We start from the raw sequence: 142553 nt of genomic DNA, 5'->3' as shown, positions 1-142553 counted from the left end.
AAAATAACTTGATTTATGCCCACAAAAAGTCAACCAAGAGGCTTCTTATTGTCATTATAGGGATAAGCAACCAGTGTGTAGGGTCTAGATGTAACTGGGCTGCAGTTCCTGACTGCTTCACAAGAAAATACAACAAAGACTACCTTTTCAAAAAGCAATGTACAGTCAAACTGACTTTATTTGCTCTGGCCCAGTTTCTAAAGGCCACAACCAGCCTTTAGGAACACCAGTAATTATGCCAGTGATTTATTTTACACAGTGGGAACAGGATTAAAGGCATTCAAACAAAATTACAAAAACAACTGCCACAGAGAAAGTCTTTAAATTCTGATTTTTTACACCAACCACTGCTTTAAAAAACCACCACTCTTCACCATCTGATACCACATAGAACATTAGGATTCTGTTACTATTACTGTGCTGAAGTATTTTCTTCCAAGGAAAGATACTGGTTGAAGAGACAATTTTTGGAAAAACCCCAAATCAGAAGGAGCAGAATATGCCACTTTCATGATCATCTAGGATATTTTTCCAGCCCTATGACCTTCATTAAAAAATTTCCTACCCAGTCAAGTGATTAAAGTGATGAAAGGTCATTTAGCACTCTCTAGTCCTTAAAGGCATTCAGTCACTCTTTGTGCTGCAGAGTGTTTGTCCTCTCTCAGTGTTTACCAGCCCCGAGATGGCAGCCAGCAGGGCCACGATGGAAGAGTTGTTCATTTCTCCTACAGCAGTTACACTTTAGTACTAAAGCTTCTGTTGGCTGACTCTCTTCTTTTGCTACATGATCACAGTGAAAGAGAAATCTTAATAACTCAGGAAAGGCTTCATGGATTGGGGCAGTCTGACACTCTTATCTTCCTCTTGGCATGAGCTGCCTTAGGGCACTTCCAGTCGCAGTACCTGTGCTTTGATATATTTTTTACAAATATTGACGCAAAATTCAGTTTATCTTTCATTGGTGTTAATTGTCAAAGTTATTCTCAGCAATAGTTTATTACTATAACTACCATGCTATTTAAAAGAAAACCTCATTTCTTATTACAGAAAAATCACAAGTGTTTTCCAAATCACCTGGTTCACTCTGCCAAATTGGACAGCAAAACTATAAATAAATTATCTTAGGACCAGAGTAAGCTGCTGAGCTTACCTGGCTGCTGGAATAGGGAACTGCCAACATTGAGAGGGCTGGAAGGTTTATTTGTTATTGATTATTACAATTATACATTAACACCCAAATGTCCCCTCTTTCCCCTCACAACTCCTTGAGTTTTTGATTTTACAAAACAGAGATCAACACAGAATTCCTCTCCTGAATACCTAAGAAGGTATCAGGTAAATGACAGAAGTAAGGAAATATTGCTATACCCTCTCTCTAGAACAGAAATGAAACCTTAAATAATTCAACCAGAATAACACAGCAATTACTCTAAGCTCCAAGGAGATCTCAGCTTCCTGAAGTTGACCCACAGGATCCAGACCCATAATTTAGGTGCAAGACAACTTTTCCACTCAAAACACAGATCAGTCATGATTTCCAGGTGAACTTAGATGGCAAACAGAGCACTCTTCTCTCTGGACATGTCCTTCCCAGATTACAGAGAACTGCAGCTTTAGACACTAAATGAAACCAAATTCTATCATGAATTTGAAACTGGGGACAGGAAGAAAATTGATCTAGAATGCTTTTTTCCTTGATCTTTCCTCTTTTAGGAATTGTACTACTTTTTATATTTTGTTTACTTAGGAATTGTACTACTTTTTATATTTTGTTTACTATCAGATTACTTTAAAGCTTATGTAACTATTTTTTTTAAATCTTGTCACTGTAGACTATATGTGGGGCATAAACTTATTCACCTTAAACTTGGCTTGGTCAAGCCATCAATCTAATTGGTTTGTGAAAAAAAATAGGTTTATAAGATCATGGAAGCTGGTAGTTACATGTGCATACTGGTAGTTACATCTTTTCCCATACAAATTGTTCTATTCCTTGGGGAAAAAAAAATTAATCAACAGATTACTGGGAAAAAAAAAATTCTAAATCCATGCTTGAGTACAAACAGTTTCCTAACAACAACCACCACCAACATATGCGCACGTACTCTGATACAAAATTGTGATCTCCCAAAAGTTTCTTCAAATTGGCAACACTGCCTCTCCTTATCCAGGACACACTTATAAATTCCAAATCAGATAACTTAGGGCTCAGAGGCAGCACCTGTGTTCTAAGCCATTTGAAATTTCATCTTTCTTAGACCAGACACTAAATTTATATGATCTATACTCAGCTTGCATGATGTGTTTGATGCTTTTATATAAAAACTTCCTTCAATAATGGAGAAATTCTTTTCTCTGAAAGATGGAATTCATCTCAGTTACACAGTAAAAAGCTACAGTTGAATGAATAAAGTACCCTACCTATCAGTGTCCAAAATAAAAAAAGGAATTAAAAGCTAATAAAAACTCCTGAACTGGCAACAGCCTTGCAATTTGGTGTTTGTTGGAGAGGCAAAATGTACCTGACATTCCAAAGATTCCTAAAATAATCACCCATGATTAACAGAGTGCTATGAAAAGCACACGAGGAAGAAACAGTCAGCAGGACACAAACAGCACCATGTCCATAAGGTTTGGGCTTGAAATGAAGGCTCATGGTGGATGCATTCCCACATACAGCAAAGCATGGACAAAAAAACTCTGGAATCACCCAGTTTCTTAAATGGCTTGAATCCTGAAGAATCTAAGTAATTTCCACTGCTGCATTTCAAGGCAATTTCCTTAACACAGACTTCACCTTATAGTTTTCTAGAAGATTATCTTAAAATAAAATGGAGAATTTTTAAAAGAAAAATAGGTACCAGAATATTTGAAAGGAAGGAAAGAACTGATACCAAGCAGGGCATTTTCATGTTTTCAGATATTTCCATCCTTTTCTGTCTGTTGGCTGATTTGAGCTGCAACATTAAACACTCTGGCAGAAGAGAACAGAGAAAGCAGCATCTCTCTCATTATTGCTGCCACCCCATGGACCTCACCTCACAAGCATGAAGAATCTCACCCAGATGAAGTTCTGTCACCATAACCAATGACAAAGAAGCCACATCACTCTCACAAATTAAATTTGGCTGGAAGAGTAGCAAAGAAGAAGAGAGTGCCAAGCATATTTTTGTTTTGCTAAATGAAAGGACGTTCTATCATTTCAGCTAGAACCCATATGTCACTCATACCAAGGGATATCAGTAACACATTTCCTTCTGAAGAAAGAACACAATGAACCAATTAATCAAACCTTGAAATGAGGATGAAAATTATTACAGCCATTTGTTAAAATACAAAAGGGCATTAAGAAAATAAACAGCAATATCTGCTATGGTTAATGGAGTGATATTTTCAGTATCCCAGGCTTGCAGAAAATTGGCACCTCCTTTCTGGGACTTGAGTGCTTCTGAATGCAGGAGTTTCTTAGCCCTCTTTCTGATTCACTAAAAATCAAGAGATAAAATTTATCTCTACCTAACATGAATCAGGGATAAGACTATTGAAATAAATGTGTCTGGTCCTGCACTGACTCAAGTCTTTTTCTACAACTTTGTGAGGACATTTTGAAACCCTCCTATTTATGTACTTAGATGACAGGCAGCAGTAGTGTTGAGCCCACCTAACTACAGCCTGAAGCTATGAATTTATTTGAAGCTGGCAGCCTAAACTGTCATCAAGTGAAAGAGGCACCTCCAAGGGGTTGTGAATCCTATGATGGTTGATAGCCCAGAGCAAGAGTCTCGTTATTAGACACAAAAAACAGGCAATGTAAGCTATACAAAATGGCAGGAAATGGAGAAGCAGTCTCTATTAATAAGTTTACCTAATGTGTTTCACTAATTTAAGAGTCTCAAAGGGGTCCATGACATCAAGACTGGAGTACTACAGAGATGGAAGGAGATGGAAGACAGAAGACAACACAGCTGTAGAACCATGGCTCCACCTCCTTCCCCATTTCACCAAGAAGTGCAGGTGGGGCATCTGCGAGGACTTTCAATAGATTTTCCTGAAAAGCCCTAATGTGATAACATTGGCCCAGCACATTTCACAGGCAGAGATACATCCCTCATGTGAGCAGTGAGTAAATCCTAGCGTGTGATATCTGCAATCAAGGATAAATACACAAATAAGTGAAGCACAGCACTGCAGTCATTTCTGATGTACACCTCTATCACCAGAGCTTTTTCTCCAGCAAAAACTAAAACTGAAACTCTGGAGCACTTAGAAAAGTTTTTCTGCCCTTTTCACTGTCATTTAAAATTTATTCAATGACAGACTGAAAAGCTCCACTAATTTCATTAACAATGAAATATGTTTCTCTTGAAATCTTTTTTCTCAGCAGTAGTAAAGTAAAACTGAAGTGAACCACAAAGGATGGTGCTGTTCAAGCAAGTCCTGGACAGTTCACAGCCTGGAGCAGATAATTTCATTTTATCACAACACTTTTGTTGACAAACAGAATGAGAATGAATGACCCTTCCACAAGCAAGAGCCCTTCTCCCTAGTGTTAGTGCCAGCAGCTGGGCAGCTCCAGGAGTACTGGCCTGGCCCTTGGACAAGGCTTTCCTCAGAAGGGGGAACTTTCTCACACAGACACCCTTTAGTTCACTCCTGTGAACTGCTGAGGCATTTCAGACTCCCTGAATGGGTCAGGCCAGAAAGGACCACACTGGGTCATCTGCTCCTGCAGTGTTGTCCCAGAGCTCAGTGCAAATAACCAAGAGACTTCAGGATTTTAGCACAGAAAGGTGTTCCATTGCTTTCAGCAGAAAATCCAGGTGAGTGCTGAGGATTCCAGTCCAAAAGAAATTCAAATTAAAGCCCTCATTCCAAACAGTTAAGCATTAGCATTGCCTGCTTGAATGAACAGTACAAGTGACTAAATGAGATTGCTAAACCTAAAGTTATACATGAGCAGAACCTTAGCAAGAACAATCCCCCAACAAACTAAAATTATCAAATTGGAAAAGCAACACTCAATTTCAATTACACAGGACAAAGCACTGGTGGCTATTGGCCTCCTAATTTAAATGGTGTTTATTTAAAGCCATTAATTAATAGAACCCTGAGATCTCACATAATGTTGCCTGGGTAGAATTTCTGTTTCCACACCACATACACATGAAATTTCAAAGTGAAAGGCTTAAAAGCTTAATGCAGTAAAGACAGAAAATATGAAACCTTTCAAATCCTCATTTCTGTGGCCTTTTGCTCACCCCAGTCTCCTATCACTTTTTTTTTTCCTTAAAAGACATTATGTGTTAGGAGAGCAAAGCAGCCTGGGGAGGTGATATTTTACCATTGTCTGTGCCATTAATGCAGTTAAAAAATCCTCAGACTGGAAAAATCAGACAGATGCATCTTCCAGGTTCACATGTGCCAACTCCATCTGTTAAATCATTAAAACACAGGCTTGGCAGATTCTGGAGAAAAACACATTTGTTTTCACTATAAAGAGGAAGAGTAAACTTTCTTTCTGTTCTTACCACTCCCCCCTCCCCCATAATTACTTTAATGTGAAAGTCTGCATGAGTGCATACTATTTAAGATGCCACTGAAAGAGGTTTTGATTGAATTGGGATGTGTATGTGTCAAATTATAAGTCATAATCCAGGTTAGTCAAAGCACTATTAAACCAAGGTCTATAGATACATTAAGGTGCTTCATCATTTACCATTTATTGCATATATCATGTTACATCACCTATTTAAAAACTGATTTTCCTTACGGCAATGAACCTGTTCAGGTTAGTGTTAAAGGTGAAGTTTACATAAGGAGCAGCAAATCTGATCAAAGAAAGCTACCAAACCTTGAATGAAGAAACTAATAAAAAAAACCCTTTTTTCCAAATCTATAGTGAAAAAAATATTTTCTATCTTCAGTATAAAGAAAAGCAACAAGACCCTGACCTAAATTTAATACTAACAGCCTATATTTTTCCAGTATCAATACTACTGATTCTGGGAAAAGAGATTTATGCTGTTTCCTACTAGAGCACTGTACAACCATTTTCACTATGGCGACATTACCTATAGTGCATACATCAAACACCAGAGCATTTTGAGTGCAATAAGTATAAAATAGGATGAACCTAGACACGAGTATGACAGTGTGAATAATTTAAACCCCAAGACCTCCCATAGCTGCTATTAAAACAACAGATTGCTGCTGAATGCATTTCTTACTCTTTGTATTCTACAACAGAATGGAATTTCATTCTCCATGCCTGTTACTTGAAGTAAAAGGTATCCTATTTAAAGCAAATGTTTGGAATTTTTGTCTTTTTTGTGTTTGCTTACAGTTTTACAGCTATTTTCAACCATCATCTAAACAGGGATTTTCTCTGTACTGTTCTTAATAGCAAAGTACAGAAATAAGAATCTATTGGAGCTACCTTTGCAAAATAAATACATTTTCATAAAGGATATTCCATTGCAGTACCCTGAAGTTTCACTGAGTCATCATCCCTGCCATTCTGTGCAGTAGGGCTCATAAAATAGCCTGGAAACTGAGATCACACTTTGTGTTATGTAACTGCAACCTTTCCTTCTCCCAAAGTACCCACTAAGGGGCTGAAGGAGCTGCTTCTTTCCCAAGAAGAGGTTGAAATATTTCTTTGACTGGAAATTTGTTGTAGTCTTATTGTAAAGCTCCCATATTTTCCCAGTGATTTCTCATGGGCATCTCCTTACAGCACAACCAACTCCATCTCTCTGCACAGCACAAGCAGCTACCCCACTCTTTTGTAGCACTCTTCTTCTTATTGGACACAGCTGTGGCCTATTAAGGGCAGGCCTATTCCTAACCTTAGGGGATTGGCACGGCTGCAACTCCTCAGGTGTGAGACCACCTTCTGCACCATCTTTATTTTCTCACATTCTATCCCCCCACAGAAATTCTCCTGCTTTTGGTGATAGGTGGACTGCACCCTCGTGTTTCACCCTCCTCCTCTTCCAAACAACTTCTGAAAAACCTGATGGGACTTATTCCAACCAGCTCTCTCTGCACAGAACTGATGGTGCACTCTGTACTCCACTCCCAACTATTATGCAGTCCTAGAAGTGTTCTTAGAACCTGGGAAATTGCAGAACCATTGCTTTGAGTCATCCAACACTTTCCCAAATGTCCTCTGTCACATTACCTACGCACCACTCCCATATGGCTGGGGTCTCTTCAGGGAACTGGCTGCAGCTTCTCCACTGGAGATCAACTTCACTTCAGATTTAGTGGAACAGAAAATTTTTCCTCCAATATTGAGCAATATAATATTTACAATCTTATCATTTTTATAGTACCAGCATTATTTCAGAGCTGTTCTCAGGCAAGACCAAGCAAGCAGAGTACAACCTGAGTGCACCAAAGAGAAGAAAGAAAACACAGGCATATTACAGAACACAAAACAGAAAGGGAACTTAAAGAGCTTTCCAACAAAAAGCTGTTATTCCAAGTATGTACTTTCTTTCTAGCAAGTGTTTTAATGTATATGCTCAGAGAATGAAGAGGAAAATGTATCCAAAAGAGACAATAACTTCATCATGTGATGGCTACAAATAGAGAAATTTAAACTTATAACAAATACACTCTTAAATTAGAACACACTTAGATGCTGATATCCCTCCACTGCCTGCAGTCACCCTCAAGGGAAGCAAAATTGCATGAGACTAACAGAACATTCACTTGTTTTAAAATTTACAGGAGCCTCAAGAAAGTTTCACATGCATTTTACCTCAGAAACAATGTGCTACTAATTCTTCCCAGCAATGATTTTTTACATAGCATTCTGGGATCAAAATGTAATTTTCAACAATAACATATTTTCTGACATTCTCTAAGGAAAAATTACTGGTTTCTTCCCTCTAAAAGGATTTTGAAGGAATAACATCTGTGTTGAGATTATTGTGAATATGTTAAACTGACAGCAAGTCTCTAAGGGGCACTGCTCATTAATGATCTGTGCATAAAATTAAAACTTGAAATATATTTTCCAATCTTTTTTGAATCATTTAAGCAATTCTCATGCAAAGAAACTATTGTGCAGCAATCATATATTTGCAGAGTAGGCTATGAAAGCTATTAAAATGTCCCAGACCCCCTGCCTTTCAGGCAAAAGGAAAAAAGGAGACGCTTTCTGATTTCAAACATGAGCTGTATTGAAACAAAAAAATACTTTCAAAGACCATGAAGAGTTTGATTTCAGTTTATACAATGCAACAAGATTTAAAATTGTGTCTTTCTCCTTCATCTTTAATTCATATGGTGCCTAGGTAGTTCTCATACCAGCAGGAGAGTTTTGTCAAGTGTTGCCCATTGGCATTTACAAGAAATTTCTGCAGTGGCTACAAGTGGTGGCTGTATTATTTCAAACTGCAGCAGGGCAGCATTCTGCAAACTCCCTGCAAGCACAACTGGGGAGCTGTGTCTGAGACAAGGCCTGGGACTCAGGGATTTTAATACCAGCTCCTTCTCCAGTAAGAGAGTGGCAAAGGTCTCCATGTCCACAGAACAAACAATTCTGTTTGGAGGGCACGTACACTTCTGCCACCCAGCACAACAGAAATACAAGTACACCCCTCAGGTTTACTGTAAAGCAGTCTCTCATGCAAATCTTTAGTTTGAATAAAAAAGGAATAAATCTGCTCAAAATCAAATAAAATTCAAGGAATTATTGAATTTTTCAAGCACAGAAATCTGCATAAAGCTGTAGCTGTAAGTGCCATTTTATGGATTAAAAAAAGGAACATATTATCATTGGGAAAACAAACATGCCCTCACTGTTTCAGAAGCCACTGGATAATTACAGCCACAATAAGATGAGAGTTCTAAATTTTGCCACAACATATAATGATTCTAACCAGGCTGTTGGATCACGTTCATAAATGGAAATTCAGGAACTCCAATTAACGTGTTCTTGATGTGATAGACTTTAGCAGGGCTTTTTTAAATGAAACCAGTCTGTGTCAATGGGACTTCATTACTTAAATCACAGCAATCATAACAAGGCAGTCTCAGGCTGCCTACACCTGAAATATTATGTAAAAACATTACAAAAAGACACTGAAGTTATGCTCAAATACTCCTTTATAGACTTCCACACCTCACATTGCAAACTGTGCAGCAGCAAACACAACACTGCCAGTAGTACCTAATGTTTTTTGGTAAATACTTTCAATGCAAAAGCCTAAGCACAGATACACATGGATCTATAAATAAAAATATAAACACCTCAGCAGAGAGCATCACTTTCAGCGGTTCTGACATTGCTGATGTAGAGGGAAGATTCCAGATTAGAGCAGCTGAAAGAAAATAACAAAGCTGCTCTTCAAATTTTAGATGTGAAGATGGCACCTTGAGAAACACAGGGAACACAGACTGGTGCACCCCACTGCAGCTTTCCTCAGGGATATTTCATCCCCCCTCCCTCACTGCTATGTGCCATCAATGGAGGGCTTTTATTGCCCTTTTCCACCCCAAAAGCCCAGGCAGAGCCCTGCCAGCTCCTCTACAGAGCTGCCAGCCAGGTACACATGGATCTGCCCAGCCAGAGCCAAAGCACCACAGGAACGTTTGGGACTCACTGCTCACACACTGGACTTGAACACCACAAAGTTCTGTTGCCACATTGTCAATATAAGAAGTTTCATCTCTCATTTCTTCTTGACAAATGCTGGCGCACTTTAAGCCCTGACACAGTAAACTACAGATTTGTTTCATTAACAAAGTATCTTTTTCAAGGAAAGCATCAAAGCAATAAGAAAACTCCTGAGATAAATGTGATAAAGCAGCAGGAGTTAATTAAGTAGGACAATGAGTAAGCATTTATGGGTGTGATAGGAGACCCAGCTGATTTAATTGCGAGCCTAATTATCAATTAGAGAATCAAGAAATGGCGTGTAAGTGAAATATTCCATTTGTTGATACTTTAATGATTTTCAGAGACCCAGAAGAGCAGTATTAATTGCTATTTTAGAACTACAGAAGGCATTTTTATTTTCCTCTTACTCAGACATTCTTAGTACTTCTAAAATAACTAAGAAATGCATATAGTCTTGTACTCAAATATTTAAGTAGTTTAGGTACTCTGGATTTTTTTTAAGAAGTCTAGTAATTAAACATTCAAACACACCGCCTCTAAACCACTCAGCTGAAGTCAAAACCTTTCTGCATTTATTTTCTAATAAGGATAATAAGTGCCCAGTAGTGTGAGACTCCCATTAACTATTTCCAGGGTGTTCACACAAGTCAATATTTCCAGACAACACAAAAGAGATTGGGGAGCCATTTAAACCCACGGGGGCAAAGAGCCAGCTGGCTCCACTCATTGTTGAAATATTTTATCCAGCAAATACAAGAAAATAAAATTACCGAAAAATTAATATATTGGAAAACAATGAACCCGTTACAAGCTGTAAATATATTCTAGGTTCTCATATAGAAGCCATAAAGTATCTAAAGATCTTCCTCAGAACTTCTGACATGTAGCTTGTAAAGGACATTTATGAGAAAAAGAGACCCAATAGACACCGTTTCACTGGACTGGTGTTGTTCCCCAATGAAATTATCAAAAAACAATTTTGGTGTGTAGCAAGAGGAACGCAGAACAGGACAGCAGATTAAAAAGAAGTTTTCAATCATCTTCACCCAAATGTGTTTTCCTTTCATTTAAAGACACACAAAAAAAATTACCGAGCACTTGCCCTGGCCTCCTGAGGGGCCTCAAGAAAGCAGGGAGCAGGAAGTTTTGACTTGATTTTCCCCTGAGAAATGGCTGTACTGCCACTAAAAGCTTCCAAAAGACAAGAAAAGGCAATCTTTCCCCCCAATAACTATATATGCACTTCCCGACATTAATTTATTACGCTTTTTGACACGCCTCCTCATTACCTTGGGACCGCCCCTCCGCCATCTTGTGCCGCCCACACGAGTTCCCGCCCCTTCCGCCCAGCGGGGCTCCCCCGCCGCCATCTTGTGCCCGCCTGAGGGGCCTGGAGGAAGCAGCGAGGGGGAATTATTTCGCTTTTTTCCCCTGCGACATGGATGTGGTGCCACCGGAGAGCTCCCAAAGCACGAGAGAAGGGGATCCTTCCCCTCGGTTGGGTGTGAGGGCACTTCCCCACATTCCATGGAACACGTTCCCGCCCCTTCCGCCATCTTGTGCCCGCCCACACGAGCTCCCGCCGTTGCTCCGCAACGCCCGAGCGGCCGTGGCGGAGCGCGGGGCTGAGGCGGCGCGGCCCCGGCCCCATGGAGCCCCCCAACTACATAGCCCAGGACAACAACTGGTAACAGCCCGCCCGGAGCGGCAGCACCGCTGCTCTGCTGCTGCTGCTGCCGTCCAGCTTCCCCTCCCGGCCCGCAGCTCCGCGCTGGAAGAGTTCGGTGTTTAAATAAGAGCGGTGCGCTGGGTGAAGCGTGCCTGGGTATAAAGTCATTCAGATTTAGAGGTGGCTCCAGTGCACCCCTCATGCCCCGCCGGCTGTGGGGTCGGGGCACCTCATCAGCCCACACAGTAAATGAAAGTATATTTGAAAGCATCATTGCTGCTTACTTTCCAACTTCCTCCGCTTCTTAACATAATTTAAAAGCAGTGCAGTGTTCCATGCAGTGTTCACTGTTTCGTATACAGCGTTTCAAACCTCTGGAAAGTATTTTCCCATTAGCTCCGAGTCCGATAGTGATAATTTGTATATAAACGCGCTGCTTTGAGATGGAAGTTTAAAGCTTCCAGCTGAAGTGCTGTGCTTTATGACATCGGTAGTTGGGGTTGGCATGTTGGGGTTTTTTTTAATGAAAATTTTCAAAGTAATTTTAAATGTTTTGTGTTGGTTTCAGGAAAAATCGTGTTGAAAACGAAAGAGATGCTGCAAAAAGATGGGCTGAGAAATGGGGATTTTTGAAAACACCTCTTGAAGAGGTAAAATTGAATGTCATGTAATATGGCTTATAAGATAAGCAACACATGAGCACAAATTTACTGGACACAAAACTTGAGCACACATTTATCTGGACACAAAATTATGAGAGCACAGAAGACCAGAAGTGTACTGAAAATGCTTTGTTACGCTGACATCCAAGGTAGCAACTGCACTACTTTTGAAATGGTTCAAATATTCCATTTTCTTCTGAATAAAATACATCAAGTGGTAATTTATATGCTGTGCATATTCTGGTATATTTCTCCTGAGAAGCATGACTCCTAATAGTGCTAACAAGTACTAGATGCACACTGACAGGAAAATATTTCCCCTTTGTCTCTCCATATGGTATTTTAAAAATCTAGGGGAAAAGGTTCCAGCTAATTAAATTGTCAGTGGGGGAATCTACAACAAATGAAAATATTTGGAGTGATGTCTCTTCTCAGTGATGTTTAGATATTAGAATACAGTAGCACATGATGTTACATTTGCAATCACAGTATTTCATTGCTGAAGAACAGGATTGATGCAGCCCCTGCATAGTTACAAAAGAAGTTTGCATGTCTTCTGAAACAAAAAAAAGTCCAGTAATTTCCAAAGCACTGAAATAAATAATCCTGCTTGAGGGGGAAGGAACAGGAAGGTCATCTGCAACAATGAGGGGAATGGTGTGGATTTCACATATTATAGTATATTTCCAAAGATGAGGAGTCCAGTTTTTAAATATGTTTTGGTTTTAGTTGCTTGGACCTGAAAAGAAAGAAGCTGCAAAGCCCAAGCTACAGCTTCCAGATCACCTGCAGGTTCGACCTGTGACACCTGTGGAAAAATACATTAAGGTTAGAAAATTAGATTTTAAAATTGCAATACAGCAACATCTGTTTTAAGAAACCACACAAGCTCTGGAAACCAATTGTCTTATAGAGGGGGGTCTTTAACTAAAGGTCAAAGTAAACTGCATTTGCAAGCCAAACTATGCTTTAAAAGCATTTGTTTAAGACAAGGAATTGCCCTTTGGATATGGTTGTAATTTTTCTGTCTTTATTTAAGAGTCTGCTTTTTGTCAGAGGCAATACCACTGTCCTCTTCAGTACCACAAATTAATAAGAAGCCATTTCTAATAATCCAAGTCATAATTATTTTGTTTTGTATGATTTATATGTATATTCGGGGTCTTAAAGCTGTCAAATAGCTGGAGAGTAGAATGTGAGTGATGGTTTAATTTATAAATACAGTGTGTCAGGATCACCAGTGAATAGGGGGAGTCCACTGGCAGCTACAGCAGTGACATTGGGAGAGGAACTTACTCACAAAAGGGGAAGCAGAATATGCTAATGAAAAGGAAGGTTAGTCCACTTAGAGAAGATTAGGGAAATAAAGGAGATTGGAAGTTCTTACTTGCTGAACTAGCTTTCTTTCAAAGGATTCCAAGGGTGGGGAGATAAGGTATGGAGGTAGTAAAAGCTTTTATTGAGATTAAATTAAAATAAAAATTAGGAGCTAGTGCTGAGTGTGGTAAAGCAATGCAATGGCATCGTTTCTGCCAGTACTGCTCCTTGTTCCTCAGTTTTGTCCCACAGCTCCAATGTCAGTGCAGTTGCAGTCCCAGCCCCTGAGGGTGTTGGTGCATTAACAAATCCTGCAGGTTTCAGCTGCTCCCCAGGCGTGCAGAGCCTGGTGCACGGTGGAACAGAGTTTCCATTTCACCTCAGAACTGGGAGGAAGAGAAGGGCTGGCTGTGATTTAGGTCACCTTTTACATATTCAGAGTGAAGTTTCATACATCCTTTTCAGAAGTGTCTTTCTGCACATTTACCTTGTGGTAACAGTCAAATCTGTTCTCTCTAGGTTAGACTAATAAAAGCTCCTGCGGTCCCCTCCCCCAGACCAAAAGTGGGACATGATTTCCTTCATTATCCTGCTCAGTGGGTGGCACTTTTGGCCATAAAAATTATCTTTTCTGAGGAACTGCTCCACCTCAATATCATAAACATTTTCTAATCTTGGCCAAAGAACAAAGTGAAGCAACTCTGGCAAGAGAACTGAAACATTGTTCTCTTGCTGTGTATTTCTGTGCTAAGTCCCCAGATGCTGAAATGATAGAACGTGCCCAATTGAGATGATTCAGCCAAAGTAAGCACAGCAGTCACTGAACAGAGTCTGTTGGCTTTTGTTTTGTTTCCTTTTTAGCTAGATTAGTTGCAGATTAACTTGCTGCTCACCCATCTTTTAGAGTGGAAGGAAGGTAGTAGTTCTTGATGTAGAAGCCAGCTTGGTCAGTAATATCTTCAGCATTTGGATTTAAAATTATTATTCCATAGCTGCATTACCAAATACATTACAGCAAGGAGGAAACACTATTTCTCCTGTTTACTGAAGTTAATTAGTTTTAAAGATGATGATGATGATGATGATGATGATGATGATGATTATCTTCTGCTTGAGCTTTTTCCATACATAACAATAATACAAAAATTCTAATAATGTTAAGCAATTAAAGCCCTTAGTATTGAACCTTGGAAAAAAAATAATTCCAACATACACTACTAAACAATGACTTGATTGTTGATTTTAGAACACTACAGTACAAAAGGCAGTGTTGCAGAAACTTCAACCAAAAACCTTTTCATCATTCAGTTTTACATGTTACTTTGATTTTAGGTGCTTCCATCTCCTCCAGTACCTAAAACGACCCAGGGATTTATTGGCTGGAGATCAGGGGTTCCAGCACTGGCTCTTGAGCACGATTATCAAGTCCAAAGCTGCAAAGGATCTGTCTGTAGAATGAAGTGACCATGGGAGTCTTCTAAGTGACATTATGAAATAAAGAGGCACAAAGATTCATCTGCATTGCTAAGGAAATATCCTGGAGTGGACTGTGTGACTGTTGTGCATTTCTGCTCTTTGTAAAAATCCACAATCATTTTGGTAAAGGGTGAACATTTTCATTTCACTTCATTGAATCTATGGCATCCAGGCTGCTAACTCTGCTTCAGAGCTTCTCCTTGTAACTTAGAAATAACAATGAATAAACTCAGGTAGAGATCACAGAGCACATACTATTTTTATTATCACTAATAAGACTATAATTCAAAAATATTCATTGGAAATTGGAATGACAGTGCAAATTTTTATAATTGTTTCTCCATGAGAACCTCTACTCATAAAATACTCATAAAATACACTGGGTTTTGTGTTGGGTGTGCCTTGCAGGTATTTTGTGCAGTTACACACATAAATGAATAGTTCCTAGTACAGAAATAAAGTACAGAAGGGCCACAGTGACCAAGAGTCACTTTGAAAAATCAGTTTTGCTGTCAAAACAGGGCTTTTCCATTAGTTGATCAGTATGCAAATGGGTTACAAAGGATTTCTATTGCTTCAGTTGTGTGTACAGCAGTATTTGCACCAGCCAGGGAAAGCTGCTCAGAGGCAGCAGGTGATTGCTCTGGGGTTACTGGAGGGGCCCCCTCAGTGCCCTGGCTTCACTCCTGCTCTTCCCTGTGCACCTGAAGGTTTGCCAGGATTTCTGGAGACCCAGGAGGAGACTGAGCTGCAGCAAATGTTTGCACAATGTAATTCTAACTGGCCAAGGTGTTCACACCAGAAGGCTGTTAAAGCAAAAAAGAGCCTCCAGGAAATCAACACAGGCAGCTCCCTCCAACTCCTTATCACTTAGAGGAGAAAGGTTTTCCTCTTGAACCCTGCTGCAGCATCTCCTTGTGTTCTGCAGCCATCAATGTCTACTGCTTGAGTCAGCACTAAGTCCTTGGCCTTCACAGCAGTAAGGCAGCAGCCAGAGTTTGTTCTTCCCTTCTTCCCAAGAAATGACTCACAATGATCAACATCCCACCTTTTTTTTTTTTTACATCCATTTCCAAATGCCCACAAAATAATAATATTTTACTTTTTTCCATACTCTTTACAAATAATGGAGAAGTGAGTCATATCCTTTGGAAAGATTACCCAAGAAGGAGAACACATAGCAGAAGTAACTTCAGACACTTTATTTAAAAACCAGAATAAAGAATAACTTGGAATCAGACTCTGGAAATTGAAGTTAAATTGTAGTTTAGCTACTAACCATAACCTGTGTACACTGTTCTTTGGACAACCAAGACAATTGTAAGAAAAATATTTAAATTCAATGTGCTTTCTTGTCATTGCCAGGTTTGTATCTCTTGCTTATTTTAATCATGTGGTATGTGGTTCTTCAGTTTATTTTAAGGTCATAAGATCTTATTCTTGTCTGATTTATATAAACAGGTATAATAATGATTGATATGGCATTTAGTAGCAATTAAATTACATTAATTCAGGCCAAATAAAAGGGGAATTCCACTGGCTTTAAAGAGTTATATTAATAAATCAAAGCACCACATACCCATTGGATGTTTGTATGAAGTGAAATCCAAATCCAGATAAGCATGGTTTGATTTTGAAAACCAAAATAAATTCTTTGTCCAGCATTTACAGTTGGACATTCCTGACTCTTATTCCAATGTCTGAATATTAACTCTGGCCTGACATTAAGGGTTTTGTATTGTACATTCTATCATTTAAGGTACCTTTACTTCAGGGGATACTTTGATAGACACTAATTTGGGATGTGCAAAGAATATAATCTAAAATTTTAAGTCATTTCTTCATCATAAATCTGTCAGTTATTATTTGTCCCGTGTATTCAGGGTTTTGGTGTTATATGAAACTACAAACCTGACTATTTTTTCCCAAAACTTCTAACATTTTACATGAAAAAATCTGTAGAAGTTGTGAATTTGCAGCTGACAAAGGACTGCCCAGTCATCTGCCCCAGTTTTGAGTCCTAAAGGTCATTACAGAATTTTGTATCACCTTGTTATGTTTGAAACCCGGCCTTTAATTTGTGGAAATTAACCTATTTATTGGAGCCAGGCTGGGTACATAAATGCCACTGCACACTGTAAAATATCACACGTCTCCAAGGTCAGGACAGTGTCAGCAAACTCTGCATACACCAGAAAATGCTTCAAAACAAAATTAAATCACTTCAAAAGTGCAACAAAAGCCTAAACAATTTTAATTCCGTATGAAAGTGTTAGACCTGTGTTTCTGTGCAAGTCAGAGCAGAACCAAAATATGAGAACAAGATGGAAGTGTATTTAGATGTCTTTGATGCTCCAACCAAAATTTCATTTGGTCTTTTGCAAAGCTTCTGGGGAGCACAGGGAGCTGCAGAGCAACTCCTTGGTTGACAGAACTTTCTCAGAAAGCTGAAGCCATCTGGCCTTTGGTGTTGTTTTCAGGTGAACTTTGCTAACAGACTCATTTTACAGAGCTGTGCATGGCCCCTTCAGAACTGCACACACAGAAATGTTACTGGATCTGAGACCCAGGCACCAGAGCCAGAGGTGGAAACAGGTCAGCCCCACGTGTGCCACCAAGGATGTGTCCTGCAGGTGCTCTCCTGGGTGGGTGATGAAGTAACAGCAAAGGCTTAAATGGCAGCTGTGTTTAAGTTGAAGAACAATGAAATCAAAATTATCTTTTTCACAAGCACTCACTTAACAAACAACAAAACTGGGGGACAAAAACCTGGTGTTTTGCTTCACAATGTGTTCTTTTCCATGCTGCTAGAACTGGCACAGAACTGGCACTTGCTATTTATAATTTCATTAATATAAGATACTTTACCAGGAGTTCAGAGTCAAAAGACTGCTATTTATTTAAAATGCATTTTACAGAGAATAAAGTTTTTTTATTAGATCATAGTTGCTGGAGATTCTGACTAAGTAGCACTGCTGAGGTTGCAATCACCATGCAAGGGTTGCTGTACATTTGGAAAGAGCCAAAGTGCAAAGCAGCCACAGCCTGCACACAGACAAGTGATCCAGTGCCTAAAAGGGTGCTTGGAGAATAAACCTCAGTGCTCTGCATGAGACATCTCTGCAGTGACATCTGTGACAGCCCAAGGACACTCAGTGCAGCCCTAACCTGAACAGCAAACTCCTGTTTCCAGCTCATCCCACTGGCTGCTCTCTCTGCCTGAGGTAACTTCAGTTCTGAGATTGTTTCCTTACAAAACAGAGGATGTAGATTACGTTATTAAAATTTGCAGAGACATAAAGCTCCCCATTCACACACATCATTATCCTCCTTTAGTGAAGGATTCTTTTGGGTTCCTTCCACGCTGTACAAGGTAGCAAAGTGACAAACATTGATCTAACAGAGTCACTGGCAACCAGAGCAGAAACCTCTGCTTTCCTGTGAAACCCAGCCCAGCCCCTTCTTGCTTTAGGTTCCTCAGTGCTGTGTTTTGTTCCCCTTGAAGCCAAGCCCTTGTAGCAAGACTGATAAGGGCTGCTCACAGACTATTACCTTCTTCCTGACTCCTGTGGTTTTCACATCCCATCAAATTGTCATTTAGCTGAAAGCATGTCAGACCATTTCACAGGACCATACTGGAATAAATTTAACTGTACTGGAAATTGATGCTGTTGTGCTGTGAAACTGATTGGGTTGGAAGTGAACAAAACATCGTTCCTCAGTCATACGTGGAAAAGACTAATGGTATTGAGAAATAATTTTAAAACATAACAATTCTGTTCACCTCGTGTGTCCTGTTTTAGGTGAGCTGCACTGTGCAGTTCCAGATGAGATCTAGCTGAAATTTGGAAGTGATGGGTCAATACAATGTGCTTTTATTAATGGAAATTAACACCTTTACACCTTGTGGTCACAGGTTGTGGAAGTGGCCTAAGTGACTCTGAATTTAGCCCCTTTCCTCATAATTTCCCCTTCACTGCTTTATCTGCCTCACTAAAGAAGTGAAATAACTAAAATTCACTAAATATTCAAATAAACCTGCGGACTTCAAAGCACAAAAACAGATGCAACCATGAAGAAATAAACAGAACAAAGAATCTTCGCTCCCCACCAGCACCACACGTTCAGTTTGCTGGCTCCATTGACAGCAGCTCCCCTGGGTGCAAAATCAGATTTGCAGGTACCAGATTGGAATTAAATGTGGACACAATTCTTGTTAATCTAGGTTTTTAACAGCTCTAAAACCAGCATCATTTAGAGTTCCAATACAGGGCTGAAGAAGTGGCCGTTTTCTGTGTTTCCTTGATAAAGGAAGGGCTCTTTATTCGGTCCATTTTCCTGACTGCTTTCCCAAAAGATCACAAACGTGGAGTGCAGCCCTGCACCCAAACAAGCCATGGCAGCCCTCGCCCCCAGCCCTGCACGCACATTTCTGATTTCTGTCTGCGGCTTTCCCAGCGATGCCTGCAGGCAGCCGAGTGACACCCGGCTAATCCGCGATGCTCCAGCCCGACCCGAGCCTGGCAATGCCTTCGCACCTCCCGCAGCCCCTCCTCCTCCTCCCGAAGTGAGAGACGGGCGCTGCTTTTATTCCTCACCGGGGAGCAAGACGAGCCCGGCTCTGCTCGTGAATCTCCTCTGCTCGCTGACACGCGTCAGACACAACATTCTCATCCTTAAAAGCTGGAGTAAAACAAAAACAAAGCAAGAGCCCAAAAAAAACGCAGCGAGCTCCAGTCCCTGTCTGGAAACAAGAAACAGCCATCACGCTCCTCTTGCCGGAGCCCAGCCGTGTCCTTTGTCTGATGAAAGCTGTGTGATTTCTCTGCTCCCACCGCGTGCGTTACAGATTCCATCTTGGCACTGCACTGGTTAAAGAACAAACCCCACATATTTACAGTCTCTCAGGAGAAGTGAGATCCAACTGACTGCCACGTGAGGAAGCATGAAGGGACAAGGTTGATGGACATGCAGATCCTCTCCCCATCTCATTTCCTCCCTGGCTGTAGTCACAGGCCAAGCTGGGAGCTCTCTGTGGCAACAAAGCAGCCCTTGCTGCTTAAGGCCAAGGCCTGAGAAGTCAGGCTGGCTCTGCTGCTTCTGCACAGTGGTGCTGCTGGCTCAGAGAACTCTGCTCCAGGAGATGGGCCCCGAATATTTAAAGTAGGAAAATTCACTTTAACCTACAACTTTTGGGGGTCTTGAGCCAGGTGCCAGGTAAAGGGAACACACTGCAGTGCAAACTGGACAATAACCTGGTTACCAAAGAGCTCTGCTGATGCTTTTGCTCTCCCAGAAGCTGTGTCCACAATAAATCCAGTTACATATGTGCAAATGAGAAAAGCTCTTGCCATAGATTTGACCAAACCACGTTTCTCATTATGTTTGTTTGCCCTTCTGTTTGTTTAAGGTAGGAGTGCTGAGCAAATCAGTATTTTACTGGGATAGCCACAAGCAATGGCCAGCTTGAGCCTTACTCCTTCACCTTGGGCCAGGGCTGTTTAACTTGAGAGGGAACCACCTTCCTCATACTCAGCAAATCTCAATTAAAATGCCCTGCAAGCATAGACACAGAATTCTGCACTTAAAGGACTCCCAATGGAGAATTTCCTAAATCTGCTTTCCATTTTCCTTTCATTTGCACTGCTGGAGTCACTGCTAATCCCTCCTCAGCTGGCAGCAGTGACAGGCAGGACCTGGCTGGTTCTGCTGGGCAGCCAGACCCTGGCACTCCCTGTGCCCCTCTCAGCTCACTGCTCCTGCTGGGGTTAACCAGCTGTTGAGGGTCTCTGGAACACACAAGACACCAAATTACATAAATACTGCAATTATTTGGAATGTCTTTTACATTCATCTCATGTGTGTGTTTGGCAGCCTTGGTGGACTTGTTTTGAAGCTGAATAAAGCACATGCAGAGTGGTCATAGATGTGTAACAGCATCCAAATATGAGAATGGCTCTTCAAACCTAGTGAGCCAAATCTTTCTCTTTTGAAGAAGGGCTCTATAATGATGATTTATACATTTTTACTGTGGAAAAGTAGATAAATACACAGCACTGTCTTGTAAGCCTCCTGAACAGTCCCCATAAGGGCAGATTGCAAAGTTTATCCTATAGCTCAGGTTCCAAAATGTTGATTTGTTCACCTGGTCTTACCCAAACCCTGTGAGACATAAAAATACAAAGTCTTACAAGACTCTACTCCCAGTTCAGGTCTCTCAAAACAAACAAGCTTCACTTTCTCTCCTGATGACGACAGCCTTCCCTGAAAAATTACAGCTTTATTATGCATAATTTAATTTCATCAACTGCTTTTCTTTATTGTCCCTCCTAATTATACACACATATACTTGTTATTTAATGCAATACATAAATTATGCCCCAAGCATAGCACAGAAGTACACACACATTTTTTATGCAAGAAGAATGGAAAATTCAGTTAAGCCAATGAGGGATTTATTTACTCCCCTGTCCCATTCTGGATTTGTAGCTGTTTGTACAGATTGAGAAACCACATCTGAATTCTGTCTGAATTCTCCCTTTGGTTGTTACAAGGGCATTAATTACCTGCATTCCATAATGCATCAGACCAACTTTAAATGCTTTTTTATTTCTGAAAAACAGGGCCAGATGCACAGAAGTTTTTATGCTTCTGACAGCCCAATGATGACAACACAGTAACTCAATTTGTTGCCTGATTTTGGCTGAGAGAGGCTCAGGTCAGAGGTGTTTGATGTGCCACATGCATTACTTTTAAACTCTGGTCATGATTCAGGACTGCAGTCCAAATTCAGACTTTCAATGATACACCACAGGATCCTTGTTCTCCACAAAGCTACAGAGGGAGCTTGGGCAATGAAATCTTAACTTTAGACTTCAAAGGTATTGTCTGAAAGGAGTCCCTGTGGATAAACCCCCTCAGGGCAGGGCTTGCTCCTCCTGAGCCCACTTTGGCTGTGCTGACCACTCACCTTCCCTGCAAGAACATCTGCATGCTACAAAACTAAGCCCAAGATGGCAGGTTTTTACCAGCACATATTGAAGCACCTATGGAATAGAATTAATCTCAAGGGTACATTCCCTCTGCAAGGTGTCAGGAGAGCACAGGGTCCAGAGGCATCTGTGTCAATGAAGAATGGAATGCCTGCAGGTCTCCCTTCTCCCCCGGAGGAGAGAGACTTGAGAGCCCCTTGTAATGGATGTTTATTTGTCTGTGGTATTGATTGATTAATTTGCTACACACTAATCATTAATCAGCCTCTGGTGCTCAGACAGTACAAGGGCTCACACAATCAGCCCTGCAGCATCACCCACTGCCCTGCCAGGCCTGTCCAGAACCCACAGATGCTAAAACACCAAACTTTCATTTCATAAAGGAAATGCCAGCACTGCTGTGCAGTCCCTGGATGAGCCCAGCCATGGAAGCTCTCCTACCCAGCCAGGGAGCACTCCCCTCATGTCCCTGAGGTCACAGTTTGGCCAAACATATGCAGAACATGCTTGGCTCATTACACATGTGCATATCAAATCCACACTCAGCAGCAAGGGAAGACAAGACAATATATGGTAAAGTACTGGAACTGCACTTCAAAGATCAGGATGCAATTCCAGGGACTCCCAGGGTGACTTTGGCCACAACAGTCCCTCCCCTGCTTCAGCTCCCATCTGTAAAAAGCAAAATAACCATCCCTCATTTTTACTTCATCCATCTTTGCAATTTAAACTCGCAGTTCTTTGTAGTGGTGTCTCTTTCTCAAAATACATCCAGCTCCGGGTACACAATGTCCTCCTCAGAACAGCCTTATGAAAATGCATCCAAAAAATAAAATAAAAAGAACCATATAAAACATCCACTGATGAGATAAGACCACCAGCATAACAATGCAGTGAACAGCTGTAATCTGTGGGAGGATTATTTCTCTTTGCCATAAATGCCATCTATTTTTCAAGACAAGCTCTTCTCTTTCATAGATCAGGGAACTCAGTATCTGCAGACAACTTCCCTTCCTACCAGTATGGTTTTTAAAGGTTCACAGTAATTTGTGACATTAATTAGAAGATGTCACATTTTAATGACAAATATTAGTACTAGTCTGCTTGATTAACATAATTTATTTCTTCATTGGACATCTTATTCCAGATGAGCTGCTTTTCATCCATCCATATTTGCTGGGGGAAAAATGCATCCTGACATGCAATGTTAATGTGCCCTCTGAGCTGACCTCTTATCTCTTAACTTTTCATTCTGACCCCCCCATTCTGTGCAGTGCCTGAAATGAGCTTTAGCAGCAGCTCTTGGTCAAGGCTTTCATACATTGGAGCCCTGCCAAGGCTTTTGGGGTGTTTAGCACTGACTAAAGGTCTATTCCTATGACATACACATTTAAATTTAGCACTAAACTGGTGGGGAAGAAAAGAGAAAAATATGTAAAATGCCACTTTCTGACAAGCAGAAAATTAGAATTCATTCCCCTGAGAATTAAATGGACTTTTCTGCTTCCAGTCACTAACTATGACAAGGTTAACATTTTTCAGTCTAATGACTAAGGACATTAAGTGTGCATGTGAATAAGAAATAAAATTACTGGAGGGTATTAGCTAAGTGTGTGACAACAGCCCAAGCTGACAACAGAACTCTGAGGCTGCAGATTGTAGCCAACACTGATCCTTTGCTGTGGAGAACCAATGGATGCCACAACATGGAGGGCACCCTTCATCCTTTTGTCCTTATTTCTGCAACAACATCAAAATCACAGCAAGATCCACGCCTGGCTGGGGCAGAGCTCATCTCCAAGGGCATCCAGCACATTCCCAGTACCCCAGGCAGGGGCACCATGTCAACCAGAGGCCACAAACCCCTGAAAATAGTCCAAAAAAGAAAAAAATCCCAAGTGCATCTCTTACTTCCTCAAGGATTCTTTCCCCACTCCTGATTTAATTCTGATATGACACGAGGATTAGGGTAGGAGATTAAGTTATTATTTGTGACTTGCCTTAGCTTCTGTCCTTCCCAGCTGTGTTTTCCCTGTAGCTCCTCACTGCCCTACTCAGCTGTGGCAAACTGAAGCTGTGGCTTCCAGACAATAAAGGATTTCATGGGATGCAGCACAGAGAGCTCAAAGGAAGAGAGAAGTCTCTGTGTTATTGATATGCCCTTAATGATAGGCATTAGGATACTGGAAATTATGGACTATTGGGAATCTTTCAGGGCATATGTAAAACTGGGGCCCTAAAAGGTAAAACAGGAAAATTGTATTTTCAAATATCTAATTTCTTTAGTGAAAAGTAAGTGCAAAAATTCCATGCAGAGATATAGGTCAAGTTAGAGAAAGGCCTTTTATACAGAGACAATTAATATGGATTCTATCAGAACAATACAAGCTGTGAGGCCATCGACAGAATTCAACACAGAGCTCTCCTTTTATTGTTTCTGCTTTTGATTTGGTTTCAAAAGCTGTTTGGCCACAACTGAGAAAAATCCAAACCTTACAATTGAGGGGATAAATGAAACATTTAAAAAATTAAAATAGACATTAGGACTAAAAAGAAGGAAAGAAAACCAGAAGAAAACAAGTACTTTCAAAACCACAGAATCCACCTCCAGATTAGCCAACTGGAAGGATTCACCAATTTCTCTTTGCTTTCCCGTGGCTGTCAGGGCACTCATCAGTCCAAACCAATGCATTTTTTAATTTTTCTAGTCTGAAATCAGTGTGATGATCTATGAGGCAGCTCTGTAACAGACCATGTTTGCTGTAACATCAAAAGCTGGATTCTCCTCTCTCGTGTACAAACCACCAGACACAGGTCGGCCTCTGGAAGGTTTGTGCTTTGCCAGAGCAGCGTGAGAGGATCCCTGCACGTTTGGCACCAGTGATGGGTGCTGCACCTGCCCTCCCACAGGCTCTGATCCACATTCCACCCACTCTGACTGCAGCTCTCATTACTTTGGGTCCCTGGTCTCATTACCTCACACTCCCCTACAATAAACTGCATGAGCCACTTACCTGCCTGTAATCCTGATAAATCCAAATCATTTTCAATGAGTTTTTTGTTCCTCTGCCCCTCCAACTTCCCCAGCCTTATTTTATGTCATCAGCATATTTCAGGCACTTTTGAAATTACATCCTGCTCGAGGTCACTGCACTCATTTTAATTCCAACCCCCCAGCACATCAGTGCTTTAACTCCCCTTCTGATTTATTTATACTGTTTATTATCAGAGCCCAATTCAATCAATAAAAGCTGGAATTCAAGCACATGCACACGTTTGAATTATGCATACAAACACTCATCAGGAGACAGAAGACAACTGCTGTGGTCTAGATCATTCCTCTAACATATGGCAGCTCATAGGTAAGGGGGCTCAGAGCCATGAATTTTTATACCTTGACTTCTGCTTGACCCCAGTGGTTGTTTGGCTACTGGAAACCAAATGAATTGAAATAGCATCAGAAACTCCATGGAAGAGGCTTGGCCAAGGGATCTCTGCATTTCTTGTCCCAAGCCACTAGAACTGTATTTATGGGCTTTCTGAGCTGACAGTTCCTTTATTAGCTCCTGTACACACAGGAATTCCAGAAAAACACCAGCAACCCACACCAGACAGTCATGTCAAGCAAATGCTGCAAACAGAACAGTGTACAGAGAACTGGAACCTAAAGGGAAACCAAAGCACAAACCTCAATTGCAGCCTGGCTTAGGCATCAAACCAACCTAAACAGGCTGCTGGAAGCAGAGTAGGAAATTAATAACTTTTGGCTCCCCTCTGCAAACCACCACCCTCCCCAAACTTTACTGGTCAGCAGATCCTCAGGCACAGCTCACTGCTGGCTTCTGCTTGCCTTTGAACACAGTTGGTGGTTACAACCCAACAACACTGCAAATTCAGAAAATGAAGGCAGAGAATGTGTGGACATGCTACAGACAGACTGCCTCTGGAATTGTGTGCCCCAGTTCAGCTGCAGTTCCACTTCTCTCAGTCCTTTGTCATTTCCTCCCTGCTCTTCCCTCCCTCCCATGGATCCTTAGCAGCCACCCCTCATAAGCAATCATCCTCCCTGCTATTCACTCTTCTGAAAAGCTGTTTCTGTTTTTCCTTACTGCTCCAAGCTCTTGTGCCACAGCAGAGCAGCACAGGGAGGCATGGCCTGAGTGCTGGGGGCTAAATCACAGCCCCTCTGCCCCTCCTCATGAATTTGACAGCGACAAAATTCCCTCCTGAATCTTCTCTGGCCCAGAGTTATGTGAATTCCAGGAGTCTCTTTGAAATCCTGTTTTAATATTTCACAATTTATGCACAGAGTATTTCAGCTTTTCTATCAATACATTTCTGCTTGGTAACTCCCAGTTTGAATGCTGATTGTGTTTTGCATAAATTAACTAAATTGCAGCCCTTCTGTTTCATTGGTACTTTTTGTCTGCTTCCATCAGGAACAATGTCAGGGAGATTGCAAGCTGACTACAATTCTCTTTCCTAAGCAAGAGGAAAACATGTAAGAGCCCAATCAGCACCAGTTTCCTGATGTCTATTGGGCTTTATAAGCTGTATTGTACTCTGGCATTTAACAATTTCTGTTCATTTGGTTCACTTTAAGAAGGGAATGTAACAATTGCCACAGTGTTCTGAGCCTCGGGTGTCTATTGATAAATATGGAACAGGTGTAACAACAGCTTCTCTTTCTTTCTCCTTAAAAACTCCCTGAGCTAAAAAGTTGTTTGTGCAATGCCAAAGCAAGACCAGGTCTCTGCTCCCCAGTTCCAACACTCAGCTTCCCCAGGGAGATGTGCAGCAGCCTGGAGTTCACAGGTAAAACAAGACCAACCTGCTGTGAAGCTGCCAAGAACACAAAACTCTGCTCAGGTGCTGCCTGAGCCTGGAAGGAGGCTTCCCTGCAAGTTCCATATCCCCACAGGGAGGGGAAGTTCCAACAATTGATGGCACATTTTAAAGATTCTTTTACGACACAGCACAAATAATTCCACATTCAGCCCTGGTCTGACAGACAACAGTGCTTACACCCAGGACAGGTTTCATTAACCAAGAAATGCACTCACATCTCACCCACGACAAAAATCAGTTACCACAAGTTGGTTTATAAAACAGTCACAGGATTTATTGAGATAAATACAAATAGAAAGTTACATAGATTCTTTATTCTGACAAATGGGTGACACTTCCAGAGTGTCCCCACTGAACTGGGCTCTGAACACCACGGTGTAGTGACACAGCTGCCACATGCTCACCCCACCAGGGCCACAGGTGAGGCTCAAACCTAAACAACAGGACCAACATGCTTTGGATCACAAGTGCTGGCTCATTCCCTACAGCATCCCAGCAATATTGCACCAACTACTGTTCTTGTCATGTTCCTTAGCTAGAAATGCTGAGAAGTGATATTCTTACTGCTGCTGTGAAAGTGGATGGACTACCTAGCTTTGCTCCACCTGGCTTTTTAAATACATATTTTTGCATAATTTAAACAACCCAGAGAACTGCACGTGAACACACTCATTGCATACATTTGTCTAGACAAGACGTAAAGTGCAGCCTTTTAGTCATGCTGAAATCATTTCTAGTTTAAAACTAAACCAAAAGGACAAACTTGCAGAGGGTAAATCTGGGTAACAGACCTGCACATTGTCTACAAAAACCCATCCCAGAACTATGCTGGCCCCCATTAGGACATGCAACTGTGGAGGTGGAACAGGAGGTTTTAAACACTCGACTGAAATCGCCTCGTTCAAAACCGACCTGAATTTGGGAGCCAGAGAGGTACCAAAATATTGTTAAAAAACAAAGAACTTTGTTCAGCCTTTAGTGAACTTTTATAGCTGGTGGCTTACCCTTTACACACATCCTAGTTAAAAACTCCTACTGAACACAACCAAACATGCTAAACCCTATGGAAGCCTGTGTTTTCCAGTGGATTATTGCAAGTCAAGGTAACTATTGAAGGTGATCTGACAAACAGCAACCTGGGTTGGGTTAACGTTCAGGGTATTTCATTTATATACAGTATATTTCAAACATACTTACATATACACACACTTAAAAAAATCTGTTCAGTGCTGAGAAATTTAATGAACTGATAATAAAAAACAGAAGTGAAACCTTGTCAGAAAGGCTTTAGAAAATCTGAACTGTTAGAAAATATCAGTATAATGCCAGCATTAGAAAAAGATATTAGAACTAGAAAAAATTAACTTGAGGGGTCTTTTTGTTAAGAAATTGCAATCATAAAAAGTCTGTAGTGAAGAAGCATTTGTTTTAAATTATAAAAAACAACTGTAAAAAATTAAATGTAGAATATTGCAGAGTTTACACTGCTTGCTGCAGTAGCAGTGGTGTATTTCTGCCTGCAACTTCCAAAGAGCATTTTGTGATCTTACAAGAAAACAATTTGCTACAAATACTGTACATATTATAATACATGACTGGTTAACTCATACAAAAGTGAGCCCTCCCAAAATACAGAACCCAGCTGAGGAACCTACTCACTGTATTGCCACATTCAAACAGAACCAAAACAGGCATTTCTGTGAAAACCTTTCCCCATGTGAACTACTTACTATGGGACATGAAATAAGGGTGAATATTTACACAGATCTGCTGAGGAGAAGGGACTCTGCTCTCAGAAATAAAGTAACTGTTATCACATGAAACCATTTCTTTAGTATTTAAGCAGTAGTTTTTGAGCTGGACAAAGTTTCAACCCACAATAAAAGACTGGTTTGTTTTTTTTCCAGGACCCACATTATTGCAGATTTGGGATCCAAAAGAAGACAGGGTCCAGCAGAAGTATAAGCTTTATAGTTTCTCTGAGGCTACTCAATTTGACTTAACACAATTCTGCTCTTTCTTCCAAGCCCCTGTTCCAACAGACAGGAGACATCCCACTTCACCTTACATGTCTGACTTGGTGTTTGCCCCAGAGCTTGCCCTACAACCCACAGAGGATGCAGAGCAAACTGTGGCACCACCTTTCCCCAGAACATTTCCCCACTGGGGTTTTGCAGAATTTAGAGCTCCTTTGTTTCTTAGGAAAAGCTGCTTGGGGTTTAACCACTGGGCAGGTTAAAAGGTGTTTGTTAAGTGAGGTGTGCATGTAGAACAAACAGACCCAAGCCTGTATCTCTCTGTGATACCCTTGTACAGCTCCAGCTCCTGCTGCAGAACTGAATCTCTCAACTCAAGTGACCTTTGCTGGGGCAGAAGGAGGAATTTTCCACTTAGGAACTCTGCAGTCTGCCTGCTCCTGGGAGAGGCAGCAGCAACAAAACCTGACCTGTAACACCTGCAAGGGCAGTCAGAAATGCTGCTACTATGATCTGTTGACACTGTAAGGGTATAGCTCAGAAGGAACAACTTAATAGAAACCTCAATATACAAAGAATCTTGAGCTCTCTGTGCTTTGAAAAGTATCACACATAAAAATGACCAATGCTTAATTCTAGCAGTGTAACTACTTTAAAAACTGAAATGATTTTTGAGCTATTCCCACTGATACAGAATTGAGTTCTTCATAATTTTTTGTTACAGTTCAAAACTATTCACATATATACACTTTTTTTTTCAAATAAATGTAGTCGGTGGAACAGTACAAAGATTATAATGAAAGTGAGGAAAGAACAGATTCAGGAAAGTTTGCTATAATGAGGTTTTAAGATTTAGCAATCTTTTTAAGCTTATAGCAAACTTGCACTAATGGAAATATTTTGTTTAAAAAATGAAATGTAAATTCCAATTATGCTTAAACACAGAGTGTGGTGTAAGACTTTACAGACAATACTGAAGTGCAGGTGAGGTCAGAGTTATCACCTCCATTTATAAAGGGAAAACCAAAAGGAAGGAATTACTCACAGGAATCAAACACACCGCTGCAGATGAAACAAGGTCATGAAATGAAGACTAACGTTTCTCAACACCCCCTTTCCTGCTCAAATAGGTAACAAAACCCACCTTATCTGTCCTCATTACTCACACTAACAGAAACAAGGTGAAAAACCATCCTGCTCTTCAGCCTTCCCTGCACAACAACTCCTTAGTTTTGTTTTTCAATGGTGATATTGTCCATGTTATCCTGTTTCAGTTTTATGGTAGCAAAGAAAGACACATCTTGATCTCTGTCAGACTGCAGGGCTAGAATGGTCTCTTCTACAGCTTCTAGATGAGGATTGCCAACACTTTTAAAATAAGCTGGAATAAGGGGAGAAAAAAGACAATTTTAATCAAATCAAAGGAATCAACCCTAGAGCATAAGTAGTGCAGAAATACAGAGAATGCCAAAACCATCTGGGGCAGCTTATCCAGCTTAGAGTCTCCTTACAGAAACTACAGGAAACTAAGGAAGCTGACAGAGAAGAAATATGCTGCTTCTGATTCATCTTATTAGGTACTTAAATACTTCTAAGATAAACTTTTTTGCCGAGCCCTGAATAGAAATGTATCAATGAGCAACAGGAAGCTGCTCCTGTACAACGCATTCCAAACCCTTCTCCATACTTTATTCTGAAAAAAATACTGGAGATTTCTGTGCTTCCTCCTCTGAATAATCAGAGGGCAGGACACGAGTTAGACCCGAGATCCAGCGGAACAGCGCAGGTGGTGTTGAGGAGGAGGCTGGACCCGGAGGCAGCGCGGTTCGCGGGGCCGCACTGCCCCCGTGTGGGGCCGCTCGGCACCTGCAGCGCCGGCCGAGGCAGCTCCGGCCCTCCCGGGACGAGCATCCCACCTTCCGAGGCTGAAAAGACACCCCAGTACTCTCAAATCTGAGTTTAAATCCTAGATTACAGGGCGTGACTCTGCTTTACAGCCTTGCACCGACTGAGCTGCCAGAGGAGAGCCCGAGGTGCGGGATCTTTGCAAGGAAATGAAGGAGCACACCTTTCTCCAGCAGTGTCTGCCTGAGGGCCTTGGCCAGCAGGACCCTGACGTTTGGCACAGGATCTGATGCAAGGCTTAGAAGGCTGGGGAGTAAGTGTTCAACAAACTGGTCCACAGGCATACACTCCTCTTCTACTACAGCCTACGAGACAAACACACAACAGAAAAAGCAAGATTTATGTTAAAAATACACTATTTGCCATTCCTTTCATTTCTTTCCACCTTGTCCTTAATTTGGCCTGTTAAAAAAGCTCTGAATGAGAACACCTCACCCTGTGTCTTACCATTTTGAATTTCAGCCAAAGATGGGCCAGAAGAGCAGATTCATTTCTGTCAAGAATATTTTAAGAAATGCTGCTCTCTTGCCTGTCATCACCCTTTTCCCTTTTAATGTTCAACCCTTGCTCCTCACTGCTACCCAAGTAAGGTAAGCATTTTTGGTTTGGAGGGGGTGAGTGGTGGCAGTAAAGAGGGAAATAGTTCCTGGCATCCAGCACCCGTTGGTGGTGTGAAGAGCTCTTGTGATCCTTTAGCCTAACATTTGTTTAATCCTTGGCCATGCATCTCTGTTGGCCACTGGGATAGCAGATAGTCCAAGGACCAGCTGTGGCAGCTGGAAGCACAGCCCCAGACAGGGATCCAGCCTGGGGTGGGACAGCCAGATGCCAGCACTGAGACCACACTGACTCTGACCAAACCAAAAATAACCAAAAAAATTGTGGGTCAAATTTCAGTTTTGCCCACATGCTGCAAAGCCCCAAATTGAATGTACACACAGAAACAGAGAGAGAACATTCCAACCTGACAAATGAAGGCAAAGGCTTGTCTCCCAACCCACTTGGAGCAGTGGCGAAACCGCACCACGAGCTCGTTGATGAAATTCAATCCCAGGGCACTGGCACTGTTTGCATAGAACTTCTGCAGTATTGCTACAACCTGTGAGCCAAAGGAATGGGAACAGGAGGGGAACAAACAGAACAAATGAAACTTCAGCTTCATTAGATTTAAAAGGACAATTTCATTTGAATTCTGCAAGGAACACTGTATTCAATGTAGGCAGCTCTACTTGTAGGCTTCCTAACAAATTACATCAACTTTGAGGAAAGATCAGTAGTTGGTTGTTCTGTGTTTTGTTCTGGTTTTCTTTTCCCCAGAATGGAGGAAGGTTTTCCAATTCACATATGCTGGCTTTCATTCACTTCAAAGGATTTCTCATTCACATACAACCACAGAGAAAAATGTCAGTATCTGTGACAGTCTGACAACTCAAAATATTTTATAAACTTTCCACTTCACTTTTTTCCGTATTGATTCCTGTGTTTATCAAAACATCCCTATTCACCCTACTTGTCTGAAAATACAATGATTTCAGGTACCCTCTGCAGGACCACTTTGCTGCTCTCCTGCCAGGAAGTGAACTAAATCCCCTACCAGTTTGAAGGAGATCCACCGAACTTCTGAAACTTTATCGGAGCACAGAGTTAGTGCAATGTGCCTTAGGTAGTCATAGACATCATTGGGATTGTAGAGCTCCAGGATCAGGATCAGCTGCCTGGAACACAAAGGAAACCATTACTGTGCACCAGCCTGCTGCCATTCACCAGCCCTTAAAGTGGGGAAGGAGCACCAAAGCAGCAGGGTTACTACAGAGCCCTTGAGCAGTTTGTTCTCCTCACTTGGTACAGGTACAGGCTTTAATCCATCAGGGAGGCCCAGAGAAACTGTGATCCAAACTACATGTACCAGTGTATCAACATTAAAAAGAATAAGCAAAAGCTACAAACAGAAGCATGAGAAGCCTTTTTCAGCTTCAAACCAATACCCTGTACGTTCTTGCAAAGCAAACACTGAATTTTTACCTCAGTGTAGAAATCTACATTTCAGAAAATAATTCCTATCACAGAACCACCCAGAAGTCACTCCAGCCACAGAACCAGCAGCCACACAGAGCCCAGGCAGTGGCAGCTCCCCACCAGGGCTCAGGGAGCTGCTGTGTAACTTCTGTACCACTGTGAGTTTGTTGTGCCAAGCTACAAAGGGAGAGCAAGTCCTCAGCAGGCCAAACACAGCAACAAAATAAACACAGAGGTCAGACTTTATCTGCAAACTATGGCTACAATGGTGCTGCAAATATCTACAGGGCTTGTAGAAAAACAACTGCAGGATGTTAATCTACCCAAAAAAAAAAAAAAACAACTTATTTTCTAAGAACTGTTTTTTCTTTCCTACACATTAAAAACATTACTTTTTACATGCATTTCACTAATTTTTGCAAGAGAGACTGGAACTAATAAATTCTCACTGAATAGTATCTATCAGATTGTCATGTTTCATCAGCTGCAAGTGAACCAGATCTCCATTTTATTAAATCACAGGCATTTAAGTTTTAGTCACACATTACAACACAACTTGTGAAGAAAAAGAAAAAAACAAATCAAAAAACCCAAACACCCTCAACTCCCCCCAGATAACCCTAACAGCCAGTGGCTTTTTCTTTCCTAAAGAAAGGTTGTAAACTCTTAGCTTCTAATTGAGATGTGCTAACTTCTGAATTTAATTACTTATTTCCAAGTTAGTAATACAGGTTAAAAATCAGAAGTTAACAAAATTACATACTCTGCCAGCTCGTAACGAAACCTCCAGTTCCTGCTGTTATCAGTCACCACAAATTCTTGCAGCTGGTAAAGATACTCCCTCCTTTTGTCTGCATGAAGTAGCTAAAGGAAAAACATTACTGGTATAAAACTGATAACGCTTCAGACTTGCAGTTCTCTGGTGTGTCACTATTCACACCTATGTGCATTTTCCTACTTGAAAGCAAGTGACCAATCACAAGGTGCTTCCTAAAAACTGTGCACAGTCAGCTGAGTGCCTGGACACACAAGTGACATCCAAAGTACAAGAAGTCATCCCTTTAGCAACACCCAAAGCACCATCTCTGGATATGAGAGTGAGTAACCAAAAGCTGAGGGATCTGTGTGTATTCCACAGCAGCCCACCAGGATCTGCTCTCTTCTCTCCCAGCCCCAAACACAAATTGCTACCGGGCCAATTTTCCCAGTTTACAACAGCCAGCAGCATTTACAACCACATTTCCAAAGGGTTTTCAGCTTGGTATTTTGTTGGGATATGGAGAAAAGAGAAGTGAGGCACATTAAAAGAAGGAATAGAGGCACACACAGAAAATGGTAGCATGGTGAAAAACTAAACATTGATTAGATACCAAGACATGCACAGCTCATTCAAAAACTCTTCATATAATGGAGTCAGAAAAAATTTTATGTGAAGAAATACATTACATTTTCCTACCTTCAGAAAGTCATAGAGATGTTTGAGGACACCGATACGCACTTCATCCAGGTCTTTCAAGAAGCCATTGAAAATTGGCACCAGATCAGCAGCTGTTAGCTGGTCCCCCAGGATCACAGCCAGCTCGTGGATGGAGAACGCCAGAGTGCGCCGCACCTTCCACTGCAAACGGGCCAGCAGGGCAAGCATGAGGCACCATGGCCACAACACACAAGCTTTTAACTACCCCATGTGAGGACTGAGAGAGCAGGACAAACAGGGCTACTAGAAAGTGTTCATCACATCTATGAAGTCTGATTGAAATCTGGAATTTTATATTTTTAGTGCACTTTTATTCCTCTATATGAAATCATGTGATCTTATAACCACAGTACGGACTGAAGAAAAAATCTCCTCCTCTAAATTCTGATTTTTTGTAACAAAACTTTTTTTTCTTACCTGTACATCTGAAGCCAGTGTCTCATAGGTGTCCTTGAGGCAGTGCCAGTTCTGCCTGCCCAGTGTCAGGGCCACCCCAGGCAGGCTGTAGGCACAGTGCTTGGCAATCTCAGTGTCAACGGTCTGGGCCCGAGCAGGGTCAGTCATGGACAGGTACTGGTCCAGCAAAGGCTGAGGGATGATGTCCTACAGACAGACACACTTCCATTTAAGAGCAGAAAGAAAATACAGCTGCTGTGCTACAGTTCTACCAATCAGCCAGCACCAAAACACAAGAGACACAACAGCCCTTGTGTGTGTTACCCTCACCAAGGGTACGTGGCTCCAGTGGTTATTTATCCTCATTAGAACAGAGCAGTCAGCAAGGAACAGTCACTACAGCTTTATCAACACTCTGCATCCACCAAGCTCAAAGTTCCTTCTATGGTGATGCCAAACAGTGAATCAGTGACAGAGCAGGACAGTCAGTGCCTACCTTGGTTGCACAGGTTGCCTCTAAGGCACCAAAAAGGCAACAGAATGTTCCTAATTTTCTCATCTAAAACAGGGTTCTCCTTGAATTCTGGAGCATTCCTTACATTCTGCAACTGATCCACTGCAGAAGGTATCACTGCATTAAGGGTAAGATTAATTACTCCACTAAATCCATTAGATGCCATTTTAATCACCTGTAATTTTGACTTGTCATCTTCAAATGGTGGATTATTTTCTTGCTCTTTCCTCAAAAAGACACTGGTTCCTCTGTGTTGTTCCTCTGAGTCCTGTAAAAGAAGGTACCAGGTAGTGAAATGAAGGAGATTTGGTGCTGTTTGGGCTATTTCAAAGCATCACAGTGCACAACAACAGAGCTCAGATTCAGAACAGCCCTGCACAGGCAGAGCCTTGCACAGGCAGAGCCTTGTTCAGTGTGTTTATGCAAATACAAAAAGACAACAGTTGCACACTGAGGCAAACAGACTGTAGCAGCAAGAAGGGCAGCAGGAGTTAAAATTTACTTCTAAAGAAAGCAATCTAACATCTCAAACCCAACATTCATACACATTTTGGATGGTTACTTTTAAATAGTTTTTGTTCTTGAAATTAACTTAAGTTATACTCAACAGAATTTAATCAGAAAAAACAACCTGTACAAGACTACTACAAATCTTTACCTCCTGGGTCATTTGTGTGCAAACAGAAATGATAACCCTTAATGGCTTTTCTTTTGTTAATTAGAGTAAGTAGAATATGATAGCTTTGGTCTAGTAATGTTCAAAGGCTTTGGATCAAAAGTGGGTCAGTTATGCCAGGACTACATAACCCCACACAGCTCAGACATGGAGCACACAGTGTGTACTTACTGTGCTTTTCAGCACACTGGTGCTTGACTGGTCACTGATGTCATCCTGGGAGGCAGGGGATGAAAGAGTGCCCCCCTGCACCTGGTTGCAGGCAGCATCTGAAACCACTGTTTCATCCAAAATCATTTTGTTCTGAAGATTGTCACCACTTTCTTCCATTTTTTTGGCGTCACAGTCACCAACAGAATCAAACTGAGCAGCTCTGAGAGCAGCAGACAACACTTTGACCTGAGCTGCATAGAGCAAAAGCTGGTTATTTAGTCTCCTTTCTGCATTTAAAGGTATTAAACTTGTAATTAACTCATCTGAACAGATAAAAGGTAGCCCAGTAGGAGCTGCACACAAATGCTGTATTAGCAAACATTTAGCAAAAGGCATTTTACTGCAGAGCACTCAAGAGACTTGGTGAAAACAAGAAACTGAGCTGACTATGGATGACAAGAAGGATTTGGTCCATGAAGCACAGATCACTATCCCACTGTCCTTCCAATATCCCGCTATCCCAATATCCTTCCAATGCTTTTGACAAAGGCCTGTTTCAGGTGGGTAAGGAGGAAGAACTTGAAATTAGGGCCATTCTCAGTCAGCCAATATTAGATGAATTCAGCTTGTAACACGTAGCACTGTCACTAAACCCACAGTACCTACAATACTCAAAACCTGTTAAAACTGTCTTTAACAAGCTGTTTTCCATTTTGTCTTTAGATCAATTTATTTTTCATGGAAACAGAAGCCAGGAACATTTCCCCAGCTGCTCTAGAAATAACTTAGGTCTTATGAAAAAAGCTGTTGCATAACCTTCTACTATAATTTACTACTCAAGGTAGGTTCATCACCCTATGAAGATCAAGCTAATTAAAATGCAGTCAAGTGTTTTGTAAAGGCCAGAAAACCTGCTCAGAGAAAACACGATTTTACTGTCACAGAGTCTCACCTTGAACATCTGGATCATCTATGTGCTCCTGTAAGCTTTCTAGCACCTTTTTTATTTCATTGCTAGCAACACAGTTATTGCATGGCCCAGAGCAGGTCTCGTTGTGCTTCTCAGCCTTGAACTGCAGCAGCTCCAGGTCCTGGCTTATGTCGGGCAGAGGAGGGCGCCAGTACAGGAAAGTGCTGAACACGTCCTCGGCAGGCGGCAGCCCCGAGCTCAGCCCCGCAATGCTGCTCTCCTTCGTGCCTTCAGTTTTGTCACCCTGACACAAACCAGACGCATCTTCTCCAGGGCTGGCACAACAATCCGAGCTTTCTTCCCATGAATTTTTATTTAGGTCCTCAGAGAGCTTTGTACAAACTTCTGCTGAAGTCTCCTCAGTTGATGATTCCGGTTTGATTTCCATTGGTTGTTCTGGGCTAGAAACAAAGTTATTGAAAGTAAATTTCAAGTACTCTGTAACAAGAAGTTTCAGTTAAATACTTGATAAAAGACAGCAGCAACAACAGAAGGTTTTCTCTAAAGAAAGACAGAATTTGTTACCACTATGCTTTACTTCACCAGTTTTCCCTTTGCCCTCCTGTGAAGCCAAAGTGAATTTTTCAATAATGTAGTTACACTCAAACGGGTGATCTCACTCTTCAGACCTTTTCTGGAACTGCATTCTCAAATTGAATTTTTAGCTTTGACAAACAACAAAACCCCCCTTTTTTAAACCCCTCCACTACATCCCACCTTTCCCAGGATTTACCTGGGCAGTGTAGCATTTGCACTGGAAGACATCACAGTGATATTGTTGCTTGGCTGACAGGGATTGGAATTCACATCTTGTGCTAGTGGTCGGATACTCAGTGTCCCATCCTCTCGAATGTAAAGACCAGCACTTGAAGGGTTTGCAAAGGTAGAAATAAATGGGCCAAGAGACTGAAAAGCAGCCTGACGAACCTGTGGTGGTGTGAGAGCAACAGTCAGGCTTCATGCAGCTCTCACAGAGCTGAAAAATCTAAATTTGGTGCAATTTTTGGTAGGAACCAATTGGTTCTTAACATAACAGCTTCATTTAGTACCAAATATAACCCAATTACCAAGTAAGTGCCACTTAAGCAAAGGGTGATACACCCAAGCATGTATCTACAATCATTGTACAGAAATCTTTGGGAGTTATAAATTTGAAGGACATCTGTTTACTTCAACTCATCTATTTAAGACAAGCAACCTTTTCTCAGAAGAGTATTTAAATTTATAAACTGTTGAGAGAGGGGAGACATAAGAAACTATTTCATTAGAGATTCGTTTCTAGCACATTAAGCTCTGATCTCAGCAAATGCACTTCAGAGCATTGCTAAAGTTGCCCATTATTTGTTTGGGATCTGCCTGGGAGGAGGCATCCATCCATGCCAGAGGCAGTTACTCACCCATCTGCAGGTGTCACTGATCAGGCTGATGAACAGTGGGGACAGTTTGCTCCTGCGAACTTCTGGGGACGTGGTGTAAGACACTGCCATGAAGCATTCAGCACAAGCCTTCCTCATTCCCCACACACTATCAGAACACAGCTCAAAGAACTTGGGAATCTGCCAAAAAGAAGCCAATCCAAAACTAATTAAAGAGTAAACAAAAACTGCAGCAATATCAAAGTATTTGTTTGAAAACTGGAGACAATAAGTAAAGAACAGAAGAAAGATGGACAGGTTAAATGCATGCACTAATTAAAGGAATTGGAAAAAACCCATCTGTCTTTCACTCCATTAGGAATGTGTGTACAACTATTTGCAGAAAGAAAGAATAAAAAGAATTATTAATGGCCTATTTTCCCTGAAATCATAATTGAAATGACGATCTAGTTCAGGGAAAAATGAAAGTGGTAATTCTACAATGTGTGTGTATACATAAATACATGTATATATACATATATATGTATCTGTTGTCAATTACATTGTTAAACATATTTTGCAAAGGAAGAACTTTACATTTCTCTTAATTCCCAGTTTTGCTGTGTAATTGCAACCAAGGCCTTAGCCAAATCAATTAAAAAATGCATGCACACTGATTAATTTATAGAGAAGACAATAAAGGAACTCATTATTAAACTTTCTGAACTGAGAAATATAGGTCTTGCAAATTGATTTGGTTTTTACATACCAGAAGTCTTTCAGTGGCTTCTTGCCCAACTGCATTACAAATGTCACCAAAATTAGCTGCACAAATCTAAGAAATAAAAAGTCATTAATAACACTGTGTCTCTTTCAAGGGCATCAGTTTGATTACCAACTCCACCATGCATTATTTATCCCATCAAACAACTGCACATGTTTTGACTCTTCCAATTTCAGGCCTGTAACTGCATCATGTAATATTAACTCATCCAAACAAAGAGTCACTGAGCAAGTGTCCATACACCACATGCCTTTGGGATCAATAGTAATAAAGTTCCTGCATGAGGAGCATCATCTGCTCCAGTAACCACCAGAAGGGACAATAAGCCCCCATGAAAGTTTAAATCACTTTGAGCAGCAGCTGTCAAACCCAAAGCAGGCCAGAACATGATACCAGGGTCAGGACTTAGGTGTACTGACAGCACTACCCTGGCTCAAGGTGGCTTAAGTGCTTTGCTGAAGCAAAGTTTAATCAAGGTCTCAAGTTCGTGCCATTTACAGGCCATTACAGAGCTCTAATTAAGGCAAAAGGGACATCCCCTCAGGCTGGAAAAAGATGTTGGCAAAATCTGAAATCATTTAAGATAGAGCTGTGTTCATACACATTTTAGTCACTCTCTGGGCTTATTTACAAGGCAATAAAAGCAGCTCAGAATCCAGCAAGTGCAGCTTATGTTGCAGAAGAAGCTGAAGCTTGGTGTGACCCTTAAGTCTACACAAGTATTTTAATACTTCTTATGCTACAAGTTTCCTTTTGTACTCAAACATGAGTTAAAGTAAGCCTTACACTTTGGGGATTTCTCCTTTCAATAATAACAGATTTCTTTTTAAAGAAAGGTTGTTTCAAATGTCTATTACTTTTGAATTTTGAAATAAGATGCTAGAAATTATACAAGTTGCTACTATCCTATAACCAAGCACAGCAGCTTACAAAAAACATGGTGCACAACTATTAAATGTGCAAGACTAGTTCAACTACTGGACCCAATCTACTGGCCAAAGCCTATTATCTGTTCCTTTACTGAACCACAGAAACTAAGAACCATGTCAATAAATCAAAATCTCTCTTCCAGATGCTTTGAAAGTCCATCAGCTAGAGTTATGACTAAACTATGTGGGAGAGCATTTGAACAGCAGTACAAACTCATTGCCAGGTGCTGTAGGGCTGGGCACACACCAACCTTTCGGACTTGAAACAATTTCCCATCGCTGCACAGTTCACAGAATCGAGGAAGCAGCATGTGCTCAACTGTTGTTCTGCTCAACATAGAAGCCATTTTACAGATTATCTGAAAACCAGGAAAGGAATATGAGTAAGGAGAAGAAAATTATAAAGCTTTTAAGCACAGCTAAATATTCCTCCTAAAAATTACCTCAGTGAGCAAGACAGTGATTACAATCAAATACATGAAACTGCTACAGATTATTTGTATTTCCATACACCTGTTTTATGTAAAGCACAAACACAGCTTTACTTTAAATCATTCTATGCCAGAACATAACACTTCTGCATTTAACTCCTTGTCTTTTATCTGGTTAAATAGACTTTTTATTAATAGATTTGTTTTCAAGGTGTTTGCAATGTGGCCAACACTGGCATTTTGTATGGGGAAGACAAAAGTTCCATTGCACTAAGGATCTTATAAAAACCACACTCTTGAAGCATATTAGAAATATCCCAAGCTTCAGCATGCAAGTAAGAGACTGGTCTTTAACAGCTCAGATACTTAAAAACATGCACAGTCCCAGCTGTAGGCTCAGATACCACAATAAAATAGAAGTTTGCCATACAGTAGGACACAAAAATGGGAGTGCCAGAAAAATGAGTTATTTATGTGAGCCCCTGCACACTTTACAGGAATGATGCCCAGGAATTTTAGGAGTTAAGAGTGTATAATTAGAGGAAGTTTGCACCATGCTCGTTAATTCAGCTTTCTCTGAGGAACCATCAGTTTCCTCTACCAACACAAACCACGTTTCTGCTGTGAAAATCATGTGCTTTGGGTTGGGTGTTTCCTTTCAGCTCCCACTTTCTGGGAGAAGTTGCTGTAATTCTTGTATTTGCAAAGGGAGAAAGCAAGGGGCTCTGATGCACCAGGGGTTTAATGCTTACACAAACATCATCAGATTACAGTCCTCATCTTTCTGGTTTTATTTTTCAAAAAATATTGAAGCTTTCTACCTTCACAAAAAATGAGCTTTATTCCTTTCTAGAATAAATGCTTGCCTTTGTAATAGAATGTTCAACAACTAAGGAACAGACCATTCAAGGACTTTCCTACAAATTTTCAAACTCCTAAAAGGCATCTGGTGCTCAGATGTCATCCTGGAAAATTGCCTAAGCAATTCCCAACTCCCAAACAAGGAAGAGGAAAATCTAGCTGGTAAAATATTTTACAGGTCAAGTGTCAGATATCCATGCTGAAATGTAATTACACACCAGCACTTTTCTGTGGAGTCAACTGATTTCTTGAAAGTCACCAGGCAATGTTTCTTTCAGAACACTTCAGAACAGAGATCAGGTCACATTTCTACAACATTACTGTGAAACCTGGTAAAGCAAATGTAAAGAACATTCTCGGGAATTTAACAATCCTAACAAGAATTTTAAAAAAGGCTGCCAAGGACCAATTGTATTTTAAAGCTATTCAGCTACTATTTTGACATCATTTAGCATCCTGAAGCATAAAGATGGTCTCTTTAAATCTGATATTTTCAAAAATTCAGAATAAAATTTAAAGACTTGTTTTGTTAAAGTAAAAATACAAATATCTTACTGAATAAACACAAAGTTTAATGGCTTTATTCAATGTCAGCACTATTCCTGGACCTCATCTTAATCACCATTATAAATTAATGTTATCAACTTACATTGACAGCTTCCACCTTGTACTCATCATCACTGTCAGGAGCAGAGAGGTCCAGCAGAATTGGACACACCTTATTTTCAATGTCACTCTGAGCCACGAGATCTTGTTCCAGCAGTATCAGCAGTGCTTCCTGGCCTGCCTTTCTGACCTATAAACAAACACACAAAAGCAGTCTGTCACTATAAAAACAACATTTACACATACAAGAACCACAAAAGCCTCTATCCTTTGAATGGATACAAAAAAAAACAAACCCAGAAAAAAGTCTTAGTTTATTACCATAAGGAATTAGTAACAAATACTAAAGTTTAATACAATCATTAGATGACATTTCATCACATTCTGAAAATAAGATAAAAGATGAAGTAGAAGACAGAGTTTTCAAGTCATGACTCCTGTAACAGATTCTGTCCATGTCCTGTCAGACAAACCCTGAAGTCTCCCATTATCTATCTGCTAAGGGAAGTAGTAAAAAACAAAAAAAAATTATCAGACCTCCCTAGCAGAATGTACTGAAACCAATAAACACAGAGCACTACATAAAAGCCAGATATCAACCAACGTGGAACTTCCTCTTATCTCTTTCTCATGCCTTAAATCCACTGAACCACACAGAATTTTCCAAAGATTCAACTCCTCTTGTCTGTTTTTCCTACCTGATTGTTAACATCTGTGAGGTACCTCACCACTATGGGCATAAGGTATTCAAAAAATGCTGTTGGGAATTTTGGTCGACTTTCTTGTAGAAAGATGGCAATAGGAGGAATCTGTTCCATCAGCTCTGTGCGAACAGTTGGCTCTGGAAATAAAAGTCAGATTACATTGGTAAATATGAAATGAAGATCAGGTACCTTAAAAAAAAGGTAGCATTTTTCTTCATGTTTTCACAACAGAGGAAAATTAAAATAACCAAAACTTAGAAATAGCATCATGGAGATTGCCTGTTCTTATGGGAAAGCTGAATAAAACAGAGTAGCCTTACATACATCATCACAGTTCAGAGACTTGGGATCAGTTCCCAAATCAATCCAATAAAATGAGATCACAAGCTGGAAAATCAGTCACCATGAATGTATGCACAAGAACTATTAAAACACAAAACTGCTCTGTGCCACTTCAACCAGATACAACAAATCAAATTTAACTAATTTCTTGAAAAATGTTTCTTCAGGCCCCACACTAAGAATAGGCCTTTCATTTAACATTTCCATAAAAAATATTTCAAAACCAAGAGATAAAAAGGAATCTGTTTCCACTGACAGATCTTCCTGCTAGATGATTCAGCTTCCTTAGTTCATTCATTGTCTTCTCAAAATGGGAAGTCAGCATTTCCTATGTTGCAATTTACGTAAAATAACTGACACAAATTAAAAAACAAACAAAAGCAAACTTTCAAACCTGCATCTTCAGAGAGCCTGACCACTATTTCCATTACAGTCAGAAAGTCTTCTTCATTGTTACTGAAATCTCGAAAGACATCCAGAAGACCCCTGGCAATAATTTGCCTGTGGAGTGAACAGAACAATTGCCTTAAAACCCAGCCAGTGACACTTAGATGGGATGCAAGGGGAACTTATCAAATGTAAATGGCACCATAAAACAGATCAAGCTGTTCTCTGAACATTCCAATACCAACAAAATGAAGATGGAATCAAGAGATCTTATTTGATAATCAAGACTGAAAATCTCTTTTCATGGAAGCGTTTTACAAGTTATTCAAATAGAAATAACATCAGGCAAGTATTTGGGAGAATAATGAAAGACACAGCAAGATCTAAACATGCACAGTGCACTCCGGTGCCACCAAGTGTGCCTGCTGTGCCCTTACCTGTTAAATACATTATCACTGAAGGCATACTTCTCTAGACGAGCCAGTGGAGTTAAGTTATCCTGGCCAGGAATATCCAAGAATGCTGTTATCCTCATGCTATCACAGTCTGGTCCATAATCTTCAAAGCCAACTTGAAAGACATAAAAAGTAACCAAAAAAAAAAAAAAAAAAAAAATTCAAGAGTCAGCAAGAGATGTTACAATGTAAACTACAAGAAACCAGTAACTATTTCTTTAAATGAAAAGTAATTGCACATCACTGCAAACAGCTTACAAGATGATCTTAAATGTATCTAATGAATTTGAGTACAACACTTGCACACAGACTTGTAAACTCAAGCTTTAAAGTTGAACTGTCAAAATCCTTGGCTTTAAACAAGCTTTACTTTGCCCTTTCAGTGGAGGATCCACATGCATTGAGTTAAGAGGGCTCAGCTGACAATTGCACATCACAAACTTTGGGAAAAAACTTCAACTTCACAGCACTTGTGAAGGTGCTGGGAGCTCCCTGCTGCACCTACTAACTATGGGCTTTTTTCTGTGTAAACCCACTCTTCTCTCACTTGATATGTTAAAAATCCTTCTGTTCCAAGCCTCAGTTTTTTCCCAACATTTCCTACGTAAAACTCTGCTTTCCAATTATTCAGCAAAAGTCAAAAGACACTCAGAAATACAACTCAGTAAAAGAGGAAGTCATCTGAACATACTTGGAGAAAAATGCTATATCTGGGTCTTCAGGGGAAAAAAAGCAGATTGGTTTAAGGTCTCCAAGGACGCCAGGTGAGTTAAAATACTACAGAAGTTCCAAATTCTGCTTTTCTCGCAGACAACACGCTCAACAAATTCAACAGATCTCAAACAAACAGAACTGTGGGATTAGATTGAACATTGACATTTCCAATGTGCACACAGATACTACAAGTGAACCCACAGCCACACAATAGGAAACAGATGCTAATTATTCCCAGCTTTTTAAAATGATGACATATTGCACTGACACTCTTCTTTCCCCTCCAGTGGTCATTATTATTTCTCATGCCTGCTCCTAACAGAAGGGTCTGTCTGGTTCAAAACATTTTTCTGCACAAGTGTAAACAATCTGCAGAGCCCAGACCTGTCTGGGATAAATCTGCTTTGGGACTTCCCCCCAGTCAAGGCATCTGAAGAGGGAAGATCCAGATTTGCTGCTTCAGAAGAAACTTGCTGTGTCCCTGACAGCTCAGGGGAAGTTCCACAGCGTCTGCAGCGCTGCAGATTTCCCTTCTGAGGTTGCAGCAAACTCTGACTACCCTTGTGTCTATGCAATTATGTGTATATATTGGAAATTCACACAGGCCAGACACTCAGTAGCTGACTTCTGAGGTTAGGCACCTGTTACACAAAGAAAGACTGATCAGAATCAATATACTTGTCATTAGCTTTGCCTAGTTCCCACCTGTGCCTAATTAGAAACACTTTAACAATTAAAGCTATTAGTTCACTTCAAATAGTGCAGAATTCCTACCAATTCAAACAACAATGAAATAAATCCCAGTTCTAACTTTGACTACAATACCACACCTGGGACTAATGTTGTAAACATCATGTACACGTTTAATTTTACTGCATGGAGCAGCTCCATTATTCATTTAAAGTACTTAAGCACACACCAGTGCCTCCAAGAGCAGAGAGAAAACAGAGCACCACTACTTATGCCCAGGATTGAGAGTTAAATACCTGACATTTTTTCCATACACTCTCACTACACATAAGTAAGGAATAATCATGGCAGAATCCATTTTGTCTGCTCTCAAGAATTTTAGTTTTCTTTTTCCATAAAATAGGACACAATGGATACCCCCAGGTTTCAGAATACACCAAATAAAGCAAATCCCAAATACTGAACTAGTATTTGTTATCTAATCTTCCTTCACAGGTACATCTATTATTCAGTATTTTTCCCTCTAACTAGATCAAAAAAGTGAGCTTGAAATCTGTTCACCTATAAACAGAAATAAATGTGACAGTATTCACAGCTGAACTTGAGTTCACTGTGCTTAAATGCTGCTCAGAGGTGTGAGAAACTCAGGGTCACAGGACCTAGTGGAGCAATTCAATGTCACCCCCCAGTGTCACTATTCAGATTTCACAGCACAAACCAGTAAATACCAGCACCCAGCACAATGGTTTAATCAGCTCAAGAAGGTAATTTTCCCTCCTGGTGCTTGTAGAAGGAAAAAGAAATTATTTAAATACTTTCTTATTAATTACACAAAGGGCATAAATAAGCTAATTCTTTCTTCCAGATGACCCATTACCTTATGAAAAGCAACTTTTAAGCTGCACTTGAATTTAGCTAGATTTTACTACAGCTTTTTCTGACATTCAGAATAAGTCCCTAGACTTCCTGTTTCAACACAATTGATCTTAAGTGTTCATGACACTATCGCACCTATTTACTTAAGCAAGTAAGAATCCAGTTCCAGTGATTTATTTCACTGAGGCTTTCCTGAAACACATCCTGAACTCTTTGCTAGCCAAGTCTCTGGACAACATTATCTTAGTCATGGGACACCTGAACTCTGCTACAACAGAGAGCTCTTAATTCCATAATTCTAAAGGCAATGTCAGATTAATTAACATAATCAAAGAATATTTTTAAATAATTCCATTTTCATAAATCTCTGAAAGGTACATTTATTTCCATGCTCATCCTGGAATGGATAACTTCTTTTATGAATTACCACTTATGGCAAAACTCTCTTTATCTGGATATTTTTGTTCACTCGAGTTTTGCCTTACAAGCATCAAGCTTCTTAATCAACTTGGCAAAAAAAACTGTGACAGTCTAAACAGTACAGCCAAGGAGTGAACACTAATGGACAACAAACACTCCCAGCGATGGTCCAAGGCCAAAACCCATAAGAAAACGACCTTTGAGTTTGCTTTTATTTCTACTTCTCACACTTTACACACTGCTGCCTACTAGGGAAAAGCAGAAACCTCAAAGACTGAGAGCAACAACCAAGAGAACTCCACAGAACCAGCTCCTCCCACAGAGGCAACATCCCTGCACACCTTCCAAACGAAAGACTTCAGATCCCAGTTGTATTCCAACATTTCCCCTGGTGTTCCTGAAGACCACCTTTCTCCTAAATCAGCTTCTCATGCTCAGCTGGGAAGGTGGGTGGGATGGGGCCACCTATTTCACATTTCCAAGCAGTATCAAACAATAAAAGTCTTGCGAGAAACAAAGTTTCACACAAGAAACAAATACAACATCTTTCTTTTTTAATAGAAAAGTCAATCCAAAGCATCAAGGAAGCCACCCCACAGACAGAGCTGCTTTCTAAGGCAACAGAAGTTCGTATCACTGTCAAAGCTTTATCTCCTGAAGTCCCAGCGCTTACCAGGCTGGTTCACGTCTGACAGGTGTCCAGCTCTTCTGGAACACAGCCCTGGACTACACGGGTGTGTGATGGAGCCGTTCCCTGCTGCGGGACCGGGGCTCGGTACCCAACCCAAACCCAGCAGTTTGTGCGATCCAACCGGAGCACACACGGAGATCTTCCCTTCATCCCGAGCTGCAGGAGCAGCAGAAGACGCGTCCTCACAGCCCCTACAGCTTTGGAAAGTCTCATTGCTGAGCTGAGCAATCCCTGGGCTAAGTGTCCTAATTCCCACTGACAACAGGAGCGGGGCTGATCCCCTCGTCCCTCCGTGCGCCTTTCCCAGGCTGCTGGAGCTGCTGTTTACACCGAGCCCAGCGGGCACTGGAACCAGCGGGGATGGTCCCAACACCCCGGGACCCTTCACCTGCCAGAACTGCCACAAAATCCTCCCCTCGCCCTCACCGGGGTGAAAATGCGGAGAGGGAAAGAGGGCGACAGGAGGACCCCGGGGTGGGAGCGCGGGCCTGAACAGGGAGCGGAAAAATAAAAAACAGTTACTCACAATCATCTAAGTCATCCTGCAAATCCACAAAATACAAAGGGATCCCTACAAACAAAAAACAGAAGAGAGATACCAGGGGGTTGGTTTCGGAGGGACGGCGGCAGCCCCGGCTGAGCCGCCCGCCCGCCGGCCCCACTTACCGGCCATCTTGGAATGGACATGGGCGAGGAGGAGGAGCGGGAGGGCACAGGGAGGAGCCGCGGGTGCTTCCTGTCACCGGGTCAGCCCCGAAACGCCACCGGGTGAAGGAGCAGCGGCTGCCGGGGGTCGAGTGGTCCCTCAGCGCCCAAGGGGGACAACAGCGAGCGGGGGGCGCGGGCGGGGACTCCGGCGGCCGCCCAAGATGGCGGCGCGTCCGCGCAGCCTGAGGAGGAGCGCGGTGTGCGGGTAACCGGGGCGGGCGGGGGGCGGCCGCCGCGGGGACGGCGATGATCGTGCTGGGCCGCGTCTCAGGCGCTCGCTGAAGACGCTGCCTGCCCGGCCATGGCTCTGAGGGAGCTGAAAGTTTGCCTTCTGGGGGTAAGTGCTGGGCGGCGGGAGGGAGGGTAGGAGCGGAATGAGGGGCTGGCTGGAGAAGCTCAGTGGTGGCGGGGAGCCTCTTGTCAGAGCTCGGGAAGCCTCTGGTGATGGCGGAGAGCCTCTGTCAGGGGCTGGAGAGGCTCTGTGGCGATGGCGGAAAGCTTCTCTCAGAGCCTGGAGAGCCTCTGCCAGAGCCCAGAGAGGCGCCGAGCGCGGGGAGCTCTCCCCGGGCGCTGCCGGGCCCTCGCCCCGTCCCTCTGAGGGGACCGGGCGGACGCGCCTTCCCTCCGCGAGGGAGGTGTCTGCCACGGGTCAATATCGCTCCTTTTCTACCCTGTTCTCCTTTTTAAAAAAATAAGAGAGGAAGCATGACTATCCAATGCCTTTGTCCCTCTTCCTCCCAGGCCCTTTCGGGCTTGGAGTCCACAGAATAAATAGAAGCACCTGAAATCAAACTGGTGGGAGAGAGGGAGGGGCCTGAACTTATATTGTAGGAACATATGCGGGAAGGTCTTGCAGGTGGTGGAAGGAGGAGACGCGAAGTGAAGCAGAAGTTTAAAATTTTGTAAGGGTATGAAGCTGCTTTTTGGCGTGGTTTGTTTGGAGAGCCCCACGGTGAACAGGTGGAGGTGTCACTACCAGCATTGAAACCCTCTGTTCAGAGTTGTTTTCTGCTTTAAATGGCCACCTTGCCCTTCAAAGGGGAAGATTATGTGTTTGTGTGCCCTTCGTGTTGTGAAGGTATTTGGGGTAACTACTGTTTGCGTTCACCTGTCCTGAGAAACCTTTTGCTACAGAAGAAAAGGGGAATAAGCACCCAGGAAATCTTGTCCTTCAATTCCCTGAGCCAGGAGCCATATCTGTGTTTCTCTTTTTAAGATTTGCTCTGATTAATGAGACTGCAAACTGTGTAAAATACAGAGCTATGATAATGTGTTTTTTCTCAAGAGGAAAATAGCTTGGCAAGATGAATACAATTGTACGTAGTGTACCCAAATTACTGCAATATTCAGGAGGTTTGGGAAAAAAAAAAGCATGAATGATGTAAAACTTCATTTTCAGTGAAGCAATTCCTCAGGGGTTTATTTCTTAAAGTTTTAATGACTCAGGAAATGCAAAGCAAAAAGTTTGTCTTCACACATCTTAAATAAAATACAATTTCAAATGTCCAGCTTCTACTGAGAAGCACTTTACCACTAAAAGTTTAATTTCACTTCTAAATGTGACTTCTCTATATCTTTTGCTTTTTAACCGTGGAGTCGATGGTGCAAAGATATACAAAGAATTTTCATGGTTTGTTTCCTCTTTCACCATTTTTAGCACGTAGAGTTGCATTAGTAACGTGTTTCAGGTGCGTCACAGAAGAAATTTCAAGTCTTTCATTAAGCAGGGTGGGACAGCATTAGTCAGAGGTTGAATGCATGTGTCACACTTGTATAATTTCATGTACTCCACTGGTCCTCTATCCTTGTACGCTGTACTCAGTTGCTGTATGTTTTACCAAGAGTGGTGTTTTCCCACTGCTGTTCCATTGGAAGATGTGCATAGCTTTGTAAAAAAGCCCAAAGTTTGAGTTACAGTAAGTGTGAATGCAGATTTTTGTGGTCCTTCAAAAAAAATCTTAACAATTTTGTTTAGAGGACTGTAACTTGTAACAGACCTTTCATTTTCTACTAAATTAATGTAATACCTGAAGTGTTTCACAACTTCTCTGAGATTCTCTGCAGGAATATGTTATTCACTGCAGTTTACTGAAGGATTTGAGGACAAAAGAATCATCTGTCTATAGTAATTAATACTGCTTTCAACTGTTTCTGTTCTTTTCTTAGGACACTGGCGTGGGCAAATCAAGTATTGTGTGGAGATTTGTTGAAGATAGCTTTGATCCCAACATCAACCCAACAATAGGGTAAGAAACTAAATGAAGTAAATGTGATTGATGCAAGAATAAAATGAAATTACCTGAATAGATCACTTGGGAGTTCTTCGTGTGTGGCAGCTGAGTGTGGTAATAAACATAACTGCAGCCTTAATTAAGCTTGTGAGCTACCTCAGGACACATAGGAGGAGTGCTCTCAGCACTCCTGCAGCTTCCATTTTCATGTGTAAGGTCTGGACCCATTTTTGTATTGTTAATCTAAGCTAACAATGAATAAATTACACTACAGATGCTTCTTTTAAAGGGACAGCATGCTTTTCTTGTGCACAACCCTTACATTTCAAATTCTAATTATTATGCAACTCCACGGTTTCTAATTCATTTTTTTAAAGACTCAAGTACTGTAAGTCTCCTAGGTTTTTGAGGGTGGTTAACATACTAATTCAGGTAGGTCTCACCATTAATTAGTTAAAATGTTACACATTTGTATGCAATGCACACACAAATCTAACTGATGAAACTGTTTTTGCAGTAAGTCTCATAGGTAAGGGGGATATTTGAAATTTGAGCCTCAGAGTAGCAACATTATTGATCTCAAATCTTTGAATGGATGGAAGGAAGAGCAAGCATCAGGAATTCTTGGAGTGGTTGGATCTTTTTCTTTCTTTAGCTGTCTTTTTTTGTTGTTGTTTTTTTGCTTAGCAAGTGTCTTTTGGGCTGCTTTGATCAGAATCAATTTTGGCTTATGGAACTTTGCTTGTTGCCAAGAGGTGTTTGGGAGTGTCAGTACAGCTTCCTGTCTCAGGTGTGGTGTCCCACAGGCTCTGCTACAGCTTCTACCAAAAAAGATCCTGCTGATAAAGATCAGCTGTGTCTCATCCTGTCCTTCTGAAAAATTTGGGTCTCTGTGATCTCTCTCTTTTCCCTTACACCCCCCCTTTTTTTTGAGTGTAAATACTGACATTGAACTGCAAAATGTTCTGTACAAGCATGCTTTTGTTTATGTTTCTCTGTTAACAGAGGTTTATTAACAGAACTGAGAGCATTATAGCTGCTTGAAGTGACAGACTGAAAATCTATCTTTTACCAGCCTTAACAAAATCATTCACTGCTCTGAAGACTGGTTATTTTGGTAGTTTGCTACATAAATGAATCAAAACTTGCCCAAATGCTGGGATTATGTGAAGCTCCAACAAGATACACAGTCCAAAAACTTAAAGTAAATTAACTTTTTTTATGCCTTGCTTTTAATTCCCAATTGAGAATTGTAGGTGGAGAGGACAAAGTAAGGACTAGAACAGCTTTGAGCGTCTTGCAAAACTAAAGCTGAGAATGCTTCAACTTTATTCTCTGGGTCTTTGAGTTCATGAGATACAATCTTGTTTCCTGTCCTGTTTTCATTCCTCTTAGAATCAGCTGAGCAATCGCACTTTGTTGTTGTCAATGGTCATTGCTCAATTTCTGACACGGGCAGCTGCAGAAGCCTTGCCAGAATTCTGCAGCTTTTCTCCCCTCAGGATGCTGAGGGCAGATTTAACCAGCATACACTTCCAGGTGCTGCAGAATATTCATTAGAGCATCAAAAAGGAATATCAAACAAGTTATAGTGTCTACTTGGCTGGGAAAAGCAGCTGGAAAATTTAATAACAAAAGAGACGTTATTCCTACTAAAAGTCATCAAGGATAACTCCAGTTTGGAGGGTTTTGTTCAGCCAATTGTCAGAGGATTTTGAGAAGCATTTAGCCTCTTGTCAGGTACCACTGGGGATGGTTTAGTTGTGATGTGAATTACAGAAACACAACTTTTCACTTCAAATTGACTGTACAGGGATGCTTTGGTTTATAGAACCAGTAAGATAAATTCAGTGAGAATCTATGATTTAGGAAACTGTTTCCATATTGACCAGAAAATTCAGATTTGATGCATAATTTGCAGCAGTCTTAAAGGAAGTGAAAGTCTCTGCTGTGCTTTACAAGAATATCCTATCACTTTGGTTTTCTTCACTCATTGCAGAAATACATCAGCTAATTAATGGTGTTGAAATGCAATTAGGCTCACTTTTAGTGGAATGTGAACCTTCTTGAAAGCTCATGGTGGTAATGAGTGTTCTAAGGATGTTTTTATATTCTCAAAATGCATGAACTCTGTGGTTTTTTTCAGAGCCTCATTTATGACCAAGACTGTACAGTATCAAAATGAGCTGCATAAATTCCTGATTTGGGATACAGCTGGACAGGAGCGGGTGAGTAAAGTCAGCATCTGTGGGGAAAGTTTGGGCCAGAGCTTGGGTTGTTTCCAACTCTGCCCCTGGAAGTCACAAAGTGATCTGGTTTTACAAACATGTATTACAACACTTGTTTCTGTGCAGATTCCTATCAAGATGTGGGTGCTGTAGATATGTTTTTATTTCTCATTGTCATGATTTAAGTGTAAAGGTAAGGAAGATTACCTAAGAGGAGTTTATGGAGCAATAGTCTGGGTTTAGATTCACTGAAAGGGAATGGTCTTTCCACAGAAGACAAGGCTGGTGTGGGGGGAAGCCAGCAGCTCTCTCTAGCACCATTTCTAGCTGAGTTTTAAACCTTCAACTGCAATATTTGCAGTCAGTGCATCAACACAAGAATCAAAGTGAGATAAATTACCATGTTTCATAGTACAAGTAAGGCCTTGATTCTGGAAAAATACACAACTGCTGACACATTCTGTTAGCTTCACTGTTAGGGTTGTAAATGTGAGCAGGATGTAGAGTTAGGTTTTCCAGAGCAGTTTCAAGCAGTGTTACAGGTGATAACTACTCTTTTATTCTTCTGTAAAGTTTTAGTAATCAAATCTGATGGTGTTAGAAGCTGTGTCGAATCTCTTTTGAAATTTGAATTTTAATTTGGTAGTTTGGGGTTTTGATCTCTGCAGCATTCATAGTTCTGAGGAAAGGCAACAAAAGCTTTGAAGAAAATGACTAATCAAATGAAATCCCAACTAATTAATTTGCATGATTTTCACTTGGAGCTAAGAGGAAGACTTTTCCAGGGAGCTTGCTTGCTTATGGATTACTAGTAAGAGTGGTAGAAATTACAGTAGCTGCATTAACAGTGCTTTTTCTTGCTTTGGCTGCAAGTGAACTACTGGCAGCTGTGAATTACTCAAGATGAGTTGATTTAGGATGTGAGGTAACTGTGATAAAGGTTGGCTTATAACTTCAGGATAACAATTGGCAAATACAGCTGTACTGCTTTTTAGGATTGGCTTGAGAAACAACCCAAACAAAAAAACAAACAAACCAACAAAACAACCCTCCCAATAATAACAAACAAAACAAACACTTTGTAAAGCCTCAGTCATCCCTATCCACAGGGACTTGACCTTTTGGAATCCTGGTGGAACTGAGCTGCCAGCCTTCTGGCTTGATAACAGCCTAGGAAGTAACTCCAGTGTATTTGTATTGTGATTTAGTGCTGTCAATTTTGAATGACAATTTTTTATTTCCTTCCAACAGCACCATATAAAGCAAAGTGAAGTTGTCAGGGATGTTTCCCAGGAATATGTCCAATAGTATCTGTGTTATCAAAAATATCCTGAGCCCTTCCAGTGCCAGCAGTCAGTCAGCATTTGCTAAAATAGTTTGTCTTAAGTGAACATCATAGCCCATTCTGGAATGTTATTGCTGCAAAGTGATATTCTGAGAGGTAGAGTATGAATTTTTAGAGGTTGGTTCTCTTAAATGAAAAGCTTTATAAACGTGCCTGCCGCTATTTGGCAGGAAGCATCCATTACGTTTTAGCATTCCATCCTGTTCACTTGAACTGTGCAAGCAATGGGAGGACCCTGTAATTTGCCTTCAGCACATCTAATCTGAGGAAGCATCTCTGTACATGGCCAGCATGTTCCTGGTCTATTTTTGGACTCTCAGTGATACCTCTTTAATTCTCTTCCATACAAGTTGCTTGATATCTTTATTGAATCAAAAAAGGAAAGGTGTCTTTACAGGACTCTGAGCAGGAGCTGTGATACCTGTGAAGTTTATATTCCATATCTGAGAGAAGTCAGAGCAGGAGCTGTGATTCCTGTGAAGTTTATATTCCATATCTGAGAGAAGTCACTTGAGACTCCAGTATAACCAAGGAAGTCAGTGAGATGTGAGCAGGGATGTTTACTCTGAAATGATTCAGTATCTTCACAAAGGTTCCTTTCTCCAGAGCAGGACAGCACTGTCACTGCTGTCACAAATGGGCTGTACACCTGCCTGGCCCTGAAATCTGTAGCACAGTTTTCTGGTCATACAACATATCTGCCAATGAATTATGGAAGGGATTCCCTCTGTGGAATAGATCTGGAATACTAAAAATGTCCACACCATTCTTGGAACTGAAATGTCTCTGCTGAGCTGTGGAATGCATGGAATTCACAGTCCTGGCTCCTTGAGGAGTGTTTGCTGTTTCCCATTTCAAAAGCCCAGCTGCAAATAGTGCTGCACTGCACTGGGCACCCCCTTGCTCTCAGTGGCTTTGGGGTGGCTGGACAGCCTTGTTCCAGAGCTGGAAATGTGCACCAAGTCATTCACACACCTCATTTGCACACATACCTTATTTCTTCTGCACTGAGTTCAGTTGATAGGAGGTGACTTACAGTAATTAGGATTTTTGCCTTCTTACCTAACAGTTTTGAGTTTCCCTGCATAGTTACATTATGCATAATTACATTAATTCTCTCAAAACACAAATTGGAGGCTGGGGGGCAAGCTGAAGTCTTTGGAAAAATTGCAAAAGGAAAATCCAGTGTTTCTGGTAACATCTGTTTTGTTAATATATTTTATCTGCTGACTGCTCTTAGGTGGAAAAAAGTATCTAAGTGTTAGCAGACAGGAAATGAGAGTAATACAAAATCAGCAAGTGAAAGTTGGTTTGTTCCCAATGTAAATAGTGAATAATCAAAAAGCCAGGTTGCAACCAGTCCAAGTGGTGGTTTACCAAATATGTTTCCCTTTATATTTTAGTACTTAGAAGGAAGAGAGGGATTATGTCCCAATGTGAACTGAATGTCTGCCCATGTTTCCCTTTCCCACTATTAAATATTTTTATATTCTGAACTTTGCATTCAAAATCCTATTTTCAAAACAGAATTTGAGAGCCAAATGTAAATGGTCTGGAATTCTGCTTTATAGCAAGATTTTTATGATTTATTATATTGCTCTCAGTTGAACTGTACTAAGCAAAAGGAAATTGGTATTTTATTAGAAATGAATGAGCCTTTATGAAAAACTGTATCCAATTCATTATTTTTACCCTGAGTAATAAGATGCACAAAAGCTCTAAATCATAATGCTTACATGAAACCAATACATGCAGTTTACTCTGCACTTTGAAGGAGAGTTCTGGTTGCTAGATCAGTTGTCTTGGCTTTTTTAAAGTTGGCAGAATATCCCATTGTTCTTAAGAATGCTTCATGGAGATTTTTGATGCAACTTGATTGTTTATCACTTTTTTTTAGCACTGGATTCATAAGGTTTTGTCCACTCAAAAGTACAGCCCTACAAAGCAAACAGACCTGCTGTAGATTTAATTCTGAAAATCACAAGAAAGCAGCCTTTTATCTGGTGTGTTCCTTAAAGCTCTATTTGCAACAGGGCAGATAGTTTTGTGGGCTTTTGCCGTTTTTTCTTTTAAACGTGCTTCTAAATTTGAGGGAAAAACTGAAGCAAAATCTCTAAAGCCATAAGTTAGATTCTGAAGAAATCAACATTTCTAGCATTTAAGACTGGTAATTGATCCATGGGGCTAGAAGTTGACAGCAGCTTCTGAACATTTCAGATCAAAATTAATATATGCTAGGTTTCTTAACATTTTTGTCTTAGTCAAAGTTGACCTTGCTTCTCCCTGCATTTTTGTCCTTGTTTGGTGTTTAAAGTCGAGCACATGCATGTTTGTGTAGACAGTCTGTTAAGGGAGAGGTTCTAATCTAGGCAAAATAAGATCAAGTTTGCCTTCCTGCTGTTTGCAGTAGGTGCTGCTGCTGAGCCCACACGATTTATTGCCTGTCCTCAGGAGAACAATGCCTTCCTGGGAGATCGTGCGTTCTACTGCACAGACTGCTTGTGACTGTAAAGGAAAGTTTTCCACTGCTGTCATCTTGGTTTTCCCTTTTTTCAGTAGTAGTGCTAATGGTGGTGAGGCTCTGGAGGTCACAGGAAGATCAGGTTTATATTTGCTGTCTTTTTTCCAGTTCCGTGCTTTAGCCCCGATGTATTACCGAGGGTCAGCAGCAGCCATTATAGTGTATGACATCACAAAAGAGGTAAGAAACCTGATCTTGACCCAGCATTACAATTTCTGGGTTTTTGATTTGTGTCATGGGCCAGTTCTGACTCTTAATTTCTTAATTCCTTCCGCCTTCTTTTTTTCTTTTTTTTTTTTCCCCACATTAGGAAACTTTCTCAACGTTAAAGAACTGGGTTAAAGAGCTTCGCCAGCATGGACCTCCCAACATTGTTGTAGCTATTGCAGGAAATAAGTGTGACCTTAATGATGTCAGGTAAATAACTGCTGTCAGTTTTGAGGGTTTTCCTTAAGCCCTAGCATTAAATATTTTAATATTTTAGAGCAGCTGAAAGGTATAGAACAATTTCAGCTGTTCTGCTGTAGTGTTGTAGTTTCACAAGGGATTTGAGCTGTTTCTGCTCTCAGAGGACATGGGGTTTGAGCTGCTTGTGCTGTCAGAAGATGTGGTTAGTCTGCCCTTGGATGGTCTCACCCACTTCCTCCCCTGTGCTGGTGTGAGTACATGTGTGATTGGGCAGTAAATTGGGCTGTAAAATAGATCTAGATTAAAACTAACCCTTAAAAAAAAAAAAGAAAGCTGATCCAAGTATATTTATCTTTCTCACACCATGAACACTTGCTGGCATAATGGAGTGAGGATAGCAGAGTTAGGAATGAGCAGTTTACAGGGAGACAGGATTACCTTTTCTGGTGGCAGTGCCAAGTTACACAAACCTAAACTGCCTGTGAAGCTATAGTGTAATAGAAGCTGTTTACCTCACTTTACAAGAAGTGCCCCTGTCAGTCTGTAGCACCTCATTTTGTTAGGAAAAACACCAAGCCTGTTGGAAAGCATTGTGTAGGTTTTTCTAACTTGCTTGTTCAGGTGCCTTCCTTCCCTGCTTAAATATTGGGGTGGAATTGGCTGTGGCCAAAATAGTTGCAGGGAGCGGGAAAAGCTCTTGAGAAACTTTATGAAGAGCCAAACTTTCAGGAAGGCATGTACTAAAAACAAAAGAAGGCCTTTTTTATTGATGTCCTGGTTAAATAAGCCAAAATTCAGAAGGAAGGTGTGTGTAAACTTCTTGGGTTTAGGTTTTGCTGGAAAAGGCACCACAGCTGGTGTCTCAAAGGAGACAGCTGGTTATATGTTTAAAGAACCACTGCAAAGGTTGCTCTGAGTATGGTTTTACAAATTGTTAATACCTAGAAGTTATCTAGTGAGCTCTAATAACTTTCATTAGAAGTAGCATGTCTTTTGAAGGAAATAGAGTGTAAAATTCTTTAAAACAGAATTCACATCTCACATGCTCAGCTGGCATCATAGGTGTAAACATTGCTCCTCAAGCTAATGAGGAAGCTTCCTTGTACTTTAGTCAGAGGCAATATTTGAGTCAATGCTCAAAGTCCATGCTCTTGATATCCTAAAGTCCCTCATTACTGAAAGTAGCCTGTGTGTTGTAGAAATTGTACATGAAGTGATACAATGTAAAGTCCAGAGTTCCTTACAGCTACTGGGGTTTGTATTTTTCATTTTGTTTCAGGAAATATACAAAATCCTCAACTTGCCTACTTTGGGGTGCAGAATAACTTGTACACCTGTGTGCTCAGTATAAAAATATTCCTTTTTTATAGCTACATATTCATGCAAAGTAAATGCTGTGCTGATGATTTGTGCAGTGTTGGGAGATTCTTTGGTTTGGTAAACAGTCATAAGAAATGCACAGCATGATTGGAAATAATGCTTTAGGATCTTCTTAGGACATATGAAGCTGGTGGGGTGAATATCACAGCAGAAGGATTGATTGCAGGCCTAAGCTTAGAGCACTCCAGACAAAATCACTGCAGTGTTGTCAGATGGATGAAGGCCTTGGGTAGTTCATGACTGTGCTCATGCTTCAAGGCAGGGAGACAGCACAGAGTAAAGAATGAGCATCAGCTTCAGCATGAAGGGAGCACTGTGATGCTAAACAGGTAAAATATTCATTATAGGAGACACTTAAAAACTTTATCTGTCCCTTAAGGTTTTGAGTAATGGGGTTCTTTTGCATTCATGAATTTCTCTTTGGTTTTTTTGTTGTTTTTTTTTTTTCCCCAGAGAAGTCATGGAAAAAGATGCTAAAGACTATGCAGATTCCATTCATGCAATATTTGTAGAGACAAGTGCGAAAAATGCAATAAACATTAATGAACTCTTTATAGAAATTAGTAAGTATTTAAAATGTTTAATTAGTAAGTATTTAAACTACTTTCTTCTGCAAAAAACTTGAGTAGAAATTTGATTTCTATATTACTTTTTGTGCTGTTCGGGTGAAAATTTACGGACTTTATACTAAAGTCGTTACAATCTGACATGGCTACAAACTGCAAAATGAGCTGCATGAATTTCTGGTCACCAAATGACCTCTAAATATTCCTTCTAGAGGTTTTCAGCATACTGTGATGCTGCTGGATAAATAGCAGGCTGGGTACTCCTGTCAGAAGTCAGTGTCCTCTTACCATGTCTGTTATTGAATGTTCCAATTAGTACTTCCAAGGTTATGGAGGAGGAAGGAAATGGCATGAGGATGATCCAGACTTTATATATCTGAGAAAAGGAATTAAGTTCTCATTCTTAGTGCTTGTACTTAGGCTAAAAAAATGTGTTTTTAAAAATATAAAAATTCATAAATGCCAGACTACTGCATGGGGAATAGCAACTACTGTATGTAAATTTTCCTCAAGTATGTTTGTAGTACCTTGGGGGTTTTTTATATTAAATTGCAAATCTTTTCTGTCCCATTTGTGGTGAGGACAACAATGATACTTTTTATAAGTGTGAATAAAAAGACAGTATTCCATAGTGAATTCTATGCAATACTGTTTGGAGGATATGTATCAAGTAGCAGCACCAATGTTCAGGTGTGTCAGCCTGTTTGTGAAAACTACAGAAACATCAGACTTCAGAAAAAAAAGAGGGTCTATAGAAGCAGCTGAATATATTGAAGCTGATGTAAAAACTATGTGCTGTAGATTAGCCTCTGATTTATTGACTTAATAGTTGCTCTCTAAAATTGATCTTGAATAAATTATGGGGGAGAAAAAATCATAAATCCTCCTCAGAAGAGAATGCTCAACCAGGAACAGTCCATTTTAAAGACTGATGAGATGAGTAAAGCAGCTCTCTCTACAAGCACTCCTTTGTTAAGCCTGATGCAGGTAATCTGTGGAAATCCAGGTCAAGATGGTTGTTCTCAAGCTATTCCAGATGGTATTGCATCCTGCAAAGTATTCTCCAAGTGCTTTTACAGCTTAGCTGTACAGGTCTAGATGAATCTGAAGTGTAACTGCTGCTAAATTGACTTCAAACTGCCTCTGCTGTCCTTTTGTGCAGCCATCCCTCTTAGAGACGTAACACAGAGAGTTGCTGCCATCCTGCTGGGCAGGAATGTCATCCCTGGTGACCTACAGCTAACTGAAGGCACACTTTTGTATACAGAGCATACACCAGATGCTTAGAACCAGTTTCAAGTCTAACATTTCCTATATATTTCTTTTTCCTGCCTCCTCGTAGGTCGCAGAATTCCATCCACTGACACCAACCCCGCCTCCAGTGGGAAGGGCTTCAAGCTTCGACGCCAGCCATCGGTGACAAAGCGCAGCTGCTGTTGACTGACCCCTTAGAAAGTCAAACTTTATATACAGTAGGTGGTCTTGGAAGTTAATAGTTCCTGTTGGGTTTATATATCAGTCTTAGATCTTTATCTGCTGGTGTTCAAACACCCGAGGTCCCCAAGAAGGGACCGGCTCCTCGGACGCCTGCGCGCGCAGAAAAGACTGCAGCGGTCAGGGCAGCCTGCTGGCTTCCACGGCGTGCAGTGTCCCCTGCCTGCAAAGGGATCCTCATCACTTCTTTGGCCTTGCTTGATTGGAAGGTGACTACGTGGATGGTAGAACTGAAATGTTTTCGTAGTTTTGTAAACAAGGTTTTGGGAGGTTTTTTGTAAAAAGGGAAATGAGCACTTTTGTGGGAGATTGGGTTAGGAGGAGTCTGGAAGTTAGATGTCATTTCTTCCTTTTCTTCAGTGAGCCTTATTTTAAATTTTGCTGTAGCTACTCCAAAGTATGATGGGACAGTTGATGTGAGATGGCTACAGAATAAGCAACTGAAGACAAATAGTAGGCAAATCAGTCCATCCAGTCCCCAAATCCCATTTGCACTTTTTATTTAAGGATGATCTGCACTGGGGGTGGGGACACAAGCAACAGATCTTAAACCACAGACAATCTTCTTTTTCATGCTGACTGTAATCACTTTAAGGCAAACTGGTATGCTTATAGGCATCTTTTTGTTGTTACGAGTTTTTTTAATATTAAGGTATTGGTTAAAGAAAATTACTCACAGGTCTGACTAAATGAAGTGGTTACTGACTAAAAAGAGATGCTGTAAACAGATGCTGCCAGTGGTTCTGATAAGACCTACAAGGTTTTGGGGAAAGCTTTTAATTGCTTGGCATGTGTAAAATGTTCATATTATATTTATGAGACCAGTGTTTAAAGTGTTATAAATTATGTAAAAACAGTAAAAAATAATAGAGTCTTCTACACTCCTTCCATTCCACACCTAGGGATAAACTCTTGAGGAATCTCCATCAGGGGTTTTTTTCCTGCATTTTAGGTATTGTCACTGTGAGTTCATCCAGAGGCAGATGAAATTCTTTCTCTTTCAATGACATTTGAAAGGGCCAATAAAATATCCTGGTGGGGCAGCACAAGGCCTGTCTGTTGAACAAACTTTCATCTGGGGTGCACCCAGTCTTTCCTATTTTAGGCACAAAAATACACATAGGAAGTAACCTTAAGACATGTGGTAATGTAGATCATTACCTCTTGCTTCCTGGGGTTTTTCATCTGTGATGGTTTTTAGCAAATCAGTGTTTAGCTTATTCTGTATGGGTTTTAGTAGGCTTTCAATTAAACTATAGGTTGACCATACCTGTTTGTGCTATTTTATTTATTTTTACTTTTTGTTTCTTACCAGCACTAGTGAGAAACTTTTATACTTTTGAAGAAAAAGAGCTTAATAGACTTGAGTATATACTAAAATATGCTGGTTAGCTTTAGTATCCAACTGAGCTCATGATGATGCTTATTCTTTTTTTTTAATCTGGTTTTCTATCATCTCAAGTATTTTCTCTGAAGGAAATGTAGGAAAATTTGTAAGAAATTTAAGGACTTGTACTTCAGATTCATTTGTGTTTTACTGAAAATTCTTGGAGAGCTGGAGCAGAACAGGCAAACTGGTACATTGAGGTTTTTGGGCAGGTCAGTGAATTTAGTGATATTTGGTGACTACATTTTTGTCATGCCTTTTCCTTACCCTGCCCACATTGCCAATTCTGCCTTCTTTGCCATAGTCCCACAGGCTCCATGCTTCCAGAGAGCCCAAGAAATCCAACTCCATGGGTGTGCACCCTACTCTTTCTGCAGTTCTGATCTTGAATTGCAGCAGGTGAAGTGTAACAGCCAGTGTTCCAGATTGTCCAAACTGCCTGCCCTGGAGTGAGGCTGCTTCTTAATATTTGCCTGTTTAAAAAGACAGACAGTTGATGTAAGTTCCTCTGAGTCCACATAAGTGTTTATTGATCACTGGCCCTGCTGAATGCTGGAATGCAATCTTCCCTGCATGAGAGGCACATGCTCATTGTTTCATTTTTGGTAGAGAAAAGTGGTTTCTTTTGTATTAATAATTTGTTAGGTCAGCTGCTTTGATCTTGCACTAGGCTTGCTGGAATTGATTATATTTTCTCCTAGCATAGCTTCTCTATTTGGAGATGCATTGGTATTGGAGTGTTTGGAGTGCAGATTATCAACCATTCCAGCTAAATTTTTAATAGCTTTTTTCCTGGTAAGAAGCTGTTCAAAAAGCTCAGGATTAAAGTTTTATTCCACCATGTCTTTCTGTCTAATGAGTGGAGCTCATCAGAGACTCAACTTTCAGATACTGTCAAAGGGAATTACACAATCTCAGAATGGTGCAGGTTGAAAGGGACCACAGTGAATAATCTGGTTCAACCTCCCTGCTCAGGCAGGGTCATTCCAGAGCACATTGCACAGATTAATTTCTGCAGAACATGTTTGAAATGGCAAAGTGTCATGTATGTAAAAATGTAATGAGGTGTATGTTATATCATTGATCAGAGCATTTTTAGCTGAAAAAATATGACTAGTGCAACTTCTAAACACCACCAGTTCTTTCTCATGAAAGTTATAGAATTGAACAAAAATTAAATTTGATAAATATTTCATTCTTAAGCTTTGGAGTAACTTGAATGTGCTCTGCAGATTTTGGAAGGTATCTTCATCTGACCCTCTCTTGAAACAGTCACTTAGCTGACTTGCCAGGTTCTCAATCTGTGCTGCAGGTAGTTTTGTAGGATATTTTATATACATGCTGAAAACTGGTATGTCAAGTACCCAACTAGGTGAAATTTGGAAGCTGACATTTAGTAATCATACTACTGAAAATTGTTACAGGTGCTTTGAAAAGTTCTAAGACAATTCTAACAACTTTTGCTGTTACTGTGAAGGTAAAGACTTTATTTTAGGTCCAACAAATCACTGCACTCCAGATCCCTGCTGACATCAGTGAGACCCTTCCTTTAAGTGCTGCAGGATCAGAGAGTTAATGGTTTAGAGGATGTTTTATGCAGACTGGAGTCTTTGATGTGTTGCTTTACATTTAATGCTACCAGCCTGCTCAAGAAGGATTATTTACTTGCTTGGGAAGAGGGTAAGAGGAGAGGAGACAAGACCTACTTATTGATTTGGAAGTCTAATCCCTCAACCTGGTTGAGGGAGAGCTACAATCTTGGTTAGAGCTTCATTTTAATTATCAAAAAGTAATTCACGGTGAAAATCTTGAATGGTTTAAAAGTTGGCCTCAGCAAGATTTTTTTTCTTACACTGTTAAGGTTAAATTATTCCTTCACATTAGTGTTTAGTTCCAGTAGAACACATTACTAGTTGGAAAAGGAAGCTTTAGCAGTGATGTTTGAATTACTTGCTTGTGAAACAGTCTTTAGTGTGTGTTAAGGATGGTGTAGGCTATTTGTGGTGAGCTGTGTCAGCAATCTGCACAGGACTGGATGATTTACAGGACAGAAGCTGTCAGAGCAGTGGAGCTGCTCACTCTGCAGTGAACCTCACTCAGCAGCAATAGCCACAGACAAACAGGGCAAAATCATCTCCAGAACAAGGAGAACCTGCATAATTCACTGGCCTCAACTTCTACACTGCCTGCTCATTTTGTAAAAAGGCTTCATGTATCTCTCCTGAATACTTACAGCCTCTAAAAATGGCTTTTTGATTCATAGTTGAGAGAAAAGGACAAACTTTCTTAACTTTTCTAGCAGGAAGTCATTGTACAGCCGCCTGAGATGGTTTGTACATCACAAGTCAGTTACTCAAAGCAGAAGAACTGTATACTTGGAATTAAGTCTCTAAAAATCTGCAAAAAACTCCCTAAGAAAACTGTTGGTGTTTGATGTTCAGATCCCATCTCTGGTAATAGATCACAGCCTAGTGATGATAGGTCACAGAAGATTTACAGAACTATGATGATGGTGTGAATTACCAATGTAAGATGGAAGTACAGATTCTAGTATTAAAATAGTCATGTTAGCTTTCCTTTGAGTCATTTGGCTCCAGCTTGTCAAAAGGAATATGCTTGAAAATACATATTTTTCTATCATACAAAAATTCAGGTGCCAAAACATCATTCCCTAAAATTATTTTAGGCCTTCTGACACTAATGTTTGTTTCTGAAAAATCCCTTCTGATATTCTGGACGTCTCAAAAGTCTGAGTGCAAATCACTTCTTGCTCAGCTACTGTCAAAAATGTACAACTTGGAAAAAATTGAACAAGAATGACCAGACTTTATCCCTAAAGTGTCACAGATACAAATCTTTCAAGGATATAAGACTATGCTGAAATCCAAAAATACTGATGAGCTTAGCCTTTGACTTGTCAAAATGTTCTTAGGGTCAGCTTTTTCCTCCTTCCCCCCTCCATTTCCTCCCACCCCACCCAACCCTGAATTTTTAACATAGTGTTGTCAGAGTGTACATGCCATAAAGAGCTATTCAGAAATACTTAGAAAAGTTCTAATGGCTGAGAGTTACTTGGTGCTCCCTATTTTACATGAAGAATCAAGGCAGTAGGATGAGTTTTCTCACTGTTGAATTAAGACTTCTAAGAAGAAACAATTTTACTGTTCCTGTTACATCAACCCGCAATTTGATGTTCCTAAATTTTTGCTTAAACACTAAGTATAAATTTTATTTAAGGAGCTAATTACTTTTGTAAAGATTTTCTTTTAAGAAGGTTGGGATTTGCTTTGCTTGGCTTCTGTTGATGTTTTCACATAAGTATTGTTGAACAAACCAACTTTTTCAAATGTTGAAGGACACAGACCACTCTTCTGTCATGCTCTTCATCACTGTGGGTGTGATACTCCATCCAGTTGTTGCACTTGAATATTCTGTAATTCTGACACCTTGATAGATTCACTGCTACTATCTTGCCTCACTTTTACTCATGTTACAGTATGTATTTCCTATTAAATCCATTATGTTTTCTTGGCAATTTGTTCTTTGTTTCCTTATGGGATTTAGACAAGGATAGGTGGTGAGTGTCTCTTTTGCCACAAAGTTCTAGAAGTATCTGTCACAGCAGCAAATATTTGTAAGCAAAAGGGTAATTCATTAGCACAGCCTCATGAAACTGTCACAGCAGCTGAGACCTGTGCCATGACTGTATTTTACCACATAATGAAGGCTCAAAGCACATTTACTTGGAGGAGCAACTTATTGTAAGCCTCTGGTCCACTCTTCTGTATTTTAACTTTCTTTCTTGTACTTCCTCTTTCTGAAATTGTGTATCCAACACTGACACTGTGATGGTGAGCTAATTGATTAAGGCACAGAAATGGATTGCATTTCTGTAGCTAAGATGCTTAAGACTTCTGGTAATCTTCCCACTTGTACCCCCCACACTGAGGACAATGAAGAAAAAGAGGTTTTTTCTGAGTGAGAAATTGCATTTGAGTGTTCAGGACACAAAACCTGATATGCATAGAGCTCTTGCAGTATAGTAAATGTTTGCCTGTAAAATGTGTAAAGGTTAACCTTTGTGTCAGCAATTCCTGTCACTCATAACAACATTCTGCCTTTTCATTCTAGGGTGGGTTAACCTGTTCCAAGGGTTGAAAGGTCTGTGCCTTCTTACTCTATTGTCTCTTACTAAAACCAACTTAAGCCGCTCAAAGTTACAGAGCATTTGCAGCACTGTAAACTGCACAAATTCCCACCCATTGCTTCACTGCATGAAGTGTAGTCAGATTACTAGTGATGAAATATTGTAGTGATGAATTCCCAAGCTTATGAATGTTTTGAGACTTTTTTTAGTCTTCTCTTGGGCTGGTCCTGAGAGCGTGTACAGGTTTGTCTGTATTGTTGGTTTGTAGATGCTAATGAGGAAAACCAGGCTTTTGTTCTCTCCTTTTTGTTTGAGTCCTTACACTCCCATATAGTGCATAGAATGCAAATAAAGAAATGTTGATTTGACATAATGTAAACAGCCTTTTCAGCCTAAGCATTCATAATAAACTTTTATAGTGTAATAACATGCTAAATCACTACCAGTCTGATGTATTGTGCAAAAAAAAAAAAAGGTGTAAACATTTTATTAATAAAATGCTTTGTTTATAAATATGCTGGCTTGTTTATAAATGCTTCCAAAATTCTCCACATCTTAAAAAACAGTCTCTATAGCAATATAGTTCTAGAAGAGGAATGTAAGCAATAGCTTACATGTACAAATGGCTGGAATAGCTGGTTTCCAGAAGTCTGACTACTGGTGTGCAGAAACTGGAGCTTTTCCCTGGTCTGTGTACACACTGACAAAGGCAGAAGATCCTGTGCAAAGAAGGGATGGGGGCAAACAGCAGAGAGAATGCAGCTTTTGTGTAACACTTCCTTTCTTTGCAGCACCATGCCTGAGAAACTGCAGGCCACACACAGGCTTGTCTAGCAGGGCAAGGCCTGACAAATTCTATCAGGGCCAAGTTATTTAATACTTTGTTTTTAACTTGCTCTGCATGAAATGCACAGTTCTCAACTGCTTAGGCCAGGTTTCTGTCAATCAAAACTGTCAAGTGCTTTTAATATCTGCATGGTGTCGTGGGCCTGTTGTGCTGGGAAGGGATCTTCTCTTGTTGGTTAATACAGCCAGCTGGTTGGTAGCTTGCTTTTGTTAAACCACTGCTCTGGTGCTTATGTAGTTCTCAAAAATATGGATTTGGCTGCAGTTAACTCACTTGTCTTACATGATGCTTAAAAGATGTGGTTTGGTTGCTTTAATCTGGGATGCATATCTAACCTGTTGAGTTAATGGCAGCCTTCAAAAGCTAAATAAACATCAAGTCCTGTTTCTGAACTGCTGTTTCACATGAAAAGGTTGGGTACAAGTTTTTACTAAGCAAGTGGCTGAAGATCCTATGCAGGAAACACATACCATGTCATCTTTTGTTTAACAGAGACCTGGAATAATTTAAATTTCTTGTTACTTGCAATTTTGAAGTTATGCTCTTAGATGGGAACAAACTGCTTTTGAATAGTGTCAGATGGGTTTGTCTAAGATGGCATGAGTGTGCATCAGGGAGAGCATAGGAAAGGTAGAATATGCCTGGAATAGATAGAATATTCCAGGAATATGCCTGGAATAGAGAGAAAAAAACATTTGCATGTGTTTGCATAGGGAATCTGAGAACTAAATGCAAACCACCTGGTTTGCACACACACAATGAGAATGTTTCATTTTCATAGCTTCCTCGGTCGAAGTTTTGTAACCAATGAACTTGTTCTTTAAAATTATTTCAGTACAAAGCTTTCAGGTGCTGTCCAGCATTTCCCTGCAGTGTTCATCCCAGTTTTCTCCTGTTAATCAAAAACCCTTGTGGGCACGAAGTTGCCTTTTAGTCTTGTGGCTGAATTGTCCCCAGGGAGAGCTGTCTGTGGAACAGGGATGAGGTATTGCAGGTGCCCTCCATGCACACCCAGTACAACATTAAATGTTCACACATTATTTACATGCAACAAAAACCTGACAACCTACATTCATTAGACTTCGTACATTTTCAATTTAAACAATGCTGTGCTTTAGAAAACCTTCAGCCTGGATGAAAACGTGGGCGAGTCCTTCAAATACAAACAGTTACATTCAGAGGTGCCAATTAGGGCAAGGTGATACATCTTGGCAACTCCTTTAAGAGGTGGATCATAACGCTTCAGGGGCTTCTTTGTACTTCTTTGAGGAAAAGTGGAACTCGGAAAGGTCTGGGCAGCAACACTTAATGGTTGTTTACTTTAGGGCTTTTATTATGCATGACTATATGCTGTGTAAAGCTTTCTCTCTTACTCCTCGCCGTTAGTTTGCAAATAACTTACTGATATGTATAAAGCTTGTCTTTTCTACTAATTACTGCTCCAAGCCTGCCTGGTTTACAGAGAGAATCTGTTTATAAAATAAAACTTAAGAGATGAGGTAAAAGAAGGTAACCTTCCCACAGTACCAGCCAAGAAAGCTGCCAAGTATGAACTCAATTCTCTCCTGACTGGAGATCTAAAATGTTGTGACATAGCCTGTAGATTAGGCTAAAAATTACCCCCTCACACCAAGGAGTAAAAATAATACGAGCATCCAAATCTAGTTTCCTGGAAAATAAAACACCTCTATGATGTTATTTGACCATTCTTTCCCGAAAAGAGAAGGAATTTAAGGATCAAGAGCAGTATTTGAGGGTATTGCCCTGCAGTGCTGAAGCTTTAAAAAATCAGTCCCATTATCCTGGCTGGAAGGAGTTGGCAGGTTTCACTTGTATCAAGCAAAAGTAACAGTTTTGTACTAAACACAGCTATGGGTTTGGTTTGTTTTGGCATGGAATGAAAGATGACAGAGAACAAAAAAGATGAAATAGGATGGGAGGTGGTAAAGCACATGAGCAGAAGAGCAGGGATTGTGGTGGACAGGAGCAGCTGAAGGTGTGGCATAAACACTGCAGATGTGCTCAGAGCAGTGAATGCCACTGTCCTGCTCAGGGGTGTTAATTTTAACATACACATCACTCATTTGGCATTGCTTTTAGTGCCAGAAAGAGAACAACACTCTTGTTGTAATTCTAGATCTTTTTAGCTATCTTACGCATTTTTGGCATTTATTAAGTAAAATAGCATGATGCAAAGAATTTGTGTGAGGGAAAGGTGTCCTGCCTCATGTAGATTATACTGGTATGAGAAATGAATTTTCTTTGGAAGCTTTTTATTTCTGCAAATGGCATCTCCTCCTGAAGTCACGTATGTATAAAGTCCAGAATGTATGAAGTCCAATGAATACTTTTTAGGGTACATTAATTACCAGTTTTTAAGACCAGCATATTTCTGCTGTTAAGAAGGGCATCCCAAACTCATGCATCTGACAGGTGACAGGAATGCTTTATAAATTCTTAGGAACTTTTTAAATGTTTAAAACAACCCGAGGAGAGAGGGGAGCGAATATCGCAGTGTTGCTGTAATTACACTGGCCTAGGGCTATCAATAAAGCTGCACTCTATATTAAACCATGCTGTAAATTTCAAAGAAATGTTTTTAAACACTGGAGTAAAAACTAACCAACCAAAGCTAAACACAAACAAAAATTCCCAAAACACAACCACCACAAACCACCTCAAAACAAACAGAAAAACCCCAACGAGTACTCCAAAACTTTAAGAAAGAGGGGGAGGGATGGCTTAAAATCTGAGGTGACCTGAAGTTCTGGTTTTATTCATTAAAAAGCGAGTATTGCCTGCAGCTCGGTGCCGGTTCCCAGGGCTGCCCTGGCGCTGTGCGGCCCCGGGAGCTCTTCGGGTTCCCGGGAGCGCTTCCCTGCCCTTCCCCGAGCCCGGCCGAGCTCCGCTGGGAGCCGGGCAGGCGGCGAGGGGCCTGAGGGCTTCCCCTGCAGCCCTGAGGCCACACGGAGTAGAGGCCTAAAAAAACACGCTGCTTCTGGATAAAAGGCAAACCACGCTTTATTACAAACCACGCTTTCCAGTGACGATTAAACGTTGTTTATTAGCCCTCTTTGTTCCTGAAACGTTCGGGGAGGCACCTCCGGCCACGGGAGCGCCCGAGGAGCGGCGGCGCGGAGCCTCCCCCCCGCGGCCCCTCACGGCGGGGCCGGGCTCACGTCAGCCGCCGCCGCAGCCTCTCCGCGGGCCCCTCCGTGCTGCATCATCCCGCCTCCCGCCCGCCCTGCCCGGCAGCGTGTGCGCCGCCAGCCGCCGCCCGACCGCCGGCCGCGCCTGTCCCCGCTCCGGGGCCGCCGGGACAGTGTGAACAACCACCCAGGGGAGGGTGAAACAGCGCCCGAGCGACGAGCGAACGAGTAGCCGGGAGAGGGTGAACCGGCACCCGGGCGAGGAGTGAACCCGGCACCGGGCGCGCCCCCCGCCCGCCTTCCCTCCTCCCTCCCTTCCTCCCTCCCTCCCCTCTTCCTTCCCCTCCCTCCCCGTCCCTTCCTCTCTCCGCCTGGTGCCGCCACCGCCGAGGAGGAGGAGGAGGAGGAGGAACATGGCGAAAGCGGAGCAGGTCCTCAGCCTCGAACCGCAGCACGAGCTCAAATTCAAAGGTACGAGGCGGCCGCCGCCATCCCTCGCCGCCGCTCCCCGCGCCGGGCGGGCGGCGCGGCCGCGCTCGGGGCCCGCTCCCGGCAGCCATTTTCCGGGGGCCGGGCACCGCCGGCAGCTAAAATGTCCTTCAGCGCCGCGCCCGCCGCCCCGCCGGGGCCCCCCGCCCGCCGCGGAGCCGCCCCCGGCCCGCGGGGGTCGCCCCGCGCCGCCCTCAGCGCTGCCGCAGCCGCGGCGCGGGTGGGGGCGGCCCGCGGGGACGGCGCGGGGGGGTCCCGGCCGCCGCCTTCCCCGGGCGGCCGCGGGAACACCGGGCTGTGCCCGGCTGACCTTCCCGGGGGCGGCGGCCGCGGACAGGGGGGGACCCCGCGGGGCAGCGGCGGGAGCCGGGCTGCGTTCCCCAGGCCCAGCCGGGGGTGTGTGCGCGGCCCCGGCCGAAAGATCTGGTGCTGTAATGTAGGACAGCGATGTCCGTGAGGTAGGACTGGGAGCCCAGGTGCCACAAACCCGAGGGACGGATAAAGGGCTTAATCAAAAGACAAATTCCTAGCAATGGAGCCGTTTAAGTGTTCTGAGTGGGTCTTCTGTATAAAATCTAGACGGAGGAAGGATGTTGGGAATAAGATAACGAATAAGGGTTTCTTCTGTAATGTGTCCCATGCACTGTGGGGTTGCAATCATGTCTCTGGCCAAAAACGCGAGGCCTCTGGCCAGGTGCTGGGCAGCACTTCCTGGCTTTTCCTGCTTATTATTATAATTTAGCAAGCTGTTTGGCTAAAGAAGTCACGAATAGGCGGCCTGTGCAAAAATCCACCCTTCAAATAAAAGTCTTGAATGGGTTTGGGCTTCCACTGGCACTGAAATTCCTGCCTTGCAGCCTGACAGCACAGCTGTAATACAATATTCTGGGATTACAAATAAGCAATCAGCAAGTTTATTTATGCGACTAGAGTCAGAGGTGTTTTATAGCTTTGCTTGATTATCTGGCAAATAAGCTTTTTTAAAAAATGGGGATCTGTTTATTGGCCTCTGGCAAAAATAATACTCCTTTAAAAAAAGCTTTCATGTACATTTTTAAATATAGAGGAGGTCTTTACCAGTTTTTATTAGCTAATATGTTTGAACTATTAATACGAAGTGGGTTTTATCAAACAGCCTGTTAACAAACACTGGGGGGAATGAATCTATCTTTGTTGTAAGCTGAAGTTGTTATGGCAGCAGTATCAAACATGCTTAAGAAGGAAACTATTGTTGTTTTGACGTTCTTTGTGTTAAGTATGATTAGATTAAAATCACCTCTTGTTCTGGATAAAATTGCTTTCAGCAAACAAGCAAATCCTAGCTCAGGTGGGCAAAAAGTGGGCCCTTAATTGGTGTGGACTTGCTAATGAGACATAATTGTGGTTCAGGGTTTGTTTTTCATTCCTTTCTTCATCACAGGTAGATATAAACCTTGCTAGACTCTGTTTTTTCTTGAAGTAATGATAACTTGTCAAGGTGTCTTTCTTTCAGATGAGGTTCTGAGCTAAATAACCAGTAGCCGTTGAAGTTAAATCAACTAACCATAGCGCTTTTGGTTGCCAGATCTTTAGCCAGCAACGCGTACTCCTTATGGCATAAAATGCCACTTGACTAACTGCAGCTATTAAATGGCTTAGTTTCAAAGTACACTTAAATATTAATGTTCAAACAGACTTAATGCTGTGGGCAGCATTCATATGCTTTGGCAATACCTGTGCCTTACAGTCCTTTCTAGCAAGCAGTGCTGACCGCTGTCCTTCATTCAGGAAACACCAGGTTGAAGTATTCATGAAGTAAATTCTGCTCTAAGCATTTCTTGCCCTACTAATTTTGTGATGACATACTGCCTGGTGATAGGGCTGAAATGATATTGTTACCTTTGTAAATAGTTGCATTTATTTCCAGAGTGTTCCTTGGCCCCGTACAAGTAGATCCAGGCTGACAGAGGTCGTGGAGCTGCTGACTGGTACAGGCATCCTTATGGTGTGTGCTGAAAGACATGGTACTCAATGTATGAGACTGAGATTGGGCTGTAAACCTAATACTGGAAATGGTGAAGGGCTGAGTCCAAATGCAGACAGGTAGAAAAAGCAGAAAAGTGTTTGCTCTGATGCTGTTGAAAGGCTCTGTGTAGCTCTTCAGTATAAAATTTAGAGGGAGGTAGGATGTCAGGAATAATATAGTGAATGAAGATGTCTTCTATAATGTGTCCCAGTCACTTTGGGGTTGCATCCATGGCCTGCACTTTCGCTTCTAAAGGGTTGAAAACCATTTTATAGAAGCTTTTGTAGCCCCTTGGTTTTGCAGTGAATGTCATAAATTCATTTGGTGCTCTGTTTCAAAATACTGTGCTTGTGTCTCGTTTGAAAAAAATATCAAAGGAGTTTTTCATGCTGGAATTTTTTTTTCACAGCATGTGAACATGAGCAGGGGTTGTCTTTCCTCCCGCCTCGCATCTCCTACAGCAGAGCACACATGCTCCAAAATAGCATCAGCGTGTGCTGTGCTGAAATGCAGCTGTGAGTCGTGGGAGGCAGAACACCATTAGGTGGCTGAAGGTGCCCACTTCTTGCCCTGCTCTCTCATGCCATGTGAAATAGGAGCTTCACTGGCTTGCCAGTGACTTCCTTCACTTCTTGCTCATTGTAGACTTGCAAAAAAATTATCCAGCTAAAGGTTTACAGCTCAGCATTTACTGGTAACAAATGGTGAAAAAGAGCGTTGTTGGTATACGTGACATTTACATTTATGTTTCCCTTTCTTCTTCTTTTTTCAATCTAAGAGATGACATTAATCTGCCAAGAATTTGTTAGAACATTCGGGGGTCTGACTTTAAGATTTGCTAGATTTAAAGCTGAACAAGGATGTGGAATTGTGCTGCAGGATGCCTCCTGCACCTCACAGGATGGCTGCCCACCGAGGCTGATCTGTCTTTTCACCATATGTGCCCACCAGGACTAGAGATCGGCTGTTTAATGCCAGGAAGTAACATTTTGTTAAAATATAGCGTATTTTAGGACTGCCCTGGGTTTGTAGGGTTTGAGATGCTGCTGGGGCAGTGTTGCTCAGGAGGGGTGGCACAGATGGGCGGTGGTGGAGGCTGAGGGACATTTTGGTAGCGTTTCTGGAGGTTTGCTCCAGGTTAGGCTGGACTTATGACTCAGCACTCTGTCCGTGCTCCCCAAGTGGCTCCCGGCAGTACTGCCAAGCAGGGATTAGTGCCTTGCTAAACTCTGCCAGTCGTGCCAGTTGGAAATGCAGGTTCCTGTCCCCAGTGTGTGATCCTGGACCTATGCAATATGTCACTGTGTAGCTTTGCTTTCTGCTAAGGGCACAACAATGGACCAGAGCCGCCGATCCTCTCTGCTGCTGACAGAGCCCCTGACCTGGGGCTGTCACCTGTCACTGGCTCAGGGACAAGCCCTGGCTACCTCAGAGCTGCAGCCCAAAGGTGTGGCCTCGGCCTGTATTGGTGTACTCAGTCCAGCAGTGCATCTGCAGCATTGAAATGTTCAGAATTTAGTGTTTACCCCAGTCCTGTGCAGTTTGTGTTTCTGTGGTGGGGTGGCTGCCACTCCCTACTGAGACACTCTGAGCTCCTCCAGGTCAGCCTGAGTAAACTCCAGCCAGATCTGCTCATTGCAGTGGGGGTGTGCAAAGCCTCCTGTGTGTGACAGGAATATCCCCTTCTACCAGATACCAGGCTGAGGCTCTTCAGTCCAACAGGCCAGTAACATTTGGGGTGTGAGATTAGTGTTTGCTGAAGCTGCTGTTGCCAAGTCTCAGAAGAGAGGGTCAGGGCATGTGGACTATTACTTATGTCTCTGTCCCTGTCCTGATCCATTGGGAATGGTTGAATCACTCCTGCACTGAAGGTATTGGGAGGAATTTGACTTCGTGCTCAATGTCTCCTGTATTGGATAAATAGGAATTTCTAGTCACAGGCCATGTTTAAGAATGTAAAATAGTGACATTATTGTGAGTAGTTGGCTGTTTAGGATAATTAATATGCATCTTTGAAGCTGAATGTTTATATGCTGTTTTCTTTAAACTCTTAGAGCCCTCCTGGTATTCACAGCAGAATGGCAGCCAGTACTAGGATTTCTTTACTCTTTGAAGGCTGCTGTGCCAATGGCTGTCTGCTTTCCTGCTGAAAAATGTACCAGCCCTTGCTTCCCTTTGTCTGGCCTGATTCCAAGTCAAGTCATTGTTACCGCATTAAATACGAGTAAACCTTTGCATCTCTCTACATGTTTGAATTTAATTATCAAATCATAGTCTTGAAAAGGGGACATAGTATTTAAATAACGGGCAGGCTTCCTAAATCTACACAAATTTATCCTAAAATATATCCCAGTTATCAAAGAAATCAGTCTTTTTCTGATGCAGTTAATGATGCACTCACTTTTCTTGCAGCTTAGCTAAAATCAATAACTTATTCTATTAAACATTTGTTTAGTTGCACAGACCTGCTGCATCTCACTGAATTACTCTGATTTCACGTGCTCCATTGGTTTTATAATTAATTCATCACTTTGCATAGTCTCACTTCAGGAGAGAGGTGTTAGGAGAGAAAAGACGGGAGGTAAGAGAGGATAGTGATGCATTGTGCGTTTCTTACAACACATCTCTTTTTTGAAAGGTGGAATAAGTTGAAGATTGTGCTTCTCTTGAGCTTTCTTAACCTGCTGCTGTCCTGTACACTAGAGACACAACACTCAACAGCTCCATTGGGAAAGGAGAAAGGAATTGTACGTGTGGGACTAACAGAAATTTGAAACTTTGAATAGGATGATTGGAGCACCGAAGAACAATTGAGATGTGTGAAGCAGTGCATTTTCTGTTAAATTTAATTAATGTATTTAGGTCTCCCAAGACTATTTCCAAAAATACCACAATCTCCTTGAAGGCTTTGGTCAATGTGATTTACGGGTTAAGGACTTTTGAATAATTTTGTACTGCACAGGTTTTAAGAATTCCAGTTGAAGTTATGAGCATTAATAGGATCAAAGTATTACTATTTCAGGGAAAGACCTAATGCAGTAATAAAATTTGTTACTTGGCCATTGCTTCTCTTAGTTTCGTGGGATTTTGTGTTTTAAATGTGGTCAACTCATTGCCTTTACTGTACAGAATGGGCCACATACATTCACAACTTCCCGTTCCTTGGGAATCCTGTGTTTGCCCATGGATTTTCAGCTCACTTTGAGCTATGGAGCTATTGTAATGATACATGAAAAAGTTTTTCAAGTTTGTTATTTAAAGCTCATCAGGATGGCAGCCTGCCAGTCTGATTTAGTTGCTGCGATGTGACCTCTATTCATCACTTCAGAAGATATATCTGATAAGAGATTATATTGAAAATACAGATGGAAGGGGTGGCTCTCTCAAGTCCTGGGAGCATGGCTATCATGGCAAAATGAAGGCACAGTTAATGCGTCAGAGCGGATGCAGGTTCACACTGGTACTTAGCAGTAAATTGTATTTACCAGCTGCTGCCCTGCATGCCATGTGCAGTGTCCTGTCACCCGTGAAAGAATATAGAGTGGAAATTTATACAGCAGCTCCTGAGAGTGCCTCCTCATTGGAAAATAAATTATTACCTATTTTTCCTCGCAGTGCAAGATTCATAAATTAAAAACTTACCAGTAATCGTGTAATGTCTTATTTCTTTTAAAACAGGTTAGCTGCCATTAAATACAAGAGTGAATTCTGTTTAATGTGTTCTCTAATTCAGAATTAGGATTGTAAAAATTCAAGTGCAAACCTTTAAATAGATTGTCAGATCTGTTTTGAAACTCAACTGGAAAAAAGGCATCATCACCATAGCAAATGATCCAACTTCATGAGCTCAGGTCAGCTTACATCTATGAACAAATACCCAATTTTAAAAGCAGCTTAATTTGTTCTATGCAGCCAGCTCTGAAGGTACTGATTGCATCAAATGAGTTTTGGATCAAATGAGCAACTTCTACGTATGTTATAATGCAATTTTTGTAGGAAACTGGGCGAGGGAGGGTTTGTCCTGTTTCTGAGTGCCTCTGAGCACAGCTTTCTGCCCAGCTGAGGCAGTGCAGGAATCAAATGACCCTTGCTAATTCTGCCCACATCTTGCAGTCACACTCATTTTCTACTATCTTGTTACCATATTGGTCTTATGTTTGCTGCCTGCTGGGTACAGCTAATAACTACTGAATGCATTTCATAGTTGGTACAATAACAGCCTCTTTACTTTCCCTGTCAGTGTGACTGCTTGGCTTTGAAAGCCTTATTGATGGTGTTTGCAACAGTTCTGTTTGTGGTGACAGATGTTGTTTCAGACTTAAATTTCATCTTTGTATTTGTAAGAAACGTGATCTTTAACATTATCATCTTGCTGCTGCAATTGTTCTTTTGTTGGGTTTTTTCTGCAAGTAAATCCTCACTGATTAGGTCAGGAACTCTTCCCAGTTAGATAGAGCCCTCTCCCCTCTAGGTGAGGCACTGGCACTGGTGTGACAGCTCCTGCCACAACACTGAAGGTCCTTTGTCTTCCTGTGTGATGACCAGAGGCAGAAAGGAAGCTTATTTTGCATACATATATGAATATTTAACTACCAGTTTGTCCAAGCTAGGGGTTAGATTCATGCTAAGTCTCTTCCTCCGGCATTTGACCCAGTATTTTTTCAATATATAAACTCTTTCAGTGCTCTGCTGGCCAAGATGTCTGTAGAGCCATATAAGATGCTTTCTGAGATGCCAGGGATGTTGTTGAGTTGAAAATTTGGCCTGCTAGGCAACCTTTTGTAAGGAGGGCTGTGTGCCGCGGGTCTGGAGCAGCTGTCCCAGTCCTTGCTGTCACTGGCAGCGAGTGCAGAGCAAATCCCCATTGCCCTGTGTGGTTCAGGGCTGCACACCTGCCCTGATGGTGGCTCTGTGTTCACACCAGCAGCACCAACCACACCGAGGATGCTCTGCTCTTTCCCTATTGGAGCTGTTCTGAAAACTGCTCAATTCAGCTGGAATTCTCCTGGCCTCAAACACATTTGTACAGATTGGGTACTGCTGCTGCCTGCAGTACTTACCCCACGTTTTTATAAATACTTTATGAAAATAATCTCTTTGCTAAACTACTTTAGTGTCTAGTTCTCTGAGCTGTGTACGAAGTCCCTCATACCATGGTGCATGGATTAAAGATTTTATCATTCTAAATTTAATCCTGTTTTCTTGGTTGGTTTCCATGAGGGGTGGAAAAATAGAGAAGGAGGAGGTTTGCCTGGTGATCCAGTTATTTAGGATGCAGATTATAAAATCATGTAGGTGTGGGGATCACTATGGAGCCAAATCTTATGTTTTTGCAAGCAATTGAAAAGACAAATTAGTTGTGCTTGTAGAAGGCATGTCAAATGACTATGTAATTCTTTTAAGGAAAAAAAATTGCACTTTCTTGTTTTTCCCAAGACTGCTACTTTTTTCATCACAGCTAGTTAGCTTCATCCTTGCTGGTGCTTCTGGTGTTTCTCACAGCTGTTCACCCTCCCCCTTGTGCAGTTCCATGTTTGTTGTCTGTTGATATTTGCAGTTAGTGCTTCTTGTGATATGTGAATTAACAATATATTTTGGTTTTTTCTCAAAACATTTGCATTTCCTCTGGATTGTGATTTCTTGTCTTCTGGCCTTTCTATATTTTTACCAGACTAGGAGCAGAGATAGAAAGGCAGTAACATTTTTTTCCCCTTAATTTTTGTATGGCTGCTTTTACACTGTGCTTAGTGGTGTCATACAGTGGTGCAGATGATCACAGAATCATGGAATTGTTTAGGTTGGAAAAGACAGAAGTTTAGGCTTGAAGAACACAAGCTGACATTTGTTTCTTGTTCTATGCCACACATATAAACTGTCAGATTTTTTTTTTTTATTATGTTTTCTGTCTGCTGCTAGCTAAATTTCTGGTTTTGTTTTGTTTTGGTTTTTTTCCCCCTTTAGTCTGAAAGTACAGTTAATAGGCTGGTTTTCAAGTAGCTCCCCTGAAATGTATCTTGCTAAGCTCAGGATTCCTTCCTTTTTTGTAGCCATAAATAGTATCCCACTGCCTATTTTATGTGGCTTGGGTTTTTTAACTTATTAGAAAAGCAGCTATTCTTTGTGCATCCCCAGAATATCTAACTGTGTTTGTTTCTTCTGGTATTTTCAACTTATGCACAGTTCTGCACTTCAAAATATTTGCTCATTTGCTATTTAAGTTGCACATCAAATTTCTCTATTTGAGGAGTATATGTGAGCGTAAAATTAGAGCAGTTAAGTTGCTCCTTCCCTAACATTTTGATGTGCATTTGAAATGGAGATTAGTGATGAAATTAGACCAGGAAAAAATCACTTTAGAAGAAAAAGTGTAGCTTGGATTGGTGATTAAAATCAGGAGGGTTCTTCCAGGGAAACATTTTACACTGGTTTCAGTCTTCAGCAGTGTTTTTGTCGGGGAGCTTTGCACATCAAGGCTTCATTGCTCTGTTGCTGCATCCCCACCTCTCCTGGGAGCCTGGGCTTTGTTTCTGTCCTTCCCATAGCCCATGGATGGAGCTCCAGGCTATGTACAAAAAGGAGATGTGTTACCTAAGTGAATCTGGCTACATCATGGTTATTGAAAGAGATGCAGCTGCTGTCCCAGTGTTTCCTGAGCTGTTTTCATACCTGGACAGAGTTGGCTCATGTGATATTTGTGTGCAGAATGAGCAAGGTAATACAATCTGTTTGGCACTGGCTCCTGAAAGGGTCTGAAAGCACAGCTGAAACAGAGAAACACCTCTGAGAGCTCACCAGGGCTGCTCTCAGTCTCTTGTTCATGCCAGTGTGTGCAGAAATCTGTTTGACTACATGATGCAGAGAAGGTATTTCGTGCTGTGTGATTTTGTTGCTGAAGTTTGCTGTAGGTAATGTTTGGGTGTAGAAAAACTCTGAAGAGATCAATTGGGAAAAAACAAATGACAGTGGTACCAAAGTTAGATGAAGGACATATTCTTCTGTTTCTCTTGGCAAGCTTATGTGTGGCCTCTCAGTTCTTACAGCTGTGAAGTCAGACTGTTAATGATCCTCTGAGGGATAAAAGGTGACAAAAATTACAGACTAACAAATACCCTGAAAATAGCCTTCAGTCTCATATTTGTTTGAGGTTTGGGCTTTTTCCCAATTAAGCATGAGGCATGCTCTGAGAAAAATAGTTTATGCTAGAATAGGCCAGGGAAGGACACTGATTAATCCATCTAAATGGAGTAACTTAGTGCCAACCTTGCTCCAACTTTGGCACCTGAATCATGTAATTTTGTTGGGTTTCTGCACCCTTTTTTTTTTTTTTCCTCTTAGGTCAATTTATTGATTGCATACTTCTTAAAAAAATTGCTCCACTGCATCAGCTATTGCATAGGGAGTGATGTAGGTGTTGCTTCTATTTTTGTAATATATTTTCATCCAGGTATCCACTGTTTGACACAGCAGAAGTGGAAGGGACCACTCCCCTCCTGTCACTTTGTTTCAAGGGCTCTTTTGGGTGGGGAGGGGGATGCTGGGAGTAAAGATATTGATTCCACAGGACTGGGGGTTTGTAGCTAATTCATTTTAAAATCTGAGCTGAGGTCAAAAGGTTGGCATGTGGTTTACACAAGGATTTTTTGAAAATAATTACCAAATTTGGGGGGTTTAGGTTGTCTCAGTGAGTTACTTGTGAAATCAGATATTTATGCAACACAGGATCTTCTCGCTTCTGATTTTTTGGCTTCTTTGATTTCAAAAGTTGCGGATGCTCACTTAATTATGAGAGTCTCCAGAGCCAGATGATGATGATGATTAAACCTTGGCACACAGTACTCTTTAAAACACTAATCTTCACAAGATTCTGTGTAATTAGGTAAGTATTCTCCTTACTTGACTGAGAGGGAAACTATAAGGGTCCAAACCTGCTTCTGTTTTGGAGCTGCTGTCAACTCTTAAGGCTCTTAATAGCAGAAGATCAAGCCCTTAAGTGATTTGTCTAAAGACAAGGAAGGTGGTGGAGAGTTTGATTGGATCTTGGGTGTTGTTGATTCTCAGGCACCTGGCTGATAGCTCAAGATGTCTTGCTTGACATTTCAGCTCTTTTCATTTTAGTGTTTATCTTCAAAGGTCATCAGCTTTATATATGACTTTAAAAGAAGCGTGCAGTAAGTCAGAGTCCTCACCTGTTATTGAGCCCTCTTGCACATCACTACTGGTTTTATTTTGCCTGGCTCTCTTATTCTGATAGACACCCACAGAAATAAAATGGGAGAGCCCATGGAAATAAAATGAAATCACTTGGTGTTGTCAGGGGCGGTAAAGGAACTGAGAAACCACTCGGATGTGAAGATGAGAAAAGGTGCAGGTAGAAAGACTGAGCTGATCAGATGGAGACAGGGGTACGGTGGCTGTTTGATGGTGCTAACACCTCTTTCTCAAGCAGGGCAAGGGGCATCCCAGTTTGAGGGGCTGGCAGAGCTGGGGGAGGCACTTAATGCTATGGGAGAGAGGCCAGTGTAGGTGTGGGACAGGGAAGGGATGAGTATCATGTTCAGCCCCCATCCTTTCCCCTCACACAGGGCCAGTGTGACTCTTTCACTGGATTAATTACTGCTCCATGTGGACGTTTACCAGTCACATGTAGGATTTGGGCTCTTGAGAATAGTCACAAAACAATTTAGGTTTCCCCTCTATTGCTTTCCACCATCTCCCTTATTAAAGATTCTTCAGTTACCTTTCTATGGCTGATTAATGTGTCAGGTGATTAATGACTTTCATCTGACACATCAGTGGGATTAAACCATGGTGAAATACATCCTTCCCCTCCTATTATTGCTTTCCACAAAGGAAGTACAGAGAGGTTATCTCATGAGGAGCTCTGCCTGTATTGCTGGCTGTTTCCAATTACCTTGCTGTTGGATACATGTCTGTGGTGAGCTGGAGTTGCAAAAGTTGTTTAGGGGAAGATGCTGAAAGTGCATCTAAAACACTCTGGGAGTAACATGGGCAACTTGATAAGAATTTATTCTTAGTCTTGTGGATCAGTGGTTGCCAGTTGTATCAAGTATTCCTGCAGTGCTGTTCTTTGAAGAGTTCACTGCATGTTTTAGGAATGCCTAGCTTTTAGCAGCTGAGAATTTGCATTAAATTTAAGTACAGACAAAATGATGAATGTGCCTTAATTACTTTCAGCAGCTATGCCAACACTACAAGTGTGACTGCAGCACGTATGCCCAGATGTGCTTGCAAGCTTTAACCTGCAACTGTGAGACCTTAAATTGGCAGAATGCTGTGCAGGAAGATGCAGTTTCCCTGATGCCAGCTCTGAGTGCTGCTCACTCTGGCTGAAAACTGCTTCTCCTTTTTCTCTTCCCCACTGCCCCCTCCCTCTCTCTGGTAAGTGGATTAATTTCCAGCCCCAGCAGCTCCCTGGCTCTGCTCTTGGCCCATGCAGAGGAACACAGTGCAGCTTGCACAGGCAGCTGCTGGAGATGAGAGGCCAGACCACTTCCCCTCTCAGCAGTGAGATGGGCTCATGCAGGAATTAAGCAACCCTGTGGCCCAGCTGATGTGTGTAGTTAATGATAAAGATGTAGTGATAATTGCAGGTACAGATCTGCAGAGGACTGTCCCTGCTGGGCTTGAATGTTCCTGCCCAAGCCTGTGCCATCAAAGCTTTCCCTCTGCTGGCACTTATGCTGAATTCCTTCATGTGCCAAACAGCATGAGGACTGATTATTTGCCATGCCAAAGCATGGAATTTTGGTTAAGGGGGGGATGGTTGTGTTGAGGTGTAGTAGAAATGATGTGGCTGTGTAACGTGATTTCTTTGAGGAGCGAGTGGCAGGGAACTCACAGTGAGTACTGTGCTCATCCAAAAGTTATCAGCCTGAATTTGCTGAAACAATTACGGGCAATTTCAATTGCAGTGAGGGTTATTTAAAATTTAAATAGAGTTGACATCATGTTCTTTTGACCTAATTCCCAGACTTTTTTATCATTACTAAAATGGTGTGGGATATTACAATGCCATCCCTACACTGCAGCATGGCTCTCTAAGGAAAGGTTGATACAGCACTGGTGTTTGAATAGGAAATGGACTGGAAAATTCTGAGGTAACATTGTGATCTTCAGACGTGAAGGGGTGGATTTGTGGGTGAAAAGCCACAGTTCAGTAACAACCCTGCTCAAAAGTAGTCCTATGAAAAACCAGGATACCTCTTGCTATTTGTTGTTTTATGAGTATAGGAGGTGATGTTTCTTTTCCTTTCAGTAATACTGCTAGCTTGTGTATCACTGGATGCCCACTTTGCATTAATACGGGCTGACTTTATTTTGGCAGGAGAAAGTCACCAAGCCCTTGTGGAGTATTGCAGACTTTCAGCACTAAATTCAATTTACTACATTCTTCCATGCTCCCATGACACCCCCATGTCAGATGATGCATGTACAGACCCTGTTTCCCATAACTTTGTCCTTGAGATGACACCAGTGGCATTCTTCTCATGATCTTTAAAAAACATGTGAGAAAAATAGTTGGGATGATTTTAAAGAGCAAATTGTCATTTGGAAAGCACCCTGCCTTAGTATGAGTTCCACTTATCTAGAAATATTATTATGAGCAATCAAAAAAACATTCAAAACAAAATAATGTGATTAAGTAAGGGTTGTGGGTCTTAAGAGTCAGTCTTCACTTGCTGCTTTCACCCAAGGACCATCCAGATGCACCAGTCTGGCTCCACTGTGCTTTCAACCCACCTTGGGAGTACAAGCATTGTCCAGGTGTTGCATAAACTTGTATAAATATTCCATCCACTCGTGACAAGGACAAAGTTACCAGAAAGATTGTAGAGTGTTTTCTCTTACTGTATTTGGGTACGATTCCCAAAGTCCCAATGCCTTGCATTGGAGAATGAGGCTGCAGGGTTGATGTGCATCTCACTTGACTGTTAATACCCACACCAGCTTTATCTGCAGTGCTCCAATCCAGATGCTGGAAAGCAAGGGTGTATCACCAGTGCAGAATTACCTTGTGTCTCTCCTGGGATAAGTTCTCCCACATACACCAACCTCCCCAAAAACCTGTAACCTCGGCTGTAGTAATCCAACAACAGGCGACCAAGGTTTCATTTCAGCCCGAGCTGGCAGTCCATGGGCCTTGCTCTTGAAAGGCAGGCCAGCCAAGTGATAATATTTCACTGCCATGCCCCAGTTACCCCTGAGTAATACCCTGTGGTCTGTTTATTTTTTTACTTCAGGAGACCTTAATTGGCACGTTAATCCTGCATTTGTCTGCTGTGTTTTGCTTTGCTGCAGACTTTGAGCAGCAGGGCCATCAGAATGAGTGTGCTTGCCCACAGGTTTGCTGGAAGCAGATGTCAACCTTCTAGTACAGTTGTGGTGGCTGTAAAACCTGTAATTTGGGGGAAATGTAGCTAAAGAAACTGTTTAGGGTTTAGTGGACAGAACAGAAGAGGAAACACCAAGCAGACAAGAAGAAATGCGTTCCGTCTGCTGAAAGGTTTTGCTGCCAAATATTTTGGTGTGATCTATGTTAGCAATAAGTAATTCCATTTGGAAATTATTTTCCACACAGAATTGTTGTCGTATTACTATTTCAAACAGCAGCTCTGTGCTGGGGCACACAAATCCTGTGCACATTCATGGATCAGCCAAGTAAAAACATGGTATTTCCCCCAGGAAATCTATCCCAGCATGCAGACCAGTAAAGCACTACTGAGGATGCAGCTGCACATGAAGGGCTTTGTACAGCCAACCCTCCTCCTGTGCTGGAACAGCTCAAGCTGTAATTTTTTAGTAAAGACACATCCTTATTGCATAGGCATCCTGTAATTTCTTCTGAAACGTTGGATTTCTCCCTGTTAGGGCTCTTTTGAAGATCTGCTACTGCCCTCTGCCCTTACACACCTAAACGTTTGCTGGATTTTTCTGATGATTTGGCTTATTTGAACTTCTTTAACAACTCATGGCTGCTTCTGGCCAGTTATTTTCCATTAGCCTACAGTCTCTCTCTGCATGCAGAACACAGAGAAAACTTTACAGCTGTGCTTCATTCTCTTTCACATCTCAGTGTTTCACTAGGCACAGGTCTAGTGAAATCTTTGCCATGGGATCTGAAAATTTTACTCCTTCAAATTTTTTTTAGCTCCCATTGCATTGCCAAGCTGGTTTGCTCAGGGTGCAGACAGAAGTGGTGCTGCCTTGTTGTCTGGTTGGGGTTACTCTGTGTGTGATTGTTTTGAGGCTTTTCCCCTTCTAATTACTTTAAACAAATTGGATCAAGGATAGAGGTTGCAGGACTGTAGTACTGTTACAGCTGGGTTAAATATTGTTTTAGGAGACAAATTTATGTAGAATAAGAAGCAAACTTAAATTACATCAAGGCATCCATGCTGGCAGAGCAGGGTGGTGGAATGCTGCCTGCCAGTATTTTTATTATCGTCATCATTCACCCTTTTTCAATTTTAGGGTTGCCATTTCTGCAAGGAAAAGTTTGATGCTTTTTTTGGACTAATTTGCTTTTACTCCTGAGGACAAATGAAGATATTTTATTCAGGCCTCAAATTAATCACTTCTATGGAGAAGACAGTTGATCAAAGTGTGGTTATATTTCTTTTAATTTTACTTCTTTGCCATCTGTGAGGCACTGTAGTTGTGTGCTACCTGTCTGATTTATCAGTGTCTTGTAGGAAACCAGCCTTTCTTCTGCCTGAGGGATTTGGGAGTTTCAATTAGGTAGTGAGCCTGAGAGAAAAGGATTTGCCTGCACTTGGTTTTGCAGCACTTGACAGTGGTTTGATTTTGGATTCGCTAATATGGAAATTTTCACCAGTGCTCTCAGTGTCTAAAAATTTTCCTATTTCCACATGGTTATTTCCTGTCCTGGGTGAGGTAGGCTACTTTATTTCTTCTAGTTTATAATTTCTAGTTGCCAAGACAGTTTATTAAAAAAAATTTAAAACTCGGTAGGCAAAAGGAGATGCACTCTGTATGCTTGTCTTGCTGTTTTTGATGCGGCATTCCTGAATGCCTGGAGGAATCCTGGTTCTGTGGAGGTCCAGCTCATGTGCAGATGGATCTGTGGTAGTCCTTGGTTCCCATTCCTTGGTTAACAAACTAATGTACTCACTACTTACACCTACAGCATGGGTATACGTGGTATCTCTGCTAGCCTGGGCTTCTGTGACTAGAATGGAGCAACTGTGACACAGCAGGGAATTTGGCATCCTTTGAATGCCATGTTGTGGTGTTGGCACAATGTATGAATGATTTCCCCCTTTTGTTTTGCTGTTAATGATGAGCTCTTGGGCTGGGGCCTGCCTGCAGCCTCAGCTTTGCGTGCACGATTATCTGTACGTGCTGCAGATGGAAATTGAACATCTAATTACTTTATAAGATTTGTGAACAGAGATTTAGAGCCTGCTTAGCCTCTGCTTGAAAAGTGCTTTCTGTGTGATTTCAAGTCTGCTTTTGCTCTCCTCCTCAGGTCCTTTCACAGATGTGGTCACTACAAACCTGAAGCTCGGCAACCCCACGGACAGAAATGTCTGCTTCAAAGTTAAGACCACAGCACCACGTAGATACTGTGTAAGGCCCAACAGTGGAATTATTGATGCAGGAACATCAATTAATGTTTCTGGTAAGCCATTGAAGCAGTTCTTTGCTGATTGAAAATAGCTTCTTATGATCTGTTATTTCTTGGAATGCCTTGCAGCCTGAAAGTATTTTGGTTTTTCCAAGAGGTTGTGTTTTCATGGAGAAGCAGCCATTTCATGTATCCTTACTTCCCTTACTCCTGGTCTAGCAGTAACAGGTTTGGTCTTACATCTTGTTTTGGAGAGGAAAAAGGCAGAAATACACAAATGATTGATATGGTTCATTAACAGCCTCAGCCAGCGTATCCAAACCAGTTCTGCTGCAGCCCTGCCCTCCCTCTGGGATTATTTTTGTACAGTTAGTTTTTTGCCAGCTTAACTTCCTGAACCAGCTCACCACGGGGTCAAACAAGTGCTTGGATGAGCACATTGAGGGAGGAATAAAACTGGGTGGATTGTAGCCACTGGTTTAGACCAGTGTGGGCAGATGGCAATCTGCCTTTGATTTAACCAACAGTGAAAACATTTACTTTCAAACCATGCTTGTTTTGTGTGCCTTGAAGATTCGGTATCCTTTGGTGTTAAAAATGTCAAATGACTAAATCTTTGCTGTTGCATAGGAAAAGTTAATGATTTTCTCTAATGAGTCAGTAGCTCTTGACTTGCCTAAGTTTGGTAATGGAAAAGCAAAGGAGTGGCTTACTCTGAAAGCATAAAGAGCTGAGTATTCTTACAAACAGTATCTGTGTGTTAACTTGCTGATAATGTATTCTCTCAATAACTTCTCTGATGCATGTTCTTAATAAAGAATTCTATCAAAGGATGTAGTTGTGGCATATTGGATGAATGAGGTCAGACTTGAGTTAAGAAAATTATTCCTCTAAACCTGCAGATTCAGATTTGCTTTGCTATTCCTAAAAAAATTAATATTGGCATGATAAGAAATATTGTTGATAGGTTATACAGTCTGCTCCTACCAACCTCTTTTCAGCCTGGGATAACATTTTGAGAAGCTAAAACTACTGCTTTTTACTTGAAAAATTGAACATGTAAAAATTGAGTTCAGTTTCTTACTTAATAAAATGTAAAATATTTAAACACCTCACCCTTGGAGAGAACTTGCTTCAACAAAAGAAAAACTGATCCCCAAACCACTTTGCACTGTAAAATTAAGCAACTCTAATCCTATGAGTCTTCTTATACATGCCCATATTTGCACACTCATTGATCTGTTGTCTTTGGGATTTCTGTGGTGTCAAATTGGGTGTGCAAAGGGCTGCAGGATTGTGCCTCCCTTGCAGTTAATCCCAGGGGAATGGCAGGGAGGAGGTGACCAGGGAGTGGTGGGAGCTCCAGGTGGGGCAGGCAAAGCACTTCTGCTTCAGGAGAGGGCCAGCACGTACCAGTGAGCTCTGAAATGACTAATATGTAAATGAAAAAGCTCTCTGGAGAGAAATGGAGATTTTTAAAAGTCAGAACAATCCCCAAGTAAAGCTGTCTGTCATCTATACTAGCTGCAGGCAAGCATATCAAATGCACTGAAATCAATGAAATGATAATGAAAATTAGCATGGTTTCTAGCTACAAATTATCTTCGTGCTATAAAGATGTGGATGCTTTTCATCTTGCAGATGAACTTTGAAAATTAAAAGCCTCCTTCCTTTGCAGGCTCTTACCAGGCTTTTTGAAATGTTGTCTTGATCTCAGTGTTGAGTTTTGCTCACAAGTGCCCCTTAGCTCCACCTTGAGCAAATACAGTGCAGGCAGGTGTTGTAGGAAGCATCTCTTGTTATGCTGCCAGCAGCTTGCTTTTCCTTCCCTGTGGCACACCAGGTAGAGCGTGGATCTTAGGAGTAAAGTTGAGTTATGAGACTGCTGTGCTAACCCTGAGCTGGGCTCTGCTCTTGCTTACACAGCTTTAAGAATTTCTGATAACCTTATTTATAGTGATTTATCATTTGGTTAGTGTGGAAAATGGCTGTGGTATATTTAATCACAACCTCACATGTGTGTTCTAATAATTTCATGCTGATATCAAGAGTAGTAATAAATAACAATCTTAAATTGCCAGTCCTTATATTAACATTATATTTTAAAATGCAAGTAGCACACTTTCATTGTTCCTTAGATAACTCATTCAAACCATGCATGGGACCTGATTTTGGACTTGAGGATGGCAGTGTCTTTGGTTTTGATCAGCAGATGGGATCCTTTGGATGGGAGGCATCAAAGAGAGCACTGTTATAACTTGAAAAATACAATTGTTTTCAGATTCACAGAAAGGGGGGAAGATGTGTTTAACCTTTACTATGGAGTAATATTGCTTGAGAACAAAAGACTGATTTTGGAGTTAATGAAGTGAAAAATAAATAGAATTTGTTTCTTTGCCTCTAAATCAGTTATCTTTTCAGCCATTTAATTCAAGTCTTGCACAGGGCATAAAAATAGGACTTGAATTCCTTCAAACCTAGTGAAAATACTACTGATGAGAAATATTAAAATGTAGTTAATACAGTAACTTCTGGACACTTAAGCTAATTGGGTTGTGTTTACTATATGCAATCTGTTGCCTTTGCAATTGCTGACTGGCTTTACCACAGGCACTGATAGCACTGCATTGGTGCTGCACCTTGTCTCCAAAAACATCAGTGCCTCAGCATTTGTTAGTCTCAGAGAATATTATTGCCTGGAGCTGAATTTGGGACAGCCTCTTCCTTCTTGCTCTGTAGTAACCAGATGCCTTTGTTTTACTCCTGTGAAACTGTGTCTGTACTATTTTGCTGTGAGTATATGAGAAGATATTTTGCTCTAAGAGGCAGCAGTTCCACTTTATTTCACATTAATATGATGGCTCATTTAAAGACTTAACAAAATGCTAGAAAAATAAAGCTCACTTTAATCTAGTGAGTCTCAAATGCTGCCTTCTTATGCCATATCACAGCTTCTGCTAAATACCAGCATTTGAGGCCCTGTCAGCATGTGCTGCCTGCTGGGATGTCAGGTTTGGAGCCTGTGTTTTCACCTGTTATATAATGGCATGTAATTTTAACAGCTGAGTTTATGTAACTGTCGGGAAGCTGTGTGAGCGCTGTCATCTGATTCCATGGCACTGGGGCTGCAGTGCTGGGAAAGGCCCATTTGCACACACTGCACTGCTGCTAAGCACCTCTGATTTCAGCACAGATAGCTGATTTTGTGGCTTTGAAAGCTCGGTAAAAGCCGTGAATGGATTACACAGGAGAAGTGAAGGAATGGCAGCCGATGCTGGTGAGTCTGCAGTGGATGGAATTGCAGATGGCACCGTCCCTGCACAGTGTCCCACTGAGGAGAGCAGTCTGAGCACGCCTCCTGGCAGGGAGGAGGAGCTGAGCTTGCTGTCGAATATCCGGGGAGGATTTTTAGTATTTTCTGAGCTTTCCTGGCTTTGAAAAGGCAGGAATGGAGCTGCAGCCCTGTGCTCTGTAGTCACAGTGGGTCTGCCCCATTCCCTCAGGCGCTGATTGTATCCCATCCACTGCTGCATTCCCAAACTTTCCTTGGCAGTGTCACTCCCGTGCCCTGTTCCCACAGATCTCCCAAGCAGAAACTACCAAGTTTTGGGTTGTTCTTGCCTGCCTGCTCTAGAATTCTATCTTGATCTTCACAAATTCAACACTTAAAATTTCTGTAAATATTTCAATAATACTATGTTTATTTATGTAAACATGAAACAAAGGTGGGATGGTGCAATGGATTCTGCTCCTTTCTGTAGATGTGTGTCCTTTGCTCACCTCTGCCTGAGCTGATGGAATTCCACAAGGATCTTGAGGCTTGCCCTTGTTTCTGGTTGGGGTATTTTATGTGACATAAGTGTGGTAGATTTGATCCATCCAGACCATGAAGAATTCCTTTCAGTGTCATTTGGGAAAATGATTGATAAAGGTAGAAAAGAACAAATAAATTGCCAGTCTGTTGAATGAGCTGCCTAAGAATGAGCAGTGATGTGGATGGAAATGTGAAAGCAGGGAGCTACTAGTGATGTTCCTTGAGAGTGATTCTTGGTCCCAATCTTGTTTAATGCTTTTGCAAGCAATTCTGGAACAAAGAGTACACTAAAAACTCTGATGATGTTGTAAAGTTGAGAGATTGAAGATATGCAGCAGAATTAGGTTTCCTTGAAGGCTACAGTAAAAGAAATGGGATGAGTTTGATTAGAAAAACTGCAAAATCACGTATTTGGAGAATAAAATACTCTGGCTACAATTGCAGGCTTGTTGAATGAAGGGGCCTGATTGGGGTGAGCAAGATAATAGAAATAATAATAATAATAATAATAATAATAATAATAATAATAATAATAATAATAATAATAATAATAATAATAATAATAATAATAATAATAATAATAGTACACAATGTGGCTGTGAGGAAGGCAGATGTAGCATCATACATCTGGATAAGGGAAGAGGTGAGAGGGCATAAATGCTGTGGTTCAAGGCTCTAGTAAAGTTTCCTGCATGTGTAATTAGAGGAGCTCAAACCAAAACAGGTGCAGAGGATGAATGGGGAGCCTGGCCTGGACAGAGCCCACCAAGTCTGGCTCAAGCTTACCAATAGGCCAGGAGTTACTGTGATTGATGGCCTGGAGGGCACCAGAAGTAAATGACTCTTCCCCTTCTCTGGTATTTCAGCATTAGGGCAATGCTGGTCCAGGACCAAGTAAACAGGCCATTAATAAATTTAGATGGAAATTAGAGGAAGGTTGCTGACTATCTGAGCTGGGAGACTTTTCTGTTCCTTCTGCTCTTGGAAAGGACAGCTAGATCCTAGCAGGTGTTAAAGGTGTTCCCTGCTTCAGATTTCCACTGTTCTTTGGAAAAGCTGGTTTATTCTAGGAAAACCAGAGGAGTTTCATGCTTCTAACTAATTGTAACTAACTTTGCCAGTGAACTGTTCTATAGAAAAGAAGGAGCACGTTGGGTGGTCAGTGCCTCTCCTTAGCTCTCTACTGAGCATAAAATGTGGGGATATTGCAGGAATGTGTGAGAAAACCCATGGCCATTGATCTCTCAGTGACTCTGCAGTTTTTGCTTGTGGTAGAGCAGTGCTGGTGCTGGAGCTCTGGGGTGAGCAGCCTGGGAAGTGGCTGAGGTACATCTCTGCCTGATGGATGCTGCTGACTGTAAACCTGAAGATCACATTAATAATTTTGTTTCTTAAAACTCTGATTGCTGATGAAAATTGAAACTTCTGACCAGATGGGACCTCTGATGTGATAAGGCATTCTGTAGGAGCATACTTCTCACATAATTTTTGCATAAGGTTTGTGATTTCCATTCAGAGCAAAGGAGCCACATTCTCACTAGCAATTTCTCCAGCAATTAGAGCAATTTTATGGAACTAATCTTTCACAGAAACCCCAATAGTATGTGGATAAATATTAAAATGGTTTGGTTTCCTCTTGAAAAAAGTACATCTTTTTGAGCTTTCCATCTGGCTTACAAGACATTTGCTGAATAATTTGTGTCAATGTGGCTTTCATGTATTGATCTAAAAATACAAGTGCTAACAACGTCTGTGCTGTCAAGCCCTCTCTGGCTCTTGTGGTTCAGTGAATGGAGCTGGGAGCAGTGATCATTTGACATTCCAGGATGGATTCAGCACTGTCCCTTGGGAAATGAGGATTTTCAAATGAGCTGATAGCTGCACTCAGCAAAGCGAGCTGAAAAAGCCACAATCGTAGAAGTTCCATAAATGCTGAGTAGTTCTGGTATCCAGTTGGATCTTACAGTTGAAATTATTTGTCTGCTCCAGAGGAGAAAAAACAATGCTGCTGCTTTTCAGTGATGTGTCCAGCAGTGTTGAAGTAGTTGTGCTTTCACAGCTCCTGGTTGGAAAATAGTTTTAAAGCTAGCCAGTTAATTTGCAAACATTTTTTTAGATAATATCCAACTACTGCAAGGTGAGTTTAAAATGTATAATAATTTTTAAAGCACCTCATCTGAGAGAATTTATTGCCTGCCTTCTCTCTGGGCTTTAAAAGGCATGTGGTTGTTGATGGCCACAGACTGTGTGCACAGTAAAGATGGCACAGCCATAACATATCCTGCTCATTAAGGGAGGCAAATTGGTTTGACTTGCCTTCATTTGCAATAAATGGGATCTTTGGATATTGCTTTTATACAACAAACCCCTACAATTAGGGCATATGAATTTGGGCACATAATGTTGATAGCACCAGTACTTGAAAATGCTCCTAATTCTTGACCTGCTTCTCTTCTTAGTGATTGAGGGGCTGAAGTAAGAGAGGTCATAAAATGTGAAGTTTTAAACCTTACACCATTTTTTTTTGTTAGCAGCAATGGCAGTATTTGCAAGCTTCGTTTGCAATTTGAGGGGGTGGAGGCTTTTTGCAGTGTCTAATAACATGTTTGTGTAAACTGTGTTGCTTATTTCCACATGTCCTGTCTCATGATGAAGCCAAGCTCATGGTTTTTAATGCCCCAGTAGCTGAATATCCAGGTGTCATTTGCAAGTGTGGGAGCTCCAAGTGACCACTGTGATTAAAGATTATTCTGTGTAAATGGAATACCCAACTGTCCCTCTTCAGGTTGCTTTAACCCAAAAGCAAAGTCATGGAAATTCCCAATATTGCTTAAAAAATTTAATTAAAGCACTCACACTCCCTAAACCTGCTGTTCCTTCCTCTCTGTCCCCTAAAGAGAGTCATTTTCTGCATAAGTAAATTTTGGGATGCTTTTTATTTTTTGAGTGAAGAGAAATACATTCCTTGCATGCCTTTCATAGGCAAAGTTTGCATCACATTTAACTATAAACTTCTGGCTACAAATTGGTAACAAACTTTCAGTAACTTATTTGTGGAAGCAAAATACTTGGACTTGATAAATCAAATGCCATGAGACTCTTAAACTTTTTAGAGGAAATTTCCATCCTGAGACTTGAACCTCAAGGTTTACAATGTTTGACTTTGCCTCTGTAGCTTTTCTCGGGCACCATCAGCAATATTGTGTGTACAGCTCATCAAAATGCTCCTTACTTCTGCCCCAAGGATGGAGCAAGACAAAAAGATGCTGTCTTAGAAATTTTTTCCCTCTGTCCCAGAAGATATGTAAATGATCCTATTTCCTATAAATGACTATTGGTATCTTGCTATAGCTGTGTACAGAATTATGTAGAGTGATCAGCATTTCCAGAATTTTCAGACCAAAGTCTATACAGACTGAGGAAATCTGTTTCTCTTGCCTCCTTTCAAAATTCTGGTTTAAAGTGAGGTTCCTGATCTCAGCTGCTGCTTTGGTCTTAACAACAGACAACTTGAAACCATTTTAATGTTTGTTTTTCTGGAATCTGGTGACTGTGTCATCAGTGCATGACTCTGCAGCAGAGCAATGTTAATGCAGTGTGTTCTGGGTTTTTTTCTTCCAGTGATGCTACAGCCTTTTGACTATGACCCTAATGAGAAAAGTAAACACAAGTTTATGGTTCAGTCTATGTTTGCTCCAGCTGATACTTCAGATATGGAAGCAGTAGTAAGTATTGAAATGATTTTAAATGGATTTCTTTCTAATTGTAGAATGTTGTAAGTCCTTTGACTGCGTTGTTTAAGGGGTGTTGGCAAACCACACTGCAATGGTCCTTGAAAGCTTTTCCAGATTTCCATCTCTGCATGGCAAGGAGTTTTCTGTTATTTTGAGCCCCAGGAATCTTGCACTGAGAGTTGTTGTCTGTGGTTGCTTCTTTAGGAAGCTGCTGTCAGTAATGGGATGCCACACCATGAAATAAGTAGTTGTAGTTTTTTGCAATATATCCTTCTTTAGAAAGGGCAGCTTGAATCATATATTCTAAGGATATACAGAATATATTCTAAGTCTGTGGCATCATTTTTATGCATTTGCTCTCAGTCTTGAGTCTTCTCTTGAGCAGCTCCTTCTGCAAGATGCAAGAGGATGATTTACCAGTATTGTATTTTTCTTTATCCCTACCTGTGTCTGCTGTGGCTTTGGAAATGAAAGGCCCTCACAGATTCTGTCCTGTGGATTACAAATGAGAGCAGTAGAAATATGTAGGAGCTGGAGCAGAGAAGGACAAAAGACATAAAAATAAGATGTCAGGCTACAGTAAGACAACCTGCAGAGGAGTAAACCACTATGTCAACTGCTGGCTTTCCTTTATCAGCAAGATTTGCCCCCAGAAGAAGGCAGAAGGAAGCTCTCTGTAGCCTGGCTTTTGTTAGCTTGAGAGAACATCCAGTGGCTATTATGGACACAATGTAAAAAGACCATTATTCTAAAAGTGTGTGGCTTGTGTGTGCTACTTAAAAACAAAAAAGCCAACCCAAAAATACTCTGCAGTAGTCTTTACAATATGTGTCTTCTTCTGAATAGCTTCTTAAAGCTGGGGCACTCTGCAGGTTAATAATTTCCCTTCTGAAACTGATTTATGGAACTATATTTGTTTAATGGGCTCAAAATAAGATCCAGTGGGAGAAACAGCAATAGTAATAAAATGTCTGCATCACTAGAAAGATAAGTCAGTCTGCCTTTCTTTCGAGCTCTTTAATTTTTATGAGTTACTTTATACCATGACAAATGTTACTCTGCTGGCAAAGAATGTTTTTTAGTACCTAGATGGGCCTTTCAATTTTCCAAAGCTCTCCAGACCGATTGGATTCCTTTTCCTGTAACACTTTGATCAGTTCTCAGTTTTGTTACCACTCTCCAGATCTCTTCCTATCCTGGATGAACAGGTGAGACCCGTTATGGGAGTGCTATAAAGCTTTCAACACTTCACAGGCAGCCAAGGAGCTCGAAATAGATCTGACTTCAGCCCCAGAAGAGCTGAACCTCGATTCAGCTGTTTAGGATGAGTTAAATACTACTCCAGCTTGCATGGGCTTAGCCATAATTTGTCACCTACTTGAGATATGCTGAGGAATACCAAGCTACCAGGAGGATGGTCAAAGTGAAGAGGAGCACGTGAGAACTCCAGGATAGAAGTGTGGACGCTTCTTGCTGTTTATTATCACTGAGAATAAATCTTATCACTTCAGGGTTACAGCTGATACTGAGCAAAGTCTATCACTGCTGATCCCTATTAAAAAGGTTGCAAGGAATCTTGTTTATGGCAGACTCCCCAGCTGAAGGGAGGAGAAGGAGTGAGGGGAAGTTATCCCTCAGTATGTAGCACATCTGGTGCTGTTCAGACATTGATGCTGAAAAACAAGGATGTGGAAAGCAAGGAGGGGGAAGAACAGTCCTGTATTCATTCTAGTCAGGAAGAAAAGCTCATTTGAAATTTGAAAAGTTTGAATAGGAACTCCACTGGCCAGAGAGTTGAGAACTCACTCTGTGATTGATTTGGGGGTTTGTTATCTTTTCCTTCCCTTGAATTCACCCCTCCTTTTACTTTTTTTTCTTTTTTTTTCTTTAAGCAGGTTCATTACTCCCCCCGTCTCTGCTAATTACTCTGATACAGCTCCCAGTTCTCTCATAAATTACCTGTGGAAGTTTCAGACTATTTAGGATGATTTGCTTCATAGTACCTGGTCTGTCTTTATGATACCACTCAGTTTTGGTTTTGATCTCATTTTTCATCCTGTGTGTGGTTAATGGTAGTGTGATAAACACCTGTGGGTTCTTTCTGAGTGAAATGATGTGATTTCTTTACATAATGCACTGCATTTCCAATCTGCCTGATTGTACTAATATGTTTAATATGAAATTAATATTAACTTATTCCAGTGGAAAGAAGCAAAACCAGAAGAACTCATGGATTCGAAACTTAGGTGTGTGTTTGAGCTACCAGCAGAGAATGATAAGCCTGTGAGTATTTTCAGATGCATATTGAGTGATTTGACTTAATACCACAGTAAATCCTGTAAAATGGCATGTTTGTGCAGGCAGCTGTATAAGCACAAGACAGAACCCTCTGTTTCACTGCCTGGATGGCATCACCCTTCAAAAGCACAATGTAAACTATTTAAAATCTTGGGAATCCTTGGTGTAACTAACAGCAGTTTAAACTTCATAAATGCAACAGTAGCACAAAGCAGTTTTTGAGTTGATCTGTTGTCATTTAGTGAAAGGTCACAGGATAAAGAATACTTTAAAAAAAATTAAAGGTGCTGATTGCTGGTTGTGAAGCTCAGAGTTTATAGTGAAGCAGTTATAATCATCAGCAATATAAATTTCACTGCCTGTCCAACACTTCCTTAGTACAACTCTGATTTTGTCAGGTGAATTGATAGAAACCTGATGAGAAAGACACAAATGCAGTTAGGATTTATATTGAAATTATCATCTATAATATTGTAGGATCCTTTCTTGTTAGGGTAATAGACATGATAATTTGTAATGCAAATATGTATTGTCCAGTATAAAACTGGTAATGGATTGAATAAACTGAAAAATTCTTCCTAGTGTGCAGGTGCTAAAGGCACACTTGTTCTGCCTTGCACTGAACAATCTGTAATTAGGATTATGTAATTGGCTGGGGAGAGGTTTGATTTTATGAGAGACCCTTTCTAAAGTGCAGAGCATGGAGGAGATCCAAAGGCAGGAGAGGGAGCAGGGTTGGGAGATCTGAACTTTGTTTCCAGCTTGGGTTGCAAATTCCTGCATCCCCACAGAAACACAGAAATAGGGAGAGGGGACAGCCAGGAGTGGGAGTGAAGGGGAGGGAGCTGCAGACTGTCCTGGTCCGGCAGTGGCTGCTTGTGCTGTGCCTGGGGAGGGAAAGGGAAGGAGACCCTTGGTTGTGGACCTGGCTTAGGGACATTTCTGTATGTGCAGGGTCTGAAAAGTCAAGGTCATTCTCTCTTCACTTACTGCTGCTGACCTGATGTTTTCTGGGATAGCAGTAAAGTTACAGAAAGCAAAATGCTGTTTGTTTCTTTTGATACAGGCACGTGTCAGGTGTGCACAGACAATTTTACCTGATCCTCCTCCTATGTATCAGGTGTGTGGTGTGGTGTTAATAACTAACCAAAAATCACTCTATCCTTTTTTAACAGCATGACATAGAAATAAATAAAATTGTATCCACAACTGCAACAAAGACAGATTCCTCTGTAATGTCTAAATCAATAAGTTCTTCTTTGGATGACACTGAAGTTAAGAAAGTAATGGAAGACTATAAGAGGCTTCAAGTAGAAGTTCAAAGGTTACGGGAGGAGAATAAACAGTTTAAGGTAAAGATTGCTGTTGTTTTCTTTTCAGATTTACCCCTTTCCTGAAAAAGAAGCTTCCATCTTAAAGGTTTGGTTACCTGACCTTAGCACAATATTTTACTACTGTCTATAAAGTAAAAGATAATTCAGGTTTCTCTGTAAACTCCGAGAAGGTGCTGAAATCAATGGTTCCTTTGAAAGGAGGCACAAGTCATGCAGTCACAGAAGGAGATTGGGTAGCAACCCAGAGGAGTGAATTCCCCCTCTTTTTTCTTTTCCCACCTAATTTCTCAGTCTGAATTAAGCATTCAGTGTTGGACTTGGCCCCTTCTCCCAAACCATGGGAGCTTGAGGGCAGTGTTGTGCAAATACTGAGTGTTTCAGTAATTGCACCTGTAATGTGCTGCTGAAATGGCCAAATTAAGACAGATGAATGGGAAATGGGCTTCCTGTCATATCCAGTACATGGCTGGGAAATCCAGTAATTGAGAAGCCTTTATCACTCTGCTGAAAAATTCTTCTTGCAGTAGCTTGACTTGCTGTAAGTGTGTACTTCCATGGATATCAGCACCAAGGAAAGTGTGGATGCTGTAACTCCTGCAGCCCAGTGAAAGGAGCTCTGTTCTCTCAGCTCTGATGCTGCTTGGCTGCCTGATGCATGAAGGAATTCTTGAAAACAGTTTTGTTTTGCACAGAAATAATATGTGTACATAACAGACGTGGCCCTAACTTCTCCTTGTGTTCCTGTTTTGCCAGCAACTCAGTACTCTTAAGTTCTATATGATTTTATTTAATTTTTTTGCAAATTGGTCTTGACTAAGCACTCTACAAGAGCTATCTGGAATTGAGGTGATTTCTTACAGTAACATCCCAGATAGGGGAGCTCTTTGTCCCTTTGTGGAGTGTTTAAAACACCTGTAAAATATCAGAAAGTAATGCTAAATTGCCTGCTACCAGGTGCTGTCAATGTCAGGCTGGAGTCACTGTCAGAAGGAAATTAAAATATTTTAAATGAACATTTGTTGTTTCTGTATAAAGTGTGTTGTATGTAAACAGCATTATATTGTTTACCAAAGTCAGTTGTCCCCATTCAGAATTAGAGCAGCAGTGAGGTATTGGATATCCTGTGGCTTTCAATTAGTAACTAATAAATAAATAAATTATTAGAAAAATAAGTTCACCTTCAGATCATAGAGGTGCCCCTTTAAATTCAAAAGTGAGAAAGACTGATATACCCCAAGCCCTTTGAGCTCCAGTTACCTGACAATTTTGAAGACTGCAGTAACTTTCATTGCAATTTTGTTTCTTGAGTAATTAAGTAGAGACTGGAGACTTTTGCTTTGATACCTTTTACTTTTGCACTATAATACTGTATCACGTTAAAAAGTCTAACACTGTTGCTTCAGCTGGACACAAATTAAGTCACAAAAGTCTCATTTCCCCTCTCCTGAAGTGCTCAGAGTGTGTGTGTGTGAGTGGAGTGTGCTAACACACAGCTGTGCTGCACAGCAGCTCAGGGAGAGCTGAGGGGAGCATCATTCCCACCTGGAATGAGAATTTCTGCTGGTGTTGCTTTTTATCTGTTGTCTCATCTTTAAATCAGGTGAGCTGCCAAATTCCTATCAAGAAAATATCCTAATTATTGCCATTAGATTCATGTCAAAATGTCAGCATTAATATGATGGGGAAGCTGATTTCACTTCAAGGGCTGGGAGATCTGCTTGTGACATCTGACATGGAAAATGAGGAGTGTAATTGCCTTGGCTTGTGAAAAACATGCAACTTCATCTGAGTTATGCTGAGAAACATTTTCCTCAACAACACCTTTCTTGTTATGGAGCAAGCAAAGCACCTTCATGGCATTTCCTCCATCATTTTGCTGAAGTTCTGGAGCCATCTCTAGGCTTTGGGCAGGAGTTCCTGCAGGGCTCCTCAGTGCTTCCCCACTCCCTTGGCTTTCCCCTCCTGCCTCACCACCCTTCCTTCTCAGGATCATTCAGTACACAGAGCTCTAACTTAGCTGTAAAATTGCTTTCACCTATTCTATAACACCCACCCAAATAAGTATGAGGAGGGTGAATATTTAAGGCTTTTTTTTGTAGAGATAATCAATCTCTCTTCTTTTAGGAAGAAGATGGACTGCGGATGAGGAAGGTACCCCAGACAAACAACCCAATATCTCCTTCTGCAGCTGCTGTCAAGGACGAAGGGCTCAGCTCCAGACTACTTGCTTTGGTGGTTTTGTTCTTTGTCTTTGGTGTAATTATAGGAAAAATAGCCTTGTAGAGGCAGCATGCTGGAAATTGTAAATTGGTTTGATGATTCTGCCATATCATTGGATTAAATTTATTCATAACAATGTTTAAAAAAAAATTAATGTATGACATCTCACAGGTCTTGCCTTTAAATTACCCCTGCACAAATACTATGTAACATAATCTAGAAAGTTCAAAATGTACGGTGAGGGAATGAATGAAAGAGAATATGCTTCAATGATGAAGGGGGGAGAAAATCCTGAATTAACACTACAATGGAATATTGTATATGTCATTTTAAACATTCTTAGGCCCTGGTACATGTTGCTGGATTACCTCTTTTTAAAAAAAAAAAAGAAAAAAAAAAGGAAACTAGAAAAACCTCTTCCTCCACTGCTGGAGCTGGCCCTAGGGATGTTTGGAGCTGGGTTAGGCAGGAGGTGTTGATAACTTCTGTAAAATACGTTAATCCACCATTCTGCTCATGAATTTAACAGTTTCTGTCAGTGTCTTCAACTCTGTGCAAGTTACCAATTTCTTGGCACTTAAATGAGTAGTGAGAAGCTGCAAAGCCTTGGGTGTGGCAGCACTGAGGGAGCTGGGCAGCACCGAGGGGCTCGTTCAGAATAAAGGTCAATGCCTTGTTCTCTCCAAGGGACCAAGCTACATTGCTGTTGGTTCATTTAGTTGAATTAAAATGTTATTCAGAGATGTTTAATGCATATTTGACTTATTTAATGTATTTCATCTCATGTTTCCTTATTATCACAAAATTGGCTAATTCTCTGTGCTATGAAAAGGCACCTGTTCAAAGCCAGTGACGAGAACTAAAAATTTGCTGCTGTAGTGGTGCAAGATTCTTCTGCCTCCTGGTGTTTTGGGCACTACACCATTGTTGGGAGTTTTGATCATCTGAGCATTGGGGAAACAGTGGTCAGGAAACTGTTTTTGTATGTAAATAAGTCTATTTAGGGGAGAAACAAAAATATCAGTAGTAAATTAGTCCTATGCCGTAAAAAGACCAATCTTGTTTGACTATGTAGCATCTTAAAAAAAAAAAAAAAGAAAAAAGAAAGAAAAGAAAAATTAAATAAAGCCCCCAAATTAATGTTTCCTTTGTTACTTTTGTCCTGTTCTCACAGTTTTAGAGGTGGGGAGGAAACAGTGTTCTCTTGTCAGTTTTGTTCATGGCATAAGGAAACTTGCAGTCTGATTTCAGGGTGAATTTCTTTTTTTTCCAGACTAATTTTAATATCAAAGCAAACCATCCCATCGTGAGCCTGACACACAAAGGTTGTTCAGAGTCACCATGCTGAGGTACAAGGTACCATCCCACCTTCCAGGTTAGTTGGCTTCAGGAGTTCAGACACTTGACAGCACCTTTAGAACAAGGAGATTTTGTTTCTAAGCTTCCTTTTACCACAAGATGTATAAGCAGGCTCAATGTGTTTTAACATGATGGATTCAGTAGATTGAACAGTTTTTGAGCAGATAAATTCACATCTATTCTCAAATGGTAGACCCAAAAACATTCAGGGGCAAAATTTGTTGTAGCATATTACGAGATGAAGCTGAGTCTTTTACAGATGACTTCTGCCATTCCTTCCCTGTTCCTGGGATTCTGTGAGAGCTGTGGGGATGGGTGCAGCCTCTCTGCTGCACTCCTTGACCTTTGTGCTTGTCCCACTTGTGTCTCAAGGGCTTCCTCCTCTGCAAGTGCAAATAAGTGAATTTTTATGTAAAGCTTAATAAGAAAAATAGGTGGGGAAAAAAACCTTGTAATTGGTGTGTTCAACTTCTGAACATGAGTCTGGAAGTATTTCTAGGAGATTCAATAGAAAGGAGAGGTGTATTTTTGGCATTTTAGAGTGCTGGTGCCTTGTCTGCTCAGAGGGAAGGGACAGAGCCACTGCAGCCTGGCTGCAAAGGGCAGGGCAGGAGGGAGAGGAGCTGGGAAGGAAAAACCAGGGAGTTTATGGGACAAATTGGGCAGAATTGATAAAGAAGATACTGCCTGGGCAGTGGAAGCTGAAGAAAACTTTCTAATGAAGCATTCTTTTCAGAAAGGCAAGGTTGTGAGTGACCCTGCAAAATTAATTTTCATGGCTTTGAAGAATATATTTGAGAAAACCTTTGCTGAAGGGAGACGGAGATATGAAGTAGATTTTTTTTAAGTGGCTGTAAATATCTTGTTCTCTTATCAGAATTTCTGATTCACTTTGAAAAAAATAATTTTTTGAGAGTCCTTTGTTCTGCTTTAAAACAGCCTAAAAGTGGTTGGTTTAAAAAAAAAATCACTATCTTTGCAGGATAAAGGGGGAGGATTTTAGGTTTAAACTGGTCTCCTGTGAGGATATCTGGAGTAATGTTCAGGCAGGTTTTACAGCCAGTGTAAGCTGCCTTTGCTGGCCCAGGGCAAAGCCAAGAGCAGCTCTGTCCTCCCCCAGTGCTCTTGGTGATCTGTGCCAGCCTGGAACTGTTCATGAGCAAAGCTGCTCCTGCTGTTTGCACTCCAGGATCATAAAGAGGTCCCAGAAAACCTTCTCATGCTTTTCCAGACCCTTCAAACACTGAGCAAGGAGACCAGGAGAGGATTTCAGTGTTGGTAACATCTGTAACCTGCAGCTGGGCTGACCCACACCATCAGTCCTAAACAAGACTCTTAAATTAACTGCTTGTATTTTTGGAGTTTACCAAAATCCCGAGTTTCTCCCTCACCATTTTTCACAAGAGCCTGAACACAGTAGCCCTGAATTGTCTGGGTAATGCTTTGCTTTGCTGAGCTTGATATAAAGTCACTGATCAGGGGAATTCTCAGCCCCTGTTTGACCAAACCCTTCTTTCATAGGCAGTAGAGAGAAATCTTAAGGATTTTTTTTTCTTCCAAGGTTCCTAAAAGGCCAGTTTGTAGATAGAGTGCAAATATAGATTGGATGGATATTCCTAAGTCACCTGGCTCTTTTTGTAAGTTGTTCCTTTCATGGCAACACAAGAGCAAATGTTCTCATGAAGTATTCACAGAAAGTGAATTATTCTGAAGGACATTGTGTATCTTAGGAAGTTGTGCACAAAATGTAGAGTTTCTAAATAAGATAATTGTCTGGGTTCCTCACACAACATCAGATGTTAGAAACCTGTGATTGATTCATGGTAGTAGAAATCAAGTTATTACTAATCTAATGTCCTTGCTGTTACTTTAAGGTGACCACTTGCACATTTGTTGTTGATTTTTGTAACACCCAGTAGAGGCTGCTTGGTGCACTCTGGGCAAATTTGGGATAAACAGATATCTGAAATAGCTTGAAGCCTAGAGCTGGGAAACAAATGGAAAATGGTTTCTTCTATTTTTATGTCGTTCTCCACATCTTAAAGCAAATACTCCGTGCATGGATGATCATAACTATTGCTGTGCACTGGCAGTTGTCAGCTGGGAGTGCACAGCTGGAACAGCTGCACCTGCAAGCCAGGAGCAGCTCAGGTTACTGGGGAGTAGCCTGGGGGCTGAAGAGCAAGATCATGTTATGTTGTTATGTTGAGGGGGATTGATGTACCATAATGTCATTTTCTAAAAATATAGGATTGTAAAGCTCAATGGTGGTGTTACTTTTTCCTCCTGAAATGCTGTTAGTGGGATAAAGTTGGAACTTCACTTTGCAATTCACTAGAATTTCTTTTCATCAATAAACTATGAAGGGTTTGTATCTGCTGCACATGTGAACTTGCAATTCTTGTCAGCAATTTTACATCGTGGTGTGCACGAGGAATGGATCATTTATGTCTTGGCTTACTTGATGTTGCATTGCCAGTGGAAGAAGCTGTCATCCCTTTTCTTCACAAAATGGCACTTCTGTCTCTTCAGTGGAATGTCCTTAATTTTCAGGCACAATAGTGGCTTCACTGTAGTGCTCTTAATTTGAAACTACATTTCTCTTGCCCTATGTGATATCCTGAAATTCCCCATCCTGAGTTCTGTTTTCTATATGAAGTAAGTGAGATAAAAAGCACCACCAAAAATCCCTCTGTTTGAAATTAAAGCCCCTTTAAAAAAACACTCTGAGGCTCCTGTTTGTTGTGGCTGGGTCACAGCTGCACTGGTGCTGCACTGGTGCTGCCCAGAGCCTGGAGAGCCACTGTGCCATGGTTTGGGAATGGGGAAGCATCCCTGGCCCAAGTCCTGGAGTGAGCAATTGAGAAGTGACAGGTGGTGAGTGAAATTCAGTTTATGTGTCTGGGATTTGGAGAAGATCAGCTTCACAGAACAAAGTAATTGTGTTTCCACTGCTCAAATCTGCTTAACTATAAAAGTTGGTTGATTAATGGGTTGAGTTTTTTTATGGGATAAATGAAGATTATTTTTAAAATAACACAAGTGAGAGCCAGCTAGGAATCTTGCACGGGGTACTCCGGTGAGCACACACCTGCACACTTGCTGAGTGACTGTGTGCCTGTCACTCACTCTGCCATTTCCTGTGGCTTCAGTTCCTGTGCAAGAGCTAATTTCACATTTGTACTTGAGGAGTAAAACTTGAAAACCTTTACTAAACTTCCACGTAGCTCTCTTTGCTACAGTCCAGGCCTGAGCTTGTCCTGAAGCCTCCACAGAGTGAAAAGTACAAAAGGGACACAGAAACGAGGCTGCTTTTCCTTGGAGTAAACTTGAACTTTGGATCTTTCCTCCTGTGATCTGTCATTAGAAAATGGCCTTTTCCACAGAGCAAAACAAAAGAAGTTAAGAAAACAAATGAATTAAGAAGAAATAATTGAAGCTGTGTATTACAAGTTGACATTATACATCTGGCTTTTCTGTTTATGTTTCTGCATTGGTACATTTCATTCTGATTTAATAAGTTCCTAATTTTGTGGGAGTTTTTTTCAAGATTCTGAAGTGCCTATGAAGAACAGCCTGTAGTAAAGTATTGTTCCCAGTTTAGCTGTACTTCATTTTTTTAATCAAATCTTTTTCTTTAGTGGATAAACTCACAAGATTAGAAAAGCCTCTTGAACTCCCTCATGTTTAGTTTGGCAAGTGTCCCACACACAATTACCCACAGAGAGCTACTTTTAAAAGACCCTTATTAAGGCTGTACAAAGTCAAGCACTCAGGAGGTAGGAAATGGCAGAACCAGGTTTGTGCTCTGAGTTTGGGGAGCACATTGCAGTGTCTGATCATTTCAGCGATCAAAAACTGAGCTGACACTGCTCAGAAATTGTCCAAAACTGCCCAGCTTTGTGTGCCTGGACTTGGAGAACCCAAATTTCGCTGAAGTTACATATAAATAGGTTTTTAAAAGTTGAGCTTCCATTGTGGCACTGTGCTGTTGGGTGTAACCCATGTGTGTGCTGGGGGAGTTCTTTGTGTTCTGTGTGTGGATCCCCATTCTTGACCTGAGCTCCTGGTGGGGAGGAGCTCGGAGCTGAAGCAGCAATTTCTGTTTGCACATTTCACTGGGAGGCCACACACAAGAGTGCTTGGAGCCAGGAGTCTGTGCCTCAGTGCTGAGCCCAGAGGAGCATTTCTGTGGGGCTGGAGGCTCTGCTGCCCAATCTGCCTCCTGCTCTGTTCTGCCTGAGCTCTCAAATCTCACTCCATCCCCTCCCTCGGCGTTTGCTCCAGGCCAAGTCATCCTTGTTCCCTCCCTGCTCCTTGGCAAAGAACCCTTGTTCAGCCCAGCATCTTTAATGGCTTTTCTTCCCTGCTGCCTGTTTTCCATCTGGGTCTCTCTTCCCTTCACCCTTCCAGGCTTGCCCTTCCCTGCCTGCCTGGCCCAGGGAGCCCTGGCTGGGCTCTCCCTGGCACAGCCCTGGCTGCTCCTGGTGCCTTCCCCATCCCACACAGCCACTCACCTCCTGCTTCCTCTGTGTTTTCTCTTCCTCTTCACTCTGGGGAGTTTGGAGCACCAAGCCTTGTCACCCATCTCCTTTCTGTCTCCAGCTTCCCCTGCTGTTCAGTGCAGTGGATTTATTTATAGTGTGGGACAGACTTTGATATTCCATGTGGATTGTCTCTCAAACAAAGCAGTAGCACAATGCTGGTAACATATCCAAAAGTGCTTCACATTTTTTTTGGTTTCATTTTATCTGAGAAATCTAGAATGCAAAAATGCATTCTGAGGTATTTTAAACAGGGAGGCATGAAGGTGGTTAATTGGAGAAATAAGTTACTGTTAATTGAGCTGTGTGTCAGACCCAGGACTGTTTGTCTGGCAGACTTGGCTCACACTTTAAACTTCTGCACCTGCTAAAGAAGCAGAAAATTAGAAAGGCAGCTTGTCTGAGGAGATTGTGTTATTAAAGAAGGTACTGAAGGCTCAGTCTCAGTGCAGGAAGCCAGAAAATTGTTTGAGACTTGGGAAATTATTTTATTTTTGCTTTTTGGAGTGATTAAAAATAATAATAAATCTTTTAAAAATTATTCTAAGAGAAGTGAATGTAGAAGAGTTTACTAAGACACATGTGCCTGTTACCATCAACTTCCAGCACACACTGGCTTGGGTTTTCTTCACAGGGACAGTAAAAATGTATTTATTTGTTTTGTGGTGGAAAGGAATCCAGTAGTCAGGATTAAAGCTCCTGGTCTGTGTCCTAGACCTGTTTTTCTGAAGCAGTGTTAGACATGAAGGATGAAATTATTTGGTCTTGTTTATGCCAGATAAAGATAAATGAATGTCAGAAATGAGGTTGGGATCCTGATTGCAGTGGAGCTCAGCAAACAGCCATGTGAGCTGCTAATAAATTTAATTGGTGCTTCAAAAGGGCATAGCTGAGCAAATTTCATATCAGATCTGGGAGTGGGGAGGAAATTAGATGAAAAACTGAAGTAGAACTGACAGTTTTCTAAGTGAAAGGTATTAAATAGCCAAAAAAACAATAATTTTGCAATTGAGAAGGGGGACAACTTTGGCTAACTGCCCATCCTACTTCAGTGATGAAATAAGGGGGAAAATTAGATGGAAAGTAATATAAAACAAATAAGAAAAAGGGAAGCAGCCAGCAATCCATTCAAAATGGGAGTTAGGAAATGTAGAAAATAAGGAAAGCACAACCCAAAGGAAAAGAAAAATGTGGGTTGGAGTGCTTGGAGAGGGTGATGAGGAGCTGAAGTTCAGAGGAAATCTGCAATAGGGTAAGAACTGTTAAGAAATAGATGCAGGAGATAAAACCTAGGGATGATGTAAGAGAACTGGAAAGGTGATGTCATTCCTTAGCAATGGTCATGATTAAAAATTAACAGTTTTTAATTCAGGAGGCCCAAAAGCCTTGATCAGTGTTTGCAAGGGAGGAGCCTGGGGCAGTGTCTGAGCCACTGCTGGGGGTGGTCAGTGCCTCAGGACAGTGGGACAGCCTGGAAAGGGTTGGAAAAGGAGATGGATGTTCCTGAAGGAGCTTGGTGTAAGTCCTCTCATTCTGTCCTTTGGGTTGCAGTTCTCTCTGGGATCAGAGTGAGCTGGGTTTGTCAGGGCCCTGCAGAGCTGTGTGCTCCCTGGCAGCCACACACTGCTGCAGTTCAGAGACAGCCACCATGAAATGGGGGTGCCCAGAGAAGGGTTCTGCAGGGACCTGGCAGATTCTGTGGTTCCAGATCACTGAGGAACACAGGCACAAAGTCACTACTGATAAAACGTTACAGAAATATCCATAGCCAGGACCAGAATGAAAACAGCTCCATGCACATTCCCAGTGCAGTCCCAGGGTAAAAGCCTAATGAATATGAATGTGTTCTTGTTTTTAATTACTGTTAGCTGTAAGTGATTATCCTTCTGTATGTCTCAGCTGGGAGAGTTGGGAATTTTGGATGCAATTTGGATATTTACATTCTACAAGAGAAGCTGAGTAATTGGAATGGATGCAAAAAATATGATTCAGAAATTACTGGTGGAGTGTGAAAATGCCTTAGAGAGGGTGAGAGAAAACTCAGTTGGCTGAGTTTTTCTACCAGAATTGAGACTGTCTTGATTACAGTGCACTAGTACCTTCACAGGCAGAAAATACTGCACACTGCAGCTCTCTGATCTTAAAAAGCAACACAAGAATCACCAACTGGCAGTCAAAGCCAGGCAAATTCAAATTGGAAAAAGGCACAAATTCTTAAGAGAGAATAACTGTGTAATTTAGGAATGTGTCTTCAAAAACTGTGAACAGAACAATAAAAGTTATGATATTTATGCAAATAGCTCTTCTGTGGGTTTTTTTCCTCTCAGAGGTGTCCTTAGAGGGAGGGAGGGGACAAGGAGGCTCCTGATGAGGTTTCCCAGGGCAGTGCAGCCAGCAGAGCTGTGGGGCACTGGTGCTGCTGGTGCCTGAGCTGCTGCAGGGCAGAGCCTTCCCAAGGGCTTGTGGCTGACATTGCATAAGAGGGTGATGGTGTTTCACAGCACCTTAATCCCATCCCCACCTGGGAAGGATCTGTGGCCTTGTAAGAGCTTTTACACCGTGCAGGGCCTGGACGCTTGTCAAGTTTAATCCATTTTGGTGCCATGTAAATGAAAAAAAAAATCTGCACACAACTGTGATTCATGGGGGTAAATGTAGGGCAAGAACTGCCTTGTCCCTCTTCCAGCCACCAAAGGCAGCACAAGGCTGTTCCTGTTCCTGCCATGGGCAGATGTCCTGCAGAACAGGTGCCTGTGCTGATGGGAGCCACAGGAGCCTTTCTCTGGGCTGTGGTGAGCACAGTGATGGGAAACTCCTGGTGGAAAAGTTCTGCCAGAGTGTGGCTTACAGGAGGTGCAGCTGAGCTGCCCAGGACTTGCCCAGTTCACAGCATCCTGATGGGAACATCCCCAAGGAGACACCACCTGCTCTGAGATCACTTCAGTAGCCCCGTGCATCTCCGTGCAGCAGCAGGGAACAAAGCACAGCCAACAAGATTGGAAATCAGATTTGCCTGCTGAAGTCTCCAGGGATTAGGGAGGGAACCCAAGGCAAGGCAGCCAAGCCTGGCCCTTTTGTGTATCACCTTCAAGTAGAACTGTTTATGTGCATGACTAATACTGGGTCATGCCTGGAACATGTGAACATGCTGACAACATTTATGTCACAACTGTAATGCATTTAATAAGCTTCTCATTTGAATTATTAATGTACAGATCCCCCCAAAGTATTTTTGTGTTATAAACCCCATAATTTATCTAAGTACAAGCTGCAAGTTCGTACATACAGCATTAAGAAGGTGGCTATTGCATAGCTGCTTTAACAAAATATCTTTTGTGGGTAAGATATATAGGCTTATTTGGAGAGGATTTAGCTGCTGGAGAAGAGCTTCTCGAGGAAGTAATATGATGCTTAGCTGCAGCAGACAGGGAATATAATTTCATAGTTTGTCCTGCTTGTCAGTAGGAATCAGTTTGACCTGACTGTGCTGTCTGATCTGAGCATCTCTTCAGCTCATTGTTCACCAGAGGCAGATTTATAAAACATCTGTACAGGAATAAGGCTGGAAGTGACACTTTGAGAGGAGAGCTGGATCGACAACTGCTGTGCCAGTAACTGCAAAGGAGGCAGTGGGAATGCATGGCCTGAGAGGGCTGTGAGGGATCTTTCCCTTCCCAGGGCTCATGGTGACAGTGCCTGTGCTGGGCATGGCAGCAGCGACACGGGGACACTGCTGAGGGCTCACAGCCAGGCCAGCTCTGCACTGGAGAGCTGGGTAACACAGCAGGGATGCAGTGCTGCAGCCAGGGAATGCTGAGGCCTTGGAGCTGTGCATAGAAGTGTTTTCCATCTACTGTAATCTATGCTCAGGGCCAGGTGGAAAAGTCAAGCCCTCTATGAGAGCTGTTCTGGGCATCTCCAAGTGCAAAGACTGTTTGTGGGTCCCTGTGTGTGACATACACAGGCAAAGTGCGGAAAATATCTGTAAACTGCAAGAGGCATGTGAACCATGCCCTTCTCAAGAACACTTGCTGACTGTTTATTGCTGACTGACTCTGCAGATTAAATTTGCATGAACAGCAAAAAGGAGTGTGATGGGAGGGAACTTAACCTCAAAGAAACTCAGCAGCCAACACTTCGGATGTTTGAATTACATCTGAATCAAGCTCTTGATTAAATCTTAGCAATGTCAAAAGCTCAAAGCAGCAATTTTAATTGATGTCACTTTTTCCCCCCTTGTGTTGCTAAATTATCTGTTGCAATGTGCAGTGCATCCGTGTCAGTACATTAAATTTGCACGCAAAGAGGGGAGATTAGGCAATAAAGCCACAGGACAAATAGTGTGGAGTCAGGCATATCTCCTTGGCTTCATTCACTATTGGGTGTTTTTAAAAAGTGTTTCCAAATCTGAGTAAAACTGATTCCAGATGTGCTCATTTGAAGGATATAAAAATCACGCTAGCACCAAGATTTATCTGAATTCTGCATTGTACCTGAAGAGATAACTAGTCCCATCTTAGAAACAGAAGTGCTATAAACAATAAAAAGGCCACAGGCAAAGGTTTTAGTGCTTCAATCCCATTAGCATCCTTTCTTCCCACGTATTTCAGACTGATGTAGTTGGAGAATTCCTCCGAGGCTGCAGCACACTGGATCAGAGGGGCCTGGTAGGAGGTGGGCCGCTTGTCGGGGCTGTCGGGGCTGGAGCCGTCCGTGGGCCGCTCCCCGATGTAGAGGAGGCTGCGCTCCTGCGTGTCCTGCTCCGTTTTGAACAGCTCGTACTCGGTGTGGGGCAGCTTGATGCCCAGAGCCAAGCACCCGTTCGTGGCTGTTATATCCTGCTCCACGCCGGCGCTCCAGGAGCCCTCCAGCCCGCAGCTCCCGGGTTCCGAGGAGTTGAGCATCAGCACCGTCACCTGGTCCATCGGCGTCACCCGAGCCTGGGTGACTTTAAAAGCCAGCTCGGTGCCGCCGCGCACCTTGGAGGAGGGGATGCCCTGGCTGTAGTGCCCGGAGGCGTAGATGGTGAACGTGGACTGCCTGCAGAGCGGGTCGGAGTAGTGATAGTAGTGCCCTTCCCAGGTGTGGTTGTTGCCGTGGAATGTGAAGTACCTGGTGAGGAAGAGCACGGCCGGGCGCACCTCGCAGTGGGTGCTGACCCAGCTGCCGCTGAGCTGCATGGGCAGCGCGGCTCGGGCGGGCAGGATCGGGGGATGATGCTCATCGGCCCTGGAGATAATCCCGCACGCCGGGCAAGGCTGCACGTGGTGCTGCAGGAGACAGAAAACAACAGTTCTGCCAACTGGGAAGCAAAAAACTAATATAAAAAAAAAAAAAACCCTTCCAGAATATTTCAAAAGCTGCGACTCCCCTCGGCCGCAGCAGGGTGCGGAGCTGCGGGGAGCTTGGCAGGGCTGCCGAGCAGATTAAGGGGATAAAGCGCTGCCCTGCTCTTTGCTATTCTGGTAGCCGAAGGACACCACGCTGTGCCCTGAGGACAGCCCGGGGAGGAGCCCGGGGCAAGGGCAGAGCCGCAGCCAGGACGGGGAGCGCTCCCTGGGGACATCCAGGGGGCTCCCATCAGGTTTCCATGGAGAGCTGGGTGAGAATGAGGGCGCTGGGCGGTGCCAGAACAGAACCACGCCGCAGCTTTCGGCAGTGAAGGAGGCTGTGACACCGGCCGGGGAGAGCTCTGTCACCTCCGGGACAGCGCAAGGTGTTCTGCCTCCCCTCGCCCCGTTCCTGCCCCCGTTCCCACAGCCAGGGATGCGGGGGAGGACCGGGATAAGCCGGGAGGGGACGCGGGGTTTTGCCAGCAGCCGGAACGGGGGAAGGAAACTCGGGGACCCTGTGCAGAAGGAGGCCCTGACCTTCGCTTCCCCGCCGGGGCAGAGCTCTGAGTCAAACCAGCCCTGCCCTGATCCGCTGCCAGCAGGGGTTTTGCGTAGCTTGGAAATTTTTCTTGTACTTCATATATCACAACTGATTTATTTTTAAATAAGCAGGGTTGGAACATTATATAATTTTCTAGAACACGAGCTAATCTTTACTGAACTGTCATAGGCAAGAAGGTTAAATAACTCAGTAGTTAACTCTAGGGTGGGTAATTTACATGCAAGTTGATTGGAGTCTACTGTAATTTAGTCATTTTCAGCTTGCTTTACTGCTACTGTCACAGTAATGAGTGCTGACAGTACACAGTACATTATGGCTAAATAATCCCAGAAGTTGGCAAATATATATGCTCTCCTTAGGCAGGAAATTCTTTGATAATGAAAGGTAATTTGGGGAGAATGGGTTTCTTTAAAACAGATATAAATTTAAGGGGAAAAGAGTGATATTTTCAAAAAGAGAGTTAAAAAATAATTCCTGACATAGCTGTGTAACTCACCAGCACAGGCAAATGGATGTCAGTTCACAGAAAATAAAAAAATTAAAAAAAAAAGAAAAAAATTAAAAAAAGAAAGAAAAATCCTGTGCCCAATAAAATTATCACTATGGACATGGAGCCAAAACCCTTACTTGCTTAAACCAGTCGTGTGAAGTTATTTCTAATGTATGGCAGCTTCTAATTATGGCCAAGTGGTGACATCATGTGCGGGTCCATTGGAGAGCTGTTGGCTGATTAATTACAGGGCTGCATTCAGAGAGTGAATTTCAGTATCTTTAGGTTTGGTTTTAAATTAACTTTTAAAAGTATTTATGTTTACCATCTGGTTTTGCTCATATATATGGTTTTGGCCCAAGATAATACAAGTTTAACCAATTTGAGAATGTTACTTTTGAGAGGGAGAGGAGTGTTGCTCTGTGTTCTTTGAAGTTCAGTTGGTGTGGTTCAAGGTGTGGGGAAATGCTGCCCCAAAATATTTTTTTTTTTTAATTTATTTCCCTTCTATCTGACAAAGTTCAGAGAGGTTTTTTCACCCCATCTCACTGCTCCACCATATTTCTGTTTTGATCGGCTTCGATTTGGATGGAAAGCTGCTTTCGTGGGAATAAACTAAGGTGCTATAAAACAAAATAGAATAGAATAAAAGGCAACCAAAGTCTGCTGCTCAGTTTTATGTATATCAAAATGGAAGTCTGCTTCCTATGTAATAACATTAATGTATTGGGGCCAAGTTCCTGTGCTACTGGCATTGCAGCAAGGGCTGAAGAGTTAACGGCAGATCCCTTGTTCCCCTCAGCCTGGAGCACACCCCAAGGAGCAAGGAGAGGGCAGAGCAGATGAAGGGCAGAGCAGACGGGCTCTAACAATGTGCAGCCTGAAGCCTTCACTGACTTTGGTGCTGGAGACAAGGAAAATGCATTTCCTAGGAAAACACTGGCCCAACAAAAGCTGGTAGCTCCAGGCCCACGTCAGTGCAGCCTTGTTTCCCATGTTGGCTTTGCTGAGCTTTCACCCACCCTGGTCCTGTCCTCTCAGGAAGGCAGAGGGTGAACCCCGCATGCCCCAGGTTCCCACCCCGCCTCACCCGCGTGTCCGTAGGACTGCGGGGACCAAGCACTGCAAGGAGTGACTGGAACAGCCAGGGAATGGCCGACAAAGCCCTGGCGCAGCGAGGAGGGGACCGTGCAAAGGCCTCATCCTTACCAGGGCGCTCTGCAAGGGGCGCTGGTAGCCGGTGGGGCGGTAGTGCAGCCTCTCCCCCCAGTCCGTGTGGATGTCCCCCAGGTAGAGCTCCTCCACCAGCCGGCTCCCGCTCTGCTGCGGCTGCAGCAGCGGCTGGAAGTGCCTCTCCACTCGCACCAGGCTCAGCTCGTGCATGGCGAAGCCCAGGGCCGCGGTGCAGTCGCGCTCGGTCTTGGCGCTCAGCACCTCGTACAGGGCTCCGGGAGCCCAGGAGCGCCCCGGGGGCAGGAACCCGCGGCAGCCCTCGCCAGAGGTCTGGTTGATCCGGGAGGCCACCTCCCGCATGGCCTTCGGGCTGTGGAACACGATGCCCACTTTGTGGAGGTGGTAGTCGGCCTCGGTGGCGCCGCGGGTGATCCAGGAGGCCTGGCGCAGCCGGAGCTTGCCCTTGATGACCAGCGAGTAGGACGGGTCGCGGCAGGACGGGTCCCAGTAGTAGAACTGCAGGGCCTTGAAGAGCCGGTTGGTGTAGAAGAGGTAGGATCGGGTCAGGAACTCGGGTCCCGGCCGCACCTCACACCTGTGGGGAAGGCAGCGCTGAGCCATGGGGAATGGGGAGAAATCCCTCCCAGGGCAGCTGGGGTGCGGGAGCGGGGTGAGCAGAGCTGGAGCAGCTTCCTGGGCAAAAGCATGTGGGAACACATGGTGGCCACCTGCGGGTGGCTTTACAGTCTGGGCATCGGCTACTAAAATCTAAAAGTGATGGACAGAGGCCTTACACTTCAGGCATGTCCACAGGAGGAGTGCGGAGGGCAGCAGGAATTAAGGCTGCTCTGCCCGTTTGAGCTGCACCCCGAACGGGGAAAGAGCAGGTGGCTCTAGGGACACCCTGGAGTCCCAGCCCTCCTCCAGATGGGAATGAGGACTTGGGAAGGGGAAAAGGAAACTCTCTTCTTGTTGCCGAACAGTTTGCTGTATGGGGATGGGCAGAAGCTGTGCTGAGGGGCTGGGGCCTCTGGGGGTCCATTCTGAGGTTCTCAGTGGTCTGGGGATGCATTCCCAGTGGATGGGGATGCCTTCCCAGGAGAACGAGGTGGCTTACCCGGGGTGTTAAGGGAGAGTTCCCGGGTATCTGGGGCCCTTTGAGATAATGTTCCTTCCCAGGTATGGGGTGTCTTCCCGTGGTTTTAGGGGCGCATTGTCAGGGGAGAGGGGCGGGCTCCCAGGGTCTGGGAGTGCCTTCTCGGGGTTTGGGGCGCGTTTTCGGAGTGCGGGGGTGCCTTACCCGGGCTCTGGGGGTGCCTTACCCGGTGGAGACCCAGCGCCCCTCCAGGCGGGGCGGCAGCCGCGCGGCGGTCCCGGCGCTGTCCTGCAGGTGGCGCAGCTGCTGGCGGCAGGGCGGCTCCGCGGCCGCGCAGGCTGCGGGACACGGGGGAGGGAGCGGGGTCAGCGCGGCCGGGGCAGCGCCGAGCGGAGCCCCCCGACCGCCGAGCCCAGCGAACGGAGCCCGCTCAGCACCAAAGCCTTAGCTAAGGACACGCGGGGTGTTAGTTCACTCAAGTTTTCCGACTTGAGTTTCGTCTGAATCCAGCTGGTTTTTAGATGAAATCTTCAAATAACACGGAGCGCTCTTTGTTCGTGTTCTTCCCCTCTGATGCTATTGTTGAGGCAGTGGCTGGAACGGGGAATTACAGCATGGGAACGCTGGCCTTGCCTGTCGCCCGCCATAAGGACAGTAATTCTGTCACTTACCTCATTTCCCATAACAACGGATGTTATTGGCTTAGGGAATGTGTGAACACTCAGCTAAATCCTGAAGACCTTTGCATGCACGCACACATATGTACATCTATTCCTATACATTATTCACTCTTTGCTTAAGCTCTCCATGACACTCACTGCAGGCCTGCTTCTCTAAGAAACTTGGGATTTCCCTATTCATGGCACCATGGAATGAGCTGTTGGTGAAGCTCCTCCCGAAACCCCACTGATTCTCTGTGGTACAAGTGACCCTGGTTCCAGTGGAGCTCAGCCCAGCCAGGGCTTTATGAGCCCAGATGGGGTTCATTGGCTCCAGCTGTACTTTGCATTTTACCCAGGAGTGTGCTGGACATTTTGAAGCCAACTTTTATTCACTCCATACCAGTGTTAGGACACAGGTTGCTTTCCAGCCTGCTTATCAGCTGGAACAAAAGATCCAATATCTCTGTGTCGCCCTCCCACAGAATGAGGATGTGAAAGGTTTCCTGTGCCTCAGTCCAGGAGATGAACACACAGAGTCACAATATACAAACTCTGGACCAAGTCAGGTAGGAATTCAGTAATTAAATACCTGCTGTGCAAGTCAAAGGCTCCTGGAGAGGGAGCCCCACTAAAACCCCTCTAAGAGGAGAGGGAATCCCACTCAATAACTTCAGACTTTTATCTGATGGACAAATTCAGCCGCTTCACTATGGTGCTGCCATTTGTGAAGGTTTTAGAGACCACTTGAAATGTATTTATGTAGACTTGAACACACAAAGCCTGAACTACTACAAAAGGAATAAACACTTGGAGAGGGAAGCCCCCAGTGAAGCAGGAGAGCTGTACCCAAAGGCCAGGGAAAGCAGCCTTGCGTTTTCTGGTCCCTCACCCTGCACTGGAGTGCATGAAACAGCTGGAAAGACACATTATTAGAGTTCGGGGCTCTTTGGGGAGCAGGCTCACAACTGCACGGCTCTCACCATCCTTAAGGGCTGGACGAGGTGAGCAGGCACAGCCAACTCCTTCGCAATTGCTTGCACTCATGCTTTCTAAAATGCAGTTCCTGTGATTCTTCATGTGAAAATGGAAAAATATGGGATGACAAAACCCACTGCTATTAGTTAAAGCTCTAATTTGGCAGCTGCAGCATGTGTGAGGCTGCCCCATGGGTGCCTATTTAGGAGAGCCATTAGGAGCTGGGGATCTGTGTCCTCATCCCAGCTCTGCCATGACTTTACTCTGTGGTCCTGTGTGCTCCCTACTCCCAGAGCTTTTTTTTAAACTCACACTCAGAATATGCCAAGATTCATTTGACTGCCCTAAGAGGCCTAAACACTGGAGAGTCATCAGAACAAGGAAAGTCCAAACTGAACCACACTTCAAACAAACACAAAATTATTATCCTAGAGAATACAGTAAACTAAAAAGTAACTGTATTCGTATTAGAGGTAATAATGGACATAAGGGCCAAATTTGCTCTTGCCCATAACCACAGAAAGACTCCAGAGGTATCAGTGCAGTCTATAGATACATAGAATGCAGCTATAAAATATACAGGATATAACCCAGTCAAGTCACAAACTGAGCTCTGCGTGTGTTTATTGCAGCAGAAGCCCCAATATCTCGCTGAACCCTTCCTGCTACTCTTGGCAGAAACACTAATGATCTACATTGTTTGGGAGCAATGACACTTTGGCAATGCAAGCAATGAATTTTGACACATTCAATACAAAAGGGAATTTTTATAATTGGGATAAAACTTCATGGGGAAAGAAAAAAAAAAAGCCTCCAGAATGTAAATATTTGACATGATGGGAATTCCTAGGGATTTGGTCTTACTTAATTGTGCACAAGACTCCAAGCTGGATGCATCCTCAAACCAAAAGCTATTGGCTTGTGTCCAAAATTTGTGGCTGCTTTTTTCTCTCTCAAATACTCCAGCCCCACCAGATCCAAACATCCTTTCAAGCTAGAAAAGTTTAGTCCCAGACCTAAAATCTGTAGTTAGAGCCCCTCTCTATTCCAAGAGCAGCATAAAGTGGCTGTCACTCATATGTCACTCTGTTACTCAGCCCCTGGTAAAGTGCATCAGAGCAGCTCCTCTTTCTTAAGAGAGACACAAATTAACTGCTCTATAGAGTTCTCAGGCAGGAGGAAGGAATTATTCACAATTCATCTTCAAGACAAAAATCCTCATTCATAGGAAAATCTAAAAAAATGCCTGACTGTGATCTCTCCCCCTCGCTCGCTCTGCCGTCCGTCTGTATCGATTAACCACAAGCGTTTCCAGAGAGCTCCCCAGCACAGCCCTTAGACAAAACAGGGGCTTTTCCCAGCTTTCCAGTGTGTGCTGCATCCCAAGGAGCAGCCCAAAGCCTTGGAGCAAGGAGCTGCACAAGCACCCAGGCAGGGAGTGGCAGAGCTGGGAACTGCTCATCACCACCATCAGCACAAACCCAACCAAGCCTGGAGCAAACAGCACCAGCAGCAGCTGCTGACCAACCATTCCAACCCTCACTTGTGTAAACCACTTTCAGGAAAATCAGATCCATGGCATCAAATTGACAAGAAGGGCAGAACTGGAAATTCTCAAATTCTCCTCACAGCAAATTGTTGGTAAAATTAAGGTGGAAGATTTCGAGGCAACAGCCAAGCCTGGAAATGAGAGCCTTGTGCTACACAAGAGCTGTGTGCTCCAGATGCAGAGCCACTTCTCACTTCTAAAGGAAAAAACCATCAACCAAGAGAGAAATGCTGTCGTATTCCTCCTTGGAAACAAATCTTGTTTGTGCTCCCCCAAGCAGATTGACTCTGGAAAAAAGCGAAGTTGAGTCACACATCTGTTTCTTCATAAATGGAGGAGAAAATGCATATATTACAGTTTGCAACAAATTAGTTACTGTGGATCAGCTCTTCTCCAGAGCTAGATTGTTTAATCTGTTACATGTTATTGCCTCCTATGGCCAGAATTTATCATTCCCATTTATAATTCTAATGTTTCAGTTAGTCACCCATTCACAGGGATAAGATCAGGGCCTGAAGTCACGGAGCATTACCCATTTCTTCATTTAGAGATGACATAAAACCTTTGATATTTTCTGAGGAATGTTCAGACTGGAAAGAAATAGGCGATAAGAAATGTATCAATGTATTTTGCATAAGTGAATTATGTTTTTCCACACAGACTTCATTAACACAGCAAAACAGTGTTTCTTTAGCATTTTTCTCTCCTGAGAGCACACAGAACAGATTTTGGGTTAGCCACTGAAGGAATAAGCATTCTTTTAGAAGCAAACAAAATGGTTGTATTTAGCAAATCAATTTTTCTTGCATTTGTGTGGAGATTAAGTTAGTAGTGCCTTTAATTCACTCAGAAAAAGGCATTCTCAAGAGAATAGCTCTGTGGGAAGAGATAAATTTTATATTATAATGTTATAAAGTTATAAAATTTAAATATAACCCACTGGGGATGGAAAAGTGTATCACAGCAGAACCTTGCATTTTGCCTATATGCAAACTGAACACAGTTCAGGACAGGACTTAAGCACACGCTTAAGTCTAATTGGTTGCAGTGAAACTTAAGCATGTGCTTGAAATTAAGCCAGTGCATGAGCATTTTTCCTGATTAGTAATGCCTCCCTGAACTGAAGCCAGAATGTGGTCAAGTGGTTGAGGGAGGATGCCAGTGCTTTCACTGGAGCACTGTTTGGTTTCTGGAAAAGTATTTCTATTATTCATCCATTCTCTTATTTGTCTGTAAAACAGGTATTTTCACACTTAGCTGTTTCACCATTCTGGTGCTCAGTTCATGATATTCATAAAATGCTTTGAATTCACGAAACGTTTCTCAGTTATGCCCTCAGGGCTGGCACAGTAACTGTATTACCCATGAACTATCATTGCAGAGCATCATCCTGAGTTTCCTCTGCACAGCTGAGCATAATCACACATGAAATCCTGCAGATCCTAAGAGGAAGCTCAGCCGACTCAAAAGTCCCAAGTAGTTTGGGATTTTAGAGAAGTTTTCAAAACGTACTTTCCCCACATACACTTAGCACAATGGCACATGAGTTCAGACATCCCATTCTATGGTTTTAGCCTGGCTTTGTTCTAAGGCTGTGAGCACTGCCTGATCTGTCTCATATCCAAAATTAAAATAGTGAAGGGCTCGTGGTGAGTTGCCTGGGGGTTTTAAAGGCACTAGAGAAGTAAATATTTTGCTCTTGGAATAATGGAATCATGTCTTTTTCTCGTTAAGTGCTAGGTCCAGCAACAGATGACAAGACAGATGGGATTTGTGGTAGGGAAGGGAAGGAAGGAGAAGCACCCCAAAGATCTTCATCAGTATAAACTACATTTAAATAAAATGGCTTCTTAAAACTGCCTCTCTGGCTGTTTACCCCAAAGACAACCAAGCCTAACACTATAAAGGGGATTCAAGAGCTTGATCCCAGTTTTACTGAAGTCTGTAAATGGCAAATATTTCATCTATATTCTTTAATTCAAATGAGTCGGAAACTCAACAGAAAAAACAGCCCATGGATGTGAAATTAATGCCACACTGTTGTTATGAATGTATAGAGCACCCATGCAGGTTTTGGCAGCACCCCTGAACCCCTGCACAGACACTTTATTAGTGGCTATCATGGCCATTTGTAATAGTGATGGCTAAGCATATTTTTTCCTGGAGTGCTTTGAAGAGCAGAACCAGTAATCAGCCATGGCTTGGCTATAAAATGTCAACCTCATTTCAAACGTCTAAATCACTCACATGGACCAAGAGTGCAGAGAGGACCACCCACCACATAATATTAACATAAACAGAGCATTTACCCAAAGCAAAATGAGCAACTGGAACTGGCGGGAGTTGAGAGTAGAACAACAACAAATGATGAGGGGGTGGGAGGGATTGAGTTACAAAAGAAGATTAAAAGAGCAGAGTACATATAGCCTGGCTGAGCAAGATGGATATGATAACAGCCTATAAATATTCACAAAGCACAAACACCAAGGAAAGGAAGGAATTCCTTGCAGTGAATAAAAGGATTCTGTTGGGAGTGAATGAAGAGAGGAAAAACATGTGGCCTGTATGGCAGAGTGAACTTCTCGAGGCACAATAATGTAGTAGGCAGCCTAAGTCCACTTGCTTGGCAGGATTTGAGGGATTGAGCAGAGCATTAGTTCAGCAGGGAACAACCCGCTCTTGGCAGGGAGTTGGCGGGATAATCTGAGTGGCCTTTCAGTCTCCCACTGCTATGGAGCTGTCCCAGTTCCCTGCTCCCACGGGGGACAGCTGCTCTCCTGTGTAAGCACATTGTTCACTGTCCTCCTCTTCAGAATCCCTGCCTGGCCTCCATGGGACTAGAAGTGAGGGCTGGATGCACAAAGGCATTTAGGGATGTACAGACCTAAGGGACTGCAATAGGTACTAAACTGCTGGACACAGCTGGGAATCCCAGCAGGTCCCTGCCATGTCAAGTACTCACTGCTGAAAATCTAAGTCCAGGAAATTAGGTTATAAACCCACTAAAGCAAGAACAATCCTTTTGTTCTCTCTTTATTTAGCACCTAACACAACAGGACTCTTGGCGCTGCTGCAAGGATACTGTTTATAGTAATAAAAATAGGATCTAATAGGATCTAATATTCTGAGGCTACTTGGCTCCTGCAAAGCCAAGGATGAGAAGGGCATTCAAAAGCAGTCATAGCAGAAGGCATCCTCAGGAAAAAAGCTCTGCAGAAAGGAGGAAACTGATCCAGGGCCCACACCAGCAATACACACACGTTTAACTTAGAGCCACAAGTGACCACAGAAAAAGGTTACTTGTTCAGCTGGAGCACAGAATTAAAGTTACTTCTAACATGTGTTTTGGGGTCTGGGTGTGGTTTCTAGATAGCCTGAAATTTCAGTCTACTGTTTTGCCTGTCCACATCAGCCAAGTTTTGATGTGTTCCAGTTCTCCTAAACTCTGCCGACAGATGCTAAAATCAGAGCTGACATTCAACCTACGTGCTGCATAATCTAATAACAGGACTTGTGCTACTCAAAACTAACAAATTCTGGGAGCTTTTCTGCAGCAAAACCTTGCTGTCATTTATATTCTCATCTGTCTTTTCCAGGCAGCCTAACTGGGAAATATGTTGTTTTTTTTTTTCTCTGAAAAGCTTTAAAAACAACATGTCATTGTGTTTTTGTACCAACAGGGGAGAGCCAAGCCGTAATTTGCTTGTCCAGCACTTGTGGATTTAGTGAGAGTGTGAACAAGGTGAATCCAATTGTCTCAGTGGGGAGCTTGGTGTATACATTGATCCCAGACTGCCAGGAGAAAGCTGCTTCCAAAGACCACAGTCTTGGAGTTAGACAAGGCCAAAATGTCACACATTTGTCAATGTTTCTTATTAACCCAGGAGAAACCATGGGGGACTTTTTCAGTGCTTGACATACACTCAAGTTTAAAGCATTATTTTAATATCTAAACTCAAGCAAATCTCTTCAAGCACTCTGTGGTGAGACTTCTCCTGTTGATTTATGTCCCCTCACACCAGCTGTAAGTAGAGGCTGCACCAATCCAGATATCTGTCTAACAGTGCCACAGGAGCTGAGCTTCTTTACAGCATTCAGTTTCAGCTGAATTCAAACCTGTGATGATTCAATGAGCTATTCACTGAAAATGAGAAAACACCGCTATGAAAGCCACAATTATCACACCATCACCCTGCTAAAACTCAAAAATAATGATGGATTTCAACCCTCTTATCACTTAACACCCTGAAGCTCTGGCATTTCAAATAGATATCAGAGCTTCTTTTCTAAGACACAGAAACAGAACTTCTCTAATTTTGCATTTTAAACCATGAGACTTTTTAACTCCTTACAGAAAATAAAACCCACAGATTGCAGCTTACTAACCCCTCAGATCTTACACAAATTAAAATGGGAAGAGAAGGAGCTGTTCTATGAATCATATTTTCAGTTTCTGGCAGCACTCTTAGCCTACAGAAGAAGGGTTACACATTGAAATTCTCACGTTCTCACTGTCAGTTTCTTGGGATTATTATATCTGAGATACACCATCTTAAAATCAGGAAGTTTCTCTTCTTTCATACCTTTATCTTCCTCAGCAAATGAGTAAGAAAACCAAAGCACTTGTGTAAAAGCATTGTATAGGTGCTTCCTAATTTTGAGGTTGATTTTAGCAGTGATTGTATCTCACCCATGAAAGCTCTGTCTTTATAGATGACATATGCTTTGTTGTGGGGAAACACAGGATCCCACTGAAAGCAAAACCTCTTTCCAAACTTTGTTCTGCCAGATGCAGCCTCCCCTAGCATTGGATTCCAGCTTTGGTTTTCTTCACAGCAATTTCTGGCTTTTGAAAATCTCCTTACTCAACAATTTGTGCTTGTGGGGAAAATATAGAAACCACACAATATTTTTTTCCCTTGTGCTTTTTTTACCTCTCAGCCCTGTTTTTATCTATATCCATATACTCTGAAACGTGGCTAACCCTATAATTATTGAAAGAACAAATTGAATCATATCACACAATCCAGCATAGCACATTAGTTGTTGATTTTTTTTGGCCTGAGAAATGAAGAATAAAAACCACCAACTTGATAAAAATAATTAGCTAAGTAAACATTAACCAAATAAATATTTGAACCAAAGACAATGATGTTGGTTTAGCAGTAAGAACAGATATATTATTGTGTAAATAGACACACATCTCTGTGCTGAGTGTTGTTCTATCACTTATGGGATTCTCTTGCTAATCTCTTAACTGAATGCAACTGATCTTATTTTACCTCAACATTGTCACTTTCAAACTTAAAAATAAACATTGAAAGCAAGAACAGATCTTTTATGTTAAAACCATGTAGGAGAAGCTACACATGAAAAATATCAGTGCAGTGTTATTGGAATGTACAGACTTTCATGAAAGCTTAGGTAAAACTCAGCAGGTCTCTGGGGACATTTCCAGGAATGAGTGATTCTTTTCTGGAGGAGACTCCAAAGTCAGATCCAGTTACCTAACTGAAGTGGTTTTTCAACTAATTATGCACTGGTGTCATGCTCATGCTAATGTTCAGCCTTATGCAAAATGCAGAATGCCAGTCTTGCTCACAGTGAGCAAAGCTTGCTTTGATTTTAATGAGTTCTGGGTCTGCCTTAGGTATTTAAACAGTTACTTTGAGGTTCAGTTTCTGTTCTTACTGAAATCAATGGAAATTCTCTCACTGACATCGGATGCAAGAAGCAGAGAGTTTAGACTGAACTAAGAGAAACTGCATAAGGATTTAAGAAAGAATTATTCTAATTAGACTTCAGTGAGTAAACTTACATAATGCAGTATAACAGATTTCTGAGCAGAGCAACTTGAGCTAGTAAGATACTTAGAGGATTCATATTTCTCAGCTTTATTTGACAAAAACACATGACAAAGATCCCACGTAAGAACAGGAAAGTAACTCTACAGAAGTGCCCTGCTCAGAGATTTCTTTCCATAGTCTGGTCCTTTACACTTAATGCAAGTAATGTCCAATAGCTCTCACTACACCGTTCTTTTGCCTTGATCACTAAGCCCTGAGCTGGAGAGGCGAGCCAGTGTGGTTTTGCTGCCCAAAACCTCAGATGAGTGAAATAAGTGGTAGAAAGAGCAGTAGAAACCAGGTGCCTGGATTTTCAGTGTCCAGACTGCACAAGGCCCTCAGGGACATCCTCCCACCCTTCCTTTCACCTGTCCCTTCTGTTCACGAGTCTCAACCAAGGGTCTTCTCTGCATTTCCTAGGAAAATACTGTCTGAGGATAGAGGAGTCTCCCTCTGACTCTGCTCTTTGTCGTAAACAAATAAAGAAAGAAAGAAAAATAAACAAAGAAATAATTTTGTGTATTTTTTCATAGCACAGTTGCCTTTGTTTTCCCATTTGGTCTCTTAAGCCAGAACCTTTTCTTCTGAAACTGCTCCAAGAACCGTGGGGTTGAAAGATACCTTTCTGAGAGAGAGCTGCAAAGATGCAGCTTGTGCTGCCCCGCGAGTCTGTCTGCACAGCTGGGGCTCAGAATCAGGTCTCTGGAGCAGGAGGCTACTTGTGAGGTTGTCCCTTGCCAGAGCAGGTGCTGGAGCCTCCCAAGGAGAATTCCCAGCTCCAGTGAAAATCACTTCTAAGCCCTTCCTGCGGCGAAACTCTGCTCGATGCTCTCCGTGCACCACACGCGGGACAGGAACGAGTTGCGGTGACAAAGGGGATGCCCGACTGCCTCTGCCAGCACCTCGCTGGGCAGCTCAGCACCGGACCGCCAGCCCTTCTGGCATCCCTGCACGGCGCTCACTCCTTCGGAAAAGGCTTCAGGGGTTCTGTCCCCGCTCCCAATCGCACAGTTCGGGGGCAGCAACCCGGGGCTCCGGGGCGCTCCCAGCCCGTCCCTGCCCCGGCGAGCGGCGCTGGGGCTGCGGAGCTCCCGGCACTCCGCGGGTGCACGGCGGGGAAACCTGTCCGGGCCGGCGGGCACCGAGGCTGAGGGAAACCCTGCCCGGGCCGGCGGGAACCGAGGCTGAGGGAAACCCTGCCCGGGCCGGTGGGCACCGAGACTGAGGGAAACCCTGCCCGGGCCGGCGGGCACCGAGACTGAGGGAAACCCTGCCCTGCCCGGGCCGGCGGGAACCGAGGCTGAGGGAAACCCTGCCCGGGCCGGCGGGAACCGAGGCTGAGGGAAACCCTGCCCTGCCCGGGCCGGCGGGAACCGAGGCTGAGGGAAACCCTGCCCGGGCCGGTGGGCACCGAGGCTGAGGGAAACCTGCCCTGCCCGGGCCGGCGGGAACCGAGGCTGAGGGAAACCTGCCCTGCCCGGGCCGGCGGGCACCGAGGGTGCGGGAAACCTGCCCGGGCCGGACTGAGGGAAGTGCCCCCGCCCGTGCACCGAGGCTGAGGGAAACCCTGCCCGGGCCGGGCGGGCACCGAGGGTGACCCGGGCAGGGAGCGGCGAGCGAGGAGCTCCGGGCGCCAGGTGCCTCTGCCCGGGCGGGGGCACCCCGGGATCCCTGTCCCGGCGCCGGCCCCACCGAGACCCGCCGTGCGACTTCCTCCTGGTCCCCTCGCCCCCTCCTCGCCGCTTCTTTGCACCCTCTTCGCACTCCCCTTGCATTTTCCTGCATCCTCCTCCCCAGTCCGCTGCGCTCTCCTCGCACACTTCTTGCACACTCCTCGCTGTCCCTCTGCACTCCCCATAAAGTCGGTCCCGTTGCATTCCAACCCCTTGCACCCTCCTGCCCGCTCCTGCCCCTTCACTGTGCCCGGATGGGTGAGGGAGGCGACGGGGAACCTCATGAGGGTACGAACCCGACTCCGCCACCCGCTCGCCCTCCCGTCCTCTCGCCGCGGGACGGCACCGGCCGCCGGTGGCACCTACCTACGAGCAGCCCTGCGAGCCACCAGCACCGGACCATGGTGCCCGCTGTGTGTCCCGGCCAGAGGCGCGATCGCCGCCGGTGCCCGCGGAGCTCAGCGGGGCGCGGCGCCCGGCGGTGCAGCCATGGGCCGCCTCCGGCGCTCCGGTGCCCGCGGCGGAGGCACCCCGGCTTCAGTCCGCAGGCGTCCTGCTCAGCCCGAGCCTTGCGAAGGGATAAAGGGGGGGCGAAAAAAGAAAAGTATATATTTTAAAATAAAGCACCGCAGCCCACCCCGCCTTCGCCGAGGAGCGCGTCCCCCCGGCTGCTGATGGCTTTAATGGAGCTTGGCAGCCACAGGTTCCCGCTGCCAGAAGAGGTGGAGACTCCGCCGCCTGCGCCCCACATGCGGCCGCGCACCGCACACGCGGGGGAGGAGGAGGAGGAGAAGGAGGAGGAGAAGGAGAAGGGCAGTCCCGGCCCGGCACCACAGATCGAGATGGACGCCCGCCTCGGGACTGGCGCTTCTCCCTCACGGACCGGCCCCACCTCAATCGACCTGCGGCCGTGGGGCTGCCCGGGCCCCCGAGGTCTTGGAGGCCGTTGGGGGGTAGGTCTGCGCTGTGGGACGCCATGAGGGGATCGTCCCTCTATCCCCACGCCATGAGGGGATCGTCCCTCTATTCCCATGACATGAGGGGATCGTCTCGTCAGCCCCACGCCATGAGGGGATCATTCCTCCATCCCCAAGCCATGAGAGGATCATCTCGTCAGCCCCGTGCCATGAGGGGATCGTCCCCATTCCATGAGGGGATCATCCCTTTATGCCCAGACCATGAGGGAATTGTCCCCACATACCCACAGCCTGGTCCTCCTGCCCTCTGTGTCCCTGGCACCCTCAGACCCTTCATTATGACCAGGGCCATCAAAAGAATGGGGTAAATCCCTTAAAAATCCTCTCAACACTCTACACAGAAAAAATGTGGGACCCTTTGAGGGCAAGTCAGAATGCCCATCTCAGGTGGTGCTTAGTCATGCCGTCCATTCCCTCTCCGTTCCTCAAACCAGGCCTGTGGGACAGAGCTGCAACTGACAAAGGACTCAGAATCAGCTCTTGGCACGAAGCAAAGCACAGATCTGAACTTAGATGTGTCTGGGACAGAACAACACTTTTCTTTGTTTCGGTGAGTATCGATGAACCCTCTTGTTCTCTCCATTTGAGCACATAAAACAACGCATGTGTCCCATAGTGTGAGGGCCCGGCTGCCTTTGGAAGCAGTGAGGGAAGAGGCTGAGCTGCCATGGCTCTGCCAGGTCAACACTTATGGTGCTGGTACTAAAGGCTGAAGTTTAATGCATTTTTCCAGACTGAAAAACTAGTTTCAGTATTTGCAAATGAGGCAAAGAAATCAAAACACATGTATGCCCCCGGCAGAACCCCAGGACCCTGCACACTCACTTTTCCTGGTGAAACTGGCTGTTTCACCAAATAAAAGGAAACTTTAGGGGGAAATAAGGAAGCTTGTCTCCAAGTTCACAGCAGTATTCCTGCTGATTGCAGTGGGGAGAAGTTGAGGCCTGATTCCACAGTCCCATATTTGCTAAGCAGGACCTTCAGCATGCTGGGGTGAGGTCTCACTGCAATGGGTTTAATGACTTTGTCAAAAATAATGCATAACATCTTTAATGTGAAGTGGGACAAACTTATCTGTCCTGAGTGCATAAAGAATTAAAGTTTAATGATACTTGCCAAGATAAAAAATAACAAAGTCCATTTTTAATGCAGGCACTCCTTTTTCTAGCTGATGTTTTTATCTCTTTTTGTTTCTCAAATTCCCCAAACCAGTCATTCTCGGTAAATGTCCAAACCACTGCGGTTTTATTATATTTACAAATATATAAATTCTCAAATGCATAGGCAAAAAAAGTTGTCCTTTGTAATGATAATAGAGAGAAAGAAATAGTTCTGCAAGAAGTTTTCTTTATAAACCAGCACTTACTCTTTTCAGGCATACCCAACTTAAATGAGAAAAATAATGGAACAGGTAGTCTTTTACCACTAACAAACTTTTGTTTTGGCTACACACCTCTCATATGACTCTTCCAGCCTCTAACACTAATCTCCTTAATTTCTTTTGGAGTATTCTAAAAGCATTTTTTGGGGGGAAGGAATAAAACCAAAGCAGAGTAATTTTCACACAGGTGTCTGAAAATTTTAATAATCATACGTAAACCATGGCGAGCTTTTATCACATATCAGCCCCACGGGGCACAGTGATAGATTTCATTCATCTGGCCTCTTTCATCCCTGTGGCTCCCAAGGGACCTTATCAAAGTAACCGAGCCATGAGCCTTTCTCTCTCTTCTTTTTGGGAAGAATTCCTCCCGCCACCCTGGTGCTGCGGAGCTGCCCGAGCACGGCGATGCAGCTGCTGGGCCGTGCACTGCCCCGGGAGGGTGAGAAGAGTGCCACAGCCTGTTAGAAATACCAGGAGGATTAAGACAGGCGATGGAGTCTTCCAACCTGGAAGTCTGCCAGGACATCAGGCTTGCATTCTCAGCTCGTGTAAAAATGGCTGGGTAATCTTCAGCTCCTGCAGAGGACCAGCAATGTAAAAATGCCTATAATTTTTATTATCAAATAATTACAGGCTACCTGCTGGGCAAAGCACGTGGAGGGAGACAAATGAGTACAAATAGCCTGTAATTCCAGCAGAACTATGTGGCCTGATTTATGCATTCGAAGAGAATAAAAGCTGTTCCTATTCTGATTCAGGGGCACTTTACTCGCAGTGCTGTAAATACTAACACAGCTGCAGGGTAACTGGGAACCAGCCCAAGGTGTTTTTACATTAGCTATGCTTCACTTGCCTGGCACCTTGTGTAATATTCATTCCTGTGCAAAACAGGTACAGAATATTTGAACTCAGGATCATGCACTCTTGTTAGCTACACAGGGCATTGAGTTGTCCTGTTCCCAAAGGCCAAATATTTTCTCTTCCCCTTGCCAGAACAGCAAGGATAGGCAACCACACGTGAAGGCAGCAGGCCAGGAAACCAAAGACTGATCAGCCAACTGCTCTGAAAATACTGTTGGCTGAAAAGAGGGATCCTCTGAGTAGGGACTTGGGTCCCCAAAAAGCCCTGTCCATAAATCATAGCAGTGCTGCTTCTGGAGTCCTGTCTCTAAGAGGGGATGCCAAGGGATGCACTGGGCCACCTGGAAGCGCTGAGTATGTACATTTACAACTAATATATACCTCTAGAACCACTTGTGTTCTATTTCACTTTCAGGGGTGTATATTTTGGGGAGTGGAAATTGAATAATATATCCCTCTTTTGGGGCACTTGTGGAGAAGAGCTACGTGTCCCTCATGGAACTTCATTGAATCTCATTGGGAAACTCTGGAGGGAGCTATATACATTTAACACTCTTGGGCTCACCAACAGATGGACCATGATGCATAGTTGGAAGATGGGGACTGAAACAAAAAGTCATAAGAAAAGGTATAAAAATAAACAAACCTGGAAAAAATTCTTGAATTTCACAGGGGAAAAAAATAAGGTGGGAATGCTATTCATTTCACTTCTAAGTAAAAACAGTTAATATGTGCAGAGGATTCTTCAGGAGAAATACAATGTGCAGAGCCTTTATTAATTAACTCAAAACATTTAGAGGAAGACAGCAGCATCTTCCCCAAGGGACACTGGAGCCATGGAGGATGTGTCCTGCTCAGACATGTGAAAGGTGCCATCAGGACCTGTCTCAGGGCGGTTTCCAGCTGGAATGGGCAATAATGAGTAGAAATGAGTACCCTGCTTCTCTCAGCTCAGCACAGAGCAATCCTTCCGTGCTGTATTACTGCCACACTCCTCACCATTAGTTAAAAAATCATAGCACTGTCCTCCTTGATCACCCATCATTTCTTACACCTGCCTGATCTTGAGCAGGTAATTCCCTCTCACTTCTGCATGATTGGCAGCAGCCTGTTTGGACTTGGCCATTTGAGGTTTGGTGGATAAAGACAGAGTTTTGGTTGTCTTTACCAGCCACCTGAGATGAGCAGTGAAGGAAGTAGCACTATTTGCACTATTCACTAAGAAATAGTATTTTAAAAAAATATTGCAGAGTCATGCAATGCATACCCAGTGCATTTTACAGAGCAACAATAGGAAAATGTGACTAAACCTTGCAGAGCACCTGGCTCACTGTATGTATTTATATATGAAAAAGCACTGGAGTATTATTTACATGCTTAGCTGGAGTTTGTCCTTTCTAGAGAAGTCTGGGCTGCTACCTGTTATACTTGGCTCACGATGATTTAAATAAGAATTTATAGACCCTAAACCATCTGCAAAATGTCCCAGCTCTTCAAGGCCAATGTAAATGCAATGAGGGGGGAAAACCGCAGAAAGAAAAGGTTAACAAGGTTTCTCCTTGCCTCCCCCTTGGCACATTTTATAATTAACTTTATAATGTCTGAGAGCAAAAGGTTGAAACAGATAAAGTTCCCACATCCTTGGAGATAATTGCAACAGTTTGTGTAGCACGTGAAGCAGCAGCAGCAGCTCTGTTTGGTGTCACTGCACTACACAATATTTGCTGAGAGTGTGTGCACTGCAGGGCACTCTGGAGCCTGGCTTCACATCTCCACATGAAAGCAGCTTGCTGTGATTTATATCATCATGCTAATCAGGAAAACACATTAATTCAAGGTCCCTTTTGGGGCCTTGGGAAGAAGGAAGAATCAAAAATGAGCCAGATTTCTATTTTGTGCAAGGTGCCACTGTTTTCCAAAGTGTGAAGGAATTAAATGTGTCATTAATGTTTGCAGACACGTTAAAAGGCAGCTAGAGGAGAGAGCTCACTTCATGCTGCAGTGAGAGCCATGGGCAGGGAACCTTCTTCTGCCCCCTGACTCTATCAGCATTAAGGAAATTTAAAATTTAAATAAATCTTGAAATTCTAGGCCACGTTTTCTTATGAATGACAGATCCTTCCTGCTCTCAGTCCACCACATTTCTCCAAGCCTGAAAACTGACGCTTCCTTCTTAACAGCAAAAAGTAGGAAAGACGTTTGTGGTCTGGTGGTTACACCATGGGGTTGGAAAGCAGAAGAAGTGGTGTTTCAAATCTGGGCCAAGATTCTTGTTCACCATGGACTTGATCCTGCCAGATACTGAGCACCCACTGATTATCCAAGGCCAGGCCCTCAAGCAATTCATGTGAGTCCAAGTTCTTGTTCCAAAGTAAAAACTGGGCCTGTATTCAAAAAACTTGGTGCTGATTCTGTGGTTATGCTGCTTCCTTCACAACCCCAGCAGTCCAGCATTAATTTTCATTTTCCCTTCTAGTGGCATGAGGGCTGGGACAGTCATATTCCAACACTTGACACCTCCAAACCTCTGATTCCTTATGAAAATCTCATTTTACTTCTGTCTAGCATTTAGTTTTTTCAGATTAGTGGGAGGTCCTGTTCTTTAATGTTTCTGCCCATACCCAGGAAGGGAGAAGAATAACAAATCTGGAAAGAAATTGTTTTTATTCTGATGAATTGCAAAATCACCACTAGCTCTCTCTTTGGTTAGAGGAGAATCTACTATAGATACAGACACAGTCTGTGCTGAAACTGGTTTTTTAGGGCAACATGTGGCTTAGAAACAACCAGGAGGCATAATCATATACCTACTCTGATTGTTGGGCAAGGAATAAAATCTCCTCAAGATTTTTTAATGCTTACCCATTAGGAGGAATTTAGGTGCTAGTGTCTTATAAATACCTTAGACTTGTGATTTTATGTAGGTTTTCCATGGACCTTGTGGCGACTCTGAACTAATTCTAAGGTTCTGCAAAATACATAACCAAGAAAAGCAGGTCTATTGTCAGAGACTCCATGGGGGTCCATGATTCCAAAAAGTCTGGAAACCGCCACCAAGGTCAATGGATGGATTATTTAGATTGGATATGGCCCCTTTTTTCACATCCTTTTATTTAATGCAATTTTCAGGGTGAGATTTCAGCGTGCCAGTTGCACCACAGCAGGCAGAAAACTGCACAGACCTCTCTGACTCCAGCAGCTCCAAGCATGGCTCCTGCCATTCTGCAAAGACAGAGGAAATAAGAGGGAACTTGGGCCATCAGTGAAGAAAGGTAAAATAACCATATCTTTGTTCAGTCACTATAGTAACCATAAGCAGTTGTTAAAACAGATTTTGGAACATGTTAAAAACCCAATGGTCCCCAGTCCAGGGCTGTTGTAATAAGTCTTGTTTTCTCCTTGTTAAAACAATCATTTACTCTTTACTTTGAGGAAGATAAATGTTCTCAAGGCACACCATGATATCAGCAGAGATAAATCACAAAGGCCACCAGCCAAACTCAGGCTGCTGTGAGGACTGCACCATAAATTGCTGCAGCAGACATGCACCTGCTCACGCCTCAGGCCAGCCCCTTGCATGGCATATTCCTGCAAGGCATGAGGAAAGCACGTAATCACTTACTAAATTCTTGCTCTATCTAAAAAGTATTTAAGGATATGAACTTCAGTTCAAGCCTTGCATGTGTAATACCCTTATATGCCCAAAACATCTTTCCACCGTGTGCATTTTTTCTGGTTTATGTATGTGCATTTTCCCTGACACTGTGCAAGCCTATCAAAAATGTTCTCAATGCTTTTTTTAAATATACCAGGAAGCTGTGGAATGAGGGTGTCTTTTGAGTGCTTTGGATTGTATGGCACACATTCATGTGAGGGTGCCCCATGGGTACCTGGGGCTTCAGCATTCTTGCCAGGTTGTCTTATTGCACAAACCCTCCTTGCTGCCCCATAAAAACCACCAACTGTCCCAAACTGCTGACCTATTAACCAAACAAACTCTGCTAAATATTGCCATGTGTAAGTGTACTATTATTTTTCTAATTGCTAAAAACATGTCCTTCCTGCGCTCAATAGCCTCTAGAAGAGATTGTTAACAGCTGGGTATTTAGCACAACAGAGGCTTTAGACTTAAAGGAACATTGTCCAGGTTAGCCAGTGAATTTGGCCATCTGTATTTTTTTTATAGATGATTCTTTTCATGTTATCCATGTTCTGTTTGAAACTGTGAATCAATGGCTCTCATGAGGATTAAGTCAGCAGAGAGCAGAGCTCATTATTAAAAGAAAAGACATGAGAGAAGATGGATGTAACCTTGCATAGCTGATGATGGATTGGGACTGCTTTTTGACTGGATGTACAACCTTTTGCTGTGGGAATGAGGACTGGGGGGGTGATGGGGAGCACGTGGAGAAAATATTTTCTGGTATTTTCTGATGTGGTTGTATGGGATAGCTTGGACCCAAAACGTCCCAATCACTCCCAGCTATTTAGGGATCATGGATAAAGAGAGCTCCAAACTGTGCTTTGCCCGTGGTTTCAGTGGTGAGGGAGTCTTACATATGGCTGCAATAATTTTGAAAACCTAATTTCATTTTCCACTACTATTGCAAGAGGTTTTTTTCCTCCTGCTTTTTGTTTGCTGTGGAGGACCAGTCGTTTTTATTCTCATTTCTAGACAGCTTCAATTCCTGAAGCTGTGAACTGGTTTGCTGTTAGGGCATTTGTATTTTAGACATGAAAAACAGATGTCTAGACCCATTAGTGTTGGGAAGAGAGATTTCTTTGGTATTTGAACTATAAATATGGCAAATTTCCCCTCATCTTATATTTTGTAAAGCTTTGTTTTTGCAAAAATATCTAATCTTAAATCAAACTGTGGCTGTTTGGTTATACCAGTCCTTTTGAGCCAATACAGTCTATCACGTCAGCAGCAGTTTAGGTATTCCAAAAATAAGATCATTATAAATCTGTGCTCTGTACTCCTGTGTCCCAAAATCTTAGGGATAAAGCAGAGATACTCTGCATTTACAGAAGCAAGATTTAAACCTCAGAATCTCAGTGAGTTGCATGTGTGCTACAGCAACAATGATGATCTTGAGTTAGGCCCATGAGTAAAGTGTTCACAGAAAGAGGTGACTTCTGTGCCTCTCAGACCAGCCTGTCCCTTCTTCTGCATCAGCAGTGCAGCATCCCAGAGCACAGCTGCCTGATTTCAGGGATGCTGAGGGGTCACAGCTCCACCATAGCTGGAGCCACCTCGGGCTGCCCTGAATGTGCTGCAGGACTGAGGGGAGGCAGCACCCAGCCCCCAGTGACTGCCCAGCCTGCAAGCAGAGCTGCCAGGGGACCTTTGATCCTCTGCAAACAGAAAGTGCAATTGATTCTCTTCACTTAGAAGCATGACTGGTGTTACATTTCCTGAGCTGGACAAGGGTGGTCCAGATGTCCATGACAGATTTTTGCATAAGCACTTTACATTTTTTGTTTTTCTAGCTGTTTGCTCTTCTTCTCTGGTTTAAAAAAAAAGCTCTTCATACACTCTTGTTGAAATCACTGCCCTAAAAAAGGACTTACATCAGCCTTTAGCCTTCAATAGTTTATTGGATCTCTGGTTGCTAGTGGGGAAAATGGACAAAATTAGGCAGACAGGAAAAACTATGGGACAGTTATTTATATGAATTTTGGGTCATTTTTTCTTTCAAAAAAGTTAGTGCAACCATATGGTGGAAAAAATATGCCAAGTTTTACCCAATCTACTCACAAGTCAAATAATTGGACATATAAACTGATTAGTCAACCACGTATGCATTTTGAACAATTTGGAATATTATTTTTTATGGACCAGATTCCAAATTAGTCAGACATTCTGCAAGGAGTCAAAATGCCATAAAAATGTCATGATTCTGTCTCCATTTTTATGTGTCCACTCCACAATCTCTGTGGACACAGAGGTCCCAGTGCTTCATGCAGGCAGCTGGACAAGGTTCCTACAAAGGGGAGACAGAGGAGTTGCACACCTCTGGGTTTCTGTAGAGCTGGGCAAGTCTAAATCATGGGTCCACTCACTCTCCAGTGAGATAATCATAGTAATAAATAATATATTAATACAGATCATTGTAAGCTGTCACAGGTTATCACTTTTGAATTCCTTCTGTCCTTTAACATCTAAGGAAATAGAAAATACCGGCTGTGCAAATATTAGCCCATCTTCCTGAGCATGCCAAATCACTGGGTTCAGTGAAAAACCTGCTCTTCTGCTTCACTGGGCTGTGGTCACCCCTGGGAGCCTGCAAGGTACTTATTTCCCTGATAATAAAAATAAACTTAGCCAATTTCCAAGCCACTTCCAAGTTTGCTTCTGGAATATCAAACATAAGTTTTCATTCTCTTATTTCTTGATTAATGCATTGAGCATCAACTTTTCTCAGTCTCTTCTAAACTTTAATCAAGGATAAATCACCCCCAATGGGCATTTTAATCTTGTTTCCATATTTTTAAAGGAAATTAAATGTTAATTGCTGCTAGGTAAATTTATCTAAAACTCTGATTTTCAATTCATCCCACAAACAGTAAGAAAATAAAGATAATTGTGAGGCATTTCCTGCTGAATAAAGGGAGCAAGGACTTTTTTCCCCAAATAATATTTCTAAAATAAAGTATTTTAAAAGATTACTGTTATTGTATATTTTTAAATGTCTGTTACTTTCAAATGCCCAGCTAAGCTGACTGCAGTAATTGTTAGGAAAATATTTCTCTCCCTGTCTCCGAGGTGACTGTGGAAGAACTATGACTTTGTTTAAGGAGAGATTAAAAAGTAGAGAGAAATTGCCATTGCATATTCAACAGCAATCAGAAACTATAAAGCCCAGCTGCTTTAGTGGGCTCGTGTGTGACATCCCTGCTGCTGCTGTGCGTGGAGCTTGATTCCTCTGGGGGAAATCATCACTGCTTAGAGCTCAGCCTGTGTTCAGCCTCCAAGTCAAGGCCGTTGATTTGGGGCTCTCACCACTTGTACTTGCCCTTTCATTATCTCTTGGGACTGCTCTTCAAATCTCCTGACTACACCACCCCAGGAAGTTGGGAGTTTCAAAAGATGTTACAGCCTGGCTGCCCTGAAATCAAGACATCCCAAAACACCCACAAATGGGGACCCACAGCTCTGCCTTTCCAACAGCGTTACCCTCAACCGTCTCAATTTTAGGATTGAGCTCTTGCATTGCCAAAGATTTAAACCTAAAAAATGGCTTTGGACTAAAGTTTTTGTAAGATTTACCACTAAAATCATCTCTGTAAGCAGCAAACAAAATCCTTATGGTTTCAAATCCTGCTTTTTGATCTTTTTCACAAAAGCATTGGCATTATTCTATGAAGCAAAGAAGAAGCTGTGAAGGTCGAATCTTCTACGTCATTGCAATCATAAGAAGAAAAATATAAATTGAAAAATGTCTCTATTATATAATCTGCACATTAACAGGTGGAAAAACAGCAACATAATTTACCTTTCGACACAGAAATGTCTTCCTTGGAGCCAAGCAAATTCACTCTGGTGTTTAATCTGAATAGTTGCCAATTTTCTGTCTGTAATGGGAATCCAGTGGAAACTCAGGAAGGAGAAAGAATTAAAGATAAATGCCACTTTCAGGGCAGGATCTTTGTCTAAGTGTATTTGGTCAGGCTGGCAGAGCACAGACTTAGGGACTGGTCTCAGGTCTAGAGTAGAGCATGCTGGTTTGCTTTTGGGAGCCTGTGCCAGGGTACCAGGGTGACTTTCTAGAGTGCAAAATTATCATTACCAGTTGAGACTTTAGTGAAAGTACAGGTGAGGCCCTCCAGGCTCACTCACTCTCACACACACATGCACAGACACCACCTTGGCCACATCCTAGCCCAGACATTTCAGGGATGCTCTGCAGCCACTCCCTCCTCTCGTCCATGACCAGAGCTGATGCTCTTTGCCTCAGGAAAAGCTTAGAGAATCCACTCATTATGGTCCTGAAGGTTCCCTACTTTAAAGAAACATCATATTCCTATAAAAAGATGCTTGGACTAAAACCTGCTCCCAGGAAAGGCTTGCAGGAGGGGAGGACTGCCTACACTGGGTTAATAGACCCATTAAAAATCCAGAGAGGGTCAAAATTAACATTATTTTCTAAATTTCACAGATGTTACTTTATTAAAAGGAAACCCCAAGATGTTCAAAGGAGGCAGAGAGCTAAGCTGCCAGTGTCATTGAATTTTAATGATGAGTGTGTTCCTTAGGCTCTTTTAAAATCCCCAGCTTTAATGTGTTGCTTCATGCAAGGCTAGAAGGCTTGATTGCAAGCAATAATTAAAGTCTTCTAATCCCAAGAAAACTAGATTAAACCAGAGCTCCCCTTTATAGTGATTAAACTAAAACTACTAAAATGGAAGCTTCTTCAGAGATATTACTTTCCATTTTTTATTCTTAGTGTCTCCCTCTGAATAAAGAGCTGCTAAAAGGGGTAAATATAATGTTAAACAGGCTAATAATAAAGTTTCCAGTCTAATCAATCTCTCTGGTACTACAGCAAGTGCAATTATTTTAATGGAATGCCAAGATAAGTAAGAAACTGAAAGTAATCTGAAAATTTCTCTAACTGCCTGTTAATAGTGGACTTTCCTTCATTTTCTCCTTTGAAAACATTCCAGAAGTGTTCAGAACTTGAGTGAAATATCTTCCTAAATATTGCCTAAGAATGACTTTTGTGCTGTCTGGTTCAAATGCAAAAAAATCTCAGAAATCCAGTAAAAAAAACTTTTCTGTAAGTTACTGCAGTCTTGCCTTTTGCAAGGATGGTGAAAAAAAATCTGGAACTTACTTCTCCTTTGTTTGCATTGATAGGTATTTTATTCTGGTACTGGAGATTAAACAGATATTCAGCTTCCCATTTTCAGTATAAAACCTGAAAAAAAAATAAGAAAATGAACAAAAATGCAGGAGAGAAAACTGATAAGACAGAGAAGTTGCTCAGAGATAATAATAGAATAAAAGTACAAAAAGTACATGGCCATAGCAAGGCCTCAGCAGTACATAGCTGTGTTGGAAGGGTCAACACAAATTACCCATAAATATTTTTAAAGCTTCTTGCATGAAGGGTGAGGGATGAGGCCCATATAAAGATGCATACACAAGAGTTCTGTCCCAGCTGGTTGCTGGTATCCCACTTTTCTTTTGAACTGGCTGCAACTGGGGCAGGCTGTTCCTTGCTCTGCTGCTCAGGTATCACGGGACCCGTGCTCTGGGGACTCGGGGACCGTGTGACAGGCGTGCTCTGAGGGGCACATCGTGCTTCAGCACTCGCACACTGCCGTGTCCCGGCAGGCACAGAGCCCCCACACGCACACTGCGAGCCGGGAAATCCTCTCCAGGCGCCGCCCGCGGCTCCCGGCTCCGCCCGGAGCCCACCTTGGACGGTGGCCCTGCAGGAGGTGCCCCGTCCTGGCCGGGGGACAGGCACCCAGCACAGGCACTTCTGGCAGAGCCTCCCTGCGCCACAGCCTGCAAAACATTTCATTTTTCTCCCCTCGCCCCCAGTGCTCCCCTCCGGTTGTGGTTTGTTGGCTGTGTACCCTCAGAGAGGCATTTGCAGCAGGAGAGTCAGGGCAGAGAGGTTTTTCTCTAGATTGAAATAGCTTGGAAATGCTCCATCCTGTTTGGAAAAGGACTTCGGGGTTTGTGCCATATCGTGGGGGCGAACAGCAAGGAATCCTCTCGCACCATTTGTGCTTCTAAATGCCAGCCACGCTGCACTGCTGCCGAAAGATGCGGTGCCAGGCTGCGCTGGAAAAGCCCGGGGCTATTCCCAGGGGAATCACTGAAATCCACCAGCGACCGAGAGTTCCTGAGCAATGGGCATCGCTGCCAGAGCCGCTGTGCCGGGGCTCGCAGCCATCGTCCCTTTCTCTCCCTGCCCCGCCTGCCCTTGGGACTCGCTGTTATTGCAGCCTGCCGTGCGGTTCTGATCCGGCTCCTGCCATCGGCTCTCAGAAGCAGCTCCCTCCTGCCATGCCTTAAATCATCATCTGCCGTCATTCCAGGCTTGTCCCGGCTTCTAAGACATATTGGTAGTGACAATAATGGCTCTCAGAGCAAAGCTTACACAACGTGCCCGTTTGTGTAGGTTTCCAATACACAGCGCTCTAAAACGTGGCCATTTCTGTGGTTTCCTCCTAGTGAGCAACTGAGTTTCAGCAATCAGAGGAAAATGGGCCAGGGTAATGCTCCTCTCTCCTGGTTGCTCTTACCTGTCATATCACTCGCAGATATTTCAACACACCAGCCCTAGGACAGCTGTAGCCTGTGACTAGTTCCCAGGGCTTCATTTGACAAAGCTTCTTCCTTTCAGTTTGTTTTATAAAGAGGGAGAATTTCTCTGTGGTGAGGAATGTCACTGCATTTCTTCGTGCTTTTCAGTAAATTGAGAGGCCAGGAAAAAAAATTACAATACACCTGGTGTCAGGATATTCAGTGCAGCCTAAGTGGGAAAACAACTGAGGCAGTGGAGGGGGTTTCAGCTGTGTGCTCTGGTACATGGAAAAACTGAAGTTGTACAATCATGTTGTACAACATCACCTGAAGAGGAAAAAGACAGGAGCACCTAACTGTGGTGCAAGAGGAATCCAGGCTTTGGTTTGGTGTTGGGAAAAGCCAGGCTCCAATCTCCTGTTGCTTTAGTGTGCATAGCTCCAATAAAGACAGCAGCAGCTATGCTCACATGGAAGCAGACACTCAGATATTATCCTAATTCACTTGTCCACTCTCTTTCTCAATGCTTTTCTTTCTTAAACTAATGCAAAGTCCAGTCTCAGTTCAGGCAGAACTCCTCTGCCTGAAGAGCACTTTATGCTGTGTGGAAACACAAGCAATGCCTTCTGCACAATATCCCAGACACTAATGCAGGACTTCTAATCTTACAGCAAACCTGGTTTTCTCTAAAGATAGCTTAGTCTATCAAATGGCCCTGCTTATTGGAAACCTCCACTGACTTTTAATAAGGTTTCTGTCCAATGTATGTGCACAGAACAAAGTCCACTTTTTGCTGTGCTAGAAGAATTTGAATAATCAATCAATAGTTTTAAATAAAATTCAAATAATTCAATTTTAACTGAATTGAAGTAATCTTTCTTTCAGTTGAAGTAGTCTTTCTTTTCCTGCAAAAATATTTTCTGTAGAATCCTTTTGACTTTTTTTATCTGTTTATTGAAGTGTATTGATGCTTGCTGCAATGAACTCAGGTTTATGGAGAGACAGGGTGTATCAGACAAGATTTGGGCTTGGGAGAGTTTCTGTGTCCAACTCCCACTGAACATTTACACAGATCAGTATTCCACACCTTTGCAATCTGAACATCAGTAAGTGATGCTGTGCTGCTTTAACATAGAATGTAAAAGAGTAAAAGCACTAAAATCTGTTCAATCTGCTGGCCCGAGCAGGAGGCAGATGCCCTGAATGAGTGCAAAGAAATTCCTGTGGGCTGTTGAAAATAGTGCAAAGGATTTGGATGCAGCTCTCTGGCTCTTTGCAAAGCCTCTCTTTTTATCTGCCACTTACGGAGATGCAGTTTTCATGAATAAGATTTTAAGCCTTCCCTGAAGAGCCAATGCCATTAAAGGGCACTGGGAATCCCTGCCTCTGTCAAGTTCAGACCAGTCTTGATAACAAAGTTCTGCTCCTGCTTTGCATCCATAACTGCCTGTGCCTCCCTCCCTGCCTTTGCTGTCTTGTCCATAGACATATAAGGATCCCTGGCACAGGAATGGCATTGATATGGCCCATATTTGGGGTTTTTTGTAAGGTAAGAATTATGAACAGAGCAAATACTAACGTTGCTGCTGACCTGGCTGACTTTGGTCAGGTCTGTACCTGGTTTCCCAGCTGCACCCTCAGACTCCCTGTCTGGTTCCATCTCTGATACACACACATATACCTTAAGGATTCAGTGTGAACCTAATAAAACATTTTTACAGGCCCTTTGAATTGAAATTGAAAAGGAAGCCATTCCAGTCACCATAAGTACTTACTTTTCCTTTCTGGCATACTTAAGTAGGTGAGAATTTGAGGCAGGTGCCCTCCAGTGTCTGCTACTATTATTTGCTGAATTTTGTAATGTAAAAGTCATTCTTCTGGATTAGTGTAGTGTGTGTTTGTGTACACATCTATGGAAGCTGAAAATAAAAATGGATTCCAATAATGAAATCTTAACCCAAATTGCTGTAGTATTTTCACATTATCCAATTATTAAAAAAAAAGGCACTGTTTAATTTGGAGAGAGATGGTTCCAGTTATAGAATGAGTTATGTGGATTTGATTACAGAGAAAAATTCTTGTTAAATTGGTATTACATAATGTGTGAGAGTTTTTTGGGTTTAATAACCTGGTCTTCCTGCATTTTTCAGTTTTCCTATTGAGAAAAGTGATCTCTTTGCTTCATGGACATGGGACTGGTGTCAAAAATTTAGAAACTGAAAGTAAAAAGGAGAGGACAATCAAATGAAATGACAGGGGAGCTGCTGTCCTCCTAAATTAACCACAGCCAAGAAAAATGCAACTGCCTCCCCTTGCTCTATTTTAAAGCATGCACTTTGTTCCTAGAATCTTTTCATTCCTGTATCAGTTAATCTACTGAGAAAAACACTTGACAATAAAGAATGTAGATTTTGTAGCAAAAATATGTGGGACAAAATTCTCTCTGTTAGAGAAGGCTGGCTCATTCCCTGCTGCTGCTGGCCTGGGTGATGGAGCCAGAAAAGGACAGCCCTTCACTGCCAGTGCCCTGTCCTCAGCTGTGCCAACACCACCAGGAGCAGCAGAGCCTATACACTTGTAATTTTCTTTTCATGCACAAGCATGAAAGGCTCTGACTTGAAATGTGTCCCCTGGTATTTCTGTAGTTTGGAAAAATTCAGCCCTAAATCTGGGCTTTGGAGTGGTTGCCTCCAGCTCGGGGTGGTTGGTTCCCATGTGTTGGATGCAGAGACCCAGTGGCACATGCTGGTGCATGCAGAGATTTGGGGGGCACACAGAGAGAGCTGCACACAGGAAGGGCCACAGGCAGGGTGAACAATGAACTCCCACTGCTGGGAAGAATCAAATCCTCTTTTTCCAGTGCTGCCCTGGCCGCTCTCTATGACAGAGAGAGGAGAAGACAGTTCAGTGCAGTTTGTGTCAGCTATCACAGGAGGGTGATAAATGTGCTGTCAGAGTCCTACAGCTCTATCTGTTTGCTGTCTGGTGGTTGCATGATTCAGGAGCAGTTTATGAGTTTCTTCTGGAACCAGATGGTTGCAAGGCAACAAAACGAATGCCAGCCACATATAAATGTCAAATGTTCAAACCATTACATGTCAACATAGCCAGGGTGTGCAGCCAGCACTGCTGCAGAGCACAGAGCCACAGACAAGCAGCAGGGCTTGTTTAGCCAAAGAAATACAGAATTCAGGAAAACTCTGATTCTAAAAGAGATACTTGTTGAAAAATAATCAACTCCTTATAACAAAAATATGACCAGGTCTGTGTGTCATGAGATAGCCTGCAATATATGTCATGAAAGCAAGTCCTGTCAGATTTAATTACTTTTTTCTTGCAGCTTTAAACAGAGCTGGCTTCAGCATGAAGGCAGCTCCTTATTAAAAACGAAATATAAAAGATGAGATTACTAACCACGAGGAATTTACCAACAGAGACAGTATCTAATCCTGTGCAATATCCTGTGCAATCGTGAAATATCTGGGATATCTGCAGCATTCCAGAGAATTATATTTGGGCATTAATTATTCTTCTTAATTAGCGTAGTCAGACAGAGCCTTACTGCAAGCCCTTCTCGGGTTGCGAGCACACCTCAGTGGGCTCCATTAGCACATGAGATGTACTGCTTTAATCCAGAACAAAGTATTCTGCCCAGTAGTTCTGCCAGTTTATGCCAAATCCCATGGACTTGAGTGGGGCCAGATTTTGTACTTTGGCTGCTTCTCTATATTCTGGCAGAGATGAATGCATTTCTATAATGAACTATTCAAAATCTTTCCAAACAAACTCAGATATAAAAGGATTTCCCCGCTGTCAGAAATGAGGTATTTAGCTGATTCGTGATGAGTACAACCTTTTCTAATAAGGCCTGCATATATTTCCTTTTGAGTTGCATTTCATTCATTTGCTGGAAATCCAGGAAACATTTGAATCAAGTTAGGACCAAACAGCACAGAGGCTGCAATGTGGTTATCATCATGTCAGGCACAAGGAAAAGACTGGGGCAGAATCCACTCCCTCCAGAATGTTCCCATCAATATTATGGGTGTGAGAAGGAGCCTGCAGCCATCTGGCCTTCATTAGCTCTGTTTCAAGCTTGCTATACATAAGGAAGGAGTCTGAGAGACAGTCTGTTACAGCCAAAGAACTGCATCAAATACCCAGTCTGTGTGTGAATGATCCAGGAACTACCTGCTAATGAATAGAACATGGCATTTGGCACCAAGGATGATGGTGAAGTGATAAGTTTAAAAATGTCCTTTATTATTGTCTTCCTTTATAAAATTAAACAGGATGCACCATCCATTTCAGAGCCTTTATAACCACTCATTTAGCTCTGCATTATTTAGCAAGAATGAGTCTTTTGGTAAAATCTGTGTCGTTCTAAAACTGATTTTTCATGGCCTGTTGCAAAATTGTTTGTCCTCTCCATACATCAAGTTTTATTGCTACCAGTTGCAGCTGCACTACAGGGTAATGTGATTATATTCCATAAAAGAATCTGCAGCAAATCACTGTGGGTGCATCTATGAACCTTTTGGGGTAAGTGGTGTCTCATACCTGTGTGTTCAACAGTCCAGACAGTGAATTATTGCTGGACTCCTCCATCCTGAAAACTGGGACCAGGATGGATCAAAGTCCATATAAGGCTTGACCTTAAAAGACCTTTGCATTCTAAATTCCTGCTGACTCCAGTGGGCAGCTGAGGGAGGTTGGCAAAACAGAGCTGGGGTTTTGCTGCAGGAACCATTAAGGGACATCCCACTGTACACCCCAAGAAGGTTTCCAAGGCCTAAATTAGATCTGGGCACCATCTGGGTCAGTGGTTACTGGGGCTGCAGAGATTTATATGGAGTGCTCAAAGGACAGGCAGTCACTCCATCACAGTTGGTCCCCGGGTTTGTTTTCTGCAGTGGTTTGCACAGAATGTGGGGAAATGTCTCCCAAATCTATCAGCACATT

At 42.5% G+C, this 142553-nt stretch overlaps 5 protein-coding genes across 7 annotated transcripts; 3 read left to right on the top strand and 2 right to left on the bottom strand.

The window, feature by feature from the left end:
- The first annotated feature begins 10994 nt into the window (after positions 1–10994).
- On the top strand, positions 10995–16426 carry C17H20orf85 (chromosome 17 C20orf85 homolog). 2 transcript variants are annotated; one of them, XM_036396032.1, is made up of 4 exons: positions 10995–11131; positions 11872–11953; positions 12695–12793; positions 14615–16426. In XM_036396032.1, exons 1-4 carry the CDS (start codon positions 11073–11075, stop codon positions 14744–14746), a joined length of 372 nt encoding a protein of 123 aa, XP_036251925.1. In that variant the 5' UTR covers positions 10995–11072; the 3' UTR covers positions 14747–16426. The 2 variants fall into 2 exon arrangements, with proteins under 2 accessions (XP_036251925.1, XP_036251926.1); XM_036396033.1 differs by lacking the exon at positions 10995–11131 and adding an exon at positions 11249–11321.
- Positions 16427–26846: 10420 nt separating this feature from the next.
- On the bottom strand, positions 26847–47827 carry LOC118694627 (serine/threonine-protein phosphatase 4 regulatory subunit 1-like). Of its 2 annotated transcripts, XM_036395795.2 has the most exons (20): positions 47593–47827; positions 47453–47497; positions 43518–43650; positions 43088–43194; positions 42346–42488; positions 41691–41837; positions 40001–40108; positions 38806–38871; positions 38079–38237; positions 37415–37608; positions 36664–37082; positions 35730–35962; positions 35058–35150; positions 34390–34575; positions 33952–34113; positions 33259–33359; positions 32074–32194; positions 31444–31578; positions 30643–30784; positions 26847–29955 (listed from the first exon to the last, which is right to left on the bottom strand). In XM_036395795.2, the coding sequence occupies exons 1-20, from the start codon at positions 47597–47599 to the stop codon at positions 29801–29803; spliced, it is 2856 nt and encodes a 951-aa protein (XP_036251688.1). In that variant the 5' UTR covers positions 47600–47827; the 3' UTR covers positions 26847–29800. The 2 variants fall into 2 exon arrangements, with proteins under 2 accessions (XP_036251688.1, XP_036251689.1); XM_036395796.2 differs by lacking the exon at positions 47453–47497 and having other exon boundaries at positions 47593–47826.
- RAB22A (RAB22A, member RAS oncogene family) lies at positions 47688–65854 on the top strand. Its single transcript, XM_036395797.1, has 7 exons — positions 47688–47971; positions 49801–49880; positions 52012–52093; positions 56068–56139; positions 56270–56376; positions 58201–58310; positions 59656–65854. The coding sequence occupies exons 1-7, from the start codon at positions 47936–47938 to the stop codon at positions 59751–59753; spliced, it is 585 nt and encodes a 194-aa protein (XP_036251690.1). The 5' UTR covers positions 47688–47935; the 3' UTR covers positions 59754–65854.
- A 3603-nt stretch (positions 65855–69457) lies between these two features.
- VAPB (VAMP associated protein B and C) lies at positions 69458–107040 on the top strand. The gene is made up of 6 exons (XM_036395510.2): positions 69458–69808; positions 85342–85494; positions 92876–92979; positions 95191–95271; positions 96462–96638; positions 98745–107040. The coding sequence occupies exons 1-6, from the start codon at positions 69751–69753 to the stop codon at positions 98901–98903; spliced, it is 732 nt and encodes a 243-aa protein (XP_036251403.1). The 5' UTR covers positions 69458–69750; the 3' UTR covers positions 98904–107040.
- Positions 107041–107900: 860 nt separating this feature from the next.
- On the bottom strand, positions 107901–124807 carry APCDD1L (APC down-regulated 1 like). The gene is made up of 4 exons (XM_036395509.1): positions 124469–124807; positions 113624–113735; positions 112338–112896; positions 107901–110013 (listed from the first exon to the last, which is right to left on the bottom strand). Exons 1-4 carry the CDS (start codon positions 124503–124505, stop codon positions 109249–109251), a joined length of 1473 nt encoding a protein of 490 aa, XP_036251402.1. The 5' UTR covers positions 124506–124807; the 3' UTR covers positions 107901–109248.
- Positions 124808–142553: the final 17746 nt, after the last annotated feature.

The sequence above is a fragment of the Molothrus ater genome, chromosome 17, assembly GCF_012460135.2.
Source record: "Molothrus ater isolate BHLD 08-10-18 breed brown headed cowbird chromosome 17, BPBGC_Mater_1.1, whole genome shotgun sequence".
Lineage (NCBI taxonomy): Eukaryota > Metazoa > Chordata > Aves > Passeriformes > Icteridae > Molothrus > Molothrus ater.
The sequence above is the reverse complement of the archived record's forward strand: the minus strand, read 5'-3'. Positions and strand labels throughout refer to the sequence as shown.

What these genes read in the sequence shown, in the direction of transcription:
- LOC118694627 (XM_036395795.2), bottom strand. An exon ending in TCACAGATGTTAACAATCAG is followed by an intron (nt 41,838 to 42,345) that starts GTAGGAAAAACA and finishes GTTTGTTTATAG; the next exon opens with GTCAGAAAGGCAGGCCAGGA. An exon ending in CCAGTGTGCTGAAAAGCACA is followed by an intron (nt 35,151 to 35,729) that starts GTAAGTACACAC and finishes CTTCTTTTACAG; the next exon opens with GACTCAGAGGAACAACACAG.
- VAPB (XM_036395510.2), top strand. Translation starts at nt 69,751, where the DNA reads ATGGCGAAAGCGGAGCAGGTCCTCAGCCTCGAACCGCAGCACGAGCTC. An exon ending in GCACGAGCTCAAATTCAAAG is followed by an intron (nt 69,809 to 85,341) that starts GTACGAGGCGGC and finishes TCTCCTCCTCAG; the next exon opens with GTCCTTTCACAGATGTGGTC. An exon ending in AACATCAATTAATGTTTCTG is followed by an intron (nt 85,495 to 92,875) that starts GTAAGCCATTGA and finishes TTTTTCTTCCAG; the next exon opens with TGATGCTACAGCCTTTTGAC.
- RAB22A (XM_036395797.1), top strand. Translation starts at nt 47,936, where the DNA reads ATGGCTCTGAGGGAGCTGAAAGTTTGCCTTCTGGGG. An exon ending in AACATCAACCCAACAATAGG is followed by an intron (nt 49,881 to 52,011) that starts GTAAGAAACTAA and finishes GGTTTTTTTCAG; the next exon opens with AGCCTCATTTATGACCAAGA. An exon ending in TGAACTCTTTATAGAAATTA is followed by an intron (nt 58,311 to 59,655) that starts GTAAGTATTTAA and finishes GCCTCCTCGTAG; the next exon opens with GTCGCAGAATTCCATCCACT.
- C17H20orf85 (XM_036396032.1), top strand. Translation starts at nt 11,073, where the DNA reads ATGGATGTGGTGCCACCGGAGAGCTCCCAAAGCACGAGAGAAGGGGAT. An exon ending in GAAGGGGATCCTTCCCCTCG is followed by an intron (nt 11,132 to 11,871) that starts GTTGGGTGTGAG and finishes TGTTGGTTTCAG; the next exon opens with GAAAAATCGTGTTGAAAACG. An exon ending in CTGTGGAAAAATACATTAAG is followed by an intron (nt 12,794 to 14,614) that starts GTTAGAAAATTA and finishes CTTTGATTTTAG; the next exon opens with GTGCTTCCATCTCCTCCAGT.
- APCDD1L (XM_036395509.1), bottom strand. Translation starts at nt 124,505, where the DNA reads ATGGTCCGGTGCTGGTGGCTCGCAGGGCTGCTCGTAG. An exon ending in GCTCGCAGGGCTGCTCGTAG is followed by an intron (nt 113,736 to 124,468) that starts GTAGGTGCCACC and finishes CGTGTCCCGCAG; the next exon opens with CCTGCGCGGCCGCGGAGCCG. An exon ending in GGGCGCTGGGTCTCCACCGG is followed by an intron (nt 112,897 to 113,623) that starts GTAAGGCACCCC and finishes CCTTCCCCACAG; the next exon opens with GTGTGAGGTGCGGCCGGGAC.